Here is a 144,179-nt window from a genome sequence, read left to right as displayed (position 1 = left end):
CAAAGCATCCACATCTTTCCTATAATAGGGCAAGCAGAACTGGACGCAGTATTCCAAGTGCGGTCTAACCAAAGCTTTATAGAGCTGCAACAAGATCTCACGACTCTTAAACTCAATCCCCATGTTAATGAAAGCCAAAACACCATATGCTTTCTTAACAACCCTGTCCACTTGGGTGGCCGTTTTAAGGGATCTATGTATCTGCACACCAAGATCCCTCTGTTCCTCCATACTGCCAAGAATCCTATCCTTAATCCTGTATTCAGCTTTCAAATTGGACCTTCCAAAATGCATCACCTCGCATTTATCCAGGTTGAACTCCATCTGCCATCTCTCAGCCCATCTCTGCATCCTGTCAATGTCCCGCTGCAGCCTACAACAGCCCTCTATGCTGTAAACGACACCTCCAACCTTTGTGTCGTCTGCAAACTTGCTGACCCATCCTTCAATCCCCTCATCCAAGTCATTAATAAAAATTACAAACAGTAGAGGCCCAAGGACAGAGCCCTGTGGAACACCACTCACCACTGACTTCCAGGCAGAATATTTTCCTTCTACTACCACTCGCTGTCTTCTGTTGGCCAGCCAATTCTGTATCCAGACAGCTAAGTCCCCCTGTATCCCATTCTTCCTGACCTTCTGAATGAGCCTACCATGGGGAACCTTATCAAATGCCTTGCTGAAGTCCATATACACCACATCCACAGCTTGACCCTCATCAACTTTTCTAGTCACATCCTCAAAGAACTCAATAAGGTTTGTGAGGCATGACCTGCCCCTTACAAAGTCGTGTTGACTGCATTTAATCAAGCCATGCTCTTCCAGATGGTCATAAATCCTATCCCTCAGAATCCTTTCTAACACCTTGCAGACGACAGACGTGAGACTTACTGGTCTGTAATTGCCGGGGATTTCCCTATTTCCTTTCTTGAAGAGAGGAATTACATTTGCCTCTCTCCAGTCCTCAGGTGCGACTCCAGTGGAGAGCGAGGATGCAAAGATCTTCGCAAGTGGCGAAGCAATTGCATTTCTCGTTTCCCAAAGCAGCCGAGGATAAATCTGGTCCGGGCCTGGTGACTTGTCAATCTTAATGTTTGACAAAATTTTCAGCACATCAGCTTCCTCTATCTCTATCCATTCCAGCATGCACACCTGCTCTTCAAAGGTTTCATTCACTACAAAGTTAGTTTCTTTCGTAAAGACAGAAGCAAAAAACTCATTTAGGGCTTTCCCTACCTCCTCAGACTCCACACACAAGTTCCCTATGCTATCCCTGATCTGCCCTACTCTTTCTTTGACCATTCTCTTATTCCTCACATAAGTGTAAAATGCCTTTGTGTTCTCCCTAATCCGTTCTGCCAAGCCTTTCTCGTGCTCCCTCCTGGCTCTCCTCAGACCATTTTTGAGCTCCTTCCTCGCGTGCCTGTAATCCTCTAGAGTTGAGCTTGACCCTAGCTTCCTCCACCTTATGTAAGCTACCTTCTTCCTTTTGACGAGAAGCTCCATGGCTCTCATCATCCAAGGTTCCTTTATCTTACTCCTTCTTGCCTGTCTCAGAGGGACATATTTATTCATCACTTGCAACAACTGTTCCTTAAACAGTCTCCACATGTCTATAGTGCCTTTGCCGTGGAACAATTGCTCCCAGTCCATGCTTCCTAACTCATGTCTAATCGCATCATAGTTTCCTCTTCCCCAATTAAATATCCTCCCATTTTGCCTAATCCTCTCCTTCTCCATAGCTATGTAGAATGTGAGGCAGTTATGGTCACTATCACCAAAATGCTCTCCCACCACAAGATCTGATACCTGTCCCGGCTCGTTTCCGAGCACCAAGTCTAGAATGGCCTCTCTCCTTGTCGGCCTGTCAACGTACTGAGTTAGGAAACCCTCCTGAACACACCACTTACTGTTCATTCAATCTGTGAGCTGTACTTATTAACCACTTATTGCATGACTTGTATATCAGTGCAGACCCGAAACGTCACCCTTCCTGCTCCTCTGATGCTGCCTGGCTTGCTGTGTTCATTGGCTCTACACCTTGTTATCCCAGATTCTCCAGCATCTGCAGTTCCTACTATCTCCATTGTATATATAGACCACGCTCTTCAGTGTCATTTTGTTCAGAGGTCTAATGAAAGTCACTGTCAGTTCCACAGTAACTAAAATTCTGTTCACACAAAATTAAAGGAAACAACTTTGTAAACAAATTAAATATGTTTAGGGAAAGTTATGGCAAAACAAACAAAAAGTTGACACATCAACAACATAATTGTCAGTAATTATAAAACAAAAACAGCATGGAATGAAAATTTCACATTACCTTATGAAGTACCACATAGATGACCTAGAGGTTTATAGAACAAGATTTTTTAAAAATCCATTTTGAAAATGAAGCAGACTAGATCAGAACAATTTATTCATAGTACATGCTGAGTATCAACTATCTCCAAGTAACAAGAGCAAGTATAATCACAAGAGGCACTTACTGAACACAGAAAGAACATAAAACAGAATTCACATAGCATCATGAGATAGTATCAATGAAAATGTCAAAGGACTGTACAAGCAAATGTTTCTCGTAAAAAGATCTGATTTTATAAAAATACTTGTTTTCACAAATTAACTATAAAGAATTCTAATGCAGATGTTGCTAGTGTTAGAATTAAATACGTTTCAAGTTGCAATGGCTATGACCTTAAAGCATAGGCTTCTGGATTTGAAAACTCTTATCTTCCCTACTCCACTATTAGCACAAATTAGTTGGGAGAAAGCAATGTACAAAGAAAAAGAAAAAAGAAAATTACAGCACAGGAACAGACTCTTTGGCCCTCTAAGCCTGCGCCGACATGCTGCCCATCGCAACTAAAACCCCTACCCTTCCGGGGACCATATCTCTCAATTCTCACCCTTTATACATTTGTCAAGATGCCCTTTAAAAGTCACTATAGTATCTGCTTCCACTACTCCCCTGGCAGCGAGTTCCATGCACCCACCACCCTCTGTGTAAAAAACCTGCCTCATACGTCACCTTCAAACCTTGCCCCTCGCACCTTAAACCCGTGGCCCCTGGTAACTGACTCTACCAATCTGGGAAAAAGCTTCTGACCGTCCACTCCATCGAAGCCCTTCATAATCATGTAGACCTCTATCAGGTCCCCCCTCAACCTCTGTCATTCCAATGAGAACAACCGAAGTTTCTCCAACCTCTCCTCATAGCTAATGCCCACCGTACCCGGCAACATCCTGGTAAATCTTTTCTGTACACTCTCCAAAGCCACCACATCCTTCTGGCAGTGTAGCGTTCAGAATTGAACACACTATCCCAAATGCAGCCTAACTAAGGTTCTATAAAGCTGCAACATTACCTGCCAATTTTTAAACTCAATGCCCCGGCTAATGAAGGTAAGCATGCCGTGTGCCTTGTTGACTACCTTCTCCACCAGTGACCTGTGTACCTGTACAGTCAGATCCCTCTGCCTATCAGTACTCTTAAGGGCTCTGCCATTTACTGTATATTTTCCATCTGGATTAGACCTTCCAAAATGCATTACCTGATATTTTTCCAGATTCAACTCCGTCTGCCATCTCTCTGCCGAAGACACCATCCGATCTATATCCTGCTGTATCCTTTGGTGGTCCTCATCACTATCCGCAATTCCACCAACCTTTGTGTCAGCAGCAAACATACTAATCATACTAGTTACATTCTCCTCCAAATCATTTATATATATATATTACAAAAAGCAAAAGGTCCCAACACTGATCCCTGAGGAAAGCCATTAGTCACAGCCCTCCATTCAGAAACGCACCCTTCCACTGCTATGACTGAGCTAGCTTTTTATCCATCTTGCAAGCTCACCTCTGAACCTGAGCAACTTTATCTTCTGTATCTGCCTGTCATGAGGGGCCTTGTCAAAGGCCTTACTGAAGTCCATGTAGATGACAGCCACTGCCCTACCCTCATCGATCATCTTCGTCACTTGCTCAAAAAACTCAATCAAGTTAGTGAGACACAACCTCCCTTTCACAAAAACCATGTTGCCTCTCACTAATACACCCAATGATTTCCAGGTGGGAGTAAATCCTGTCTTGAAGAACCCTCTCCAATAATTTCTGTACCATTGATGTAAGGCTCACTGGCCTGTAATTAGCTGGGTTATTCCTGCCTCCCTTCTTAAACAAAGGAACAACATTGGCTATTCGCCAATCATCTGGGACCTCCCCTATAGCCAGTGAGGATACAAAGATTTCCCTCAAGGCCCCAGCAATTGTCTCTCTTGCCTTACTCAGTATTCTGGGGTATATTCCATCAGGCACTGGGGACTTGTCTACCCTAATGTTTTTCAAGCCTCCTAATATCTCCTTGTTTTTGATCTCAACATGATCCAAAGTATCTACACACCCTTCCCCAGACTCATCATCTACCAAGTCCTTCTCTATGGAGCATAGTGATGCAAAGTACTCGTTTAACACCTTGCCCGTTTCCTCCAACTCCACACATAAATTCCCTTCCCTGTTCTTGAGTGGGCCAACCCTCTGCCTGACTACTATCTTGCTCTTTGTATATATATAAAAAGTCTTGGGATTTTCCTTAATACTGTTGGCCAATGACTTTTCAGGACACCTTTTAGCCCTTCTGACTCCTTGCTTAAGTTTCTTTCGACTTGCCTTGTATCTCACCCCTGCTTCGTGTGTTCCCAGCCTCCTAGCCTTGATGAATGCTTTCTTTATCTTTTTGATTAGGCTCACAATATCTCTTGTTATCCAAAGTTCCCTAAACTTGCCATACTTATCCTTTATCCTTAAAGGAACATGCCAGTCCTGAGTTCCCAGCAACTTACCTAACTTGCCTCCCACATACCTTATGTTGATTTGCCCTCAAACATCTGCCTTCAATCTACATTCTTCAGCTCCTGCCTAATATTGTTGTAATTAGCCTTCCCCCAATTTAGCACCTTCACCTGACAACCACACCTATCTTTATCCATCAGTACCTTAAAGTTTACTGAATTGTGATCACTGTTCCCAGGTTGCTCCCCTACTGAGACATCGACCATCAGGCCAGGCTCATTCCCCAGTACAGCCCCTTTCCTAGTTGGACTATCTATATACTGTTTCAAGAAGCCCCCTTGGATGCTCCTTATAAACTCTGTCCCATCTGAGCCCCAAGCACTTGGTGAGTCAATACATGGGAAGTTAAAACCACCCACGACAACAACCCTGTTACTGTTACATCTTGTAAGTACAGGATATTTTTCATTCATATAATAATACATCTGTTTGTTTACAGAAGACTTCTCCATTTGAGCTTTTTCCTGTCAGTTAGAGAAATACTTTGAATAAAAAGGCCCTCTATGTGGCTTTGTCGTCTTTGTTAAACTATTATATGAGGATTGGCTTTAATGTCCAATCAGTTATATTCATTCAAGTGAGTAGAATTTAGTGCTGCCATCTGCATTGCACACCTGATGGGCTACATTCTACTTTCATTGTTTGAGTGAGACACAATATATTTAAATGCTACAATTTTTACAGGCAATTCAGGATCAGAGGGAGATAGATGTTTACCCACACAACCTCTAAAAGTTGGTAGGCCAAGATGATAAAGCCAGTCAAAAAGAATATGGAATCCCCATTTATAAATATATAGAACCAAAGCCAAAAAAACTGCTAAATAAGGGAAGACTGTTTCCACAAAGACAAAAATCAAAGATAATTGGAAAAGAACCCGAGGGAAGAAGAATATATTTTTATACAATAATTTATGATCTGGAATCCACTGCCGTTAAGGAGCAGAGGAAGAAGACTCAGTAGTCACTTACAAAAAGGAAATGAACATGTACTGTGTAAGGGAAAAGAAAATGTAAGTCATTTGGAAAAGAGTGAAAAAATAAGACAAAATTATCAGCTCTTTCAAAGAGTTGGTGCAGGCACAATGGGTTAAATAGTCACCCGTTGCCAGGTCTTCAGTCCTATCGCTGAGGTGTTTTTCTAATTCAGTTTTAATGTGGGGGAAAATGATCTGCAAGTAACTATGCTTTATTTTTAATGTAACCTCTTATTTTGAAGTGGTGTCCGTGAGCATTTGACCCAAGCTGGGACTGAGCCTTGTCTTACTCAATTTATATCACGTCTTGAGCTATTGTCCAGAAACACATCTGCACTAAGTGGTGACTATCCATAAGATCTCATCCCCATCTGCCCTAAATTCAACAGGAGAAATAGTGATGACCCTCGACATCAAATTAAACATCACTTATGTTCTGATGTTTCAGTTGCAACCACAGGTGGTGGGGAAAAATGGGAGACTCACAGGGAGGTTTACTCCTAAATGATTTAGCACATGGATGTCCCCCACCTGTTCAGCATTTAACCCTGATCCAAATAACTTTACAGATACAGCTCACTTAAGTATATGCTTGGGTATGACAGCGCTGGAGTTATACTCCATAAGAAATCAGAAAGAGGCTCACACATCTATTGAAAGCAAAATGGAAGTTCCAGTATAATCAAACTGAAGTTCACAGACAGAGAACACTATGAATACATTTATCTTAGAATGCCTATACAATATTGCACAGATCTCTTCATGTCGACATTAGTTCAAATCCCTCTTCCTCTCACATATAAAAATGGAACTTAAAAAGTTATAAATGAAATATCATGCATCAGACTAAATTTGCTCTTAATGAAGAACAAGAACTAGCCCATTGTATGAAACTGCCAACTACATGGTGAATCAACAACATATTTATAACATGGCTTAGTTGAGAAGGGTAAAATCTAGCAATTAAATAGAATACAAGTATCAGCAAAATATATTGTTGGCAGAGGCTCTGTGTTGACATAGGCGATAGTATGTTAATTCATGGTAATCTAGTAATTCTGAAACTGGACTATTAATTCAGACAAGAGTTCAAATGCCACCATGCAGGTTGGGAAATTGAATTCAGTAAACCAGAGAAGCTGCCAGATCATTATTTTAAAAAAAAACTCGTTCTTTGACATCCCTCAGGGAATGGAACCTTCAATCTCTACTCAGCCTGGCCTAAATCTAACACCAGTTCTATTTTACTGCAGTCATTTTGACTTTGGGAGATAGTGTGAAATAGGCACACGCTCTATATTCTTTAGTTTTAGGGGTCTTGTAGAGCAGCAGTAGTGTCCTAACCACTAAACCAGAAGGTCTGGGTTCAAATCCCACCTACTCCAGAGATGTCATAACATCTCTAACCAGGTTAATTAAAAATAATTACATTCTTCTGTGTTTATGGCCTTTTGATTCAATAGTAGGCATCCCTACCGCTGAAACAGGAGGCCTGGGTTCAAGTCCCACCTGTCCCAGATGTGTGTCACAATACGGCTAAACAAGCTAATTAAAATAAATATATTCTTCAGTTTTCAATTTCCAATGAAGTAGTGCCCTTCCCTCCCTCCTGGAGCCAGATAAATCTGGGTTCAAATCCCACCTGATCAAGCATGCATTGTTATACATCTCTAACAGGCTGATTACAAATATCCCACCACAATCTCCACAATGTGAATATTAATTCCCTTAGGAAACCATAAAGTGGTATTTAAATATCACCCCATCCACATTCCAATTACAATTTACTTTAAAATGACAACAAAACCAAATAAACTTCAGTTTTTTAAATTCTGGCCGTTTACATTGGCTAACTGAAATTCACAAATCCAGGGAGAAGTTCCAATTTCTCCAGATGCCTGCTTTCATATTCAGTCTGCGTCATTTCACATTTGGTGGTAGAAAGTTCTGATTCAATCAATGATGTGCCTTTGAGGTAGGGTTCTTGTTCTTGTCCTGGGTGTCTGTCATGCAGTGCAAGTCCATTCTCAGAATTCAGACTGTAAGGTTGTGAATGTTCATTGGATTGTAGTGATGACAAAGCTAACTGGCTGTCACCTTTCTGCAGACAGTCACTCTTAGCTCCTGTGCATCCATTGGCACTGACTTCCATGATGGAAAGTGGTGTGTTCCTATTGCTTGGTGTATGCACTAAGGAGCTTGCTCCTGACTATAAACAAAAATATTATTAAAGCACCAAAAACAGTAGGAATTCTGAACCTACAGTTTGTTTCATTTCAGATACACATTGTCTTTCTGTATTTTCTTATGGCCAAATTTAACCTTTTTTAAAAATCTTGGCTCTGATTTGGAGCTAAGAAATTTTAGACATTGGAGCAAAATATCTGTATGTTTGTCAGAGATATCTCAAAGAAGTCTTTTCAAAGTGAAATGTTTTGAAGGTCTAAACAGGACACCTATAATATTCTTAGCAGTAATCTGATATTTTCTAACAGTGTATTCTTACCCATTTGTTTAATGAATATAGTATAGATACTGAAGAAACATCTATTCAATGTACTACAAAAAGACAAATTCTTGAGTCACTTCTTCCCACATAATCGGGTTTTTAAACATTCTCTCTCAGGTCCACCAGAGACCCTGTCTATCTACTGCTCTGGACACTTTACATTCTGTACTGTCAACTATGGATCATATAGTAGTATCCTCTCTCCAAGTCAGAAGATTTCATGTAAATCATGATTACTGCTCTAATGTATAATTGAGGGGGAGCTGTACTGTTGGAAATGACAAATTTCCAACGCTACGCTAAACCTAGGCCCTGCTTGCCCTCTCAGATAGATGTGGAAGTTGGCATGGGACAATTTTGAAGAGAACCAGGGGAAGTTATCAAACAGTAAAAACCGAAAGAACTACAGATGCTGTAAATTAGGAACAAAAACAAAGTTGTTGGCAAAGCTCGGCAGGTCTGGCAGCATCTGTGAAGGAAAAAACAGAGTTAACGTTTTGGGTCCAGTGACCCTTCCTCAGTTCTGAAACATGGCCTGAAACGTTAACTCTGCTTTTTCCTTCACAAATGCTGTGAGGCCTGCTGAGATTTTCCAGAAACTTTGTTTTTGTTCCTGAGTTATCAACAGTCCCTGGTATCCTGTCCAACTGAGATGGTCACACCTCTTCATAGCATTGCACCTTCAATATTCAATCCCTTCACCGCGAATACACCACAGCGACAATATGTATCATCTACAAGATGCACTGCAGCAATTTGGCAAAGCTCCTTTTGACAGCACCTCCTAAACACATGATCTCGACCCCCTCAAAGGATAACAGCAGGAGATTCAGGGAACATGACCATCTGCACATTCTCCTCCAGTTCACTCACCGTACTGGCTTGGAACTATGCCGTTGTTCTTTCACTGTAGCTGGGTCAAAATCCTATAACTCTCTCCCTCACAGCACTCTGGCTGTACCTACACATTGTGGAATGCTGTGGTCTACAAGGCAGCTCGACATCAGTTTCACAAGGGCAATTAGAAATGGGCAATAAATGTTGACTTTGCCAGTGACGCCTACATCCCTTTAAAGAAATAACACAAAACTCGTTGATATAAAAATGCAATTTGTGGGAGTTTGCTACAATAGTGACAATACTTGATTAATTATTATGCACATTTGAATACGCTTTGGCTATGAAAAGTGTTTGATAAATACAAGGAGGGAATGGGGCATTTGAATCTTCTGGAGCCCAAGCAAGTATTCATAGACTCTGGCCACACACAGGCTGAAGGGGAGACACAGACTGTACATAAACATTTTGCTTCTTCAATTAGCTTGCAAGCACTGCAGGAGGACTGCATCATGGACAAGGAAGGCTTTGGCTTCAGTATGATAGTGACCTTGGAATGGAATTGAGCCAGGTTTAGGATGGTTGTAAGTTACAGTACAGCACGGATGAGTTCCAATTCTGATAGCAGAAAATCTAAGCCTGTTTCTAGTGCCTGTCATCACGACAGGAGCTCTTCTCTGGACCAGCACTGCCACCTGCTGACATTACATGGAACAATTTATCAGGAAAACATTGCCCCTTTCCGGCTGAGGATAGCAATCAACCATTTTGTAAAATGAGTCTTTTACCCTGCCTTACTTTTGGGAGGATTCCTGGTGTCATCATGCTCTGGCCAAACTGTTAATTGGTTACAACAAAAAGCTGCAAATGCCAGAAATATGAGAAATCAACCAAATAGAACGAGCCTACCACCCTCTGGAGTGACAGGTGATCTTATTGAAATGTATAAAATGATCAGAAAAACTTGACAAGAGTAGATGCCGTGAGGTTGTTTTCTCTGGTTGAAAAATTTGGAACTAGTGATTCATTACCTTAGGACAAGAGGTTGATCACATAATATTGAAATGAGGAGGAATTTCTTCACTCAGTGTAATACGAGTCTGTGGAATTCTCTAACCCAAACAGATGGGATTCAGTTGATGAGTAAAGGTATGGCGCTGTAGTCTTACTAGAACTTCTGGCTGCTCTTTCATGAGAGAGAGGTAACTGGCAGTGGCTTAACCCGAGGGTCACCGTACCTCAGGCGAGGGGAGAGGTAAGATGGACAACTCTTCATGGTAACCTTAACTGGTGTGAGAATTGAACCCATGCTGTTGTCACTCTGCATAACAAACCAACCATGCAAGCTAACCATGACCCCAGCCCCCTACCCCATTGATGGGTATATTCAAGATAGATTGATTCTTTTACCGATATTTTAAAAAAGCGACAAACAATAAATATGGGATTATAGCTGAAGATTAAAGAGTTAATGTTGACATTCAGCCATGATTTTAATGAATGGTGAAGCCACCTTAATGGGTCAAATGCCTACTCTTGGTCCTGTTTCCAAGATTTTAGAAATTGTTGAACATGTCAGCATCTACAGAGAGGAGAGACAAGTTGATGTTTCAAAAGCTTCATTGGGAGATTCCACACCCGAGACATTAACTTATCAGCACAGTAGCTTACTGACCTGCTAGGCATTTCCAGCCTTTTTTTAATGTTGGTAATGTTTGCTTGCATTGTAATTATGCTAACAACTGAATAAAAATGCTTTTCACATAGCTTTCAGATTTTGTAAATCCAATATTGAAATGTCATCATATGAAGTGAAAGTTAAATTATCGATTTTTATACTAGTTCAGCCTGACTTAGATTTCCCTTTATCTGTTCTCACCTGTTGTACTGAAGATGTACTGTCCCCATTCTCATTTTTCTTCTTAATACGTGGGTTCCAGTGACACACCAGGCTGTCATTCTGAACACTGTAGTTCTTGTTTCCAATCAACCAATAGGTTTTCATTTTCCCCTTTCCCTGTCATAGAAGCAGATTCTGATTTACTGAAGGAATCTGCAAAAAACAACCCACCTTGGCCAGAGCCTCTGCTGCTAACAAGGAAATGGAGTTTAGCATTATCTGGGACAGTCTTGGATTGTGGTAACATTGGGGATCAATCCTGGATTCCAAGGTCAAATAAACATGAGTAAAGAATGTTATCTTTCTCTTGCATGTGGCATGATACATTCTCTGATTATCATATGAAAACCAACTCAAGCTATGAGTTGCCTCTCACTAGTGCAGTCTGTCATCTTTTTTACTCTCACACTGATAACTTGGGTCAGTACGTATGAGTTGGTGTAGTCAGTGTACAGTGAGCCCTGTGTGAAATACCACTGTGCCATTCTAAGACAACAAAGTGTGGAGCTGGATGAACACAGCAGGCGAAGCAGCATTTTAGGAGCACAAAAGCTGACATTTCGGGCCTAGACCCTTCATCAGAAGAGGAGGATGGGGAGAGGGTTCTGAAATAAATAGGGAGTTGTGCTCCTAACATGCTGCTTGGCCTGCTGTGTTCATCCAGCTCCATACTTTGTTGTCGCGGATTCTCCAGCATCTGCAGTTCCCATTGTCTCTGTGCCATTCTAAGTTATTTCTCCTCAGTCCTTTGAGAGTTGGTGTGTGAAATAGGTTGCTGTTTCTGCATAGTTATATGACCAATAAAGGCACAATTGTAATAAATATGATAACAAATGTTAAGATATTTTCACTTGAAGCAGAGTAGGAGATTTTACCTTAATCTCAGTTTCACCCCGTAGTTCAATTTCATAAGCATCGTCATGCATCAAGGCAGAAAATGTAGCTGAACTAATGTGAATTTTCTGAGCTACAATAGAGGAAACATCATATTATATTGGGTAAAACACCATAAGCTCATGTAAACCACCAATAGTAGTTCATAGGACAAGAACCGACAGATGAAGATTAGTCTCAGTGAAGAGCTTTACTTGGAGTTGGAAAAATGTAGTAGAGGGTGGAGGTCAGTGGAATTGTGGAAGGTTTCCTTACAGCTATTCTCCATAATGGAAGCTGTTTGTTCCTGGAAACCAGACAGCAGAGCCAAAAGACTGGTTTGGATAATGCAATGATTAATGCTGCCCCATGAGCATTGTAATACAAGATTATTATAAAAGTGATGACTTACGCAGACTGGTGGACTCCATTCGAGATGCTGTATTGACTGTATCTCCAAATAGACAATACCGAGGCATTTTGTGTCCCACAACTCCAGCCACACATGGACCTATAATACAGTGATATTCACATTGCAACATCAATACTACTCATTCAGCTACCCCAGGAACAGGCAGTTACATGCAATTCTTTCCTTTTATATGCCTGCTTTGAACATTTCTAGTATCTACTCGACATTAAAGCCTGTCTGAACTACTAAAACTGCAGTGACACTGTTTAAGATAAAAAAATCTATCATAAAATAATTATACTTTTAATGGAGTTAATGCAAACCATTACACCAAAAACATACTGGAAGTATCAAAACATACTTTGAAAGAGCTTATGTTTAAAGGGGAAAAGAATACTTCTTTTATAATATTCAGTCACATGCAGAGGCACACATAATGATGTTACAACAAGAAGGCAGACAGCTAAACCAAATCAATATTTGCAACACAGTAAATTTAAAACCTTCAAAGACCTCAAAATTGACCTCAATGGCCTATACCAGACTTTTTCTGAATTACCAATCCAAGACTCTTTGAATAATCAATTCTTGACACCAGTTTGTAGCTTAAACAAAAGACCTTGCAATTTATTAACAACATAGCAACTTTAGCAGAGCAAGATTAAACAAAGTCATTTAATTTATGTCTATGTTCAAACCCAATAACCTTTGCTTTTAGCCCCATGTATACAAAAATCAGAGACAAACAGTTAACGGATAAGCAAAGTAAAATAACAAAACTGGCCAGATTATTGAGGTGGTTGTCATGATGTATTGTTCCACAGACATTGTTTCTTGATCAATTTTCTGAAAATGTCGATTAGGACCACATTTTCAATTCCCTCAAAGGAAGTCAGTGATACTTTTAACTTAGTTTATTCCCTGAACTTCCAATAGCTGCAAATGGGAGATTAGGCAGGGTGCTTTCAAATCTTCTTGCTGTAGCATCGACAGGTTAAACTCATTCTCATAAAAAACACAGTGCAAAACTTGGTTCAAAACTGTGGCATCTTCCTGTTAGACTGATTCTCTCCCCATGAGGACCCAGTTACCATTCAACATCTACCGTCTGCTTGAGCATAAGGTCTCTCCCAGACATTCTACAACCAGTTTCCAGGTACTGACCTTGCTAATGGCCAACAACAGTTATGTGTTTAAACATACTGGTTCCTTGGTGTAGAAGTATCTGTTGGACCTTTTGGTCATGAGCCAACCCTTAGTTAACTTTAAGGTCTGTTCTCACAAGCAGACCACAACTTGTTTGATTTTTTTTGTGTTTTTTTTTGTTTTAAGCACAAGCTGATGCTCGCAGTCCAAAGGTTAACTTTAGCTTACATTTCTCAGTTGATACCTACAAACCAAAATTGATAACATAATAAAATAAAAATAACAAAAAAATTAGTGAGGGCTGTAATGGTTAGGCTGTACTCATTCTAGAGCCTAGTCTGATAGTGTACTAATTGCAGAAATAGATATACAAGTCAACATAACCAACATATTGTATTCTGATGGTCATAGTTAATCCGTATTACATTAAAAATTCTATGTTGATAATTCAACTCTTTCCTGGACAGTCCTTCCTGTTGTCACATTTTCCAACTTAATGGGATAATCTTCACTTATTTCCATGTGTCAGGAGCTGAACTATCTCCAACACTGGCACGTCCTCCGTGTTCCCATTATTTCTTCCCCGCTATTTTTGGTTTCTGCTCTTCTTCAGTCATAATCTGCCAATTAACAACATTATCTGTTTGGATGAGGTTAACCTTTACATGTACATCAATGACAATCAGAATGACCTCCACAACTACCAAAACCTCACTGCCTGTATTGTCAGCCACCTTCCTGACATCCAAACCTGGGCAAGCTGCAACTTCCTTCGAACAGTGCAAAGACCCAAAACAATGCTCCTGCCCTCATCAAAACTTCCTAAGCAACAGCTGTCTCCACACATCTTTCTAAGCCACCCCCACCCACCCTATTTTAAGGCACTGTTCAGGTTTAAATGCATTGTTAAAAACAATTAAACTTGGGGCGGTGTAGGTTATCATTCCATATCCTCACCGTTAGAAACACCACTTATCTTCACATGCATCATCTGTCTCTGCTCCACCTTAACCTATCTGCAGCTGAAACCTTCACTTTCTTTCAAATATGGCCAGCATCTCACCTAGAATTTCCAATTACAGCTGAACATATTATTGGAGCTTTTATTACGAGATCCTTCCTGTCTCCAACTCTCACTACTGCCTTTCCAACAATGGAAAGTAAGAAGACATATTTGCCCAATTGGACCCTTTTCCTTTGTTAGTTAAACATCCTTTTTTCTTGAATTACCAATATTTTTAATAATAATAATTAGAAACTTAGAAAGAAAAATGGGAAAAAAATTAATGCTATGATTTTTTTCCACATTGTTTGCTCATGGCACTGTTCTGGAGATTAATCTTCAAATTCCTTAAGATTCCTAGTCAGTCCTGGAGGATTGGGATCAACTAGTGCCTGTAATTGCCCCCACACAAAGCCCTATTCTGAAGGATAGAGGGGAAGCAAGTAGTGAAGAAATGGATCATAAACAGGCAAAGAACAATGGAGAGTGCAACAAGGAGGATCGTATTTAATGAAAAAACTCCTGGCTGTTTCCCTTCCCTCACCTGCCAGGTAAAAGTCAGTATCCAACTGGCCTCCTGCAACTGTCACAAGTGAATAAACAAATTAACTCCTGCAATCTCAGTGGCATGGAGCATCCATTAATCTTCTTTGAAAAGATAAACAAACTGATTCAGCAACATATTCAGAGATAAGTAACTCTCCCTAGAGAAAAAAATTGCATTTATATTGTTTCAGAGGTAGTAGGAACTGCCGATGCTAGAGAATCTGAGATAACAAGGTGTAGAGCTGGATGAACACAGCCTAGGTCCAAAACGTCAGCCTTCCTGCTCCTAAGATGCTGCTCAGCCTGCTGTGTTCATCCAGCCCTACACCTTGTTATCTGCATTTATACTGTATTGACTTTGACCTAAGGCGTACTTTGAGATACTCTTCATGGTAGGTGGTAGTTGTACTCAAACTGAATGGTATTATTTGCTGTTGAATGTTACCCGCCAGAAACCATTTTGCAATAAACTGAAGGTGTTAAAGTTACAATCCATCAGAAAATTTTAGACAAACCCAATCTACAAGGAATAATAGGAATAGAGCCAAAGACACAATCAAAAGAAAATGACAAGGTAGAGTCAAAGATGTGACCTTTACGGTATTTAGGAGGGGAATTCTCTGGTATTACTTGTCAGATTTTCCAACCTGTGTGAATGCCTGCCCGCAGTTGCAGTCTTTGTGTTGGCATATGAGGAATTGGCACCTGTCTCACAGCTGCTACTAGATCCAGGGCCATTTTTGCAATCTCATCAGCATGATTAGTTCCCTTCCGTTCAGGGAGGCCACTCACCACCATATATGCATCTCCAATGGTCTCCACCTTGATCAGGAAGGAAAAAAAAGTAAATAAAGGCTAGATTATAAAATAAATTGACTTTTTAAGTATGATGCTGGGCAACAGCAGGTGTGGCAATGCTATTAGGAGAATACCAGGGCAGTTCAGGAAACACTAGGAAACACCATGATCAGATACCACAACACCTTGATTTTATGTCATGTCACATTGTAGGTGTCAGACATTTCTCAATGCTAACAATCTTATCTGACCCAGAAGGTGGTGATAATAATGCCCACACCAAAAGTCTGAGCATATGGAACAGGTTGACACATGTAGTGTCTTAATGAGAATTGTGACTTGTCAAAGCAGTAATTTTTCAAATGAGATATTAAACCATGGTCATGGATGCCCTTTCAAATATATGCTAATGATTCCATGTCATTATTTCAAAAAAGAGCAACAATAAGTTCCTCTGAGACTTCAACCAACAGTGGTAAAACAAAACTGTTTTGTTTCAGTTTGTTACATGTAAACTGTCCGTCTTGGTTGCTATTTATAATAGTGACTGATGTGATGAAAGTTGAATAGTATGTATTTTGACATTTAGGATTTGAAATTTAAAAAGTGGAAGATGGATGTGGGTCGGTTTTGTGAAAGTATTTTTAACGGGTCAGGAATATATTTTAAACAATGACCTCAGCGAATCAATTCCAATAAAGCATGTAACTACAGTCAACTACCTGACAGAGATATAACAAGGTGTAGAGCTGGATGAACACAGCAGGCCCTGCAGCATCAGAGGGAGCAGGAAAGCTGAAGTTTTGGATATGGACCCTTCTTCAGAAATGGGGGAGGGCAAGGGGGCTCTGAAATAAATGGGGGGACAGGGGTGGTGGTAGGAGGTAGATAGTGGAGCAGAGAGGCGGAAGAGAAGACAAACTGATCAAGGAGGCAGGGATGAAGCCAGTACAGGTGAGTGTAGGTAGGAACTGGGGGCGAGTGTTGGTCAGTGAGGTGGGAGGAGCGGATTGGTGGGAGAGAAGATGGACAAAGTCAAGGAGGTGGGGTGAGGGGGGTGTGCTGGTCTTGGGATAAGGCCAGGGTGGGGAGATTTTGAAGCAAGTAAAGTCCACATTGAGACCATTGGGTTGTAGGCTTCCCAGGTGGAATATATGAGGTACTGCTCTTCCAGTTTCTGGATAGCATTGTTGTGACACTGGACAAGGCCAGTACCTCTTTAGTGTTAATTGCCAGAATATTTATATTGCTGAGTTTACAACAGAGCAGAAAGCCATGAGGGTTAGCTTTGAGTTCAGTTCAGCTGGGACAACAGTTTCCTCTAGCAGAAGAACTATATTTTTAGGTTGGGGAACTAGTCAACCTAGCCTAGGCTAAATCTACACTGGGAAAGCTTAGATGGGCTGAGAGGGGGCAGATGGAGTTCAACCTGGATAAATACGAGGTGATGCATTTTGGAAGGTCGAATTTGAAAGCTGAGTACAGGATTAAGGATAGGATTCTTGGCAGTGTAGAGGAATAGAGGGATCTTGGTGTGCAGATACATAGATCCCTTAAAATGGCCACCCAAGTGGACAGGGTTGTTAAGAAAGCATATGGTGGTTTGGCTTTCATTAACAGGGGGATTGAGTTTAAGAGTCGTGAGATCTTGCTGCAGCTCTATAAAACTTTGGTTAGACCGCACTTGGAATACTGCATCCAGTTCTGCTTGCCCTATTATAGGAAAGATGTGGATGCTTTGGAGAGGGTTCAGAGGAGGTTTACCAGGATGCTGCCTGGACTGGAGGGCTTATCTTATGAAGAGAGGTTGACTGAGCTCGGTCTCTTTTCATTGGAGAAAAGGAGGAGGAGAGGGGACCTAATTGAGGTATACAAGATAATGAGAGGCATAGATAGAGTTGATAGCCAGAGACTATTTCCCAGGGCAGAAATGGCTAGCACGAGGGGTCATAGTTTTAAGCTGGTTGGAGGAAAGTATAGAAGGGATGTCAGAGGCAGGTTCTTTACACAGAGAGTTGTGAGAGCATGGAATGCGTTGCCAGCAGCAGTTGTGGAAGCAAGGTCATTGGGGTCATTTAAGAGACTGCTGGACATGCATATGGTCACAGAAATTTGAGGGTGCATACATGATCAATGGTCGGCACAACATCGTGGGCTGAAGGGCCTGTTCTGTGCTGTACTGTTCTATGTTCTATGTTCTATAGCTATCTTCAAGTTCTTAGAACTGAATAAGATTACATGAACAGAATTATGGAAGGTTCATGCCAGCAAACTTACTGTTGCCGCAATTCAAGGGAAATAAACTAAGAATAGCCAGTTATACAAAAATTTAAGAATTGAGGTAAGAGAGACATTTCTTTGGAATTGACTAGCTGTGAAAGGATAGTGTTGGGAAGAAGGTTGAAACTTTGTTTTGCGGTTACTATTAAAATCTTTCCAACTTATTCATGGTTTGTGGACATTGTTGGCTGGATCAGCATTTGTTGTTGTTCCTAACTTCCCTGAAGAAGGTGGTGAGCTGCTTTCTGGAAATATTTTGGTCCTTTGATTCTATTTAGAAAGGAATTCAAGATTTTGACTCAGAAGTATGATTGTTTGTCTGATTGTTTTCTTTTCTTTTATGTAAAAAGGAATATGGTAATTTGTTAAAGAACATTTGGAGTCTCAGTGACCATCATGATAACCAACAGCAAAAAAAAACTATCAAACCAGGTTTCATTCTAGATCAGACTTCACCAGTAGTATTGGAATCACATTTGGCTTTAAAAGGTATTTCATTATCTGTAAAATGCTCTTATAGATAACCTTTGAAAAATTTGGAATGACACATTTAAGAGTCTTTTCATTTCCTTCCTTTTAAACATAGGAAACATCTTAAGTCGCTGCACTGAGATGTAATCAAAAAAATGGATGGCTAGCCAAAAGAGGCAATATTAGGAAAGGTGACCAAAGGCTTGGTCAAAGAGTTGGATTTTAATTAATGTTTTGAAGAAATAAATGGAGAAACAGACTCATTTAGGACTGAAATCCAGAGTTTATCTTTCAGACAGCTGAAAGTGCAGCTACCTAATGATGAGGGGAAAAGAAAGATTATGAATATGAAGCTGGCTTCAAAGGAAGAGATTTTTGAGGAGCGGGAGTGTCGAACTACAGGTTGTAGAGATCAGGAGGGGTGCTCTTGCGACTCACTGATTGTGTCCCAATCTCTGAAGCCCCTAAAAAGCCCAGGTTTAAGTGTCACCTGCTCCAGTGGGGTGTTGTAACACATCTGAACAGATTGATTTAGAATATCCATTCAGATCAGGAGGAACAAAGTTAACTATAAAGATGAAGGTTTGTAAATTGGATGACTATAAGCTATTTTTATTGTGAAAACAGGCAGCCAACACAATGCTATGTAGAATAGGACATGACAGCAAAGTTCTAGATCAGAAAACTTTTACAGAGGATAGAAGGACAGTTATGAGGCCATTGAAAATATTAAATCTATAAGTGACTATGGCAAGGAAATAGAATACATCCATGGAAACAGACCGGGGTGGGGGGGTCAGCATAGCACTTATGTGAGAAATGAAGAAATAGAATAAGATTATATCTGGTATACATTGATGAGGGCATCGACATATGACTGCATTTACAGAAGATTGTGCGTTTTGATACAGAGAGAGCTGACCTTAATGATATTTTGTAAGGACTTTGAGGTTCATGACTAATGGAGAGAATATATAACCAAAAAGAAATGTCCCTCTGAATGCAACTCGGATTCATATAAAACATCAATTTATATTTACATAGCACCTTTAAAAGAGAAACATTTCAACTTTTCACAATAGCAGTATAAAACAAGCCATGATACTGAACCATGTAACATTTAGTTAAATGATCGAAATCTTGATCATAGACATATGTTTAAGGGGTGCCTAAAAGGATAAAAGCAGAGAGTCAGTGAGGTGTAGGGAATGAATTCCAGAGCCTAGAGTTTAAGCAATTGAAGACAAGGCTACCAATGTGTTCAAATGGTCTGTTGTGGACTATTGTAAGATGCTTCGAACAAGAATTTAAATTAATAAAGCTCTTTTCACATTTCAGAGGAATAATACCATGAGGAGTAGTTTTGACACAGTTCACATTTCCAAATACCTCCTTAATGTCATCAGTAGCTTTGTTAAAGAAGTAAATTGTAAGGAGGGTTTAAAGGTGAAAGATGCAGCAAGATTTGGAAAGAAAATGTCAGAACATAGAGCCCTAGGGAGCTGAAGGCATTATGTTTTGGGGGCTGCAGGAGGTCACAGAAATTGGGAGGAACAAAGGTATGGAAGAATTTGAACACAAGAGCGAGAATTTTGAATTTGAGTAGTGCTGCACTGGAACACAATGTCGGTTAGCATTCATGGGTAATGGGTGAAAAGGACATTGCAAGTCAAGAAATGCATAACAGTTTTGGAGCTGTAATTTACAGAGAATGAAAGGTAGATTGTTGACTAGAAAATTGATGAAATAATCCTATTAATTTCGATAAAAACTTTCTTTTAGAGGAGGAGAAACCTCTGGATAGAGTAGAGAGAGGGAGAAAATAGCCCAATTGGTGTAAGGATCAAGGACCAGATTTGAGATAATTGACAAGAAATGCAGTGGTGACCTGACAAACTTTTAACCCAGCCTGCAGTTAGGGAGGGAACACACTGCTAAGAATGTAGTGGAAGCAGGTTACATCAAGGCATTGAAGGAATTGAGTTGAATTATTGTTTCAAAAGGTAGAACATGCTCACCAATGGAGGTGTAGCACCAGATTAATTGCTCCTTCAGAGAACCAACACAGACACAACCAACGAAACTGTTTCCTTCTGTACTGTAAGCTTCTGTGATGCTGCTGGCCTTGGCTAAAGACCTGGTCTGCACTGACCCAAAAATATATCTGACCATTTTAGTCATTCTATGGTCATATGGTCTTGCAACAAAGATTGTCGTACAACTACCCAAGTGTCACATAGAATCATATAGTTCAGAAGAGGTCCTTTGGCCCATTGAGTCTGTATAGCCAAAGATAAATTATTCATAGAAACCTTACAGTGCAGAAGGATGCCATTTGGCCTATTATGCCTGCACTGACCCTCCAAATATCATCCCATTCAAACCCACACCCCTATCCTATCCCTATAATCCAACATTTACTAGGGCTAACTCATCTAGCCTGTGCACCTCAGGACACCGCAGACAATTTTAGTTCAGCATGGCCAATCCACCCAACCTGTACATCTTTGGACTGTAGGAGGAAACCAGAGCATCTGTTGGAAACCCATGCAGACACATGGGGAATGTCCAAACTCCACACAGACCGTTGGTCAAGGCTGGAATTGAACCTGGGTCCTTGCACTGTAAGACAGCAGGGTTAACCATTACTACCCACAATACTGCAACTTTCCTGTGCTGGGCCCATAACCTTGGATGTTATGACACTTCAAGTGATTATTCGAGTACATTTTAAGGTTGCGAGATTTCCCACCTCAACTACCCTCCCAGGCTAATAAGTAAAAGAGCTGTTTATCTGATAGATCCTCTCCTTTAGAAGCTAATAACCTGAACTGGTTGTTACATAGCTTGGGTTCAGGTTGTATTTTTCATTCCCTTAAAACTCTTTGTCATATCTATGGTACATTGAGAGCTCCAGGAGGAAAAAAAAACTGGATATAGTTTAACTAAGACCCTATCCCACCTTGCTTTCATGTGAAGGTGCAGGACTTAAGTTAATAGTAGGAGCAGGTTATAATTAGTCAGCCCCTTACATTGAGCTTGTGCCTCATGGACACCTATGAAAAATATTAAACAACAACATCAAGCGATCTCTGGTCCGACCAGCGATTATTGTCTGAACTTTTTAAAAAAAAAATCATTCACGGGATGACAGCATCACTAGCTAGGCCAGCATTTATTGCCCATCCCTAAATGCCCAGAGGGCAGTTAAGAATCAACCACATTGGAGTCACGTGTAGGCCAGACCAGGTACGGATGGTAGTTCCCATCCCTAAAGGACCTGAATTGTTTTGACATTAGTGATTGTGTCATTAGTTACTAACATTTATTGAATTCGTACCTTGTATACGTCGTAGGATTCAATCCTGGTGTCAAAACACATGTACAGGTTATTCAACATCTCCACCACCTGCAGAGGCGTACACGAAGCAGCGATGGTGGTGAATCCTACAATGTCCGAGAAATAAATTGTCACCTGCCAACAAAATGTAAATTTGCACAGATGCTAAATTAAGAATTAATTTAAAATTAAATTAATGATTCTTCCCCGAATTCAATGTTTAATTTATTTCTAGAAACATTGGCCGTGAATTTGTCCCGAACATTGGTCATACGTCGATCTCCCACTCACAGTGAAAGTGGAAGTTTTCCGTGTAGCTACAATAGCAGCTATAGTTGGACGGTGTGATAATGTGCCCTACAGCTGGCTTTTTGTGTTGATCTTTGACTCAGTGACTTGATGATATAGCATTCCAACGTATAGTGCAGTCATTTTTAAACCAAAATGTTTAAAATTTTCCAGATCAGTATCCCAACAGTTGCTTTCAAGGTCAATATCATAGGATATTCATACAGATAGGAGATCAATCGGTCCATCGTGCCCATGCTGACTCTTAGCAAGAGCTGTTCCAGTCCATCCCACTCCTTTCTCTTTCATAGCCCTACATTTTTAGAAAAAATATGTATATTCCCTTTTGAAAGTTACTGTTGAATCTGCGTACATTTCAGATTGTAACTATACACTGTGTTAAAAAATCAATACCCGCTTGGCCAGTTGGCTTAACCGTATGTACTTTCATGACTGCTACCCCTTCTATGGGTGTGTGTAAGGATCCAATACTTTTGAATATTTCTTTCAAATTCCCCGTTAGCCTCTGTTGTAAGGAAAACAGTACTAGCTGCTCCAGTCTTTCTATATCGGAGATCCCCTCATTGGTGTTATCACTCCAGTAAATCTTCTCAGCATTCTCCATCCTCTCCAAAAGTTTTAATACCCTTTCTGGAAAGTCAGCGTCCGGAATTGCACACAATACTTTGACTTTCGCTTAACACGAGATTTAGAACATTTTACCACGTAGTATTCAAATAAACGCAACACACCGCGGATGCTGGAAATCTAAAACACAGGAATGCTGCAGGAACTCAGCAGATCTGGCAGCTTCTGTGGAGAGAGAAACAGTATTAACGTTTCGAGACCAATATGCCTTTAGTCCCCATGGTCTTCTCTGCATATTAATCTAAGGAACCAATTTCTTTTAAACAACCTTTACAAGTTTTCCCGAAAACTTTAAAAGTTTGTGTACTGCACGTGAATTTCCATCACTGAATCTAACATCACTTGCAATAAGCTGAAGAGAACGCCCTCACTATTTTACAACAACCGGTTCTGAGGAAGGATCACCGGACCCGAAACGTTAACTCTTTTTTCTCCTCCCCAGATGCTGTCAGACCTGCTGAGCTTTTCCAGCAACTTTGTTTTTGTCCCTGATTTACGGCATCCGCAGCTCTTTTTGTTCTTATTTGCTATTTTACAGCTGTAGCCCGGAGTGGGATCCTTGGGGGTTGTATTAATTTTTGACCGGACCCCCGGTGTTGCCTCTCCCTCGATGCAGTTTAGAATTTTACGTGACGATGGACAGAAATGGACAGAAATTGAGCCTTCAAGGATTTGTACTTAGAAGTCACGAGTCGACCTGGAACACAGCATCTTTCAGAGATAATGGGAACTGCAGATGCTGGAGATTCCAAGATAATAAAATGTGGGGCTGGATGAACACAGCAGGCCAAGCAGCATCTCAGGAGCACAAAAGCTGACGTTTCGGGCCTAGACCCTTCATCAGAGAGGGGGATGGGGGGAGGGAACTGGAATAAATAGGGAGAGAGGGGGAGGCGGACCGAAGATGGAGAGTAAAGAAGATAGGTGGAGAGGGTGTAGGTGGGGAGGTAGGGAGGGGATAGGTCAGTCCAGGGAAGACGGACAGGTCAAGGAGGTGGGATGAGGTTAGTAGGTAGCTGGGGGTGCGGCTTGGGGTGGGAGGAAGGGATGGGTGAGAGGAAGAACCGGTTAGGGAGGCAGAGACAGGTTGGACTGGTTTCTCTCCCTATTTATTCCAGTTCCCTCCCCCCATCCCCCTCTCTGATGAAGGGTCTAGGCCCGAAACGTCAGCTTTTGTGCTCCTGAGATGCTGCTTGGCCTGCTGTGTTCATCCAGCCCCACATTTTATTAACACAGCATCTTTCATATTGTTACGGAAATGTTGAGGGGAAAACAATATTTTCCGTGCTCTGCTTGCTTTACAATGAGGTGTAGGTATTGCTAGCAGCTGCCTGTAGACAGAAAGATGTGGAGGCGCCGGTAATGGACGGGACAAAATCAGAAGTCTTTACCTGACGAAGGTGCAACCCTTTGAAAGCCTGTGATTTCCAGCCTGTTGGATTATACCCTGGTGTCGCCTGACTTCTGACCTTGTAGACAGAAAGTGTAAGCCTCTTCAGTCTCCGAGAACATCCTCAAACTCACCACAGGTGTTCCCAACGCAGAAAACTGGGATACAGTTTGCTTTCGTGCTGCATCCGGATCGCTGCTTATTTATCATTCAATTCTCTACACTTTCCTTAACAACCGTGATAGGTAATTGGCTAATTATTTGTAATTATTTTACAACAATGATGCCCTTGAGCAGCTTTCAGATGCAAATGAACCCGCCTGACTGGCCAAAGCTGACAGTAATTCTGCTACCTTGTGAAAATGGTTTGGGTTTGCAACTGAAAACAACTTTTCCAACTCACTCTGCACAATTTCTACACTCTCCCAAACGGAGTTTGTTACAGACTGTGTTGGAGAACTGGCACCTTGCTCGTGCATCACAAACCTTATTGAGTTGTTTGAGAAGGTGACCAAACAGGTAGATGAGAGCAAACCGATTGATGTGGTGTATATGGATTTCAACAAGGCTTTCGATAAGGTTCCCCACAATAGGCTATTGTACAAAATGTGGAGGAATGGGATTGTGGGAGACATAGCAGTTTGGATCGGAAATTGGCTTGCTGAAAGAAGACAGAGGGTGGTGGTTGATGGGAAATATTTATCCTGGAGTCCAGTTACTAGTGGTGTACTCAAGGGTCGGTGTTGGGTCCACTGCTGTTTGTCATTTTTATAAATGACCTGGATGAGGGCGTAGAAGGATGGGTTAGTAAATTTGCAGATGACACTAAGATTGGTGGAGTTGTGGATAGTGACGAAGGATGCTGTAGGTTGCAGAGAGACATAAATAAGCTGCAGAGCTGGGCTGAGAGGTGGCAAATGGAGTTTAATGTGGACAAGTGTGAGGTGATGCACTTTGGTAGGAGTAACCAGAAGGCAAAGTACTGGGCTAATGGTAAGATTCTTGGTAGTGTGGATGAGCAGAGAGATCTCGGTGCCCATGTACACAGATCCTTGAAAGTTGCCACTCAGGTTGACAGGGCTGTTAAGAAGGCACACAGTGTTTTCACTTTTATTAATAGAGGGATCGAGTTCCGGAACTAAGAGGTTATCCTGCAGCTGTACAAAACTCTGGTGTGGCCGCACTTCGAGTATTGCATACAGTTCTGGTCACCGCATTATAAGAAGGATGTGGAAGCTTTGGAAAGGGTGCAGAGGAGATTTACTAGGATGTTGGCTGGTATGGAGGGAAGGTCTTACGAGGAAAGGCTGAGGGACTTGAGGCTGTTTTCGTTAGAGAGAAGAAGGTTGAGAGGTGACTTAATTGAGACATGTAAGATAACCAGAGGGTTAGATAGGGTGGATAGGGAGAGCCTTTTTCCTAGGATGGTGACGGCGAGCACGAGGGGGCATAGCTTTAAATTGAGGGGTGAAAGATATAAAACAGATGTCAGAGGTAGTTTCTTTACTCAGAGAGTAGTAAGGGAATGGAACACTTTGCCTGCAACGGTAGTAGATTCGCCAACTTTAGGTACATTTAAGTCGTCATTGGATAAGCATATGGACATACATGGAATAGTGTAGGTTAGATGGGCTTGAGATTGGTATGACAGATCGGCACAACATCGAGGGCCGAAGGGCCTGTACTGTGCTGTAATGTTCTATGTTCTATGTTGCTTGTCTCAACCAATCATGTTTTATTCTGCAACGAAGGGAAGGTATTTTCTAATCCCGGTGATTTATTTGGTCAGAAACCTTTATGGGCACTTTGCTGCAAATGTATATGGCATTTTGGTATGGTTGCATGTTGGGGTATTGCTCTGATATTATTAACATTGAGTTAAATTACATCGAAGATTGCTGCACTCACTGGAAACCTCTTTTAAAGGACACGGAAATGAAAGCATAACTCGATGTGAAACACAGCAACCACAGCATGCCTCAAAGCTCCCAAATATGTCCCCTCCAAAGAATTAAGACAGTTGGGTCAATTACCAAGTTTGATATGTAGCCAATTTCCAGGAAGCTTGAGCCCAGAGAGTGGGTGTAACGATTGGAATGAGGTTGGCCAGGTGGATCCATTGAGTATGAGTTCCCTGATTGGGCTTGTTAACCTGGACCGATCAGGGAGCCCTGGCTGACAGATATAAACAGGAGTGTCAGAGGCCCTGCTCACTCTAAGGGAGCTGGATCAGTGTCAAGGACTCTCCACACTGTATGTATAGGGTGACCAGCCTTTGTGGAGTTATTTCATTAGTGTTTTGAGATCCTGAGCAGTGTGACTCCTCAGAATTAACCCTTTCAGAGCCTCACCCACCATGTCGCCTACCACACAGTTACACTCAGGCTCAATCCCCTTGCAGAACAGGTGGTCACATTATAAATCGATAAATCAACAGCAGTGGGCCATTTGCCTGTCGAGTTTCCTCACATTGATCGTGGTTGGCCTGTCAGTTTCTTAAATTCTACATTCCCATTTACTGCACCTCCCCCCCCCCCCACCAATAACCTTTGCTTCCTTGCTTAACAAGAAGCTTTCTACCTTTGCCTTTATAAAAAAAGTACACAATGATTCCACCTCCACTGCCTTCTGATCGAGAGAGTTCCAAATTCGCACAACCCGCAGAGAATCCTCCTCATCTCTGTCCTCATGGGGCGACACCAAATTTTAAAAGTCTGAGCTCAAGAGATCAGGCAGAGTCACTAGGGCTGATATTTCACCCCCACACAGCCCCCAGCCTCAGTAGGCAAAACAGAAGAGCCATCTGTGATGGGAATAAGTGGGAAGGCAAGAAGTGAGGGTGGCACAAAAAGGCTAAGATAGTTATAGACAAGTAAAGTGAGTGGGCAAAAACTTGACAGACGGAATATAACATGGGACAATGTGAGGTCATGCATTTTAGCAGGAAGAATACAAAATCTGAAAATTATTTAAATGAAGAAAGATTGCAGAAAGTTGCAACACAGATAAATTTGGAGTTTGTTGTTCATGAATCATGAAAAGTTAATGTCTAGTTTCCGTGGGTAATAGGGAAGACAAATGGATTGTTGGCCTTTATTTCAAAAGGAATGTAGCATAGAAATAGGGAGGCCTTGCTAAAACTATACAAATCACCAGTCAAACCTCACCTAGAATCTTGTGAACGGTTTCAGTCGCCTCATCCAAGGAAAGATATACTGGCATTGGAAGCAATCCAGGTAATGTTTACTTGGTAGTTCCTGGGATTGAGGGAATTATTTTATGAGGAGACGTTGAGTCCATTGGACTTGTACTGACTGGAATGTAAAAGAATGAGAAGAGATTCTGAGGGGACTTGACAAGGTAGATGTGGAGAAGGTGGGTCCAGAGCTCGTAATCGGTTGCTCATTTAAAACAGATGAGGAGGACTTTTTTTTAATGAATCTGTGGAATTCTTTATGGCAGAAAACAGTGGAGACTGGGTAGTTAAGTACATCCAGGGCTGAGATAGACAGATTTTGGTCAGCAAAGGAATCCAGCGTTGGGGGATAAAACAGGAAAATGGTGTTGAGGATTATCAAATCAGCCATTATCTCATTGTTGGAGAGCAGAGCCGATGGGGCTGGTGTTCCAACATCTTATGGTCGAAGGCGTTGAAGTTCCTCTCTGTTGAGGGAATGTAGGACCTCAGAAATCTCTGCTTCTATAGAAAGAAGGCCTTTAGAGCAGGGCCGGGCAGCGTTGGACTGAATCTGAGCCAAATACATTGCAATAGCTTCACGAATGGATTCTGTGCACCGCAGCATTGGAGTGGGGGAACGTGGGTTATAATCATAAGGGGGCAACCGGGAAGACCAGGGCTGGGAAGTAAGGGTTGATGCGGCCATCCCACCTATGGGCACAGCCTGTCAGAATTAGCCAGGTACGACCAATATAATGTTCACGTTGGAATTTACCTCTTTCCAACCTCACCCGTTTCAAGCAGCGTGTTATTGTAAGTAACACTGCACCGACAGCATTTCCGAAACATCAGCTTTCCTGCTCCTCTGATGCTGCCCGGCCTGCTGTTGTCATCCAGCTCCACACCTTGTTAACTCGGGTTCTCCAGCATCCGCAGTTCCTTTTACCTCCAAAAGCATTTCCTACCGGTCAAATCTGCAAATCCCTAACTTCAGGAGAGAGTTCCTGAAAAGTTCGACTAATTGAGAGCAGTAGACAGCGTTGGGATGAGCCTGGGGTCTCTCGGAGCACTGTGATAGTGTCCCTAGCTCTGAGCCAGGACACTCGGGTTCAAGTGCCCCCACCTCCCCACCCCACCCCCCACCCAGCTCCGGAGGTTTGTAAAACCAAGTTAATTAGAAAATGTTTAGAGAGTGTTGGACTGACTACTCAAGCGAAGGTACCGAGCCACTCATTAATGTTAAATAAAATCGGAAAGTGCTGGAGAAACTCTCCGTCGAGAGACACAAGAGGGAGTTGGAGTTTCGAGTGGAACCTCAGGAAAATTACCTGTTCGTAACTCTCCGCTTCGACGTGTTTGCGCCTCCGCAGCTGTTTCGCCACCGATTTGGGTAACATCTGATGCAGGAGGTCCTCAGCCAGATGTCGCTGCCGTTTCAGCTCCTCAGTGCGCTCCTTCAGGCCCAGGGCATAGTTTTGAATCCATTCAGTCATCTGCTTAAAGGAGACCAACACTATCGGGTAAATGAGGCAGGCGGCGCTCAGCAAGGTGAGCCGGAAACTCACGGCAGACAGAATATCTCTGGACTTCCTTCGCATGGACTCCGTGCTGAGGTGAATTAAACAACCTTGGACAATGCTGATGTGGTGAAGCATCACATCCCTCTCGGAAGTTTGAGGCACTAGAGCAGTGGAAGGCCTGAACTGACAGACTCCCTCATTGTCAGCAAAGTGGAGCGAGAGATTCATATTATTCCTGCAGCAGCGCTGCATGTTTTCCGACAAGAACAGGGCATGGTTCAGCCTGGTCATGATCTGGTGCCATGCTGCCGGAGGGTCACCTGGTCCAGCATGCTGTGAGGAAGCTGTGCTCTGGGACTTGTACAAGATGAACATGGTCTCCTTGGCTCTAAGTACCATCCTGAGCGAGAACACATCTGCCCAGTCCTGGTTAGACCTGGCCAGGCTTAGGTCTGTCTCTGGGCCCTCGAGGGAGCTTAGCAGGTTGGAGATGGTGGACGTGATGAGATTGTCCCCCTCATCCTCATCTAGCGGCCAGCGTGCACTCTCTGTGCTTCCATTTACAAACTGAGAACAAGGATTCTCTGCCTTCAAACAGCCCGGGAGCCTCTTCACGTTGAGCGCCAGTTCTTTGCAGGAGGTCTGGACCCAGTCGCTGCTGAAGCTCACCGAGGAGTGGTTTGAACGCCACCAGACAGAGGCACGTTCTTGCTGCAGCCGGTCGATGAGCCCGAGGAGGAGAAGGTTTCTGCACGAATCCACAGCCTGAAGCGCGCTCTCTGTCTCTCTCCACGTTTCCAGGCTCCTGTTCAGGTCGAGAGAGATCGAGCCCAGCAAGGCGGCCAGGGACAGAAGGCAAGCGGCCCCGATTCTGCGGACAGTGCGACTTCCTCCCGCTTCAGGAGGGGCCAAACACCTGGAAGACAGGGAACAAGGTTAGGAAATGCTGCCTTTGAGGCTGACCAGCCGCCGCTCTTACCAGAGAGATTCAAGGCTGCAATGAGCCTTCAGTCAGCCACCTGCTAACTGCCAGCAGGACTGATTGAAATGGAGATTTAGTTCCTCCAGCTGAACAGTTCAGATACACCTGTATTCCCCATGCAGATGGTCTAAAGGCCCTCCGCTACTTCCTGTCCTGCAGGCCCGACCAGTCCCCCTCCACCCACACCCTCATCCGCCTAGCCAAACTCGTCCTCACCCTCAACAACTTCTCTTTCGATTCCTCCCACTTCCTACAGACTAAGGGGGTGGCCATGGGTACCCGCATGGGCCCAAGCTATGCCTGCCTCTTTGTAGGTTAGAACAGTCCCCTTTCTGCACCTACACAGGCCCCAAACCCCAACCTCTTCCTCCGTTACATTGATGACTGTATCAGCGCCGCCTCTTGCTCCCACGAGGAGCTTGAACAGTTCATCCACTTCACCAACACCTTCCACCCCAACCTTCAGTTCACCTGGGCCATCTCCAACACATCCCTCACCTTCCTGGACCTCTCAGTCTCCATCTCAGGCAACCACCTAGAAACCAATGTCCATTTCAAGCCCACCAGCTCCCACAGCTACCTAGAATACACCTCTTCCCACCCACCCTCCTGCAAAAATTCCATCCCCTATTCCCAATTCCTCCACCTCCGCCGCATCTGCTCCCAGGATGAGGCATTCCATTCCCGTACATCCCAGATGTCCTCGTTCTTCAAGGACCGCAACTGCCCCCCCCACTGTGGTCGAGAATGCCCTCGACTGTGTCTCCTGCATTTCCCGCCCCTCATCCCTCACACCCCACCCCCACAATAACCGCCAAAAGAGAATCCCTCTAGTCCTCACATACTACCCCACCAAACTCTGGATACAACACATCATCCTCCATCACTTCCGCCATCTACAATCCGACCCCACCACTAAAGACAATTTTCCATCCCCACCCTTGTCTGCCTTCCAGAGAGACCACTCTCTCCACGACTCCCTTGTTCGCTCCACACTCCCCTCCAACCCCACCACACCCAGCATCTTCCCCTGCAACCGCAGGAAGTGCTACACTTACCCCCACACCTCCTCCCTCACCCCTATCCCAGGCCCCAAGATGACTTTCCACATCAAGCAGATATTCACCTGCACATCTGCCAATGTGGTATACTGTATCCATTGTACTCGGTGTGGCTTCCTCTACATTGGGGAAACCAAGCTGAGGCTTGGGGACCACTTTGCAGAACACCTACGTTTGGTTCGCAATAAACAACGGCACCTCCCAGTCGCAAACCATTTCAACTCCCTCTCCCATTCCTTAGATGACATGTCCATCCTGGGCCTCCTGCAGTGCCACAATGATGCCACCCGAAGGTTGCAGGAACAGCAACTCATATTCCGCTTGGGAACCCTGCAGCCCAATGGTATCAATGTGGACTTCACCAGCTTCAAAATCTCCCCTCCCCCCACCGCATCCCAAACCCAGCCCAGCTCATCCCCACCTCCCTAACCTGTTCTTCCTCTCACCTATCCCCTGCTCCCACCTCAAGCCACACCTCCATTTCCTACCTACTAACCTCATCCCGCTCCCTTGACCTGTCCATCCTCCCCTGACTGGCCTATCTCCTCCCTACCTCCCCACCTATACTCTCCTCTCCATCTATCTTCTCCTCTCTCCATCTTTGGTTCGCCTCCCCCTCTCTCCCTATTTATTTCAGAACCGTCTCCCCCCTCTCCCTTTTCTGATGAAGGGCCTAGACTTTTGTGCTCCTAAGATGCTGCTTGGCCTGCTGCGTTCATCCAACTCCACACTTTCTTATCACTTATTAAAATAAGCGAGATATCTGATGCAGGCAAAGAAGGGCTTGGTGAGACTGAATGCTTGATACCGAAAACCCATTGCCTGCTGCAGAAATCCGGGGTCATCCTCCTCTGAACTCTAGTGTGTGTGTGGACCTCATTATGAATGTCGGACCTTGGGTCTTGGCGTGTCTGACGCAGTGCCATCTACTGCAGAGTTAGAAAGAAAAGTACTCTCTCAAGAGTGAAAAGCTACAATGAGTCAATATCTAAAAGGACTACAGGGAGAAGGTCCGTGTACATAAATAATTAAAATGTAACCCACAGGTACAGAAAATAAATCAGAGAGACTTCTGGACTGGTAGCCTATATACTTAGAGGAAGAGAAGGCGCGGGAGTAACGCTACACCTTCGCTATCTGCTATTTAGAAAACATCCAGAGTACTGCCAGCAATTCAGACCTGGGTATATTAGCCTCAGTGGGGTTTGCAGATTTTTTAAATTCGTTCCTGGGATGTGGGTGCCGCTGCCTAGGTCAGCATTTATTGCCCATCACTAATTGCCCAGAGGGCAGTTTAGAGTCAACCACATTGCTGTGGGTCTGGAGTCACATGTAGGCCAGACTAGGTTAGGATGGCAGTTTCCTTCCCTGAAGGGCATTAGTGAACCAGGTGTTTATTTTTACTCCAAGATAATTTACTCCCCGACTGTGGTCAGCATTAGACTCTTAATTCTCGATTTTAACTGAATTCACATTTAACCATCAAATACCAGTCCATCGAATGGTGAAACGTGAAATAGCTTCTTGACCCCAAGCCTCTGTCACACCTGGTATCTCTCTGTTTTACTGAATTACTGTGTATCAATGCCCCGCTCTCAGTGTCACGGGGAGATTGTGACTTTGTGCACGTGACCGTCAGCCCGAATCCCGTATTTACGTCTTTGCTCGTCTCCAATAGGAATAGAATGTGTTCAGATACTTCCTCACTCCCTGTTACACCATTGTATAAAGAATCTGCGTCTGTCTGTCTTTGTGTTCGTTTCGAAATACACAGGACCCAGATAATTATTAAAAATCGTCGAAATACGAATTGTGCTGTAGTTTCTGCTCCGAGGTAAACGGCAGTAGGAGTTCAGTGGGAGACAGGTTCCTTGTTCATTTGTTTTAAAAGTGAGTGAATCAAATGTCCCTGTCAAACTACTCTTTATTTTTCCGGCCTAGGGTCAGATTGTCATTATCCTGATTGTTCCAGGGCAGAAAGTAGTAAATGACTGCCCAAAATGACACATAACCAACACTTTTATGGAGTTGACAAGCTGTGTTTGTGTTACAACAGAAGGGCGATCATTCGGAGGGACTGAAATTCCGCTTCCCCCCCCCCCCCCTCCCCCAGTACACTATTACCCACCCAAAACCCTCGCACATTCACCCACAGTCAGTGCCTCAAATTTTCCCACTCATTTCCCTGTGCTTCCACCCAGGGAACGCCAGGCTACAGTCCAACAGGTTTATTTGAAAATACTAGTCCGAAAGTTTGTGATTTCAAATAAACCTGTTGGACAATAACCTGGGATAATAGGAACTGCAGATGCCGGAGAAACCGAGATGACAAGCTATGGAGCTGGATGAACACAGCAGTTATCTCGGACAATAACCTGGTGTCGTGTGATTTCTGACCTTGTCCATCCCAGTCCAACACCGGCACCTCCACACCATGGCCTTCTGCCCATGGGTCTTCGATCCCGAGTTTTTCACTTAGAGGAATGTCACTCGACTCGAAACAGTAACTCTGCTTTCTCTCCAGAGATGCTGCCAGAGCTGCAGAGCTTTTCCAGCAATTTCTGTTTTGGTTTGCATTAGCAGATTTCAATATTTTAACTTGCATTTGATGGCGAGGCGAGAAGCGAGTGTGTTATTTGGCCTTAACCAATTATTGCCAGGTTAATGTTTAATACGCCACAGGCCCAGCGCCGGTTATTCCGTTGATTAACGGAATCTGCGCAGATGGAGGCTTTTCGGTAAAATCCCTTGTCACTTTGCATCCATCATGGACCCCGAGGCTCCCCCCGTGTCAGGGCCGCCATTCGATGCTTGTTTCTGGGTTTTGTTCCGAGATCACACCGTGTACCGCTACGGGAACCAGCCACGGTGACTCACCGGCTCCAAATCTTATTCCCAAATTAATACAAAACTAATCTCGGTTGGTGCCCCCGGAGAACTGAGCGAACCCCGGTAAATGTAAGACTGAATTACTGCCCTTATTCTGCCGGTTAGAATTCGAGCTGACTGATAGAGGTTGAGTTAAAACTGGAACGAAATCTTGAGATAACATGGTAAGCTGAAAAAATATCAATAACAAAAACAAAACGAAGATCTGCGGAAATCAGAAACATGAACAGAAGTTGCTGGAAGAGCTCAGCAGGTCCATGGAGAGAAATCAGTCAATGTTTCGGGTCCGGTGACACTTCCTGAGAACTGCAAACAGCAGGACTTTTAGCGGGTTAATCTTTCAGAACGAACTGCTCTGCTGAGCGTTTCTAACGTTTTTTTCGTTAAAATGCGTCTGGGTCTGCACCTGTTATACCCCGTGCTGGGTGATCCTGGCGCGGTATTCCAGACGGTTAATCTGGGAATGTTTACCTGAAAATGTCACAAATCGAGTCTGAAGTCGAGTCCTTGCTACATCCCGCATCCTGTGGCCGTTTCATTTTCCGACTCTGGATCGCCATGGCCTTCCCTTTATCAGAAGAGGGAAGCTGAACTCCCGAAGAGAGGCCAGCCTCAATCCTCCGGTCGGCTGCAGACATGAGCAAAGTACAGCGCAATGTAATCCAATACGAAAGCTGAGCCCTGCCGGAATCTCTCAGCGCCGGTGAGGACGGGCCCTCGGATCATGGGGCTTGAAACCGCCACCGGAGTACCTGCAGCTGGAGAGTTCACCCAACAGGGTCCGCCACTCGATGTGACAGCTAATGAGAGGAAGAGGATCCCAGTGTGGCCAAATGGAGCCAATGAAGTCAACGAGAGAGGGGGAAGAGGGAGAGAGGGGGAAGAATATCTTGCCAGCCTCTAACTCTCAGTGAAACTGTCCTTTTCCCTCCCACTGCTCAGCTCTAGGCAGTCCCGGGATATGGAAACCAGCATTTCTCTGAAAGCAAACACCCTCCACTATTTGACGTGGTTTGGTCACCTTGGTGAGAAATCTATTGCCGTTCTTTCAGAAACTAGCTCCCTCTTACCCTGGCCTTTCATGTACCTCTCTCATCTTTGCGAATCTGCTCTGGGTTTCGTCTAAACTGCAGTTTAGAAACAGAAGCGAATTGCTGGTTTTCTAAGAAACTGGACCAGGACGAGGGCGCGAACCGATCGGGTATCCGTTTGGCCGCTTCTCCTATCAGACGGAGCAAATCTAACAGCGCAGAGTGTTCACTGGCAGCAACCGAAATGAACCTCAGACGCTGGTATCGTGAGCTGGGGGTAGCGCCTGTTACGTGTCATTGTCAGTGAGAAAAGTGCGGAGTGTGTCAAAACCGTTAAAGCGATCCAAGATTAATTCCCGGCCTGCGGGCTCTAAGTAGTTCCTGTGCAAATAAATTATTCCAAATCTCTCCCTCAGTACCATAATTAACTATCTTCGGGTAAAAAATTACAGGCGTTTAGTTACCTCAAGCACAGTTAAGATATACTTTCCAACTTTCTTTGACGTTCAACCAGAAAACAAAGACCATCAGATCTGATCATCCAGACTCGGTCTGACAAAATACTATTCCGTAGGCCGAGATAGTAGGAACTGGCGCTGCTGGAGTCTGAGATGACAAGGTATGGAGCACCGCCTCCCCCTCATTATTTTTTTTGTCAAGTGCATCTAAAGTTTAGTAGAATCACCCAATTTTTTTTGGAATAAAGCCTGTGAAAAAGTCCAGCAGGTATATAGCAAGAATTCTGTTGTGGTAATTCCAGATGCGCTTGGGATTCGACAGCCGTTCCGGTCTATTCCCAGCCGTACAGAAAGCTCTATTCAAATTTCATGGAACCCTCCAAATCCTCGACCCCAAACAGAGAGACAAGGCCAACTGTTAAAGTGGGGGCTCACTTTAACAGTTGGCCTTGTCTCTCATGTTCAAGTTTCCCTCCAAGCTGCAAACCATCCTGGTTTGGAACTGCTTCTCCGCGCCTTCAGTGTCACGGGGTCAAAATCTTGAAACTGTTTCCATAACCAGTCCGTCCGTTTTCCTTTCATCCCAAGAACCGCCGCAGATTAGGAAGGCAGCTCACCACCGGCTTCTAAAGGGCGATTTAGGGTTGGACAATAGCTAGTCAGCTCCAAATCCAATGAACGAGTTAAAATAACATACTCGCCACCACGGACTGTTGTTATCGACCGAATAGGTGTTATTGCTAGACGAACTTCATTTTAATCCGAGTTACCTCAAAAAGACAGGTAAAGGATAGCTGATACTGACAAAGCACACCACCTTGTTAGAAAAGTCTATCCTCAGGACTAAATACACACGTACAATACACACAATGCTTACACAATCAAAAAAAGTAAAATAACTTTAACCAAACAGCAAGATACAATGCACTTCAACTAGACTCGTTATTATGGAACAGGTGTATTATAATTCGTGTAATATCAAATACTGGTCATAGCTGATCACTAGGAGGTAATTAGTTTAACACCAATAACAAATTATGCTTCAACATGCAACATTTTACTTCAAATTCTAAAGTCCTCTGTCATGTATTACACTTCGAAATACCTTAGTAAAGCGTATATATAAAGGCCATAGTTTTGGATAAAATCAAAATTTATGGAGGATGGAAGTAGCGGGCCGGTCAGGAGAGCGTTCACAAATATTTCTAAAGGCGGACTGTTAACTTGGAGGAGAGGCCAAACTTGACTCCGTGCTGAAACATCAGCCCTAGCTCTGTACCTGTACTGCAAAAGTACCCAGAGCTCAGTAGGTGCTGAGAAGCAGGTACCATTTACAGCAAAAACATGAAATATGGGAGTAATTTGTCCTATCAGCAGCACTTAGGAATACCTGATAATATCAGCCTCCGCAGAATTTGTGCTTTAATTGATTAAATCTGAAAAAGTACACTAATCCTCGACCACTTAATTAATTCTGTTTTATGCAGTGAGCTACTCACTGCATAATTTCCGATTTTGTGACTGGAATTGAATATTCATTCTGTTGTGCGAATGGAGATCAAATTGTTTGTTCTGACGACGCAGCATTTTACCAGAAGTCCTTTTGATGTTTGGAAATGGAGAGGAGGAGATAGTCCACCTGAGACCTACTCATGTTTAGAGCCAGACAATGCTGCACAGGGAAATCTGATGGAGTCGCCACCAGCAGCCAAGCCCTCGTCCGATTTCGTCAGTTGCTCTCACACACAGCATCCGGGCACCCAGCTCAGCAGCTCCTCCAGCACTTAAACAAACATCCCACTTACAACTTGTATGCCTTCAGTTGGACCCTAGCTGGAATATTATGCACACTTTGGGTCCTATTTAAGGAATAATACAGTAACCAGGAGTGGTGAAGACTCAATGGGACATTGGCAGGGGTCACACTCAAAGAGGTGCTTCGGGGTGATCTGGCACAGCGTTATGGAAGGGGCAGGTAAACATTGTTTCCGCCGACTAATGAGGTGGTAGAATAGGAAGGTTATGGTGAATAGAATTAAATAGGACCTTCAAAACACACAGCGTGGCTATAACGTGGGAATTTAAAAAAAAACAATTTAACCTACTTTTCTGACCAACCTGTTCAGATGTTATTACACACGTCTAGAGCAGGTGCGACCTGAACCTAGGCCTTCCGGTCCAGGGATACGGACATTACCATAGCGAAAGCAGAATCCATTAACACCTTTAAAATGAGGAGCTTGACAATAAGGAATATTAAAAGGATTCAGACAGTAAGCAGGAACAGGGGAGGAATAGACAGAGTAGCTAGGGAGAAATGAGGCAAAAAGCAGGAAATGCTGGAAGAATCCAAACAGGTCTGCCAGCATCCATGGAGAGAAAAACAGAGAGAGATGGCGTTTCGCGTCCTGTGATCCTTGGTCAGAATTGGATGAAGGAAACATTTCCCGTGGTAAAGGAGACAATAACCAGGGAGTGCAGCTTTAAGGTAAGGGTCACGTTTAGAAGGAACTTGAAGGGGTAACATTTCATCCACAGGACTGTGACCATCTGGAATTCACCACCTAAAAGGCTGGTAGATGCGCGAACACCGACAACATTTAAGAAGTATTGAGACGAACACTCGAAACTTCAAAGCTACAGGGCCAAGTGCTGGAAAACAGAATTAGGATAGACAAGATATTTGATGATGGACATGGACATGATAGGCCGAAGTGCTTGGGGGAAAAAAAACCCCTATGACTAATGGATTTAATTGGGCGGTTCATTAAAAGAAACCTTTGGAACTCCCTCGTTAATACTGTAACTTTATATTTGAATGAAATAGATTTATCGGAGTAACAGGAAGTAGGATCCTATCGATTGGCTATTTCTCCCAAAGTAATATTTGTACAAGTCCATTCCAGAGTAATTCAACCCACCCTGTTTACTAGCCGGCCTGACGCTGACACCGTGACAGTGGTTATGATGAATAGTCACTCTGCCAGTTATGACCAGATAAGGCTCTTCCTCACACTTTTATTCAATTCTCAATTTCCCTTTATAAGGGCTACCCATGTTTGAACGACACAAAATGGCCAACCGGGGATAAATAGAATTAACGAGCCTGGTCCAGCATTTAAGTGAAACATTATTTTACCTTTGAACAGAGCTACTGCCAGGTGAACGGGAGTCCCTTTAGAGCAAACAGCTGAGACCGTTTGATAACAGGATATCTAAGGATAGACACAAGTTCATTTGAAACATGGCAAGTGATTGATTACAGCCTCATTAATGAAAGGATGCTGTCCCAATAGGTGAACAAGGACGGGGGGTGGTAAATCTCAGTCCATGAACCAGTCAGCCCAAATCATTAAAGCAGTATGAAAACAACAACTAATGTTATTTTGTAGTAATCAGTTGTTTCTTTGAAGTTACACACAATATTAAGAAATAGGTATGGTTAAAGATTCTTCAGATAATGATAGATATAGATTTCAACATAATTACAGATACACATATAAAACCAAAAGTATAATAGAAGCATTAGGGGAAAAACATTTCAACAGACTCCAGAAACACTTACCTTCATAAAGATGCCTAGCATGTCCTGAACGAAATAGATTGTTTGCAACTTAATACTTAAAAAGTGCTTGCAGTAGGAATAGCTGTGAAACTCCACAAATACTATGAATCTTAAAACCAACTGTCATTATCTTATAAGGTGCAGAGCTAGATGAATACAGCAGGCCAAGCACCATCACAGGAGCAGGAAAGCTGACATTTCAGGCCTAGACCCTTCTAGGCTCGAAATGTCACCTTTCCTTCTCGGCCTGCTGTGTTCATCCAGCTCTACAGCTTGTTATCTCAGATTCTGCAGCATCTGCAGTTCCTACTATCTTTAGTTTAAATTTTTGTGTATACAATTAGGACATTGGAAAATACAAGAGCAGTAACAGAATTGGATAGAAATAGCACATGGAATACAATGAATAACAGAATTCAAGTAGTCCTTAGAGGTAAGCAAGTGTGGGACAGACATGAAGGGGTATAACCAGTAACTCTGGAATGCAAATTAATGATGCATAGAAAGATCCCAAGTCTTTGGCAATTACATTACCTGTTAAAACACCATGAGATCATGGGAACCTGGTGATGTCCATCATTGATTAGATATTTCACAGGATTGGGTGTAAGCAATAAGGGGAGGGACACAGTAACCACATTGTATGTGATTATTGGAACACAATGTATAAAAATGCTGTATTGCACGTAAAATTAGAGTCACTGATCTCTCTTCCGATCTGAGCCTTGATTAAGAGAATGACTGGGTTCTGATTCCAAGCAGATCTTTGGCCCTCTCCCTACATTAACTTCTTGTTGCTTGAATAGGAACGAAGTCTGCCACGTGCCTGAATCCTGTCTGCCTCCTGAGTCTTTGTCTTCAGTTGGGGGATCCACTCTGACATTCTTCCTTACACGTTTATACAATTCCTGATTCCAAGTCAGCCCGGGCCTGACACCATTGCTCATGCAAAATTATTTGTGAATTTTATCGAAACAGGAGTGAACACATCTCAACTGCATCAATGTAACTGGGAGGGAGCATCTCTCGGATTGTTATGAATGTGTATCCCTAAATGAGTTTCTTCCAGAGACAGAAGCTGTGGTACTATTTCATTTCTCACAGCCCTTTAAGTGTGATAGTTCCGATGCATGGAGGAAGAAACTTTGGCCGGTGGGGAGCGGTCTTTTCATGCCCACATTCTCTTCATCTGTCTCCTTTGCTTTCAAAACCATGAACTAAGCTGGTTTCTAGGAGTATGTTTGTGTCAATAATTCTTAAAATGTAATTTTTTAAAATTATACAATCCATCACTCTCAGGCAGTTGTGACAACATTACATACTAACCTCTCATTTCTGTTACTTCCAATTAAATTCGACTCAATTTCATGACAGTAAGATAGGTAATTGAGCAGAAAGTGAGCATATTTTCTAATCGTTTGCTAATTACCAATTGGGCAGTTGCATGGTCTTGCATGCTTTTAGCGTTTCATGTTATCAGTTTTAATTGTGTCTCACCTCCTGCCGATTTCAAAACTTCTCTAACAGAAAACATCGAGATGTGCAAAAGATGTTGCAGACAGAATTCAAACAGCCGTAACCGTCATGTAGTCAAAAACAAATAATTCTACTTTAAGGGAAGCCTGGGTGATGTGGATTTGGAGATTCAGGTTCACAGTGCTAAAAGCACATCTCCATGAGAAGATCATGAACAGCAAACTCAATACTCAGTTTATTGGCAAATGAAATATAATGTAAATGTTTGGATATACTCCATAAGACCCTGATTGGAGGCTGAGAAGTGTTGGGTTCCATGCTATAGGAAGAATGTTGAGATTTTATATTTGCAAATGTACAAGGTATAGAAGGCCACTGAGGTAGACAGCTAGCTTGTAAGATCACATTAATGCCAGCAGCGTGGGGCTTGCTGTGGCTGACATAAACCTGGGGACTATGTCCACAGCCTACCAGTGGTCAAATAAAATCACAGCCCATTTGCTATGGTTCAGGAGCTAACCGCAAAGATTTAGCTTCAGACAGAGAACTCAAGGTACATGCACACGAGGCAGGCATCATCCAATGAATATGTGCAAAACATCCAAAACTTTCCCAGGTCAGTACAGGACAAATGGAGAAGATTGTTGTTTGCTCTTTTAAATTGAAAGTAAAGCTTTCTCTAAAACAAAGAATTGTGGATGCTGAAAATCTGAAACAAAAAGCAGAAATTGCTGGCAAAACTCAGCAGGTCTGGCAGCATCTGTAGGAAGAAATCAGTTAACATTTTGAGGCCAGTGACTCTTCATGAGAACCATGAGCAGCTTGGAAATAGTGGTATTTGTGCTGAAGGCAAAGTTGGGAGTGGGAGTAGGTAAGAGAAAGGATGAGTGGATAAGTGGAGATGGAGTCCAGTGAGACGGCGAGAGAGAGTGAAACGAAAAATTCTTTTACTCTTAGCATCACTTAAACTTTTCTTCTCTGCTGGCCTGCTCTCCATCATCTCCTTGTTTACTTACTCCTTTTATCTCTCTCTCTCTCTCTCTCTCTGCACATCATCTCCAACTATCTGCTCACCTGCTCTCTCCACATTCCAAACATCATTGTCAGCATAAATACCACTCTTCCCTAGCTGTCGACTGTTCAAAAGAGGAGTCGCTGGACTCGAAACATTAACTCTTCTTTCTTCCCACAGATGATGCCTGACCTGCTGACTTACACCAGCAATTTCTATTTTTGTTGTAAAGCTTCCTCTTTTCTTTTTAAACGCAAAGTAAAGCTCTGTTTTCATGGTCCCCATCAAACAGTCCCAGGATAAGGACAGCACGGGGTCAATCACAGAATAAAGCTCTTTCTACTCTTTTTAAACAGGAAATAAAGCTCCCATACTATTGCTTCATCATTCTAGACTATCACTGGGGTAGTCTACAGGAGTCAGACATCTGCTGTTACTTGACCCAAGTAACATGGTAAGATCAGGTTGAGAGTTGACAGGTTTATAACTTGTAGGAAGTATCACGGCTGATCCTGACTTTACCCAACATCCATTTACCAATTCTGGCTGATGAGCTGCTCAGCATTGTAAGCCTTGGTTCATTCTCCCCTCTCTAATCCATGGACACAGAACCCACAGCCAGCTACCTCTGTGCAAGTGCCTTGAGCAAGGCATGGGGGTTGAAACCAGCATCTCTGATTATAGACAATACTGAGTGGAGCTGGAGGAACACAGCAAGCCAGGCAGCAGAGGAGCAGGAAAGTTGACATTTCAGGTCAGGACCCTTCTTCAGAAACAGAGAGGGAAAAGGGAGCTGGGAAATAAATAGAGGGGGGTGGGGCTAGGGAAGGTAGTTGGCTTGGTGATAGGTGTGTGCAGGTAGTGATTGGTCAGTGGGATGGGTAGGGCAGATAGGTAGAAGAGAAAATGGACAGATTGTGTCAGGTCGAGGAGGCGGAGATGAAAGGGAAGGTTGGAGATGGATGAGGCCGGCAGCGGGGGGGATTTTAAAACTGGCAAATTCTACGTTAAGGCCACTGGGCTGTAGGCTCCCAAGTCAAAATATGAGGTGTTGCTCCTCCAGTTTGCAAGTGATGTCATTGCGACACTAGAGGCGGCCCAATATGGACATGTCACCCAGGGAGTGAGAGGGGGAGTTACAATGGTTAGTGACCAGAAGGTGTTATCGTTTGTCACATATGAAACACAGATGCTCTACAAAACAGTCTGAGTCTTCACTGGGTCTCACTGATGTAGAGGCGGCCAGATCGGGAGCAGCAGATACAGTAGATCAAGTTGGCAGACATACAGGTGAGCCCGTCTGATATAAAAAGTTTGCTTCGGGCCTTGGATGAAGGGGGAGGTGGTTCGGTGTGTAGGGGCAGGTGTAGCACTTGCTGAGTTGCAGGAAAGGTTCCGGGTGTGGTGGGGAGTATGGAGGAGTGAGGAGCCCCTACGGAAGGCAGATGGGATGGGGAGGGAAATATCTCTTTGGTTGTGGGGTCAGATTGTATGTGGAGGAAGTGGCAGAGAACTCCTCCCTCTCTAACAGCCTCAGTTACTGAGGAAGTGGGAACTATTCTTCACTGTTCGTAAATCGTAGCAATTGTACAACTGATTCCACTTTAATCTTTGCTGTGAATATGAAGATGAGTTAAATCAACCTTTGATGCAATGGAAATAATGCAGGTAGTTTTGGCCATTGTGCTTGATAAGTTCTGTTATAGACCAAAGTGAGAGTCACAGACTCAGGCGGCTTGCAACAACAGTAAATGACACCTGGACACTTCTTCATTATCACTTACTGAAGTATAAAATTTACACTATAAGGCATAAGATATAGATTTAAATCTAACAGTGGTGGCAGTTTTGTTCATAAAATATTGTATGATAGCCAGAAACAGGAGATGTAACCAATTCTCAATCAATTCAACCTTTAAGTCACGTGTTACAATTTTGGCATTTATTTCAAACTGTTAACAGCATCATTACAAAACCCCACAGCAATATCACCCCACAACATTGTTTTGATCAAAACAATTTCCCCACAGTTCTCTCCCTAAATGACAATTTTGAATCTGATAAACAAAGACCACACAACTGATTCAGAAAGGTATTCCTTCACTCCCTGCTAGAACTGCTCAGCCCATATAATGCTGGAAAACAAGGTGAATTTCACTGGAGATAACAATAAAGTTTTGTGGCTTTCTGTCTAGAATACCAGTTCAATGTGAGTTATGATCAGTCAAAGTTGTACAAAGGTGACAATCAAGACCTTGTTGCAGGTTGTCTAATATCCAGTGTCTAATGCAATTTCACATTCTTTTAGCAAATAAATTAATGCTGTGCCCTTTCTTTACTAAAAGGGGAACAAAAGGAATCTGTTTGTAGTTGCACTCTCACCCAATGCTGATGGCCACATCACCTTCTAATCCTTAAGCCTACAGAAGTCAACAGCCACACAAGATCATGATGAAACGGGATAAGAACCATTTCACGGCATGATTTCGATGTCCTGTTTAATTGACAAAGAAAAGACTGTAACCAGTAGACATGGAAACTTGTCAAACTATCAGACTGCTAAAAACAATTCAACCAAGGCTGAATCTAACAGGAAAACAGACCAAACCAGCCAAGTGAATACAAAAATACTGACTGTAGCCCTCAGTAATCATAATCAAGGTAGCAACAAAGCAGGACAGTAACAAAGAATGGCATTATTAACAGCAGCAATAATGGACAGTACTAACACTCAGAGCAGTAACATTCAATGCTACGAACTATAGGACAGTGACAATAGAGAGCACTAACAATTGGGTAATAATGATGAACGGAACGAAAGACAGTTGCAAAGTATGGCAGGAATATTCAAGGCAATTTTAATAACCTGTGGGCTAAACATTAGGTGGTAATAATTAGGAGTGTAACACTGGATATTAATAAATAGGTATGAAAATTAATGGTAGTAACAATTCCCAATTTAGCTTGGTGTCCATATACGAAGATTGTTTCTGGCATGGATCTTTCCACAACCTGGATTTATTTAGCCACACTGATCTCAGATCGCATTCATGCTGCTTTGAAAACAAGCCCAAGAAAGCACAACAGGCAAAATGAATGAGAAGCTATTAATCTAATCCTTCCTCAAGATGGGTACACGCTTCATTTGCTTTTGACTATTACCTAAACAGCAGACTGGGGACCTGAGACTGCACCCTCTGGGATTGGAAAATTTCAAACCAAGAAGCACATACAATGGGCAGAATGAAGATCTTGCACCACCCTAGATAGTTTAAAAAAAACCCTTTGATTCTCTTCCACTGGAGTGCCTAAGTGAAAAATAGCATCACTCCTGTGAATGAATCCCAGGGCTGTTTAATGGTTTATTTGTTTCTATCGATTCTCCAGTTACTACTAAATAAACAGGATCAGCAACATGAAAAGGTTTGTTTAAACTGGTGTGAAGTGTGAGTAAGTATGTGTCTTCCACAAAACTCAAGATGCCATTGGAATAGAGCCAGTAGCACAATGGTATCTTCTTTGTACCTGCTGGGGCAGAAACCATTTGTTTGCTGTCGGGCCAAGACATTGCTTTTTGTTCCATGCTTTACTGAGAGGTGAAAGAAGAGGCAGGTGAGAAAGCCTCACAGGCAAAGTATGGCTCCATCAACATCCGAGAACACAGCAACTTCAGAGCATGGTTTATTTGTGCACTGACGGACTGCTTAGGATATTATACTCACCAGCCTGATTATTTACAAACTTCATGCCCCAAGTGAGGTCTCTTAGAAACTCTGAAATGGTGAATACAATACTCAGAGCATTCACACACAAGCACAGTTTATAAATAAATCAATAAACGCTCACAGCTGTTTACAGGAGGTAAAGTCATTCACCTCTATCCAAGAGTTCCCAACAAACTCTGACGAAAGGGAGTACTAAGGAACAGTGACTCTGAGAATATGAGTGAAGCTGCAGTTGAGGGGAGGGTTTGGTGCTGGTAGAGGAGTGTGGTTTTGTACCATGTCATGTACATCTGCTGTGTCAAATAAGTGCCCGTTGAATTTTTTTGCTGATTAAACATTGGGCTCATGAATCAAGAGGCACTGGCTGGCCACCCGACTGTGGAGACACCTCATTAAGTACAGAGTCTGTTCCTTCCTGTTGTGTACAAGCACTGGCAATCATGCAGAGGAATCCCAGAGGTTGGAAACTGAAAGTACTAGGCTGGATACCTTGACAGCCCACTTGACTTACTGACAATCATTCCTTTCTACTCAGTCCAATCACTCTCCCATTTCACAGTACAGTTTCTTTTTCAGTAAAAATCAAAGTGAAATGTTTTGGGTTTCCTGATGTACTAAGGACAACTCATTAAGGTCCATTCTCCCAGTAACAGTCACAAACAAAATCTGTGGACCCAAACTGCTCTGTTTGAACAATGCGATCGTGGCAGGGTCCAACAAGCTCCACACCCACTCCAAAATTCTGCTTGTTCACATTAGAAAGAATGAACATGTCTCAGGATTTTGCTGACACTGCTTAACCATGAGTTTGACTGTCCATTTTATATTAAAACTTAAACTTGTCAGCTCTGCATTCTGTATAGATTTCACACTAAAATGTTGCATTTTCAAATGACTTGAGAGACTGGAATTGTTCCAAATTTAGAGCAGGCTTGGTAAAATTTGACTGAATCTCAACTAAGCTGAAAGCAGCGCCCTTTCAGATCAGACTGAAGGAAAAGACAACAGTTAATTAACTGCTACATATGGTCAGATCCCATTCTGCGCTGTCATCCCTAGACCCACTCAAGCTCCCACCGTTCACCTTCAGAGCCACTAAGAGTGACTGGTGATACAAAGTAATTCCTCACTTTGGATACTGCTTCAAATCACTTGGAAATTATACACCTCATTTGATCTCCCCTTACATCAAATCCCCCAAAACGTAATGCTGAGAAAGCAGGGAGGACCCCCTTCACCTGCACTCTGTGCAGATACCACACTTAAAACAATGAGCTCCGATAAAGCTACTTTATCATGTATTGTGTTGATAATTTCTCAGTGGGTATAACTGAGCCAGGCGCGCGGGCACACACACACACAAACATAAGCTTTGATTTTGCTCAATCTAAAATTTGTAGTGCAAACGAAAAAAAAAATTGATTTCTGTCAGGAAGCATACTGTTCCAAGTTTGAACTAGGGTCCTTGTGCTGGGGATAAAAGTTAAAAGGTCTCACCAGAAAGCAAAATAAACCTCTTATCACCACAGACCCACAGCGCTCCCATCTCAGAGAAAGGTGCAAGAGTCACAACGTAGCATGGCTCCCAGTGAGCAAGGAGAGATGGGGAGTCCACGGAAGATCTATACCTTACTCCTGAATATGGGCTTGGCGCCTGGGCCACAGTATTCATTGTAGATGAGCTTGAAGAGGAAGAGGTGGAACAAGGTGATGAGTGATGCCACACTGAACCAGAAGAGGAAGGGGAGGCCTGGGTACTGTTCAGCCATGTGATCCTCGTGAGCAAGGATTGCCTTCAGGTGGAGTGTGTGCCTCAGTGCCTGCAGATGAGTCAGGTCAGTCGAGATGTACAGTAAGGGAGTGATGGGGCGTGTTACCATGACAGGAAATGTGTGACCTTTAAGCTCAGAGGTCAGTTCCACTGGATCGTTCATGCAGCCTGCCTCACAGCCGTACAGTTTGACTGGTTTGTCCTGAGGTTTGACAGAGACATGAAGAAAAGGCTTGTTATCTCCATCCAGTAACACTGCCAGGTTGATAAGGTCCTTGTTGTAATGAATTCCTCGCAGCAGGTAGCTGTTGTGCAGGACAGAGGGATCAGCCTGGAACTGCAGGTGGTTTTCTGTAAACTGTAGGCCCCCAAAACTCATGACCATCCCTTGAAGCATTCCATGGGAGCCAGCTGCCAACAGGCTCCTACAGCCTCGTTTCTGCAGTGTGAGTCTCCACAGATTGGTGAGCTGCAGCAAGCGAACTACATCAGAAATCTGCTCAGGCCACAGGTTCTCTGCATGCATTGTAGCATGACCACTGAAACAATGATCTGCATAATTCAAGTTGGCCTCCAGCTTCTCTCGTTCTTCAGCTCTACTCTGCAAATCCAGCAGAGGAGCCACTGACATGGAAAGAACATAGAAGAGTGTTCTATTCACAGTCACGCTGGAAGGGGTGTGCGAGTCGGTGATCTTCTTCATCTCCACACCTGGAACAAAAAAAGGCAACTCATTGTGGACACCTTGGGCAAGGTTCACTCTCATCCCCTCAGCCCCAGGGGAAACTGATATCCACAGGTGAATCTAGTACCTTGGGTCAGCATGGTCCAGATCAAGGTGTAAGGGAGCATAGTGAGGCAAGAGATCGAGCAAAGTATGACTAAGGTGATTGCAGCAAAAGCAATAGGAGTGGGTGGATTGATGAGGGAATTAAGAGTGAGAGGTGAGCAGGATGAGAGGGAGGCATGCTGATGGCAATGTGATAGTGCAGGTATAGCCATGATCATGATTACAACCATCAGGCAACTTTTATGTCTGACCCTGTCCTACCCACCTCACCCCTCCCTGCCACCCACAAGGTGTTATTTTTGTACAAAGATGTCACAATGATACTGAAATGCACACAGAGTGGGATTATCAATAACACTCTATACAGTAACTGAGAGTTTGCGTCAGCACAGACTAGGAAGTGAATCTTGAAGATCTCTTAGAATATGAATACACTAAAGTGGCATTTACTCACTTTGGAAAGACTAATCCGCACAACAAATGGCAATGGGTCGAAGAGGTCAAATAATTATAACTCAACAAAAGCACCTCAGGGATGGAGCAGGCTGCAGGTGATGCAGAGTTGGTCTTAGTGGTCCAAGGGGAAAGAGAGTAACTCCTATTTCCAGAGTCTCAGAAGCAAACTCATTGACCAGCACCAAGGCTCTGCACCAAAGGCTGATTTAATAGCTTCCTGCCCAAGATCCATGTGTTGACTCACTGCAAAACATCATTGTTTCTCCCTGCTTTGGTAAAAAGCTGATCATGCCAACAATGGCTTGGCTGTTTGGATCAGTGTCAATAGTTCAATCCAACTTGAAGGATGGATTCAGCTCAGAGCAGAATACAGGAATAGAGGACTTGTGGACAGGAACAGGCTATTTCAACCAGCTTCACCATTCAATACAATGATAGCTAATCTGATAGCGGTCTCAGCTCCACATCTGCATCTGAACCTCATAAGCCTTGATTTCCTTGTCTATCACAAGTTTATACATCTCAGCCTTAAACAGACCTAAAAGGGGGTAAAACCCAACTCCAACGTCTTTATCAGAAACACATGATCACTGGACCACTAATCCAAAGACTCAAGCTAATGTTCTAGGAAGATGGGTTAAATTTTCACTAATGATGAATTTAATATTGGAATTCAATACAGTCAGACTTTAAAAGTTAGTATAATGGTGACCATTGTTGATTGTTGTAAAAACCCACCTGATTCACTAAAGTCCCTTAAGGAAGGAAGTGTGCTGTCCTTATCCAGTTTGGCCTACACAAGGGTCCAGACCCACAATAATATGGCTGACTTTAACAAGCCCTCTGAAATGCTCTACAGAACTAATTAGTTCAGGTGAATTAGGCATCGGCCACAATCACCAGCCTTGCCAGCAGTACCCACATCCCATACAAGATTAAGAGTGAAAAAAAAAACACTAGAAAGACTGATTAATTGCCAGATGAAACAAAAACAAAATATTGCAGAGATTGGAGACACAATTTTTTTTAAAAACTGAATGCTGAAAGCACCTAGCAAGTCAGCATCTGTAGAAACTGAAAAGTGTTAATGTTTCAGATCATCAAGCTGCTTTAAGGATACTGAAGTGAAATTCTGCAGAAAATAAATATAACTAAGATTCCAGGAGGAGGAATCTGGTGTGATACACTGATATCTCAATACAGGTCAGGTCAAGGGTTCTTGGCTTTTTTCTCATAAATATCGTCCCTCATTTCCAGGAACACAACATCTGTTCTGAGAGAGTCTAGACCCTACACATCAATGCATTATTGAAATATTAGAGGGGTCACAAAGAAGATCAATCTTAACTGCACACAGTAGCTTACCTGAGATTATTAAATCACCCCACATTTTCTGATGTTCATGATACAGTTCTTCTGCTCCCATTCTCAGCAGCTCAGACATTTCTGATTTTGCTGCATCTCTCAGTTTACTAAATGATTCTTCCAACTTTGTTAAGTCAACTAACTGAAGCGTGTAAACTACTGATACCACATGTTCAGTGAATTCAGACTTTGCTGCTAACTGCAGCCTGTTGGCCATTTTCTCTGTGGCCACCACCACTAGAATAGTCTCCCTTTCCTCTGTCAGAACTCTCCCCGATAACAGTAGAAACTCCTGGTCATTGTGCTTCTCTAGGCTCGAGGAAAACTTGTTTCCAACAATGGACGGTTTGCTGTTGACTTCAAAGACTGTAGCCCTGTCACTGGGGTTGGAAATGTGAATCTTCTGCAGTATAAGGTGGGGCCTGCTCCGATGCACAATCACATCCTCACGAACAGTGATACACTCCCGATATTTGTGGGATAGTCCGACCTGTACACACTGGAACAACCGAACCAGTCCCTCCTGAAAGTGGATGAGTGCAGCTCTAGATACTGAACGAACACCGAGTGATTTCAAAACCACCAACGGCACATAATCTGTCAGGTGGATGGCAGCAAGGCCTGAGGCAGGAGCTGATGCTACCCAAAGCTGATTGGAGAGAGCATCCACAACTAAATGACCATTGCCAACCACAGCTGGGCCAGATAACTGTCCTGTGTTGTCTCCACCAATAACACTCATCAGGCCATTGCTGTTCTCTACAGCTGCCTTCCATTGTTGGGTCTCTACCTGAAGACAACTGTCTGTCACTGTCTTGGCATCCTCAGAGCCAGGAAACAACCTGAACCCACTTTCTGACACCAGGTACCAGTAAAAGATCAACAGGATACCTAGGCCCACCAGCATTCTTCTGGCCCAGCTACTTGAAAGGAGCATTGGTAATCCCTTCAAACGCTGCTGCAACCACATTCTTTGGCCACTAAAAACTTCCCTTCGTCCTTTGTCTTCCAGCTTCTTATTGAAGTGCTGACTCGTCCTGCAGAGTCTCTCTGCTTCCAAAAACTTCTTTTTCTAATGGGTCTCAGAAGAGGGCAACAGTGCAGGAGAAAAACACATCACAAAACTTGTTGTCTTCCTATTTTAAATTTCAATTGCACAACTTCTCCACAATATGCCAATTATACTACTTAGGAAGTCAATCCTGCCATTTTACCTTCTGTATTATCTTCCCATTATTATCCACTTCCCATCCAGTTACATCAATTTAATTCCTTCTCTGGAACTGGTACAAGAAAACACGCCCTCTGACAGCCACACCAAGTAATTTTGAGTCCTAATTTTTCGTTCTTCCAGTACATTGCAGTCTCTGTTTTTGTTCCACCATCTGTCCCCCTTTCACTCATCCCCTTGCTCCTTTTCTCTCTGTCTTTCCTTCCCTCCCTCCTGAGTCTCCCACTCAATTCACTTCTATCTCTGTCAGCATCAGTATTTCACTCTAGCTGTTCCTCCAGCATTTCTCTCTTGCTCTGTTCTCAATCTTTCTCATCTCACTATTCTAAAGTCGGAATTTCCTTTCTCAGCTCTAATTGCTTGCACGTCAGTTAAAAATCCATTCCTCTTTCAGCCAATATCTACTCCTACTCTGATTCTACTCGCTCCTGTCACCCTCACAGGACAGTGCCGTCTGTCGGATTTTCTGCCATCGGTGAGATTTACCCGGAACTGTCATTATATTTCCAGCTTACTTTGCGACAGCTTGGGATCGGCCTCCGCATAAAAGAAAACGGGAGCCTTCCGAGCGCAAAGGCCACGCCCATCCTGACTCGCCACCTCGTGACACCGCCCTCATACGAACACAGTCGAACACTGGGCCCCGCCCCATCCTTACGATGCCCCACCCGGGCCCCGCCCCATGACTACCCTGCCCAATACAGTTAACCCTCCTTCAGAACCCCGCCTTCCAGTGCCGACCGCTCCTCTGAGTGACACTGCCCTCCAATGATGACCGCGCGCCCTTCAGGGCTCCGCCCTTAATACGGTTCACGTCCCTCACGAATCCCCGCTATGATCCCGCCCACATTTCAGACAACGCCCGCCCCCGCCGTGGTCCCGCCCCCTTAGGACATCGTCCCAGGGATTCCACTTCTTTGGCCCGCGCAGACTTGCCCACGCCCCCTAGCGCTCACGAATGAACAAGGTCCAGGCCTGAGGAGTCAAAAACAATATTGAGCAAGGGTCACCGGACCCGAAACGTTAACTTCTGACTTCTCTCCACAGATGCTGCCACACCTGCTGAGCTCTTCCAGCAACTTCTGTTTAGTTCCTGACTAACAACGTCCGCAGTCCTTTCGGTTTTTGTCAGGTGTGAAGGAATTTGCTAATGCTGGACAAGAGCCACATTGACACTGGTATTTTTTGCTAGTATCCCCCCTGAAGTTTAATGATTCTTGCTGTAAACAGTTCTATACACTTCTTCCACCTACTCACTGGTGATGATCAGGAACACGAACCTAGGCTGATTTCCCACAAGGAAATCTGGGGCAGAAAGTGTTAATGATCTGGGGCAGAATTCGTTACTAACTTTCAGCGAGAGTCCACTGGCAGTGATAAGGGGAAGGAGCCTCGTTTGATACTATCCCCTCCCTTTGATCAAAATTTACTAGATAGTGATCTACAGCAGGCATCTCGGTTGATTTCCCCTCATTCTCTAACCCACCCCCCAGGTTACATACCATTTCCCTAAGCCAAATGTGGCAAGTGTGTTCAGGGTCAGGGAGCCGTTTGTCCAGGCATCGTTGAACGGAGGTTAGGAGCAGGAATGATTTCTCCTCGCTAACCTATGGATTACTAGACAGCAATGAGGAGCAGAAGAGCTATCTGATGTCCTCTCTCTCTAAACCAGGGATCACTGGACACTGATCGGGAGAAATAAAGCTGATTGATTTTCCCAAGCTCTGATCCAAAGGTTTTTGAATAGTGATGGGGAAAAGCAACACAGCAGAAGATTCGAACCAATTAAGTAGCTCCATCTATGTGTGTGTGTGTCTTTATGTTGAGTATGTGCACCGTCTGTGTGTACGTGAGTCAGGGGCAGTAGGGAGAGCCTGGGAAGAGGGGCTGGCCTGTTTAAAGTGACGCGCTGCCCTATGGAAGGCGATGCTGTAGCCCTGGGCCCAGTTTAAGCTCTGAAAAGGAAAGTCGAGAAGAAAGGATTGAGAGAGAGAATACAGAATTAAGCAATGGATTGCGTTCGAAGAGTTTGCTCATTGTTTCTGATCCTACCGGCCCTGATTTTAACCTCCCAATTTCGCGTTTGTAAAAGTGAAACTCGGGAAAATCCGGTTCCGAAAGGTATCTTCAAGACTGCGGGAAGAGAGGGAGGCGGAATCCTTTGGGGAGAAATAAGAGTAGCGCGGAGGTTCAGGTACAGGGGGCAGAGTAGAATGGAGAGAGAAACGGAGAAGGACAGGATGAGGGAAAAGGCACATGAGAGAGGCAGCGGAGTTGAGAAGGGCGAGTGGAATGGGGAATTGAGGGAGAGTGGAAAGGGCAGATGGGGGAAATGAATGAGGAGGACGAGGGGAGAGGAACGGCGGGATGAGGGGATTTAAATGAGGTGAGGGGGGTGTGGGAGGGGGATTGGTGTAGGGGAAAAGGAATAGGATGGGGAGTGGTGTAGGGGATGTGAAGAGGGGACGAGTGGAATAGGGGAGTAAATAGGAAAAAGGATGGGGAGAAAAGGAAGATATGGGGAAAATAGGACTGAGGGGTTATGGAAGGGTAAGTTGAGAGTGGAATGGGCATAGAGCAGATGAAGAGGGGGCAAAGATGGTGGGAAATGTAGAAGAGGGTTAATGAAAGGTTGGGGAAATGAGAGAGGGATGGGAAAGTGGACGAGGGGGGATGGAATGGGGGAGATAAGGAGGGAGGGGTGCTGTCGAGAAACATTGTAAAGACGGGAGAAGCGTCGCTTTTTGGGATGCAGGGAAACCACGATGCAACTGTGTGGGGATGAGTAGGAACGGGGTCGATTGAGAGTGGGGCGGAGGTGATGGGGGGGGGGTTGTAAGAGGAGTTTAGAGAAGGGGAGCGCGGTTGTAAGGGCTAAGTAAATGAGTGATTGAAGAGGAGCGTCTTGGGGCCCCAGCTGGATTAAATGCCGGAGGAGGGGATGCATAAAGACCCAGGGCGTTCAAACAAAAGTGACCTAGTTGTTTAGTAAATAATATGGAGAATGGGGTCTGTAACATCGGGGGCGACTGTGCAGTGATCAGGGCTGGAATCTGTGGCTACTTTCTCCTGAATCTTTGTTCAATTACTGTTTGGGGTCATGTTTTTTTCGGGGGTGGGTGAAGGTGCTGACGTGGAAATAGATGGGGGAGGGGTGAGCAGTTTCCCAAAAGGCTGGGAGAGTGGAATGGGAGGGCCCGAGTTGTAATGGAGTCAGTGGCTCAATCTCTGTTTTGGTTCTGAGCCCATTTGATTTCCGCCCATTTCCAACTCTATCGCCAAGATTTAACTCCCTATATTCCTGCAGCCACTGGATATATCCCTTGTCCCTAGTTCAGTTTTCATTCCAGACTCTCAGGTAGTATTGCGATTTGGTAATTGTACGTGGTGGGAGTGGAAGGCTTCATTCATTTAAGCTCTACTTCTGCGCTGAGTAAAATCATGAACATGTTTTCTCCACCAGTTGATTAACCGGAGATTTGAAGGTCCCTTACCACTCCTAGCCCTACCCCACACACCCTCCCAGCCCTACCCCATACATCCTCCTAGCCCTACCCTACACATACACATGATTTATACTAAATCTTTTGAATAATTATTTGTAATAGAGAGAAACGCATGGACGTTTACAGCACAGAAGGCCATTCGGCCCACTGCGCCTGCACCAGTTGAGAAAAATCTGACTGCAGGAAAAAAACCTATTAGAATCCTATTTTCCAGCTTACGGCTCATAGCCTTGGAGGCTATTGCAACGCAAGTGAATGTTAAAAGCAAAATAGAAATTGCTGGACAAACTCTGCAGGTCTGCCATCCTTCCCTGGTCTGGCCTACACGTGACACCAGACCCACAGCAATGTGGTTGACTCTTAACTGCTCTCTGGGCAATTAGGGATGGGCAATAAATGCTGCCTAGCCAGTGTCACCCTCATCCTGTGAATGAATAAAAAAAAACCTGTAGAGGGAAAGCAAAGTTAACCAGTCCGGTGACTCTTCTTTAGTACATTACTCAATTCTGCAGAAGGGTCAATGGACTCAGAGTTAACACTGCTTTCTCTCCACAGATGCTGCCAGAACTGTTCAGCTTCTCCAACAATTGATGTCTTTCCTTCAGATTCCCAACATCCTCAGTTCTTTGCCTTAATTTACTGAATATCTAAGTGCTGCCTCAATGTCAGAATTTCTAACTCAAACACTCTTCTGAGTGTTGAATTTCACACTCATGCTACCCTCCCAGTGAATAAAAACCACCTCAAATCTCCCTTTGGTCTTTTAGTTATGCCTTTGAGTTATTGATTGCTTAGTGGAAAATGTGCCTTCCTATCTACCCTATTTCTGCCCCTCACAGTCTTACATACCTCTATCAGGTCCCCTCCCAACCTTTGCTGCTCACTTTGGAAATCCACTCCAGATGATTCAATTTTCCTCGATCCTGGTGAATCTCCTATGCACTCTCTTTAATGCAATCACATCTATCCTATAATATGTTGACCTGGAATATTCCGTGCAGTAATTGTTGGCTAACCATCATTTTATACATTCTAGTGTAACTCCATGCTCTTGTATTTCTGTGCCTTGAGGACAAAAATTGACAGATGGTGTCAGTATTTTAATAGCTGTTGAGGGTGGGGGTGGGATGGCTTCTTATTATTAAGTGGCTGTTAATTCTGACAGAATGTTAGGTCTTATATTTTTCCAATGAGAGTCCAGTGGTAGATTTAGATATAACTTTATTTTGGTACAGCTTGATGTACAGTAGGGTGATTAGTAAGTCTGGTCATGTTGAAGAAGAAGGTAACAACAGCTGACTACTCTTCCTGGACGTAATGGCAGAATACAAAAACAACAGGGAACAGCTAGCGTATATAGGAAGATGACACATATGGACAAGATACTCAATTACACTAGCAACCACCCCAACGCCCACAAACAGAGCTGCATCAGGACACTATTTAAATGAGCCACAACGTATTGCAGCAACCCGGAACGATGCAAAGCAAAACAGGAACACCTTTATGGAGTCTTCAAAAGGAATGGATACCCAAAAAGCACATTTCATTGTTACCTCTGTGACAGACCACAACAGGATGACACAATACAACCGGGCTCTCTAATCATCCTACCATACATCAAGGATGTTTAAGAGATGACCACAAGTCTATTTAGACCGCTAGGTATCAGTGTAACCACAAACCAACAACCACCCAACGACAGCTACTGACGAACATAAAGGATCCCATACCCAAAACCAGTAAAACCAGTGTAATATACAAAATACCATGCCAGGACAATGAGGAAACACTACATAGGCCAGACTGGAAGAAAACTGACGATATGGATACATGAGAACCAACTTGCCACCAAAAAACACAACCAAGTCTTATTTGTCTTAATACACACGGACAATGAGGGACACAAATTTGACTGGGACAAGAGATCCGTAATCACACAAGCCAACCAGAGATGTGCTAGGGAATTCCTGGAGGCCTGGTATTCCAACCGGAATATCCATCAACAAACACATTGAATTAGACCCTGTGTACAAACCACTGAGAAACAGAATCAGAAGTAATTCCAACCACCCCAGCAAACTGAGGCATATAAATAACGGGACAGAACACAGATGCTTCACTGGAGGTGCACTGACGGTGTTACCTGGCAGGGTGACGAAATGTTTGCAACCAAACCCACCGGCTCGGCGAGCAAGTCTGCAACTTCACCCACAACCCGAGCTTCAAATCTTCTAGGGGTATTGTTTGGTATATGAAGGGGCAACTCCACTGAATGATGCTGGTTCCATCTGGAGCAAGCCACAATAGTCCTTATCCTTTGCACAGATTGGATGGTCTCTTAACCCTTTTTTCATGCATCTTGTCAACCAGGTCACTTTACCATCGTCAAAGTGCAAGGAAGAGTTTACCTAGATCAGAATGTCCATTCCCAGGAGAGCTTGTTCCATCGGTCCTACCCACACCGAGGTCATTAATTCACGCAGACCCAATTCAATGAGCACTGGATGTGTTCTGTTAAGAGTGAGACTTTCGCCTCCCACTCCTTGTGCTGTTTGTGTTTTCCCATCCAGGGGTAGTAATTTTCCATAGAGAAGTAAACAGTTAATTCTGCTCCGATATCCAAAAGATTTCTTGGTATTTCTCGGTTGTCCGTCCTTGTAGGGATGCAAACTCCATCTCCTCATTGTATTAGAGCCTTCAGGAGTATGGCGAGGGAGAGGGGTGCTGTCTGGTCTTTTATAATATTCAACATCTCATTCTGCTGCTCGACTGTCATGTTCTTGATACCGTCTATTAATAGGGGAGGCGTTGACCCTGAGTCGGCAGTTGCCTTTCACTGCCCGAGTTCGCTTTTCCCGTTGTTTAGTTCAGCATGTCTCAGTCCAGTGCTCCTCTTTCCCACAACAGTAACATTTGGTGGGTCATTTTTCTGCTTTTGCCGCATGTCACCCTCCAGTGACATGTATCGTCCTCACCTTCGCTTGCATGTCTGTCCATAAGATCACACTGTTCCACCAGTTCTCGTAAATGGTTCCCATCTGTCCCAGTCTGGTTTTATTACGACCAACATTTTGGCTAGTTCAGGCTTTAGTCCTGCCACAAAAGTGGACTACAGTGGGTCTAAATAGCTCTAGCCTACATCTTCATGGCCCCTGTCAGTCAATCCTGAATGTTCCAACTTGACTGTCTTAAACCGCTCATCATATTCTAACATCATTAGTACCTTTTTGTTGACAGGCAGTCATCTTGACTGGACTAAACTCCCTGAGCCATTTTCAGATGGCCTCGCAGCCACCTGAAGTATAAATATTAAGTCTAAGATACATTGAAAATGTAATTACAAGAGATGCCTGTTTGTTAGACTTGTTATGAACAAATACAATCTCCTCTTTCGACAAGTTTGGCCCCCAGTCACCAAGTCCATCATTGTAATCAATCCCAAATCAGTCTGTCCCTCTACAAATTTCTAAGCCTCATAATAGCTCAGAGGGTGTGATATCTACCTGTGAGGTGGAAGATTATACGTTCAAATTTCTTTCCAGTAAATGTGTGTAATCCAGGCTGATACTGCTGGTGTAGAACTGAACGAGCACTTGCTGCAGTGTTAGGGGTGCCATCTTTCAGATAAATGCTAAACTGAGACTTCTATTGTCCTAAGTCGTGAATTAATTTCTCGGGATTTTGCTGGGGTGTGTATGCTTATAGGTTCCATTGGGAAGGAGTGTGTGTTGTGAGCCTGTGGTGTGGTGATATGCCTCACTAGAGTAGCATGCTAGAAATCAAGCCCTGTCATTCTCAGAAGTGTGCCCAAAGTGAAAGATTCTTGAAAGTGTGCAGAATTCCTTAATTTATCTTCTTTTAGGCCCAGATTGACAAAAAGCATAGACTAGGTTTCTGTACTTAACAAGAATGACTATTTCAGATAAATTGGTTGTAACTACAAGTAAACATTACAGCCGCATGGTGGCTCAATGGTTAGCACTGCTGCCTGTCAGCAGCAGGGACCAGAGTTCAGTTCCACCTCGGCAACTGTGTGGAGTTTGCACATTATCCCCATGTCTGCGTGTGTTTCTTCCTGATACTTCAGTTTCCTCCCACAGTCCTAAAATGTACAGGTTAGATTTAAAAGGGACCTGAGGGCCAACTTGCCCATTCTGTCAAGGGATTAGGTCATTAAGGTCAATAAGATATACAGCGCAGAAACAGACCCTTCGGTCCAACTCATCTGTGCCGACCAGATATCCTAATTTAATTTAGTCCCATTTGGCCCATTTGCCTTCCCATTCATACAGCCATCCAGATGCCCTTTAAATGTTATAATTGTACCAGCCTCCACCATCTCCTCTGGCAGCTCATTCTATAAACGCATCACCTTCTTGTGGAAAAAGTTGGCCCTCAGGTCCCTTTTAAATCTTTGCCCTGTCACCTTAGAACTATGCCCTCTAGTTTTGGACTCACTCATCCCAGGGAAAAAAAAACCTTGCCTATTTACCCTATCCATGCCCCTCATGATTTTATAAACCTCTATAAGGTTATCCCTCAGCCTCCGACACTCCAGGGAAAACAGTCCCAGTCTATTCAGCCTCTACCTGTAGTTTAAACCCTCCAGTCCTGGCAACTTCCTTGTAAATATTTTCTCAACCTTTTCAAGCTTCACAACATCCTTCATATTGCAGGGACACCAGAACTTCACACAGTATTCCAAAAGCAGCCTAAGCAATGTCCTGTACAGACGCAGCATGACCTCCCAACTCTTATACTCAATGCACTGACCAATAAAGGCAACCAAACCAAATGTCTTCTCCATTTTCCAATCTACCTGCGGCTCCACTTTCAAGGAACTATGAACCTGCACTCCAAGATCTCTTTATTTAGCAAAACTTCCCAGGATTTACCATTAAGTACATACATCCTGCCCTGATTTGCCTTTCCAAAATGCAGCACCTCCCATTTATCTAAATTTAACTCCACCTACCAAGATGTGCAGGCTAGGTGGATTAGCATGGGAAATGCAGGTCGCAGGGATGAGTCCAGTTGGGATCTCTTCAGAGAGTCGGTGTGGACTTGTTGGACTGAATAGCCTGTTTCCATGTGGGAATTCAGTGAAATTATGAACCATTTATTTATAATGCCAGTTGAGTTAAAACTCCATCTCACTTATTATTGCCCTTTTTCTCAACACACACTGGAATATATAAGTGGTAAAGAAAATATGGTGGAGTAGCAGTTCAATGGCCCCTGTCGATAAGATTTGCTGAGATGATTCTTGGCCTGACCAGCACACTGCTTCTTTATCTTCCTTATCCAGATACTTCCACCTGTTTTCAGGGGGCACAAAATGACTGGCTCCCACTTACAGAGGTCTTTGATTTATCAGTTAAGTCATAGCTTATAGCAAGAATGTTCAGCCAACTGAGAGTCAATCACATAGTTGTTGGCAAGCTGAAGACCTTTGTCATTGATAACTGATCACTAACCCACAGACCATGCAGCTACTTGTTGCCAGGCAAAGCTACATTCATATGCAAACTTGGCTCTAGTTCATCTACAAACTCATCTTCCACTACCGCCTAAACAAGCAACTGTGTAAACAGGACTTACAATAAATGGCAGATTACTTTTTTTTAAATGCAGCAATTCTTCTTTAAACAACCAAAAATACAAAAATCATGGTCTGCACAGTGGGGAGAATGTAGGGTTTGAGTTGGTGTACATGGTTTGCGGTGGGGCCTGTATATATTGTGAGTCCATGACTGTGGATTACAGTGAGGAGGGTGTAGGTTGGGAATTGCTGTGCTCCTGCCACAAACTCTCCTTTTTGTTGTTCCCTGCAGAAAATCTCTTGGTTTTCACTGTCGCCACAAAAGAAACAGATGGCTTTATGCGATTCATGAGATCTGCAAACTTCTTCAATTACACGGTGAAGGTGATATAATTTGGAACAAATTATTTATCAACTAACACAATAGCAATGGGAACCGATAAGCAACTGGTGTCAGAGACCAATAAGGTTGCTCTCTAATGCAAAATGCTTCTGGCAAGTTAAATCCTGATTGATTGGACTGAAACAGTGATAAAGTTTTTATAAAGTTTCTAATGACAGTTAATGTTCTTAGAACCTGATGCTGCTGGCAACCCAGCTGCTTACTCAGCTTTTAAGGTTCTGATTAGTTAGTTCACTCTGTTAGATTATTCTGAGATTTAAGTTTGGGAAAAGGATGTATTTGGGACTGTTGACATCATTGTTGGATAAATCCTAACCCCTAAACACCAGGTTATACTAGGTTCAGCAAATTTGAGGGGAGTGCAAACTGCTGGGTGCAGGGTTTAATTATCAGGACACTAGTCAAATGTGTGTTACCAATAAGTAAATCAGCCAGGCGGCTGAAAATCCACAAGCGCCGTAAGAGGTACAGTTGGTTGATTTGTCATCTCATTTGTTGGATGTGGGTGATGTCAATGAATGATATTCCAAAACTGAGGTTATGAATTTAAAAAAATCTCAGGCACCCCACTTCCTTGGCTAATGATTTGTAACAGATCCAAAACAACAGTGTCAGAACACTTTTTAGCTGATGTTGGCCCAGTATCAAGTTCCTGCTTCTAATAAGTAACATAGATCATTCCTGACTGGGCGTTCAAAGGCAATTTGGCATTGCTAGATCCCATGGGTGTTTAATATTTAAAATTGTCCCTGTTTGTATTTTGTAGGTGTTGGGTTTCGGTGAGGAGTGGACAGGTGGAGATGTGACAAAATCCTCAGGAGGTGGGCAGAAAGTACGGATTCTGAAGCAAGCCTTGAAATCATATGCCACAGAGAAGGAACTGGTTATTCTGTTTGTGGACAGGTACACTCCAGTTGTATAAGATCTCCCTGCATGGGATAGGTCATGAGGTTCTGACAACATAAGATTTGACAATCTGATCTCTCAACTGAGTGTAAGAGATCACAGAGTCCTATTCTGAAGAAGAGTGGGAGAGTTTCTCACCATGTCCTAGACAATATTTATCCGTCAACAACACCATTAGAACAAATTAACAGTTCTATATCACTTTGCTGTTGGTGGGAGCTTGATGCATGCAAATTGGCTGCCAGCATTCTTAAATTACAATAGAGCCTGTGCTTCAAAACCCATGAGAAACATCCTGAGTTCCAACAGTGGTGCTGTTTAAATTCAAGCACTCCTTCCTTCCACTACCTAATCTTGTAATGTTTTTCAGCTATGATGTGATATTTGCTTCAGGGCCTGAAGAATTACTAAAGAAGTTTCATCAGGCTAAGCACAATGTGGTCTTTGCTGCTGAGGCTTTTATTTGGCCCAATCACAATCTTGAAGCCCAGTACCCTCATGTAAGGGAGGGCAAACGATTCCTCAATTCCGGAGGTGAGTTTCCTTGTTTGCATTGCACAAAGTTCATCCTCTGAGCGTAACGGGCACAGTGAATGCTTGGATTTATGTCTGTGTGTAAAGCAGAGAGTGTTGGATAGCTCAATAGCATCTGAGGACGCAGAAATAGAGTTAACATTGAGTCACACATGACTATTCTTTCGATCCAGTTCTTACAGAAAGAAGTCATATTGGACTCAAAACATTAACCCACTTTTTCTCTCCACAGATGCTATCAGACCTGCCGAGTTTCTCCATTACGTTCTGTTTTTATTTCAGATCTGCAACTTTCACAGTGTTTTACTTTTATTTGCATGTAAAGCAGCTTGTGTATAATGCTATGTTTCCATATAATAACTTGCAGTTGTATGAAAGTGTGTACATGAAGATGTATATGTGTGAAAGCATTTATGTGTTTATATTTATACTGGTGCCTCCATTCATTTGTATCTATCTTCAAATAGGTGTTCATGTGGTTGTTTATATAGAACATAGAACATAGAACAATACAGTGCAGAACAGGCCCTTCAGCCCTCGATGTTGCGCCGACATCATCCCTACATCATCCCATCATTATCCATATGCTTATCCAAGGACTGTTTAAATGCCCCTAATGCGGCTGAGTTAACTACATTGGCAGGCAGGGTGTTCCACGCCCTTACCGCTCTGAGTAAAGAATCTGCCTCTGGCATCTGCCTTAAATCTATCACCCCTCAATTTGTATCTATGCCCCCTTGTACAAGCTGAAGTCATCATCCTCAGAAAAAGACTCTCACTGTCCACCCTATCTAATCCTCTGATCATCTTGCATGTCTCTATTAAATCCCCTCTTAGCCACCTTCTCTCCAATGAGAACAGACCAAAGTCCCTCAGCCTTTCTTCATACGGCCTGCACTCCAGACCAGGCAACATCCTGGTAAATCTCCTCTGCACCTTTTCCAATGCTTCCACATCCTTCCTGTAATGGGGTGACCAGAACTGCACGCAATATTCCAAATGAGGCTGCACTAGCGTTTTGTACAGTTGCAGCATGACATCACGGCTCCGGAACTCAGTTCCTCTACCAATAAAACCTAAAACACCGTAAAGCCTTCTTAACAGCACTATCAACCTGGGTGGCAACTTTCAGGGATCTATGTACAAGGACACCAAGATCCCTCTGCACATCTACACTACCAAGAATCTTTCCATTGACCCGGTATTCTGCCCTCCTATTATTCCTCCAAGGCAGGAAAGACAATAGGTTTTGCAAAAAGACTTTGAGAAATTGGAACAATAATCTCTGTGCAAAATCCTCCCACTAGTCTCACTAGAAAAGGTGATGTACGAGCCAAGTGTTTTTTATTTACACAGAGGAAGGTGGATGCCTGGAATTCACTGCTGGTGGAGGTAGTGGAAGCAGATACAATAGTGACTTTTAAAGGGTGTCTTGACAAATACATGAATAGAATGGAAATAGAGGGATACAGTCCCTGGAAGAGTAGGGGGTTTGAGTTGTGGCTGACAGTATGTTGGTGCAGGCTTGGAAGGCTAAAGGACCTGTCCTGTGCTGTAATTTTTTGTTCTAGAAGAATGAGAAATGAGTAAACACCATTAAGTGCAGGCCCAAGCTATTAACCTCTCTTCATGAGATAATCGCTCTGTACCCGGAGTCACCAACCTGATCTTCTAAAGGAGCACAAAATTCAGTTAGCAAGTTAAAGGGTGCAATGGGATAGGTGGTTACAACTCAAAGAGAAGCAGAACATGGGTATCCATAAAGGATGGCATTGGAGTAAACAGAATCTAAAAGTGAGAAAAGCTTAACTAACCGTTTAATCAGAAGGTCTAAGATGACTGGAAACAGGCAATGTTGTGCAGGTTAAAATGAAACATCAAAATTGCTACTCCTACCGTTCCCACATTCTACCCAATGAGAATTGTCCAATAATCTGTACTAAGTGCACACTGAATAAAGTAGAATTGAGATCAATACAAATAGCTTGTCTTCATTTGCCAACTATGTTCATGTACAAAGTTCAGTGGAGTATTGAACTTTCATCATGTGCCATAAGACCATAAGAATAGAAGTGCGCCACTCAGCCCATCAAGCCTGCTCCATCATTCAGCGTAATCATAGCAGATCTGGGAAACATCAACTTCCCTTGCCTGCCATATCCATACAATCCTCAATTTCCTTACTGATTAGAAATCTGCCTATCTTCACCTTGAATATACTCAATAATCCATACCCTCTGTGGTGAAACAATCCACAGATTGATTTAGATAGCCTCAAAGAAGAAATCTCTCTTCACTTCTGTCCTAAGTCAGCAACATAATTGGAGATGGTGCCCTCCGTTTCCAGATCTCCTCACAAGTGAAAACAACCTTCCCACATCTATCCTGTCAACCCTCCTAAGAATCTTACGCATTTCAATAAAGTCACTTCTTGTTCTTCTAAACACCATTGGGTGCAGGCCCAAGCGATTAATCTGTCATCATAAGACTGTCCCCCTATACCCATGGTCACCCAACTGAACCTTCTTGGAATCACCTCCAATGACAGCATGTATTTCCTCAAGAGAAGAAGAAATTGGTCACAGTGTACACCTTTAATTCAGTTCTGTACTACCTATATTCCAATGCCCTGTAGAAATAGGATCAGGATTACATTGCGGTAACTTCATTATCCTTTTGGGGAATTTCAGGATTTATTGGCTTTGCTCCGAATATTTATGAACTTGTGGAACCCTGGGATCTAGAGGACAAGCATGATGATCAACTCTTTTACACAAAAATATATCTGGATCCGAAGAAGAGGGTAAGGAACATTAAAAGAGTATAGCCATCAGTGGGCAATAGTGGAACACTGTGGTAATGTATTATTTAGTAACATAGGGCGGAATCTTCCATTATGTTGTCTAAGTTCAGTGTCAGGTGAGAAGTGACCGTCATTTCCACTTAGCACGTTGACATTTCTTAAGTGATTATGCAAATCTCAATTTATTACAGATGAGTGTATAAATAGCTTGGTGAATCTTACAGTAGAGCAGAGATGAATCCTTGACCCTGAGTTACCACTGAGTTGAAGGATCCGTTGCCTGACTTAAAGGGTACCTGGACAGCTATTGACCAGAAGCACTAATCCTGCCTTTGTTGCACCCCATCCTCCAAAACTATTACCCAGAGATGTCATAGACACAGCAGAAAATGATCCCATGTTCAGGGATGCCTCACTTTACCAGAGCAAATAGTAGTGCAGGATTCACATGACCCATCCTCAGTTAAGCATAGAAGGATAGATGTAAACAAATGGCAGGATTCAATCTATTGACTAATTCCTTTGCTGTTCTCACTTCTTGCCTGCCTTCGACTATAGAGAATGCCCCTCATTTCAAATTTCATTGTAGTTCCTGACCTTGCTGAGATTTCAATGTCATGAGGGTCCTGAATCATGGAGTGATAGAGTTGCCGTATATGAGGCCTTCACCGTAGAGAGGTGAATACATCTGAGCCTGGTTCTCATGCAGTTGACCTATTATAACAAGGATTTCCTTTCAGTTACCACCCAGAACTCTACAGTAACTCCTCCAATCTGCAAATCCCTGCGTTCAATTCAACTATGCATTATTGATGAGGAACTCTGCTCTGAGCTAGAGAAGGGTGAAATGGTCTGCGTCATTTTCACTTCAGAAGTTTCACTGCGTATTACTCTCCTCCTGTTCCACCTATTATTCTTGAACTTATTGTACCCCATGTTAGGGTAGACCTCCCCTCTCTCACACTTCATGTTCCTCCTGTTACACTGGACCCATTACAATAGCCATCCACATACCTGCTCTTTCTTTGTCTCTCTCTCTCTCTCTCTCTCTCTTTCTTTCTATCTCGCTCCCCAACCACTTCCTGAGACAATAGCTATCATCTTCCCCATGCCCATCCTAAACCTTTGCAGGATTGAAACCACCTACTGCTTTACCTTTAGAGACCCTCCTCACGTGACCATCTGCCTCTTTTCCATGAGCTGGGAATTCTCACCCTCACAAGTCCCAATTCCCCCTATCTCCGTCACTTTCCCAGTCACTCCCCTGTATCTATAAATTAATCTCCAGGACCCCAGCATTGACACAACTGATAGTACCTTTAGGCCCAGTACCCTTCGTCAACCACCAGCCCTGTCTGTGAAACCACTCCCACCTGTAGTTGCACCATTCATGTTTGCCTATGACCCTTCCCAGGTAATGGTGAACCTCCCACACTCTGACAGATATACTTGCCCAGTTTGGCCAGCCTCCTTGCCCCTTGTTTGTTACACTCCATTCTGCTTTCCTTTATCATCTTCTATGCACTGTGCAACCTAGATAACCATCACCCAATCTCAATCAAGACATGGAATAGACAAACACTCCGCAAAAAGGACAAAATAATGGCTGGTTACTCTAATACTCTTGAAGATGATGAGATTATCTAGAGCACACCTCTGTCATGTAGTAGGAATTTGTAAATCAAATATTGCTTGCTTGTGGAGAAATTAACTGGCAGAGGAAGCCTCTGGTGAGTTAGCCTTTAATAGGCATGTGTGAGATGCAAAAGCATGCAAAAGGGCTTCCAGACCTTTATTGTTGGGAAGCTCAACACACCTTAAAATTCTGTGTACTTAATTGCAAAAGTTTACCCCTCCATTAGAATTCTGAATTTTAGCCTCCTGCAAAATTAAGTTTCCCCCATGGACCTCACTTCCCACTCCTAGAAGCAGCACAACATTCTGCCCATTGTAACCAACAATGCTCTAATTATTCATGCAGTGAGATTGTCCTGTTCACATTTGCCTTGTTTCCACTTCTTTTTCCAGGCAAGTTTGAATATTACCTTGGACCACAAATGTCGGATATTCCAGAATTTAAATGGAGCACTTGGTATGTTCGGGTTTGGATCCTGCACAGGCCTCTGTGTTTTCTGCTCTTCTGAATCATAGTCAGGAGTCACACAACAAAGCATCCAATCAAGAATCCAAGCATAAAGCAGCTATGAAAACTTAGGCAAACAATGGAGTAGTGGTAATGTCAGTGGATGAATAATCCAGAAGTCCAGGCGAATGCTTGGGAACATGATTTAAAATTCCCCAATGTCAGCTTGTGGAATTCAAATTCAATTTATTCAATTACACTGAAAACTGGAAGTTAAATCTAGTCTTAGAGATGTTGATGATGACTGTCAACATTGATTGTTATAAAAGCCCACCAAGTTCACTAATGTCTTTAGAAAAGGAAATGTGCCATCCTTACCTAGTCTGGCCAATATGACTCCAGAGCTATGTGCTTGAAAGCACCTAGCAAGCCCCTTGATTCAAGTTAAAGAGCCCATTTAAGGACAGGGGGCAGCAAATGCTGTCTTGCCAGCGATGTCCATATCCAATGAAAGAATAAAGAAGAAAAGAATATGTGTACAATCATCAACTCACCTAATATTCAAGGCCAGTTCCATAGAAATGTGACCTCTTGTTCATAAAGATCATCAGGTGTGTGTGCTTGGGGCATGACCTCCTATCAGTTGTGGTTGTTTAAGATGCTAGAATAAAGGTTAACCTGGTCAGTGAAGTTATCAATCTAGGCAGAGCTGTCCTCATGCTGGTTACTGATTACCAACTGAATTCTGGCTAAAGCAGTCAATGGAAATTGGGATAACAAAGTGTGGGGCTGGATGAACACAGCAGGCCCAGCAGCATCTCAGGAGCACAAAAGCTGACGTTTCGGGCCTAGACCCTTCATCAGAGCCTCTGATGAAGGGTCTAGGCCCGAAACGTCAGCTTTTGTGCTCCTGAGATGCTGCTTGGCCTGCTGTGTTCATCTAGCTTCACACTTTGTTATCTTGGATTCTCCAGCATCTGCAGTTCCCATTATCACTGATACAATGGAAATTGGGAACTTCCTTTATGCTGGCTGCCAGTGAAGGCTGTGATTGCAACCATCACTGGACAATGAACATCCCATCTTCTTTCCCTACAGTGTACAGAGAGCTACAAGCAGGAACGCATAGTGGGAAATCTCTCCTCAGACAGTAATTTCTGAATGTTTCCAGAACTTTATATTAGATATGTTGCACATACAATCTGGTATTTATGGTCTCATTCTTAGAGGAGGTTTGACAAACTAACTTCAGGGGAAGTAAATAGAATTAAGAGCAAAAGTCAACAGATTTAACTGTGCTAACACAGTCTATCTTTTGCTGGTTTCTCTCTGATTGCCAGATGAAGTGGTTCTGAAGTTTGAAGATAAGCGAGTAAGAGCACGAAACATAGAGTATAATTCATTGCCAGTCATCATCCATGGAAATGGTCCCACAAAGGTAGGTGTGGCCCTGCTGTCACAATCCCAAGTTTATTACAGAACAAGAATGTTATTCAGATCATCTAGTGAGATTCTAACATCTACATTGTAGTGTGCAGTTGTTTCTTAGATCTCATGTCTCACACCATTTAAGATGGGGATAGAATTAATATTTTGGCTTGATGGAAGGTCTTTGATGTGAAATGTTAACTTTGTTTCTCTTTTCACAGATGTTACAGACCTGAGTATTTTCAGCATTTTCTGTTTCAGTTAGACATCTTATAACGATGTTAACTAGGAACTTGGGAAAAGAGCAGGGATGTGGCAATAAATTGTTTGATTTTTCAAAAAGCCGTCAGCTGCATGATTGGCTGAATGGCCTCCTGCATGCACATATATGTAATTCTGTACATGACTTTACCATTAATTTGCCTGGGTATCATTGCTGTCATATTCATTCACAATGTTCCTTTCCTACTGAGACAATTGCTCTCTTAACGCTTAGTTACTCATCCGTTACTCTACCATTTCGTTCTGTCACTTTCTCTGCCAGTCATTCACTCTTTCATTCATTCACTTTCTATCTTTATGCCAGTTCCCCACACTTTCTTTCGTAGTCACTGTCTCAATTTTTCTCCAGTGCATTGGTCATCAAGCCAAGCGGTAATAATCCAGAGACCCAGGTGACGTCTTTGAGAAGAGCAAATTGCCATCTTTCCTTGGTCTTGCATACATAGAGTCATACAGCAGAGAAAAAGACCCTTTGGTCCAACCAGTCGATACCAACTATAGTCCAAAGCTAAACTAGTCCCAGCTGCCAGGTGACTCCAGAGCCACAGAAGTATGGTTGACTGCCCTCTTGAAATTAGAGATGGGCAATAAATGCTGGCCCAGGCAGCTACACCCACATCCCATGAATGAAAAGAATCTGCTCCACAAAATATAGTAGAAGCGTACATCTCACTTACCAAAATGATGAATGTTTTTCTCCTTTCTATTATCAAGCACAAAAGAGACTATCAACCAGTTTCTTCAATAAAGTTAAAAAATAACTTGTTTATTTGAAATAAACTTCAATTTCACTTTGATGAGAATAGCCTTAGAGTTAGGACTTTGAATAGAAATAAGTCAGCTTTCAGAGTTTAAGACGAGGTTCAGCATATTTGTTTCTGGAAATTTCTCGGGGCCCCCAGGGAAGGTATTTCACTGAGAGACTTTTGTGCAGTTATCCTGCTGTAAAGTTTCTTCTTTTTCAGGTGAGGGAGAGAATTTTTTTTTTGCTGCCAGCTTTTTGGAGGTTTGTTATTTCAACTGACACTCCAACCTGTGCACTGAAACAGCAACTTTAGTTCAAACGATGAACTAGTCAGCCTCTAGCACTTTGGTTCTATCTCTTCCAAACCAAGTTTGTCTAGAAATTCAGCTGATCTCTTAACTGTCTTTAAAGCTTTGCTCGTCTTCTTTCCAAAATCACTTGATTTCCAACAAAACTGTAGGTGGCTAACAGTGCACATTAAAATTTGACTCAGTAATTACTGCTGAACATGACACTCAGAAGTTACATGTTCCTTCAAAACCTTTTCAAACCAGAGTCCAAACAATTTTGTATTCCAGTTCCACATTGTCCTTAAATATAATTATGTATTCCCTGAACTAATTTTCTTGCTCATTTGCTCTGACTATGTCACATTCTCTGATGCTGTTCACAAACCCGTCTCTACCTGTCTCACTTTCATTGATTCTGTTTCTAGCCCCTGTCTCTTAAACTTGCTTCTTCTACCTCTTTCACCCACTCACTAGCACACATAGGAAAAGAAATAGGCCATTCAGCCCATCAAGCCTGCCCCACCATTCAAAACAATCACAGCTGAACACTTCAATGCTGTTTCCTTATCCTATTTCCAAAACCCTGCATGACACACGTAATCACAAATCTTAAAGTTTCTCTTTTAACATACTCAGACTAAGCCTCCACAGACCTCTAGGTTAGAGAATTCCAAAGGCTCACAACCACCTGAGTAAAAAAACTTCACCTTGCACCTAGGTGTTATGCCCCTTATTTTTAAATTGTGCCACCTAGTTCAAGTCTATCAACTAGAGGAAACATTTCTTGTTTCTACCAAATTATTCTAACTGTTTGAATTCTTCACTTTTAAGATGCAGCTGAACTATATGGGGAACTACATTCCAAAGGTCTGGACCTTTGAAACTGGCTGCACAGAATGTGATAAAAACACAATAAGTTTAGCAGAAAAGAAGGTGAGTGACTCTGGTCCAAATTCTTCATTTGATACCAGCTGTGTAAGCTGGGACAGGCAGTATTGATGTTTACAGGTGCAGTGTGACTTGCAGTATTAAATCTCCTCGGCCCAGTGGCTTGAGCTAATAAATTTGAGATCTCTCCGTGTACCCCCAGTCATGAGATATACCTGAGAATGAATAGCGTTCTCAAATCTGCAATCCTGATTCATTGATCATTTTGCAAACTGGTGAGTGAGCTTGTTTTTCTCATGTTTAGGACAGTGAATTCCCTACTGTGTTCATTGGAATCTTCATTGAGCAGCCGACACCCTTTGTAGAGGATTTCTTTGAGCGTTTAGTGAATTTGAATTATCCAAAGAAACAACTCCAAATCTTCATTCACAATACAGTGAGTGTCCATCCTGCTATCTATAATTTATTTTGCTGTTGGAATCCTTGCCTTGCTGATCAGTTGGGAAAATTCTAAATCACTCCTTTGTTTATTCAATGCTTCCTAAAAAGGACTAGTGATATATTGATTGATATGTTATCAGATAGTGCCAGTGCTAAAGGAAGTTGAGTACAGAGGATGAAGTGCGACTGTCTGATTTGGCAATGTTATACTTAGAGACTCCCTCTTTCTCTATATTAACAGCAAAACCACCATGAGCAGCATGCGTGGCAGTTTGTGGAGGAACATGGAGACAAGTACCAGAATGTGAAAGTAGTTGGACCAGATGAGGAGATTGCCAATGCAGATGCTCGCAACATGGGCATGTGAGTAACAAAGAGCATTAATTAGAAATGGAGTCTCATGTTGTCCACTGATATTGCATCATGTCTGCTGTTGATAGCCCTTTTCGTTTAACTGGGGATTCGAACTACGTCTCTGGGACTTGACCACATAATCCATATTGACCCACTCAAGTGCACTCTGGTTTGAGGATATCTGTTCTCAGATGAGATATAATGAGGTCCTGTCTACCTTCTCAAGGAAACATCAAAGCAGCTTTGTAGGATCTTTTTAAGATCAAAGAATTTCTTAGTAGACTGTACCAATATTTGCCCCTTAACCAGTAGGTCAAATTTTCCCATATTGGGTGTGTAGCTTCTGGATCTCAAAGATTGCTAGCCGAGACCTTGGGGGATCTAGAGGTGAGAAGGGTGGTCACATTATAATTCCTCGTCGTGACGTGCGGTTCACAGGTTCAGGTGGGTTCAGAGGGGTTAGACGGAGGGGCATGGGTGTGACTTTCAAAGGCTACCTCTCATACTCACCATTCATGCCTCTGATTACCTTCAGACTGAAGCAATTAGAAGCTCCCACCCCAATCTAATAGGTGGGTCAAGATGGTGTCCCGTCAGGAAATTAAGACACTTTTCTGGTCTGGCAGGGAAGGCAGGCAATCAGGGAGGTGATTGGTTGAGGCCATTAATTGACCACTTAAGGACTTTAATTGCTGTCCTCATTTGACCATCTTACCCAGCACTTCGTTGCTGAGGGCGCAAAAGACATTGAGTTTGGCTCTATGTAAAGTTGCCCCACTATTTCCCTTTCACGTCATATCTTTTACCACCTCCACTGCTAGAAAAATTATGCTCAATATCAGTAAAACACATAAGCTAGCCATTATTACATGGCTGCTTCTGAGACCATGCCATTGACTGCTGTTTCCACCATTAGAAAAATGATTACTTTTTGTAACATCTTGAAATCATGAAATATGCTTAGAAGTGCAAATCTTTATGAAAAATCTTTCTCTCAACTCTGCATAGAAAAATGAGAATGTGGTTCTTTAATCAAGGTTTTTAATTATTTCTATTAGCTATTTCCTTGCATTGATATGTTAATGGATTGTGTACATGAAGTAAATGCATTACTCTTTCACAATATATGTGTGTACCCTTGCAGATGCACATTAATGTATCTATACACATTTATATACTTGTGTTCAACCATGAATCTCATGCATTCTTCACACCCTTTTCTCCACTATTTGTGACCATCCTTTCAGGCGTTTAAGGTCTAAACTCTAGAATTGCATCCCTAAATCTTTCCACCTCTACTTTTTATTTAAGATGCTCATTAAAACTATTAATTTTATAAGGCTTTCATCACCTATCCTCTGGTGCACTGTCAGATTTAATCGGATTATGCACCTGTGAGGTACCGTGGAATATTCTACTACATTAACGTGTACAAATATAAATTGTTTTCACTGATAAGAATACAATACATAGGAGTATGTTCTGGTGCCTCTGTATGAAAATTCTGACTGTTTGCATTAGAATTGCTGTTTGCAAAATCTACAGTTTAATTCTTCTGACCACAGTGACCTGTGCCGGCAAGATGTGACATGTGATTATTACTTCAGTGTTGACGTTGAAGTTGTACTGCTGAATCCTGACATCCTGAAACTCCTCATTGAACAGAACAGGTCAGAAAAAGCACCTGACAGACCCACCTCTTTATCTGTTACTTTCCAGTTGAAATTTGGTTGGGAAGGATGGGCGAGAGATAAGAGTTAAGGCTACATTTTCTGTCAACACCCCACAAGGTGAAGCAGAGATGGTTCATTTACAGAAACACTTCTTTGTGGTGCTATGTCACTGCAAAGTAATGGAACAGTAGGCACCAGGAACAAAGGTGATTCTGGTCGTTTAAACACACTGCTGAATTGCATTAAACTCCTCAGCATCAGCTCACTGACGTTAACTATATGGAATATCATTTCAACATGGCAGGACAGAAAGTCCCCAGTGTTCCACTGTGAGTAGAGGATTATAGTAGGAAGAAATGCAATCAAATGAAACCATGCAAAACAGAAGGAGGTAAGCAATCCACCAGAAATGGGAGAAAAGACTGTTTATAATTCTTGGAAAAATGTGTGCAGAACCATAGACTGAGTGAACTTGAGGCTGTTGTTCACCCACATGTTTCATGACGCATTCACAAATGGGCAAAGGTGTTTTATTTATCAGCACTTGCACGATGACATCATTATGTGCAAATGCATCCTGGCAGAGCAAGCGTTGTCGTAGCAGTATGACATCCTCAGAACAGGCTGTGGTGTCCATCTTTGCCACCTGTCTCGGTGCTTAGCAGCACAAACTCAATGTGTTAAGCTACATCAAACAAGAACATTGGGTGGACAGATCAAACAGCCTGGTTCAACCTCCTCCCATTGATGGTACTAAAAATGACCTGGGGCATTCACCAAAAATCCAGTTTGTCACACTCTCAACAGGAAATATAAATCAAAACAAATGACCAGCTAATGATATCTTTGGTTCCTTGTACATGATCATATCAACAATACCAGATGTATCAACCAGACCAGCCATAATTGAATGAAGGAGAGTTTCCCTTATTGCAATACTTAAGTGTTCTTCCCTATTTATTTGAGGGTAATGTTCCTTCTGGGTTGCCAGACCTATAATCTCCTACATCTAAGAGATCTGCAATGCATCAAGACTTGCCCAAATCTGCCCAATGTGACTATTGAGCAGAAAGATATCGAACAACTCAGTTCATTATAGCTGGACTCAAAATACTCAAAGGCAGCAGGCAAAATCAGCACAAGCACCCACAATCCCTTTAAAGTATCATAATGGGGACCACCAACAGCAGAGAAGTCACTTCCATGCATGAAACTGTTAAAAATCCTGAGGAGCTTTTTCACTGATGATGCCTGGTTGCTACTGATAAGCAGGAGAGAGGCAGCCTGTAACAGGAACAGCACAGGGAAAGTGAAAGGCAGCAGTGGGCAAGGCTTCAGAGGCTGGATGAAATGAAGCTGGCCATTGCAGATGGGGTAAATGGGGTGTAGCGAGTTTTGAGAAGATTTGTAGCTCAGGTTGAGGTTCTGGATGTAAGTTTGCTCGCTGAGCTGGAAGGTTCATTTTCAGATGTTTCGTCACCATTCTAGATAACATCATCAGTGAGCCTCCAGTGAAGCACTAGTGTTATGTCCCGCTTTCTATTTATGTGTTTAGGTTTCCTTGGGTTGGTGATGTCAGTTCCTGTGTTGATGTCATTTTCTGTGTTGGTGATGTCATTTCCTATTCTTTTTCTCAGAGGGTGGTAGATGGTCTCCAAATTAGTGTGTTTGTTGATGGAGTTCCGGTTGGAATGCCATGCTTCTAGGAATTCTCGTGCGTGTCTCTGTTTGGCTTGTCCTAGGATGGATGTGTTGTCCCAATCAAAGTGGTGTCCTTCCGCATCTGTATGTAAGGATACTAGTGATAGTGGGTCATGTCTTTTTGTGGCTAGTTGATGTTCATGTATCCTGGTGGCTAGCTTTCTGCCCGTTTGTCCAATGTAGTGTTTGTCACAGTTCTTGCAAGGTATTTTGTACATCATTTACGAACGTAATTTACAAAATACCTTGCAAGAACTGTGACAAACACTACATTGGACAAACGGGCAGAAAGCTAGCCACCAGGATACATGAACATCAACTAGCCACAAAACAACATGACCCACTATCACTAGTATCCTTACATACAGATGAGGAAGGACACCACTTTGATTGGGACAACACATCCATCCTAGGACAAGCCAAACAGAGACACGCACGAGAATTCCTAGAAGCATGGCATTCCAACCGGAACTCCATCAACAAACACATTGATTTGGAGCCCATCTGCCACCCTCTGAGAAAAAGAACAGGAAATGACATCAACACAGGAAGTGACATCACCAACCCAAGGAAACCTAAACTCATAAATAGAAAGCGGGACATAACACCAGCGCTTCACCGGAGGCTCACTGATGATGTTACCTAGAATGGTGACGAAAGGTCTGAAAATGAACCTTCCAGCTCAGTGAGCAAACTTACATCCAGTAAATGGGGGGGTGGAGAGAGTCAGAAAAGAGAGGCTGGTGAGGCCAGAAACTATTGGAGGGCAAGAAAGCAAGGCTAATGAGGCTGCAGCCTGGGAAACTCAGCTGTTGTGCAGGGGATGAGGGAGTTGGTGAGGGTGAGGGCCTTAGGGCTGTAGGTGAGTGAAGCTGCAACGTGAGGACGGGAGCTACAAAGGGAAGCAAAGGACTAGAAAAGTGGAAAGGAGCTACAATGGAGAGAGAGCTGTTTTAAATCTTTCAGCCAAGTAATACTCCATGAACTGAGAGCCAGGAAAACATGAAGTAATTAAGTCCTTGGAAAGGAATGTGAAGTCACTTAAGATTGCAGACATTCAGGAGTTAGCTACTGTAAACGACAAAATGTGATGGGCACTCTCTGTGTCAATTGGATTATTTAATACAGAACAGTATTATTTCACAATGATTTGCATTTGTGCATTATCGCATCTCAAACTCTTGTGAACAACCTTGTTGATTAATTTTAATTATTTCTTTGATCCAAGTGGAAGGTCATTGATGAGAAGCCCTTAAGGAAAATATTAATGGAAAGTAACCTTTCAGAGGCTTACAAAATACTCAGTGGATGAGAAGTATGATATTATGCCACAGTACTTTGGGGGTTGATGTTAATTATGATAACCTGAGCTGCTGGTAAACCAGGCAAAAAGAATAAGAATTTGGTTTAAGTGTAGAAATGGAATTCAGAGCCACATTCCTTCAGATATGGAAGCTTACTTATAGTAAGCACTGAAGAATTGTAATGCTTTTTTTGAGTTTAGAATGGCTCTAACCTTTATAATAAATGTCATCAAATATCTTGATCCTTGCAGACCGATACTGGCACCTCTAATCAGTCGCCACAGGAAGCTGTGGTCTAACTTCTGGGGGGCACTTGATGTTGATGGATATTATGCCCGATCAGAGGATTATGTAGATATTGTTCAGCAACACAGAATGTAAGTATCAACCTTAAAAACACTTTCATTCTCAAACATTATGATATTGTCAATCACCTCCCGAATAGGCAGAAGTACCTTAATATACCGAGAAGCCCTGTATCTGATCTCCACATGAATCGTTGCAGTAGTGCTATTAGATAGGTGTAATTATATTTTTGGGGAGCATTTCACTCTCATCGAGTTGAAAAATGCAAAGGGCAACAATCTATTGCACATGTTGCCACACAGACTCTGACACCCCAATCTGAACAAACGCTTTTCGCAAACTCACTTCAAAAGTAGAATTCCAGCATCAGTTTTCTTTGGAGCTTACTGAGAACAAAATTGTTGGTGTGTTGCTGATCACTTCTAGCTATAAGGCGGCACGGTGGCTCAGTGGTTAGCAGCGCAGCCTCACAGCACCAGGGACCCGGGTTTGATTCCACCCTCGGGCGACTGTCTGTGAGGAGTTTGCACATTCTCCCTGTGTCTGTGTGGGTTTCCTCTGGGTGCTCTGGTTTCCTCCCACAGTCCAAAGATGTGCAGGCTAGGTGGATTGGCCATGCTAAATTGCTCAAAGTGTTCAGGGAGGTGTAGATTAGGTGGGTTATAGGGGGGATGGGTCTGGATGGAATGCTGTGAGGTTTGGTGTGGACTTGTTGGGCTGAAGGGCATGTTTCCACACTGTAGGGATTCTATGATCAGTGGGCAATATGTGTTGTGGATCCATTGCAAACTCCCTTCCCTTTGGACAATTATAGATAGGTTGGTTCTACTCTGGATTCACTCCACAGTGGACTATTTTAGTTGAATTTGGATGAAATCCAGTTTCCTTCCAATTTTGATCTTCATAGCAGGATTGGATCCACTTTGGCTCATTCACAGCTGGGTTCAGATTCACTTTAAATTTGCTTCTTATTGAACCATTAGGCTGGGGGTGAAAGATTCTCTTTCATGACTGGACTTAAATCAACATTTCAGAGAATCATTTGACATGGCTGTTTCTTCATCATTGGGATAAAACCTCGAGAATCCTTCCCTAACAATATAGTGGGTGTACATACAGTACATGAGTGCAGCAGTTTGAGAAGGTGACTCACCACTGTTTTTTCTTGATTAAATATTAGTCTTATCAGTGACAGCCACAGGTCATGAATTTAAAAAATGGATTGACCTGCAGATGATAGTTTTCCTGATACTTGGCAGTGGGGAAATAGAATGGTTTCCCAGTGGAACAATGTGGATACAATTTGCAGCAATCTGTTAAAGAGGCACCAGTTAGGCTGAAGGGCAGCAAATAGGAGTTGTCATTGGGAATTGACATTCATAGTTCCCAGGAAAGACAGTGATCTGCATAATTTGCCAAAGATTTAAATTACTTTCAGGTACTAATGTGCTCTGTTTCTGTGCAGTGGCCTCTGGAATGTTCCATACATCTCCAGTGTATACCTAATCCAAGGCACTTTGCTTCAGTTAGTCCTGACTGAGAAAGATCTCTACCATGCTGGCAGCTTGGACACAGACATGGCTTTCTGTCACAATATTAGGGAACAGGTGAGTGTGCTGCTCCCCAACAAGTGAGTAGCTCACCAGAGCATCTTCCTCAGAGATTATGCATAGGAAATGGAGCCTCTTGGCAGGAATTAGAAGTTGTGATCATGCGCGCACACACGCACACAAACGCGCGCACATACACCTGAGTATCAGGATTAATCTGTGCGGTTTTTTTTTGCTGTAGGGAATCTTCATGTACATCACCAACAGGCATGAATTTGGACGCATTCTCTCCCTGGCAAATTATCATACTGATCACCTGCACAATGACCTGTGGCAGATCTCTGAAAACCCACAGGTACACCTAAAATGCAGAGAGTGGGGGAGGTGGGAGTTAGACCTCTAAACCTGAGATACAGTAATGGGACTGAACTCATTTATGTTTTGTGTGATTCACCGTATAGCATGAGACTGAACCCAAAATCTTGTGATCCCAGAGTTCCTGTCTGCTTCAATGTTGAGCAAAGCATCGAATTGTGGAAGAGTTCCTGGTGTCACTCAAGGCCCCTGGAACAGCAGGGTCGAAAGAAAGAAGCAATATATTCCAGTTCATTACTCAAATATTTGTGCTGTAATTACTGAAATATTTGTGCACTTTCCTTTTAAAATACCAAATGAAGTTGAATCAAAATAAGGACTATCTCCTTTTCTCTGTTTATTTAATTGATCTCTGACTAATAATTCAGAATAGCTGTGTTAAGAGTCCAAGTTATTTGCTCTGACATATTGACTAAAGAGAGTGAAAGGCCTGCAAAGACACAACACAGCACAACAGGTATGAATGGCATTCCATCCATTTTCCTTTGTTTGTGTTACAGGATTGGGAAGATAAGTACATTCATGAGAACTACAGCTCAATAATGGAAAACAAGATCCTTCTACAGGTAAAGATCTGCTATATGAATGAATGCGTGGGCTACTGACCAACATCTGAGTACTTACATAGTCATCCTGATCCAGTCTGCGTTAGAATCTGGCAACTGATGTTGCCACAATGCATTGTGTCTTTGGGAGAAGTGTGTGCAATGAAATCCATTTTCACCCCCAGCTATCTTCTGACCGTGTATTGAGATCAGCAAGTGAAGCTGGAATAGATCAACTCTTGGTGGTTCAGGGAACAGAACAAACACAGTTAGGATGTTCTCGATTACTGCAGACCCCAAAATTGGGGGTCATGGTTTAAGGATATGGGTAGGCTATTTAGGACTGAGATGAGAAATTTCTCCACCTAGGGCCTGGTGAGCCTGCTGTTTGCTCTGCACACAATGCAGTTGAGGCCAAAAATTGAAATGTTTTCAACATTCAGATAAATAAAATTATTAGGGCTAAAGGGATCAAAGGTTATGGGGACAAAGCAGGAACAGGGTACTGAGTTGGAAGATCAGGCTTGATCATATTGAATCATAATAAGTGATCAAATGGTTCTATTTTTGATGTTTCTAGAAGGTCTTGTTTTTAAAATTGAGTGTAATTGTCATGTGCAATGGTCACATGTGACAATAGTGTCAACAGGGTAATGTGTAGTCGTTGTATATAACGATAAAAGTAGTGCTTGCATTCCAGTGTGAAATCTGGTAGGGGTCACTGTGAGATGTGCATATAAGCACATGACATCTATAAGTGCTGCAGAGCGATAAACTTCCATGTTGGTATATGTGTTAGGTATGATCATGTGACAGATTTTGAGATAATCCAGTTTCATGAACATTGATTGACATAGTCCAACACACAATAATTGCCTGCTGTACAGGCAATTGGGCCATGTGGTAGATTCTAAACCATGTATTTGATACATGTTGGTGTTGTTTTACAGCCTTGTCCAGATGTATACTGGTTCCCTATTTTCACTGAACGAGCCTGTGATGACATTGTTGAGGAGATGGAGCATTATGGACAGTGGTCAACTGGAGACAATAAGGTGAGAATGCTAAAGATCAAAGATCAAGTATTACTTCTGTGTATCTGAACACATTTTCTAAATGATTTTTCCATTTCTATCTCAGGACACACGTATTCAGGGTGGATATGAAAATGTGCCAACAATTGATATTCACATGAATCAGATTGGATATGAGAAAGAATGGCAGAAGTTTTTAAGAGAATATATTGCACCTTTAACAGAAAAGATCTACCCAGGCTATTACACCAAGGTCAGTCCAGCTGTCCAGTGCTGCATTCTCCAGTCCATTCTGTGATTGGTTAGTTGTTTCCTTTCACTCTACTAGAGTACATAATGCATTAATATCCAATTAAAACCCAGTATTACCAGGAAAATGGGTCAATTTTAATCACACCCTGAGACTGACAATTCTGCAGGCAATAGCAGTCAAAAGATTGAGATAGTCTGTGTTAGCTAAGCCTTTATAATAGGGAATGCCTAACAGACCAGAGTTGCAAGCGCAGAGACCTCAGAGAGGTTTACAGAGATAAGGAGGGATGAGGAACTGGAGGGATCTTAAAATAAAGATTAAAATTGTAACATATTTATCTTAAACCTGAGTCATTCAAGATTAGTGAGAATAGAGGTGACGGTTAAACCTTGTCCCAGTCTTGATGAGGGTAGCAGAGTTTTAGAGGTACTTAAGGTTATGGAAAAGGAAAGAGGGGAGGCTTGTCAGAAGAATGTTGGAACAGTCAAGTTGGGAGGGAATAAAAGCAGGGGTGAGGTTTTCAGTGGCTGATGAGCTGAAGCAGGGATGGCTGATGTCACAAACATAAGCAGACAATCTTGGTCACAAAATAAATATGGGATCAGAAGCTCTGCTCAGAATCAGAAAGCTAAAGTTGCAAAAAGACTGTACCTCCCTGCAGAGTAGCCGGGAAAAGTGGATTCGGTGCCTAGGGAACTGTGTTTGTGGCAGGAACGGAAAATGTCTTTGGTCTGTCTAATATTTAGTTGCAGAGACTTTCTACTCATCCCATACAGTACGTTGACAAAGGATCTGTACAATTGGAGGCATTGGGGGAATTTCAAGAGACAATGGTAAAAGATGCATGTGATCAACATACATGTGAGAATTGATATGTTTTGTCAAGAAGCAGCATGTTGTTGAGAACTAAGAGCAGACCAAGTCTAGATAAATTACATTTCACAAACCAAGTTTCCAGGTGATGCGGACAGAGCGGCGATATGGCTTCATTGATTCACTGAAGAGGCTGCTGCCTCTGCTACAGCACGGTAAATGTAACTTTTGAATGAATAATATGTTGAGTTTATTCATGCAGGGACCAGAATTTAAGTTCCTGTTGATTCTACCTAGATGTTTGGTACTTGAGAAAATGATTTGGAAACAAAGACACTAAAACTGTTGAATACATTTAGAGTAATTTCTCACCCTCTCTATAATTGCTTAAAATTAGGACAATATAGCAGCAGATATGGAAATACTTCAGCTTAACAGTTTCCTCATCAGCAGTGCAAATGTTAAGATCTGATCAAGGCTTGGTGTTTGAAACCTAAGGTTCAAGCATGAAATGAAACACTTTGCAGCAAACCTTTCCACAGTCAATGTTGACAAAACTGCTTGGGCATATTCCTGGAAGTTTTATCATAATGGCCATCAGGCCAACTGTTCCAACCAATTAAAAAGCTCTTTGCTGTTTCCAATAGCTTTTAACACATTTTTAAAAAATTTGCCTTTGATTTTTCTCACAGCAGATCAGGGAATTTTCTTGGGATACCCTGTAGCTTAGATAGTAACCGGGAATTCACTGATCACAACACGCTGTATGCCCATGAGAGATTGGAGCTCCTGTTCCTGATCCCTGCCCTGTTACTATCGATAGAAAGTGTTTGTGTGTGGAAAAGTCTGAGATCAGACTGAACTTTGCTCTCATGTTACCACTGTTGAATAACTTCATAATATCTTCTTTGTCTGAAGCATGACCCCTTTGGTGTCATCGCAGAAGCAGCAGTATCTGTGCAACTCCGCACAAGAGGCAGTGATGTCTAGAAAGAAACTGTAAAAGTAACACAGGAAAAGAAACTAATTGTCAAGTTATTCTACTTAGTAATAAACTTTTACTTTAATAAATTAGGGATAAAATCCAATAGGAGCAGGGACTAAAATGAGCATCTAAAATGATTATAAACTGTAACAACTTTGACTTTTATCGCCATGGTTACTAATGCTGGTTTTATTTCTTCCATGTTAAATTTCTGCCTCCCAGGCGTTCTCGTTTCTGAACTTTGTAGTGAGATACAAACCCGAGGAGCAGCCCTCGCTTGAACCCCACCATGATGCCTCAACCTTCACTATTAACGTAGCTCTAAACAGGGCAGGAGTTGATTATGAGGTAAAACTGATTCAGTCTCGCTGGAATGCAGCAGGAGGATTTGCCTGCAATGAAGGAGAAATCTGAGGCCTTGCTGCTGCTGTATGCAGGAAAAGTACCAGGCCTAGGTTGTCATGACAATGGAGGTAGCTCAAGGCCTAGATGAAGTCAATGCCTGGGGACGACAGGACTTTGTAAGATGGGGTTTGGTGCTCTCTCCTCAGTGTCTGCTCTGTAATGGATGCTGCATGGTACTGCTTCACACCCCTTTTCTTTCTTACAGGCTCTCTTTGACCTGGCCTTTGTAGTTAGATATAAACCTGATGAACAGCCATCTTTAATGCCACATCATGATGCTTCTACTTTTACTGTAAACATTGCACTGAACAAAGTTGGAGTTGACTATCAGGTAAGTTGTATGACTGATGTTTGGGATTGAGCCTATCTGGTTTACTCAGTACTCCAAAGCAGAGTGGGTTTCATGACCTATCCTACTGGAACTTGTACTGAATCGACACATGGCTGTGATATGAATACTGCAGTTTGCTGAGTGGAGACCCCAAAGCTCTCAGAATTTGGTAAATTTATTCTTCCTCTTTATTCTGATCTTGCATGTTTCTAAAGTTATGTTTGCGCTGTGGAATGTTCCAACTCAGTGGATGCATGATCATTCTAACTATTAACAGCCAATGTAGACTGAGGTCAGATAGTTCAACTAATGGTGGTCTTTAAACTGAGGGGGAAGGTAAGGATGTGTCTAGAAACATCCATGAGATTTTTTCTAATAATTTGCCAGTTATAATGTGTTGTTGACAATAGGGTATTGCTGAATGTTTATGTATTTACTTACAATAAGACTTGTGAGATTCTCACTGCCAGGACAGTTTGAACCAGAATTCTTGAAACCAGTTTTGATTTTTAGTGTCAACCTAATATGATCTCAGAATGTCCTCCAACTATCTCAACCATGGACAATGTTACCGATCCCAATGTATGCAGCTTGTTTACCTTAAGTGTTTGATTTAGTTGCAAATTTTCCCGTAAATTCTAAAAACAAGACTCTTTATCCGCCCACTCTGCACTTATCACTCATTCATGTGGTTGCCTCATTTGCCATTCACACTAAGAGTCCAGATGGATGTAAGTCAGTTAGTCTGCTAAGACAGCAGGGTTGTTGACAAGACAAGTTGGATTCTAAGGAATGCAAAAAAATGAAATATTTATTTCATTACAATAGTAACTATGCTGTTAAACTCTGGATTGCTAAGAACCCAATTTATGCTTTCCTGATAAGATCAGAAAACACCTCCGCCCACCTCTGTCTGTCTGTATTCTCTGTCAGAGTCAGTTTCTATGTCACAATATTTCTCTATCTGCCAGTCTGTGTCTTTCTCTGCTCTCGCTGTTTACTCGATCAACCCTTATTCAGGAACTGACGATTAATATTAAGGACTGAAAAAGCTATAAGATCAAAAGCCCTGAGTTACACTTTACAATAGGGTGCAATTTGTGAACCATAAATACAAGGAATTTTTGAAGGAAAGCAATACCAGTACCTGGCCTGTTTTATCATTTCTCACATTCATTCCATGGGATTTTTCTCAATCAAAGTGGCCTCACAGGGGGAACCAATTATAACTTCCGATATTTGCTGATTTCGCGCTGAACAGGACGAAATAATTTTGAGTTTATGATGTTAGGCTTGCATTTGGGGTAGATATACAGTAGTTCCACACTTTGAGTCTGTTTTAAACTCCTCCAACATTTGTCTTTGTCACAGGTGAGGTGGGAAACGGAGTTAGAGATCACTGTCAAATACTCCTGGTCCTGCTCTGACACCTTTAGGGGGAACAGCAATTCTCCACCAGATTGAATCAGTGTGTCTAGTTTAAAGCAGTATTATTGGAAACACCTCAGTCCTGTAGCCAGGCTTCAGCACCCAGCTCATGAGTCCCAGCTCCCCACTCCTTCCAACCAATGTTAATTCCCAACTGTTATCAATATCCAGCTTTTTTTCTGTGTGTTGTGGAGAGGACGGTATATATCAAACCCATCTTTGTAGCCTGGTCTTCGTTCATGTTAAATGTTAAATATTTATTTTCCTACCTTTTTTGTTTTGTGATTGAATGGTTTGTGGTTCCCAAATACACCTTTCCCCAGCCTCCTAAGATAACTGAGACTTTATCTGTTCAGTAGGCTACAGACAAAGACAAGACTCAGTTTTACTTTGGGGTTTGTGAAGCGCGCTGACACAGGTCTTTGAGTATAACAGGACTGAGTGGCCCAGCACTAACAATAGGTATAACAGGTCAGACTGTGTATGCCCCTGCACAGACTATATATAACCAGTAGATTTCTTATGATGTTTCAGTATCCTGTTTATAAGCAGTGCTCTGAAAAACAAAAGAGCTCTGAATTTAATTATGATTGGATCATTATGTGTTTAGCCTTTACTCTGACACAGCAAACCATTGCTGTTATACTGAAGGTTGTTATGTCTCTTGCAGGGAGGTGGCTGCAGGTTCATCAGGTATAATTGTTCCATCCAGGCTCCTCGGAAGGGCTGGGCCCTCATGCATCCAGGGCGATTGACCCATTACCACGAGGGTCTTCCAACCACCAGAGGCACAAGATATATCGCTGTCTCTTTTGTTGACCCTTAATTAAAGTGCTTACAATTTGAATGCATGCAGCAGAAACTGTTACAGACTGTTTGTGACATACCGCAGTTTGACCTTTCTCAGAATATTGCAGCAAGGATGGCCCATATTCCTACTTTGTATATAATGGTTTATAGAATTCCCCAAGTGCTTAGTATAAAGAGATAGTTACACCAGGTGCAACTGTGTCAGTTGTGAAGTTAGGTTGAGTTTTAGTCAAGTCCAAAACAACATGTATCTAACTTGTAGGTTCTAAAGATAAAGCACAGCCCCCTCTCTTTAATAATGGAACAATAAGTAATCCACAGCTTTTAAAGTTACGGTGCTACCCCATTGCATATTATGCAGACCCCATGAAAGCTAAATGCTGAAGGCATCTGGCTATTCAATTCCATTTTAGCTTGAAATGGTTGGATACAGTAACTTCCTGTGTAAATCGGGCTCTGGCTCTTTTTGAATCCTGGAGTTCAAAGTACTCCCATCCCTTCACAGCCAGGGTAACAGAGAGGTTACTGTGACCGAATCTCTGCCCTGTGTCAGGCTAAACCCACTGGGTATGTACATGCATGTTTTGTGGTTTGGGGCAGGATTGATTTGTCAGTATTGGTTTAATTATCTGCCAATACTCTCTCATGTGGAACAGAAATGCCAGTTCCCTTTGCAAAAGAAGCAAGTTAAAAATGGAAAAACTCAGAAAGTTCAATCAATAAGCTTTGTAAGAAGGGAGGGAGAGGAGATTGAGTTGTGAATCACGGTCTGGTTGTCCTGACTGGTTGTAGGAATTTCAAAATTGGAACTAAGTGGTAATGACAGAATTGAGGAGAAATTTCTTCAAAGGTCTGAAAATACAGTACCACTGAAAGAGCTTAAAGGGAAGGAATTTACTTGAGCAATGAAGTTTAGAAGGGCTAGGAGAAAGGATAAGGAGTTGGCTGAGGGCTACTCCTGCCTTTAAGAGAGTCCTGACTCCTGCTAGTTGGATGCTCACTGGAAGCTTTCAGTATTCACGCCTTGGAGAACAAAGCTGAGGAGCGTGTCTCAGTATTAACACAGATTGAGAATAAATTGAGCATTTCATATATGCTGCTACAGATTTCACTTTATTTTTATTAGTAGATCTCCAACCTAGGTGGCATTTATGGTAATTGGAAACACACAAACTGTCACTGCCCTTTTTGGGATTTTGTCCCCAACATTTCTCATTATAAAGACCAAATTTTTTTGTCTCAGAATGTGTCAAGAAGAGAGTTGAACCATCATGTCCCAAGAAATACAAACATCTCCCTGCTGTGCTTCCAACTCTGACTGCATGCATTGAACCCACAGTGTGACTGAATAGTATTGGCAATACTGCAAATGCCCTTCAGACTACCATTATAGAGTCATAAAGCACAGAACCAGACCCTTCATTCCAACTTATCCATGCCGACCAGTTTCCTAAATTAAACTAGTCCCACTTGCTTGCATTTGACCCATATTCATCTAAACCTTTCCTATTCATGTACCAATCCAAATGTCTTTTAAATATTGTAACTGTACCTGCACTTACCATTTCCTCTGGCAGTTCACACACATTCCACACACAAACCACCTTCTGTGTGGAAAAAGTTGCTTTTTCAATCTTTCTCTTCTAACGTTAGAAAATGCTCTCTAGTTTTGAACTATTCCACCCTAGGGAAAAGACCTTTGCTATTCACCTTATCTATTCGCCTCATGATTTTATAAAACTCAATATGGTCACCTTTCAACCTCCTACATTCTGGTGAAAAAACTGCCAGCTTGACCTAATAACTCAAACCCTCCAGTCCTGACAACACCGTGGTAAAACCTTTCTGAACCCTTTCCAATTTAATAATATCCTAACATGTTCAGAGATATAAAATTAGATTAATGGAGGAATGGTGACAGACCAGGGCTCAATCTTGGGATTCATATGAACACTGTCAAATATTTAAGGATCATTAATGTTTAAGGCACTTCTCTCTTCTTCCCAACTCCTGCGGCTAATTTTCAGAAGTTTTTTTTTGTCTTTTTCAGGTTATTATTAACTTTCTACTCTGATGTATTTGGCTTTCACAGAGCATAGCCTTCTCATTCCAGATCTGGAGATGGGCTGAAAAACATAGGCAGTATTTTTTGATAAACTTTGCGTCTCGTAACTTGTTCTGATGGAGGGTGGGGCTGTGTATCCACAAGTATCAGAAACTGTCTATATTCTGAAATTTGCACATTGAACATTTAACAGTTCATAGAGTTCCATAAAGGTTGATCAGAACTATTAAGCTCTCAATAGGAAGATATACAGAGGGAAAACATAGAAAGTAAGATTTGAGAGCATACAGAATCTGTAGCCCTTTGATTTTTGAACTGTCAAAGTAAAAAACATAAATTATGATCAAACATTTTCTGTTTTCTTTGCTGATACAATATTTCATGTAAGTTGTAGGAGGGTACTGGCCAATTTCAATTGCAATTTGTGGAAACGGTGAGGATCTCAGAATCTGTAAAGTGCGAAGTTGGGCTGCTCGCCCATCAAGTCTGCATCAATCTGCCAAACAGGATCACACCGAAGCCCAGCCATATTCCCATATCCTTGCATTTACTATGGCTAACCCACCTAACCTACACATCTCTGGACACTGTGGACAATTTAGCACTGCCAATCCACCTAACTTGCACATCTTTGGACTGTGGGAGGAAACCCCACACACAAACAGGGAGAATGTGCAAATTCCATAGTCATTTACCCAAAGCTGAAATGAAACCTGGGTGTCTGGCATTGTAAGCCAGCAGTGCCAACCACTGAGTCACCGTGCTGCCTGTCTCTGCTCAATTAGTTACTGGAGTAACTCAACTACAGTGCAAATGTTAGTTTATGAGGGAAGGTTGAGTAGAATATAAGTGGGGTTGATAGCGTAAATATTGACTGTTTTACCTGAGTGGAGAACCTAGATAGTTAAAGAGTCTTAAAAAAAAAGAACTGTGGGTGCTGGAAATCAGAAACAAAAACAGATAAAGGGATGGACATTCAGAATTGAGCACAATAGAAATTTCTTTACTCAGAAGATTGTGAAGGAAATTAGATCGAGATTAGCAGGAAAGTGAGTTGAGGTTGTGGATCAGCTAGGATCTAAGCTTCAAGAGATTGAGTGACCGACTTCTGGCTTCTAACGTTTTAATTCACAACTAACGGATCAGATCAATGTTCTGCTGTCCAGCCATTCAGTCATGATTGGTGGTGAACAATTAGCCAATAGAACTGTGTGGCTCCATAAGCATTCCCATCCGTATTGATGACAGAGCCTGGCATAGAAAATGAAAGACGGACTGAAGCATCTACAATTCCTAAGAAGGGTCTAGACCCGAAACATCAGCTTTCCTGCTCCTCTGATGCTGCTTGGCCTGTTGCGTTCAGCCAGTTCTGCACCTTGTTATCTCAGGTTCTCCAGCAGCTGCAGTTCCTACAATCTCTGAAGCATCTACAACCAGGTTTAGCTAAATGTGCCAAGTTGATGAATCACCTTGCCCTCTTCCCGAGTTTCTCAGCTTCACAGATGCCAGTATAGTTGGCTCAAGACTTTGTGTGAAATTTAAACCCTCTTCTGTGATGTGTTTGAGAACAGGGACGGGGGAAACACTTAATCAAGTGATGGGTGGGGACCTGGCTGCCTTTCCGTCTCTGCCCAATTAATCCAAGGTGGGAAGGCATATGTAGATGGTATTCATGCCCTGCTGCCAAGTGAGATTTTTAAACAGCCCACTCAACGACAGACCAAGAGTCAAAATGCAGGAGGCCTGAAAAGCAAACTGTATCAGGAACCCATACGGAATTTGCGCGAGGCATGAGTGCCTGATTAAGGGGCCAAATAGCTAACAGCCAATCCCATGCCCTTGTGGTTAAACCCCCATCCCATGGTATTTTCCCCCTTCCCACCATCTGTGTTCATTGACAATTCTGCTTCACCAGTGGGTGTAGTACTGGTAGCACAACCAGTCAATGAAACTTATTGACCAATCAGTGGCCAGCAGCTGTAAGGGTCTATGATGCTGGGGTAGGCCTGCTGTTGCCCACCTATGTGCTGGCACACCTACCCAAAAAAAAGGGTCTCACTGGATTTTCCACCTGGCAGATGGGAGAACTGTTGCATCCATTAAATTGGACACAAGACTGCAGTCGAGGCCAAATCAAACATAACTTGCTATGTCTTGAGACTGTATAAAGCATTAAGGCTCTCTACTGCCTATCACCTGAGGCATTTTTTTCACACAGAGTGTGCGTTGTACATGGAAAGAACTGCCAAAGGAAGTGGGAGATGCAGATACAGTTACAACATTTAAAGTCATTTCCACAGATACATGAATAGAAAAGGTTTAGAGGGATACTGGGCCAAACACATGCAAATGGGATGCCTTTGATTTGACTCTATTGCAGCTTTTCCTACATTCCAGCAACGTCACTGACTATAAAATGCTTTAACACGTCTAGTGGCAATGAAAAGCGGTTTGCAAATAAAATTTTGGAAATATTCAGCATGTCTGTCTGCATCTTTAGACAGAAACAGATGAAGTTTCAGGTTGGTGATCATTCCACAAAACTGATTTTTTTACTACAAAAAACCCACCAATTCTTTAAGGTTCTCTTCATAGATAGGCTAAACGTTTCTGTTATTTTAGATTTTCAGCTCCCTCAGTATTTTGTCTTTATGCCATTGCGGGACACAACTTTCCACAGTGAAGTTCCATTCCGTCCGATACCTGTTTCCCTGGTAACGGAAGCAGATTGTCGCAGGTTAATGACGAGCGGCAGTCGCGGGTTAATGACGCAGGCTGTCGGGATTCCCGGGAGCAGGAGCGGCGGCGGTGGCGGCTGCAGACCCATTGCAGCGGCCGTGGAGTAGGCAAGGTCCCGGCGACAGCGATTCAAATGTAAGTGTGATCCTCGATGGAACGATTCAGGCAGAGGCCGACATCGGGGTGGGGCGGAGGGGGAGTGCGTGACCGAGTCGGAGGACCAAGCAGTGTCGCAAGGTCACTGTCCTCCGCCGCCCGGAGCAGTAACTGAGCCCCGCGTAAGGCTTGGACCAGAGGCCCCGGCCTCAGCTGAGAGGCTTCCGAAGTCCAACGCTGGACGCAGGACACCTTTCCCTGCGACTCATCGCGTATCAAACACTTCACTCTGCCCGCCCTGTCTGTGTCACGGCGCACGCCACCGTCCCCTCCTCGTCTTGTCCTTAAGGTAATAGCCCCGTCCCATCCAGTCTCATTCTAGAGTTTGTTAACCCCCACCCAGCCCTCTACAGTAGGGCACTGACATCCTCTCTGCCTCTGCCTCCCTTGGACTCTGATCCCTGCTTTCTTACCCCTTCACCACCCCCAAGCCCCATGTACAGCCAATCCATTTCTGGGTTCTGAGTGAGTTTGATGTTTTCTCTCTCTCTCTCATTACTTCAGTGCCATGTCCCTGATGTTCTCCCGCTCACACCCAGTTGCAGTTGGTAAGAAAGATAAACGTCTGATGGCAGAAGTTAATGCTTCCCCACTCAAACACTTTGTTACGGCTAAAAAGAAAATCAATGGAATCTTTGAACAGCTAACAGCCTACATCAAGGAGAGTGCTGCATTTCTCAAAGGTAGGTAGTGATTTTTGCTGAATGGGGAGGCAGTGAGCTCATAAATATATGTTGTGGACACAAGTGCAATGTAGTCTCTTCACATGGGAATGTGGCAGTTACACTCAGGATTTTATCTGTTACCTTAGGGAAACAGCACAGTAAGAACCTCCCTCCCGAAGACCTGTACTGATTATGACCTCCACTTCAGCTAGTTCAAAAGTTATCACTCTAGCTAAATCTCATGCCCCAGATTATCTGGATTACATGGTGGTGGATAGCAGTGCAGTCACATGGAATAGCCTGTATCACACTTCAGTGTATCAGTGACTAGGGATTGTGCGGCTCTCTGTGCCCATCCAGTGTGTCCATTCAAGCACATGCAATTATTCCTCCAATTGTCACAGCAACTGCCTTCGTTTCTAAACATGAGCGCAGCATGGGACCTGACTGCTTTCCAGAATTCCAGAAACTGAGATGCCATAGCTTAATCTCTGTTCTTGTTTGCGATTGCATAGAGACACATCAGAATGGAGAGCTGGATCCCGTCACCACAGAGGAGCAGGTGCTGGAGGTGACAGGTTATCTCTCAAAGGTTGGAGGGATCAGTGAAGTACTGGCACGGCGTCACATGAAAGTAGCATTTTTTGGCAGGTAGGTCATATACACTGCCAGCAAAAGATGGTGCTAATTGCATTGCAGGTTTATCAGTGTTTATGCTATCCCAGACTTTCTGATGAAGGGTCTGGGCCTGAAATGAGCTTTTGTGCTCCTGAGATGCTGCTTGGCTGCTGTGTTCAAGTAGCTCCATCCTTTGTTATCTCGTATTCTCCAGCATCTGCAGTTCTCATTATCTCTGATCTTAAAATCATAAGAGTCTGTTTCTGGGCTGTATGACTCTATGATTGTGAGAAATAGAAGCAGGAGCAAGCTATTTGGCCTATCAACCCTACTCTACTGTTTGATAAAGTCAAGAATGATTTGTTGTGGAAATTCCAAGCTCCTGGCCATTCTACACTGCTAGTTTGTTCTGGACTAATTGCATTTTGTTTACAGGACTAGCAATGGGAAAAGTAGTGTGATAAATGCTATGCTGTGGGACAAAGTTTTGCCTTCTGGAATTGGTCACACCACCAACTGTTTCCTACGTGTGGAAGGCTCAGATGGGAATGAGGCTTATCTGCTCACAGATGGATCTGAGGAGAAACGAAACATCAAGGTTAGACATTAGTTGACACTCATGGTATGATCATATGGAGTGGGGAAATGGGTGAATTATCAGCAGTCCCTGTTGAAGCTTGCATTGCAAGGTACTGTGGAGATAGAAAGAACAGTAGATCTGTGGAATTAATTATGTTATTTTAAAAAGTACTTGTTCAGTTGTTTCTTGTGTCTTTTATAGACTGTGAATCATTTGGCTCATGCGCTTCACCAGGATCAACAACTCACTGCAGGTAGTCTCGTGTCTGTCATGTGGCCAAAGATGAAATGTGCTTTGTTGCGAGATGATCTGGTGTTAATGGACAGGTATGAAAGGATGTACTTGGAGGGGCGGGGGGTGGAAATCCCTCAATTCAATATCCCTGTAGTCACTGAGACATCTCTCCTGTGCTCTGTAGTCACTGGAATTCCTAGTCCCGTGCTGGGTATTTACCAGCTCCCTGCCCCATATCTTGTGAATGCCTGCACCCTGTTTTGTCCCTCAATATTTTAATGGATACTCTTTCTCTCTGTTTCTCCCAGTCCTGGGATTGATGTAACCACAGAGCTGGACAGCTGGATTGATAAATTTTGCCTAGATGCTGATGTTTTTGTGTTGGTGGCAAACTCTGAGTCAACATTAATGCAAACGGTGAGTGAACAAGACACTATCGTGTACAGGCAAGACTAAGGAAGACATTTTGTCACTTATTAAAAATGTGCGAGACTCAGTTGTGTACTGCAGGCGCTGAGTTATCAAGGCACTGACGTGTGGGCAGACATCAATAACTGGTTGAGTTCAGAAGTAAAATTTATCTCCTTGACTTCTTTTTCAGGAGAAGCAGTTCTTTCACAAAGTCAACGAACGATTGTCACAACCCAACATTTTTATCCTCAATAACCGCTGGGATGCATCTGCATCAGAACCTGAGTACATGGAGGAGGTGAGCTATACTCCAAAACAATCAGCTCTTTGATTTGAGATAATGGGAACTGCAGATGCTGGAGATTCCAAGATAATAAAATGTGAGGCTGGATGAACACAGCAGGCCAAGCAGCATCTCAGGAGCACAAAAGCTGACGTTTCGGGCCTAGACCTTTCATCAGAGAGGGGGATGGGGGGAGGGAACTGGAATAAATAGGGAGAGAGGGGGAGGCGGACCGAAGATGGAGAGTAAAGAAGATAGGTGGAGAAGGTGTGGGTGGGGAGGTAGGGAGGGGATAGGTCAGTCCAGGGAAGACGGACAGGTCAAGCAGGTGGGATGAGGTTAGTAGGTAGCTGGGGGTGCGGCTTGGGGTGGGAGGAAGGGATGGGTGAGAGGAAGAACCGGTTAGGGAGGCAGAGACAGGTTGGACTGGTTTTGGGATGCAGTGGGTGGGGGGGAAGAGCTGGGCTGGTTGTGTGGTGCAGTGGGGGGAGGGGATGAACTGGGCTGGTTTAGGGATGCAGTGGGGGAAGGGGAGATTTTGAAACTGGTGAAGTCCACATTGATACCATATGGCTGCAGGGTTCCCAGGCGGAATATGAGTTGCTGTTCCTGCAACCTTCGGGTGGCATCATTGTGGCAGTGCAGGAGGCCCATGATGGACATGTCATCAAGAGAATGGGGGGGGGAGTGGAAATGGTTTGCGACTGGGAGGTGCAGTTGTTTGTTGCGAACTGAGCGGAGGTGTTCTGCAAAGCGGTCCCCAAGCCTCCGCTTGGTTTCCCCAATGTAGAGAAAGCCGCACCGGGTACAGCTCTTTGATTTGCTGTCTGAGGCTCTGAGCACACCATGAGGTCATAGTCCTGGTGGGTGTAGGGAAGAAAGGTTGGAGACTTAGCTTCATCTGCTGCATTGTGAAACTGGCTCCTGTTGGAGCCACTGAATCATAGAATCTTCCATTCAGCCCATTGTATCTGGAGCCCCTGTTTGAAAGCTATGCGGTTAGTCCCATTTTCCTGCTGCTCTGTGCCCACGCCCTTTCAAGTTTGTCCTTTATAAATATTTATCGAATTACCTTTTGTAAGTTATTATTTAATTTTCTTACACCACCCATTAGAGTAGTGCATTTAAGATCACAAGAATTCAATGGGTTTTAAAAAAAAATCCTTTTGCATCTGGTTCTTTCACCAATTTCATAAATCTAAATTATCAGACTTTCTGCCACTGAAGGCAGCTTCTCCAAAACCCTCGATTCTCAACTTTAGTTTCTCTTAAACTTTTCTATTCCAAGGCGAATAATCCTATCTTTGCTGAAGTGCTTGCCCTGGCATAAAAATGTTGTGCTGTTAGCTCCTTTCCAGAGCAATCGGCAGGCATGACTGACAATCTGCCAAGGGAATGACGGAGGAGACTCATGTTTCAAGCAATGCTGTGCTTATTGTCACTGTGTGTGACTAACACTGGACAGTATGCACACTCTGCAGTGCAACTTCAATCATTATAGTGATAACTAGGGTATTTATCAACACTGGCTCATGAATATGCTTTTTATTTTCCTCACTCTGTGACTGAGCATTGTTTGAGTAGAATGTTAATCATGCAGCACCTCTTTCCATGATGACAGGTGCGCCGGCAGCATATGGATCGCTGCACCAGTTTCCTGGTGGACGAATTGGGAGTAGTGAATCGGGCTCAGGCCACAGATCGCATATTCTTTGTATCGGCCAAAGAGGTTTTGAATGCTCGCATCCAGAAAGCACAGGGGATGCCAGAAGGAGGTATGAAGGAAGCGAACAGCATTGCTACATATACTAACCCTGGTTAAATAAGCAAAATTCCTGACCTGTAAAATCCCACCGCTGAAAGGAGGCCATTTAGCCAATAATGTCTGTCTGTTAGAAAGAGTCACACAGTTATTCTATTCTTTATTTTCCCCATTCCCTGGCTGAGTTTTACCCTACATTTTTATCCCTCTGAAGACGAGTCATATCGGACTTAATTGTTTGTCTCTTTCCACAGATGTTGCAAGATCAGCTGAGTTTCTCTTGTACTTAATTGTTTTATTTCAGGTCTCCATTATCTACAGTATTTTGCTTTACTTTATTTACTTAGAATACAGTCATTAATGAATTCTTTGACATAATCTCAAGGTCAATTCCCCTAGATTGCAGAATGGAGTGAAACTGAACAGGGGTCACCATATCTTGTGTATTATTTTGAGATCTGAATGCTGTCTTGTGAGAAAAGCCTCATGGACTACTGAGCAATGAAATGCAGGCTGGCTATTGCACTGAAGAGGGTAACATAATTAAGCCTGTTCATTCCTTTCCCAACATGCACAAACTTTAGCAGAAATCACCAAGTAAAAATCAAGACTTGGACACTCTTTCCCTAACTCAGAGACACCGTGACCAATTGCTAACTTGACCCAGACTGCAGTGCGATCTGGGCAGAGTTTTAAAATTTAAAAATGTCATTTGTTAGACTGAAATAATTCTGTTTCAGTGTGGTTGTCTGACTTTGACGCTGCATCTCTTATGTTGTGGATTATTTCACGGCATTCATCTACTGGTTTAGTTTAGGATGCCCGAGTTTCTGCATGTCTCTGAGAATTGATGTGGTTCATGCTGCTTGTGTGTTGTGAACAGGTGGAGCACTGGCTGAGGGCTTCCAGGCAAGAATGTTCGAATTTCAGAACTTTGAGCGACGGTTTGAGGTGAGTCTGTGCTGAATGATAGGACTTATTCATAGTTTTCACTGAAGGCCCTTGTGTTCCATAAATACATCAGGTCCTTATTTCATTTGGTTAAATAAATGTGGTCTTTTACTCTGTAAGAATCCTTCTGCTCTAAGTTCATTTCCTCTGAGTTGTTCTTGCTTTACGAGTTTAAGTTGATTCCTGTGTAATCTGTCCTCCTGTTTTCTGAATATTTTCTGCAGGAATGTATCTCGCAGTCAGCAGTGAAGACTAAGTTTGAACAACACACAGTCCGTGCCAAGCAAATCTCTGAGGCCCTTCGGCGAATCATGGATTCTGTGCATGTTGCTGCCACAGAGCAGAGGTGTGTACAGAAAGTGGGGCCAATGTTACTTAAAGTTTTTTGATGCATCAATGGGTTGTCCATGATGTAAAACAACACCCCTGCCCCAATTTCTGATCGGGATGTTTAATTAACTAGGGAGGATAGGGGGACATTAAGAATATAAGAAATCAAAAAATAAAATGTTAAGGACATTGTACAATGAAATAATACCACTGTTCTTGAGACCATCACACTGAGGATTTTGGTTTAGATGAAGTTGGGATTGATCTTTAATCTCATTTCAGGGTACATTGCCTGAAACAGAGAGAAGAACGAATGGATCGATTGGAGTTTATAGACAATCAACTGGATTTATTAACCCAGGACTGTAAAGCTAAAATCAAACAGATCACTGAGGAGGTGGAGCGGCAGGTGAGATTGAGTATTGAAGGGCCAGCTTTGCATTTTTTTCGGAGGGTTTTTGGGGAGCAGGGAAGTGTGATGTAAAATTCTCCGTGGTATTTCCTCTGCTCCAAGATTTTGTACCTACTGCTAAGTCTGACCTGGCCACAGTTTGATGCCATTTCCTTTGTTTCAGGTCTCAAATGCAATGGCAGAAGAAATCCGCCATCTTGCCACATTGGTGGATGATTTTCAGATGGATTTTCACCCCTCTCTGGTGGTGCTTAGAGTCTACAAGAGTGTGAGTGTTTGGTGTCAGAATGAGTGGATTGATCCCTGGGCTCAATCTTCTTGCATTAGAATCACCCTGTCTCCTGGGTAAATCTTCTCCAGGAGTTTTGATTAGTCTGCATGCAGTTGGCCAATGTGAAAGATTTGTACCTCAGGAGGATGGAACTCATTGAAAGATGTCTGAGCACCAGTTCCCTCGTGAACACCCCTGTTAATGCTCAGCTCCCTCTCACACATGTTCGAACTTGAGAAGTTGGTGGGAGATGTGATTATGAGGCTCATGGTTGCGAGAAGAACAGTACTTGTGGCAGGTGTTCTAAAGCATTGTAGGTGTCTAAGCCTGCTTGTTAGACCAGCCCCTCAGTCTGCTTCATTTGTCTCCAGTTACAATTCATTTAATGGTCATGTAATAAATCAGTTGTTACAATTTCTTTATTCGAAACTTACTAAAAGACTGAGGGTAAAGAATGAGGAAATAGGACAGGCAAATTGGGGAGGCAGTGTTGGTTGGTGCCAAGGTCGAACTATAAAAGTTTGTAGGTAGGAGCACCAAGATCCAGAGAGAGAATTAGTTTGAGCTGGAAGTGAATGAATCTTGGATCCAACATAATGAGGGTGCAAGAAGGAGAAGTCTGTGTATAGGATATGCAACCTGAAATTTGGAATGAAGGAAAGGAACTTTCAGGGAATTACTAATCTTCATCGGATCAAGTCAGAAGCCACTGTGGGTGCCAAGCCTTCTGGGGGAAGTGAATCAAACTTGACAGCCAAGAACTGGAGGGAGGGGGGAAAAGAAACTTTATTCAGCCCCTGTGCAGAGGAAATAAGATGACTTTGAGGAGCGCTAATGGTGTATTGGTATTATTACTGGACTAGCAATCTAGAGTTCCTGGATAATCCTGGCTAATGCTCTGAGGACATGACTTTGAGTCCCATCATGGCATGGATATTTTAATTCAGCTCACAAATCTGAAATTTAAAGCTAGCCTAATGGTAACCATGAAACCATTTGTCAATTGCTATTTTAAAATAAAAACCCTTCTGGTTCACTAATGTCCTTGAGGGAAAGGAAATCTGCCATTCTCACCTGATTTGGCCTGCATGTGACACCAGTTCAACAGCAGTGTGGTTGACTCAGTTGCCCTCTGATTCAGTTAAGTTGCTGTTGGTGAAGAGAAATAAATGCTGACTGTGCAAATGTCACTCACTTTGTATGAAAGAATTTTAAAAAAAACTTGACAGATTTGAGTGTTATGGTCCTGGGGTCAATGCTGTTCTTTCTCTCAGTTTGTTCCACTGTATTCTAAGCATCATTTTCTTTGTTCCTCCCTTCTTATAGGAGCTTCACAAACACATTGAGGAAGGACTTGGGCGCAACATGTCTGATCGTTGCTGTGTCACCATTACAGCCAGCCTGCAAAAAACACAACAGGAAATGATCGGTCAGTGTTGGACATTTGGTCTTTTCACAGTGTAACATTTATGAGAAATAAGAGTTTCAGCGCAGTGTCACCTGAATGAGTAGCATTGAACTTCTTTTTTATAGAATCCCTACAGTGTGGAAACAGGCCATTTGGCCCAACAAATCCACACTGCCGCTTCAAAGAGCATCCCACCCTGACTCATTCCCTTTCCCCTGTATTTCCCCATGTCTAACCCAAACATCCCTGGACATTAGTGGGTTGGCCGTGCTAAATTGTCCGTAGTGTATTCCTCTTTGGACTGTGTGAGGAAACCGGAGCACCCGGAAGAAACCCACGCAGACGTGGGGAGAATGTGCACACTCAACACAGATATATACCCAAGGGTGGAATTGAACCCAGGTATCTGGTGCTGTGAGGCAGCTGTGCTAACCACTGAGCCTCCTTGCTTTGCTGTTGTCTGCAGCACTGGGCTTGTTTATAATTTAATTTCCTCCCAGAGTACTTGATACTAACCATACGTTTTGTCCTTTAGTTGCAGCTTGTACTCATTTAACTATTGTCTCAAGGTTGCTGATACATTAGAGACAGCAGGGAACATGGAGCAGACCAAACTGGTTTTCAAAGGACAAAGAAGTGAGAATTTGGTGGCTGTGGGAATGGGCTGTGGGGTGCAGGCTATGAGGGCAAGGATGGGGTACCAGAGTTGGGATTATGTGGAGAGTTCTGTGAAGCTTTGTGTTAGTTAGTGATGGAAACCTTTTGAAGCCCCTTTCCAATAGATGATTTTGAAAAACATTCTCTCTTTTCCTTACCCCAGACAGCCTGCGGCCCCTCCTACCACCTACAGAGAGGGGTCAGGTAGATGCATTGGTGCCTCGTCAGCGTTTTAGTCTCAGTTATGACCTAAATTGCGATCGACTCTTTGCTGACTTCCAAGAGGACATAGATTTCCACTTCTCACTTGGGTGGACAATGCTCATCAATCGCTTCCTTGGCCCAAAGAGCAGTCGCAGAGCACTAACAGGATACAATGACCAGGTAAAGCAAAGGAAAAAACCTTTATCTAGTTATTAATGAAATTCTGTTTTTTGGCTTTTAAGCAAGGTTGCAGGATTTAATGTTGGTCAAGGTAAAGGGGTGAACTCCCTGTTTTTCTTTTAAATGATTCTTTGGGACAGGGGTCTCAGTTTCAAATCTCATCTAAATGATGGCAATTCAAACAGTGCAGCATTCCCTCAGTATTGCCTTGATTATGTGCTCAAGCCTCCAGAGTGAGACCTCAACCCTCGAATCTCTGGCCAGAGGCAAAATACTATCACTGAACCATTGTTGATTGCTAGTAGCGAGATTGGTTCTTCTGCTGCTTTCCCGTCATCTAGCTGATGCATGAGGTGATTTGAGAGATTTGTATTTTAGGCTGCCTGACTTTCTTTCATTTTTGTGTCTCCAGGTGCCACGGCAACTACCCATTACACCAGTCAGCACCAGTTTACCACCGTTACCCCAGGGTTCCATGACTCAGGAAGAACTCATGGTTTCCATGATAACAGGATTGGCTTCATTAACTTCGCGGACATCTATGGGAATTATCGTGGTTGGGGGTGTGGTAAGTAATGGGGTGATTCCTGCCAAATTGCAAAGTCAGTAGCTGATCGAGGAGCAATGACATTGAGTTGGACAGCAGCAGTTCCTCTTATAACTGTGATATCGTTAGACTAACTCTAACCCTATGACAACCAAGATTGATTTATTAGACAGGACAGTGTGGCATTGCTGACACTGTGAGAGGGAGGAAGAGGAACAGATTTTGGGACCTAAAGACAAACAATTAATGTGGAAGCTAATCACAGTTTCAGGACATGTCATGTCTCATCAGGGTCAATGAAATACTTTTGAAGTGTAGTCACTTCTGTGCAAACACCAGGGCCTAAATGCATATAGTCCAGCAGGATCCCAAAAGCAGCAGCTGAAGTGAAACCATTTAATATGTTTTGGTCATAATAGATTAAAGGAGAATTGTACCATGGAATTCTCCTACCCAAGTAAGCAGGGCTGTTGTTCTTCATTGATTGTTGGCTGGGAACATGTACTTGTCAAAAGGCTTGGATCCGTCACTTTCTGACTGGAGTGGAGACATCTACCGTGAGGCCGTGTCTACACCTCGAATTCACCCAAGTGGATTGCCATTCAGGTAGATGTATTTCATGGCTTAAAGGTCACCAGCAAGATTCTCCTCACTGACCAGTTCTGCGCTGGTTGGTTAGAGCTGAGGTAATGCAATGACCTGATAGAGGCCTTTAATATGAGCAGTTTTAATGTAAATATAAACAACAATATTTGTTTCCACTCATGAGGATAATAAGGATCCAAACTTAAACTTATCTCTCAAAGTGGAAAGTGATGGTGAGTTGACCCATTTCGAAGGGAGTGAGACAATTGCTTGAAATTGAGAAATGTTGATATAGCTAGGAGTTGAGAGCAGGATTAAGACATAGATTGGCATCTGGCTGGTGTCTGTCCGTTGGCTCCTATTGATGAAACAGTGGGCAGTATGCATACACCTAAGGGCTGTCTGATTTCTCATCCTTGCCTCTAGTATTACCATCCATTCATTCCTTGCTTAGCTGCCTGTTCAGATTGCCTTTATAAAATATAAATGAACAGAAAATCTGCAGATGTCCTTGAGAAACTGGGATTGGAATGTTGCAGCAAATCAAATGAACCAGTGTTTTATAAAATGATGCATTATGGAAGGGATAGTAAGAACTGCCGATGCTGGAGTCAGAGATAACAGTGTGGAGCTGGAGGAACACAGCAGGCCAGGCAACATCAGAGAAGTAGGAAAACTGACGTTTCGGGTTGGGACCCTTCTTCAGAAATGGGGGCTCTGAAATAAATGCGGTGGGGGGAGCGGTGATAGCAGGTAGATGGTGGACCGGATAGTTGGGAGAGAAGATGGACAGGTCAAGGAGGCAGGGATGAAGCTAGTAAAGGTTACTATAGTTAGCCAATTGTGTTGATTGGTCACTGAGGTGGGAGGAGCAGTTTCCCTTCCAGAGGGACCACACTGTCCGCAACTCCCTCGTCCGCTCCACACTCCCTACTAGCCCCACCACACCCAACACTTTTCCCTGCAGCCACAGGAGGTGCTACACCTGCCCCTCCATCTCCCCTCTCACCTCCATCCCAGGCCCCAAAAAAACCTTCCACATCAAACAGATGTACATCTGCACATCTGCTAATGTGGTCTATTGTATCCGCTGTTCCTGATGTGGCCTCCTGTACATCGGGGAGACCAAGCGGACACTCGGAGACTGCTTTGTAGAACACCTGCGCTCAGTTCTCAACAAACAACAACCCTTCCTGTCACGAACCACTTCAACTCCCTGTCCCAGTCCCTGGACAACATGTCCATCCTGGGCCTCTTCCAGTATCATAACAATGCCAGCCAAAAACTGGAGTAACAGCACCTCATATTCCACCTTGGAAGTCTACAACTCAATGTGGACTTTACCAGTTTCAAAATCTCCCCCCTCCGACCTCATCCCAAGACCAGCAGCCCCCTTTAATCCCTGCCTCATTGATTTGTGCATCTTCTCTCCCACTTCACTGACCAATCCTCACCATCACCTAGCCAAACTGACCCTTTCTAGCTTCATCCCTGCCTCCTTCACCTGTCCGTCTTCTCTCCCACCCATCCGCAACACTATCTACCTGCTATCACCCGCCTCTGACCCTCTATTTATTTGAGTCCCTTTCCCCTCCCCCATTTCTGAAGACGGATCCCAACCTGAAATGTCAGCTTTCCTGCTCCACATTATGGGAGGGATTTGGAGAAATGCGAGCTCATTGTCTGATTGTTTTTCAGGTATGGAAAGCAGTGGGCTGGCGGCTGATTGCATTGACTGTGGGAATGTATGGCCTCCTGTATGTGTATGAGCGTCTGACATGGACAACCAGGGCCAAAGAAAGAGCTTTCAAACGTCAACTTGTAGATTATGCTGCTGAGAAACTACAGCTCATTGTTGGCTACACTGGATCCAACTGCAGCCATCAGGTCCAACAGTAAGTGAAAGAATAGGATGAGTGTTGGAGTCAATATGGAGACAGATCCCACCTTCCACTGCATCCTCCACACATTCTTCTACTTCAAGATCTGGGCTGCCCCATTCAAATTTCAAAAGTTATCCCTCTCTGATCTTCTAATTGCCTTCCCCACTAGCTCTGAAGGTGCCAACTCTTGCTCAAGTACAGTTGTCTAATGCCATCTACCTCTTGTCCCATTAACCCAGTGCCAACACCCATCAGTTCCCCACACTGACAGCTGTTCTTCACATCTGACATTAACAAATGAATTCTAGTAGGAATTCAAATACAGTGACATTACCGTAAAGTCAGACTGATTTCACTTGTCATCCCCACCTGCAGCTCCTACCAGGGACCAATGGGTGCTAATCAGCAGCAAAACCCTGTCTGATTAATGCAGTTTCCCCATTCTCATCGAATGTTCTGATGTTACAGTAAATGCGTAGTTTTTTGTGTCTTTACCTTCTTTCCAAAGTGCTTCTGTTTCTCTGCCTTCCTCTGCAGGGAACTGACAGGAACATTCGCACAGTTGTGTCAGCAGGTGGATGTAACACGGCAGAACCTGGATGAGGAAATTAAAGACCTAAATAAGAAAATTGAACTGCTGGATTCATTGCAGAGCAAAGCCAAGCTGCTCAGGTGAATATCCACTAGTATTGGAAAAAATCAGTGGCAAGCCTTGGTAACTTTGGGCACAAAATATGAATACCAGGAGCATTTTGCTATATGTAGAGCTGTTCCATAAGGTCTAGTCTGTTGGAGTTTAGAATCAAGTGATCAAGTGCTATACACTATGTGGTACATCTGACTCCCTAATTGAAAAAGGAAAGAGCTCTGGGACCCAAATGTTCTGCATGCTATGACTGGATGAAGGTGGTATCGCAGAGTACATGGGAATTGCCAGGCGTTCAACTTTGTTTAAGGAATGAAGTCTCATAGTCGTTGTGTTCCTTGTAGTAACTGACTGTTGTTCTTTGCAGGAATAAGGCTGGCTGGCTGGACAGTGAGCTGAACATGTTCACTCACCAGTACCTGGAGCAGAGCAGATGAAAGCAACTAATTTTGTACAAGATTGAAAGATGTTTCCTGTATCTGAAACACAGATCCAACACTAACTACTGTGCTGGGGGAGGGTGGGGTCATTGTTGGAATATTATTTTTTTCCTCTCAGAATAATTTATAAACATTTTGAGAATTGATTTAAAACTGGGACTGAACTAATGATATTGATTCAGTGATCAGTGCTTGACTTTTTACACATGATGCATCACAACAGTCAGAAGGAGACCACCTTCCTTGTCATGAATCAGCTCAGGCTTATTGATTTGCTCTTGGCACACGGAACTTGTCTCCTTGATCTTTTGTAGTCATGAGGTCCATGATCCCAAGTGACCTGTGGGATACTCCACTTGTGATCCACAGACCACTTTTTAACTACAGCTAAATATTGGACCTTTGTACAGCTGAGAGATGGTGAAACATTTTTATTTTGACTGGAGCAAAAAATAAGTTCCTTAGGAATGAAAAAATCCTGATCCCGTTCTCAAACCTTTCCCTAAATTCACAATCTGTGTTGTCACAAACTTCTTAAGATTCTGGCCTGTAAATTTGAGTCCCTTTGGTCAGATTCCAGCCTGTGACACATTCTGAGAACGTCTTATTCTAGATTATTTAAATTATTTGTGTCCTGAATTGAATCTTTAGTGGGTTTTGTTTGGATAAAAACTGGGCAGCAAGCCTGAGCTGAATATTGTCCTAGTATGTAATGTTCTCAGTCTGCCAATCAGCCTTGCAGAGAAACAAGCCAATAAGAAAAGGAGAACTGAAATTCAAATCTGAATGGACTTGGGTACTGAGCTTACGTGTAAATGTGGAAAAGATTTTTGCTGAATGGGGAAACAAATTGCCTGTAATTTAATTAACTCTGTCGGCAGGTGGTAAAGAAGAATTCCATTGTGCCTGTCTGGTTATTAGTAAAGAGAGTATAATTAATTCTGATTTAGTGCTGATAATGGGGTTTCAGTGGATAAAAAGAATAGCTTTTCCTCATTCTCATTTGAGACCTTCAGTCTAACTTGGAGGAGTATTTAATTGGAATCGTGTAAGTTAGTATTGAAATACAGAATACATTGGCATTTCATGAGTCACATTTATGAAAAGTGGGATATTTGCATGTAGATGTAAAAGCCAAGAATGTGGAACACTGCAGATCCTGTGTGTGTAGGTTGTTTGTTAATGCAGTGTGAAGTTTTTTTATTGGTGTGATAGCTACATCTTTTTCATTGACTGATTGCAAACACTGTCCCAAACGATGAGCATTCAAAACCCTAGATCTACTGTGTTGTTTTCATGGTGATCTTGATGTACCCAGTTTTATTGATGGAGGAAACTCTTTACTCTAATACTGGCAAATTCTGCGCTTTAAATTTTGTAATATATGGGAGCATTAAGAGCTGTGTTTATTCTGAACCTGTCAATTTTCGCTGATGACACATACTTTATAAATGCATCATGGACGACAGATTTGAATTTTGACCATGTACCCAGACTTTCGCTGAATCTTCCTTCTGTTTACATGGGCAGAGAATGAGTATTTAATATTTTAAAGTAGCTGTTTTGAGTTCAGCCATTACTTTGACGCTTGTATTCAAAGTCTGAAGAATTTGAATCATAAAATGTAAGAACTGAAAATTCTGGAAATACACTTTGTTAGCATCTCAGAGAAAAGATGGGTTAATTATTAAAATATTAAGCTACTTATCTTTCAGATGCAAGTCACGTCACAGCCCACTTCACTAAAGAATGAAGTGAGGAATCCAGGTTGAGGTTTGTTCCAGCTGTGTGAAGTTTGAGTAGTTGCACTGAATAAAAATGTGAGGCAGGTGATTAGAGCTCTACATAACAAGGCAACAGAATTGGTTTAAATCTCAGTACTTTTGGTCATACTTGTGCAGTTGGTTTTAGTTTTTGAAAAAAATTTAAATGCACTTTATGTTTCTGCTGCTCATGAATGCAAAGCTTCCACTGTATTGTTCTGACTGGGACTGAACTTGTTTAAAGTAGTGGGCAAAATAAATTCATTTGAAAAAGTTCCTATGTGTCATTTGTCCCTTGATGAACTAAAAGTGTTCTTTTATCTTTTAAGTGGAGGAGGATTAAAAGAAGTGCTTGGGATAATGATAGAAAACACAACTTCCGTGTCTTTAAAAGTAAACCCCTACGGTGAAATGAGCTTTGTTAGAATAAGCCGGCGTGGATATGCATTCAGATTGCACGTTCCCGATGTTATTAACAGGTTAACCGTATCTGTCCAGTTTGGGCATAACCTGTTGCTATCTATCTGTCACTCATGAATAGACATGCGTTACTTTGCGAACAAGCCAAGAAAAAGGTTAAGGTTAGTGACAGACAGATGGGCTAGCCTATCAGAGGAGCGTCAGGTCCCACCCATTACGGCACCCGACCAATCATCGGCCGCTCTCGACGAGGGGCCAACAGCGGGAAGAAAATCCAGTTGATGGAATGGCGGCGCCCTCAGGGCCGGAGGGACGTTTGGAGCTGAGTGCGGCCATAGAGTGATCACGAAGAACGTTTGGCATTGAGGGTTCAGCATTGGCTGTGCCTTATCCCTGGGACATTTCTCTTTCTTGCTGTCCTTTTCACTACTGTTGCTGGGGCAATTTCAGATTTCCTGTTTCGGTACTTTACTCTCCCAAACACTGGGACTTGTTGTTTGATATTCTATCTCTAACGGACAGTCAAGAACATTCTAGTTTCTGAGTCAGAAAGTTGTCGGTTGAAATCCCAGTATAGTGGTGTCTTGTGGCGCTATGGTAGTGTCCCCAGCTCTGAGCCGGGAGGTTCAAGTCCCAGTTGCCTCCAGGGGTGTGTGATAATATATCTGAACGCGTTGGTAAGACAATATCTTTTTTTCCCCAAAAAAAAGCCTCAAGAATTAAAGTTCAGGCTGAAACTCCTCCCATACCTCTATGCTTAGAGGTATGGAGACTTTTAAACCTGAACCCCTCTTTTCAATCACAAACGAAAATAGGAATTGCTCGAAAAACTCGCCGGTCTGGCGGCATTTGTGGAGAGAAATCAGAGTTAACGTTTTGCATCCAGTGACCCTTGTCTCTCGCACCTTCTCCCTCAAAAGTGAGGGTGTTATATTCTGGCGTCCCAAATAATATTTAATATTCAGCCAGCATTCTAGAAACAAATTACATGGATATTTTCACATTGTTGTGCACAAATTGACTTCCAAGTTTTCAACATTACAATGACAACTTCAAAAGTTTTACTGGCTGTAAAGCACTGTTGAACATCTTGAAGTCGCGAAGACTGCTATATAATTTGAAGCTTTCTTTCTGCCCTTATTTGCAGCAACTGCTGAGTTACCTATTGAAAGATGTCCCACTCTGACTATCTGCAGTCCCTTCGAGATCAGAACAAACATCTGCTGCAGAAGCTGAGGCTAAAGCAGCTCAAGATTCCATGGAATGTGCCTGTGCCCCTTGATAGTGGTGATGGATCCTGTCGAGGTGCCATCAAGTCAGTGCAGAGCAGATCTTCTACAGAATACCAAGAGAACTGCAATGACAAGCGTGCTGAGGTAGATATCATCTCCACATTGAATGCAGTATTTGGTGCAGATGGGATTTTGTAATTTGTCCTTAAGTGGCTCAATGTCATGTATGTTATAATGTTTCTGTACCTATGTTTTGCTATGGTAAAGGCACTTTATAAATGCAAATTAAGTCGTCATTTTGCCTATTGAGTCTGTAGTGAGATCATGGCTGATCTGAAAATACTCAACTGCACTTTCCTGCCTTTTCCACAATACACTTATTCCCTTACTGAAAAAAAATTCTCAGTATTGAATATACTTAACGATTCAACTTCTACAGCCCTCTGTAGTAAAGAATTCCACATATTCGGCTCTCTGCAAGTGTTAAATAAATTAGCCCGATAACATACTTTAAAAGGCTATTGTTATGATGTTCATTGATATCCTGTTAACTAGCTATCAGGTTCATTACCAAACTCTCAAATAATCTGAATGTAGAGCTGCTTAAATTGAATAGTATTTCTCAGTTTGTATTTCCGATTGTGCCACTCTATCTGACAGCTGGATTTGTATGCAAGCTATGAGTTCAATGTTCAAGGCTAGTTCTAGCCCTTTATTCTCAAAGGCCCACATTCTGATCAGTATCAATACTGTGATCTTTTTCAGCAGAAAGGTAGAAATTCACTGAAGAATCCCAATATGAAGGACCAGACTCATTCAGAACTGCCAGGTCCAGAGATGTATGAAGATGGTTTGCAGCAGTTCGATGAGGTGGTTGTGACTGAGTCCCGAAATAGAAAGGAAGCGTCTCGTGCTGCACTGTTCATTCCATTGGCACACAGAAGCAGAAAGCATGGCTGGACCCTTGTTGCTGGAGATGGAGCGGGCGTGAAGCAGTCAGGTTGGCTACTTGGGAGTGGAGTTAAGGTGATTCCCAACATAGAACAGAATTGTTCGTTGTCAGTTGGTATGTCACCTAAAGGTCGCCTGAATGCAATGGAGACACTAGACTGTAAATTGAACAAACTGAAGCCGGAGGCCAGACCCAGAAGCACCCCTTGCAAATTGCTGACTGACAGCTATGTGTCAAAAAATTTTAAATGCTCAACTCCTTTTACCAAGCCTCCTTCTGCACCAGGGTTAATGAAGGAGCCTGAATACCCTGCTTCGGTTACCCAGCTTTGTAGGGATGTAACCAGCTTTAAGGAAAACAGCCCCAGGCATCATTCTCACTTCCTACAGAACTTCTGTGAAGACCCAAAGCGAAGGTCCAAGCTGGAGCCACCACTTTATGTAGAACAACTGTTGGATGAGGGTAATGATCGATGCAGAGATCGGTTTATCAGAGACATTCAGAAGCCAAAACCAATTCTCTTAGAATCTTGTGATGAGGTGGCAAAGGTAGGAGACCTCCCTGATTTACAACTGATATTCTGTTGCTTGAGGTTTTCCATGTTACGCATTTTAAAACCAAGAGCATCTGTTGAGTTAGTTTCTTTGTGTATAATTGGAGTTATACTGGGTTTTTGGTAACCAACTGCACTGCTGGCCAAAGTGACAGGGTGCAGGCACATTGACAGAGCCAGAATGGCAGGGTCCAGGAAAAGTGACAGCCAGAATGATAGGGTGCAGGGGAGAGAGACAAAGTGAACTGATCCAGGAACAAGTGCAGGAACAGTAACAGAGCCAGCATGCGATGGCCCAGGTACAGGAACAATGACATACCCAGAGTAAGTTAGTCCAGGTACAAGAACAGTGACAGAGCCAAAGTAGGGTGGTCCAGTTACAAGAAGAGTGACGGGACCAGAGTGGGGTGGTCTGGGCACAGGAAGAGTGACGGGGCCAGAGTGGGGTGGTCTGGGCACAGGAAGAGTGACGGAGCCAGAGTGGGGTGGTCTGGGCACAGGAAGAGTGACGGGGCCAGAGTGGGGTGGTCTGGGCACAGGAAGAGTGACGGGGCCAGAGTGGGGTGGTCTGGGCACAGGAAGAGTGACGGGGCCAGAGTGGGGTGGTCCGGGTACAGGAAGAGTGACAGAGCCAGAGTGGAATTGGTACAGGACCCATTACTGGCCTGGGGTAGGGCTGAAGTACTTCCTAAACAAGTGTATGTGAATTGTCTTTTATGACCTTCTGATTTGTTTCTGTAAGATGCTGTCTGTTTACTCTCTAAGCCTACCCGTGTCAGGTACATGGTGTATGCTGAGATCTGCACCAGCCATCACTGGTAGAAGAGATGTGGGCATTTGTCTAATGCTTACTTGCTCTTGGTAAATACAATTCAGACTGTTAGAATTTTGTTTAATTCTTAGGTGGATACGGGTCATGTCACATTTCTGTCTCCAAAAGAGGAGTCCAACCTTAGAGCACAGGTTCAGGCAGTGCGACCCTTCCTGGGCTATGATTGGATTGCAGGTAAAGTGCTGTAACCAGCTTGTGACTTTAACTGCCTACTTGCGCTGAGGTGTAGGTATTCGTTTTTCGAGTGATCTTGCTTTTGACCTGTCCATTTCACTTTTCATGTCTCCTGGTGTGCTGTTTGTTTCCCCAGAATATCACAGCATTGACATTTGATTGCTGCTATATGCTTGCAGGTCTGATGGATATTAACTCGCCATTGTCAGAAAAGTCAGAGCAGTATTTTTTGGACCTACAGGACTTCCGACGGGTGAACAAGGATGAATGTGTGCACCAGGAATACATGGAGTAAGTGTGAGATGATGCTATTGGAGAGAAATTAAGTGTGTGCTGAAGGAAGTCAGTCTAGACTGGAACTGTCCAAGTATCAACTGTAGAGAGATTCAGCAGAGCTGTCTGATTTTATTCTGCCACAGATCATGCACAAAGGAACCTTACGATCTGGTTAACAACTTAGAATAATGGGGGGCATATTAATCTTATTCTTGCATTTTTCAGAGCAGAAGAACTCGATGTTCAGGCCACAGATCAGGAGAAACTTGATTACAACTGTCATGTTCACCAGTGTAAGTTATCATTCTGTTTAGAGATTGTGTTTAAAATATGTTGAAATGGCTGTAAGTAGTTTGGTTTAGTGAGAGCTCAATGCATAAAAGTGCTGTGTGCAGTGGAATCAAGAACCTTATTCTTTGCCTACACTTCACTGTCTGACTTACAACTAACCATATCCCTATTAGAAAGAGTAATTGTGCCAGGATTCCTGCTCCTGATCACGTTTCAATTGTTGTTAGGTCATGTGTTAAGACAGCAGCAAGTTTGCTGCTATTGTTAAACTTTTAACTCATGGCACTTGAAGATTGCCTATTTTGGCAAATGGTAGTTGGACAATATCAGGTATTTGTGGAACTGATACTAAATTAGAATATTTTAGTTTTTGTTCCAAAAGTGACTGCACGTCAATGATATTTCATTGCACATCTCAAAGCACTTTACAGCCAATCGTTGTGAAAGGTGCTGTAAAACTGCAAGTCTTTTTTTCACCTTAACTCACTCCACCTTCAGGTTAGTGGGGAACTAAATGCCACTTGAAGAGTGTGCATTTTGGCATGGAGAGGAACTGAACCCAAGTGAGAGGCAGTACCTTCATGGGAAGAGGGACGCTGGACCCCAGGGAGAGTCAGAACCTTCAAAAGAAAAGGAGATCTGGACTCCTCAGGCTCACAGACTGTCTGGAGATGGGCATTAAATTGGCAATGTTTCTCACATCGGATGAACAAATTTCAAAACCTGAATGTGCTGCAACATAAGTAATGGCTGATAGTGATTGCTGACCCCACTTGGAGGCAAATCTTTATAACAAGACAGTTGGTAGAACTGCCCAGCAGCTCCGTACAGTGTCCAACTTTAGGCTGCATACTGATCTGTTGCATTGATTTTGCCATTTGTCAATCATGTATCTATTCAAAGTAATGTCTGCTCAAACTCATGACTGTGATTGTTTCAGGCACTCACTCTTACCGTGTTAATAATCGCTTATTTGCTGTCCCACTGGAATCAGCAGCACCCTGCCCTATTTGTAAAACTCCTAAGTCAAAGCAGTCACACACTCTGGAGGAGCCTGCTTATATCAGGTAATACTCTTTTCATTGCTGCACACACCACATTTCTGTTTGAACTTGCACAATATGAATTTAAACTTTATATTTAAAGTTGTTTATGAAGCAACAGGCAGATGTCTCAGGTACAAACTATTGTGGGTACACACAGAGATGGAGTTGAGAAAATTTCAGAAGACAGTGGAATCTGTTTCTGCCAAGACTCCAGGTTTTGCTCTTAGTAATTTCTAGGCTCTGGCTTTGTTTCAAATAAAGTGATATTAGGCACCAGAGACAATTAGATCATGTTACAGATATACTTCAGGTCACATTGTAAACACATATATCTGTTCTTAATTTTATGTTCCTATGATTTGTCTGTCCATATTTATTATTGAACATGGTGCTACAAGCCACCCAGTGTGACATGTAAATATAGAGCAACATGCATTTGTTGACAGTTGCCAGTGTAGTGTAGCTGTAAGAATTTACAATAGCAAAAGTTGAAAGGAATTGTATGCATGCAGATGAAAGATTTACATTAAGACCCCTACTGTAATGCAGTCCATATCTTGAAGCCACACTATAAGCTAGATTGTGTTCTTTGATAGCCGTTGCCCAGCGCACAGGCTTAACAATTTTCGGCCAACGTGCTCCAAAATGAAAGACTATGAAAGATTCTTCTTATTATTAATTAAATAATTAGGATGCATTAGGTACAAACTACACACAGGGGCAGGCTAACATGTACTGTATTGATTAATATTGATGTTTTGCTTTCTTGGTTTTGTTTAGAAGTGGGTGGCTATGTTAATAAGTAGGAATTATGCAGAGTTCCTTGTTGTAGTTGCTTGCTTTATAGTGGAATCTTAGTATAAATCTATCATCTGTCTAATCATGCCTTTAAGTTTAGTATAAACAAAGAAACCTACAGCACAGGAACGGGCTCTTCAGCCCTCCAAGCCTGCACCGATCAAGATCCTCTGTCTAACCTGTCATGTATTTTCTAACGGTCTGTGTCCATTTGCTCCCTGTCTATCCACGTACCTGTCCAAATATATCTTAAAAGACGCTAACGTGTCTGCGTCTACCAATTCCGCTGGCAACGCGTTCCACGCACCCACCACCCTCTGTGTAAAGAACTTTCCACGCATATCTCCCTTAAACTTTCCTCCTCTCACTTTGAACTCATGACCCCTAGTAATTGAGTTCCCCACTCTGGGAAAAAGCTTTTTGCTATTCACCCTGTCTATACCCCTCATGATTTTGTAGACCTCAATCATGTCCCCCCTCAATCTCCGTCTTTCTAATGAAAATAATCCTAAGCTATTCAACCTCTCTTCATAGCTAGCACCCTCCATACCAGGCAACATCCTGGTGAACCTCCTCTGCACCCTCTCCAAAGCATCCACATCCTTTTGGTAATGTGGCGACCAGAACTGTACACAGTACTCCAAATGTGGCCGAACCAAGGTCCTATACAACTGCAACATGACCTGCCAACTCTTGTGCTCAATAACCCACCCAATGAAGGAAAGCATGCCATGTGCCTTCTTTACAACCCTATTGACCTGCGTTGTCACCCTCAGGGAACAATGGACCTGAACACCCAGATCTCTCTGTTCATCAATTTCCCGTAGGACTTTTCCATTTACTGTATAGTTCGCCCTTGAATTTGATCTTCCAACATGCATCACCTCGCATTTGCCTGCATTGATCTCCATCTGCCATTTATCTGCCCAACTCTCCAGGCTATCTATATTCTGCTGTAGTTTAGTTACAGAAAAGCGCAAGGAGTCCTTAAAGGTGAAGATACTTAAATGAAATAAATTTCTGTGGATTGAAAAGGGATGAAGCTAGTAAAGGTCAGTGTAGGTATGTAGCGGCGGGGATTTGTCAGTGAGGTGGGAGGAGCAGATGTGGCTCCTGCAAAGAATGAAAAACAGGAGAGGTCCTTTGCAAATTTGGGAGAGGGAGGCTCGAGCTGGGGTAGAGTTATTGAAGAGCCAGAAGATGCCGGCACATTGTTGAGAGTGTGTGTTTCAGGAGCCGCAGAGAAAAACGTTTTTGGAGGATCTGAATGTTCTGAATGTAGGAGGATCTGAATGTTCTGTATGTAGCGGTCGTCGTGGTCAGGGCCAAATTCATATGGCCTGAATGTAGTTTGCAGTCCATTTGGGATGATCCAGTTCTGTAGGCAGGTACTGAGAAAGGCAGTGTGGCTTACTGTCTTTAAGAAAAAGTGTATGATGTTCTGAAGTCTATCACTATGATGTCTTGGCACCTGTGGCCAAGTCACTATTCATACATTGTTGTCTATGGACTTGTAAAGTGAGGAAATGTAATAATGAGACGTTCCTTCAATCACTGTCAAAAAAAACAAATAGGTTTTGTCCTGAGCATAATGAGGGATTTCTTTTCCAAAAGTAGGAGTAATGAGCGCTAGGCATCCCTTACATGCAGGCTTACGTTACTGCAAGCAAATAGAAACAGTAACTTTTCAAGTCATTCACTGTTCAAGAACTCCAACTACAAAGTCTACGGCAAAATTATCACCAATCATGTGATTTCTAATAAGTCTCCAGTGACATTTCAATAAACTCTTTTCAAGAAACCGTTCCGGGTGTTTTCACAAACTTGAAATAAATGAATTTTTTCACTATCCTCCAAACCCTATGTCGTCCAAGAAATATTAAATATGAAATATTACTGTAATATTAAATACACTTAATTAATTTCACTAAGTTTGGTTTCAATAAAAAAAGGCAGCTGGAATAATGGAATCTAATTCTCACACTAGCATTAACAATCCTTAAATTCTGAGCGGTGGTAATTGATTTGGTTAATTTTTATTCTTTCTGAATCTGATGACATTTTTCTGTCCCTAAAAGCTGGAAGTGATTCTGCTTCTTTGGGTTCCCTCATGCTTGTTATCAGTGAGAAGAGAGAGCTTTGTGACTTCCTACCCTGAACAAGTATTACAGTATGAGGTAGATGTCGGGAATAATTGAACTAAAGCAGAAAAGCTAATCAAATATTCATGCGTTACAAATTTTATTCATGACTCTGATTGTTGTTCTGTGTACTGCAACGTGGAATTTACAGATGTCAATTATGACCAGGATCGGTAAGTTCTTATTCTGTCTCTGTTGTATTACTTTCAGAGTCAGCATCCCTAGATCAACCTTGCTCCCACCACACAAATACAAGCTACACCGTAGGAAGAGCTTTGATCCCACAGACAGTCTGTCATTGCCTTCAGTAAGTCTTTCACAGTTGCAAGCACACAAAGTTCAAATAAACATCAGTACTGTTTTGAGGGATACCTCGAAATTCTCAGGCCCTGATTGTATTTACGTGGTTGGTCCAACTCAGTTTCTTTCCAAGAACCCCCAGGACGTTGAAATTGGGGATTTCAGTGATCATCATGCCAATTAATGTCATAGGGAAATTTTTAGATGATCATACCCTGGGACCTGTGTGGTGCAAATGTCATTTGCTACTCATCAGCCCAAAACTGAATTTTGTCCAGATCTTCTTGCATATGGATATGGATTGCTCCAGTATCTGAGGAACTGCGCATAGTTTTGAACATTATATAATCACCAGCAAACATCCCCACATTTAAAAAAAAATCTATTCATGTGATGTGGGTATCATTGGCTAGGCCAGCATTTATAGACCATCATTATTTGTCCTTGAGAAGGTTATGATGAGTCTCCTTCTTGAACCACAGTGCTATTAAGAAGGGAATTTGACAATATTGACTCAGTGACAGTGAAAGAGCACAATATTGTTCTAAATCACGATGGTGTGTGGTTTGCAGGGGAGTTTTTAAGTTCCCATTGCATCTGCTGCCCTTATCTGATTGGTAGAGGTTATGGTTTTGGATGGTGCTTTCAGGAACCTTGATGAGTCCACAGTGCCTGTCGTAAGTGGCATACTGCTGCTACTGTACCCCAGTTTTGAGGGGAGTGACTGTTGAAGGTGTTGGGTGGAGTGCCAGTCAATTTTATGATGGAAGGAGGGTCATTGATGGAGCTGCTGAAAGACGGTTGGACCAAGGACGTTGCCCTGGGAAACTCCTACATCAGTGTCCTGGGGCTGAAATGATTGGCATCCAATAACCATTACAACCTTTCTTTGCCCCAGATATGACTCTTATCAGTGGAAAGATTACCCCTGATTTCCCATGACTTCCCTTTTGCCAGGGCTTTTTAATGCCACACTCAATCAAATGTGGCCTTGATGATGATGGTAATCACTCTCACCTCATCTTACCTCTGGAATTCAGCTCTCTTGTTTATGTTTGAACTTGTTTGACTGTAATAAAGTCAAAAGCTGAGTTTGCTCCTGGTTGACTGAGCCTCATTCTTGTCAAACCACACCTCAGCAATCTGCTTGTATGATTGATTTGCTACAGCTGTAGTTACATTACAAACTGTACAAATGAAATTGAGTCCTGCAATGATTTGTTCCTAGACCTGCATTGTCACTGTGCTCTAGTTCTGCAGGAGCAAAAGAGAAGTGCTTTAAAACAAACTGCAGAGCTGGATCAGAACAAAAAAGATTATGGGAAAATCTTGTGAAGGAAGAGAAAGAGAAGCAGGGATGGAAAAAATGAAAAACAATATGGATACAGCAAGAATCCTAAACTGGAGCAAAGGTGGAAGATGAAATAAAGGAAAATAAACATTTTAGAACTTATCCATCCATATGGTTTTCATAACTTATTCAAATGTATCCCTCAGATAATTCTCTTTCTAAATAAGCCAGGAATTCCAGTAATAGGCTGGGAGCCTGCATTATAATTATAAGCAATTAGTAATGTTCTATGCCTTGAGAGATATTTAGGCTATAAGCCTGGAGTGTACTGAATGCTGTTTCCTTGTCAGTCTTGTTTGGAAAACCAGATTTCCACAAAGCTACCTACCTTCATGACACCACCCACGCCCTCCACTAACTCCAGAACTTGCGATTCTCCAGTATCCAACACCTCATCTTTCCCATGGACGTCCAGTCCCCAAACACCATTCCCCTTATAGATGGCCTAAAGACCCTCTGCTTCTTCCTGTCCCACAGGCCCGTCCAGTCCCCCTTCACTGACACCCTCATCCACTTAGCTGAACTCGTCCTCCTCCTCAACAACTTCTCTTTCAATTCCTCCCACTTCCTATAGACAAAGTGGGTGGCCATGGGTACCCACGTGGGCCCAAGCTATGCCTGCCTCTTTGTAGGTTACGTGAAACAATCCCTTTTCCATACTTACACCGGCCCTAAACCCCACCTCTTTCTCTGTTGCGTTGATGACTGTATCGGCGCCGCCTCAAGCTCCCATGAGTTGCTTACACTTCTTCCACTTCACCAACACCTTCCACCCAACCTTCAGTTCACCTGGACCATCTCTTAATACCTCGCTGTTGTTCCAGGACCCCTCTGTCTCCATCTCCGGCAACCACCTAGAAACTGATATCCATTTCAAGCCCACCAACTCCCACAGTTACCTAGAATACACCTCCTCCCACCCACCTTCCTACAAAAATGCCATCCCCTATTCCCAACTCCTTCACCTCCGCCACAGGTGGTGCTGGCTCAAAGGGCCGAATGGCCTACTCCAGCACCTATTGTCTATTGTCTATCTGTTCCCAGGATGAGGAATTCCACTCCCGTACATCTCGGATGTCCTCGTTTTTCAAGGACTGCAACTCCCACCCCCCCCCCCCCCCACTTCCTGCAATTCATCCCTCACATCCCCTCCCCACAATAACAGCTAAAACAGAATCCCCCTCATCCTCACATACCACCCCACCAACCTCCGGATCCAACACATCATCCTCCGACACTTCCGCCTTCTGTAATCCGACCCCACCACTGAAGATGTTTTTTCCCTCCCCACCTTCATCTGCTTTTTAGAGGGACCATACTCTCCGTGACTCCCTTGTCTGCTCCACAGTCCCCTCCAGCCCCACCACACCCAGCAGTTTTCCCTGCAACTGTAGGAAGTGCTACACCTGCCCCTACACCTACCCCCTCACCCCCATCCCAGGCCCCAAGAAGACTTTCCACATCAAGCAGATGTTCACCTGCACATCTACTAACGTGGTATACTGCATTTGCTGTTCCCGTTCTGGCCTCCTCTACACTGGGGAAACCAAGTGGCGGCTTGGGGACCGCTTTGCAGAACACCTATGGTCGGTTTGCACTAAACAACTGCACTTCGCAGTCACAGATCATTTCAGCTCCCCATCCCATTCTGCAGGTGATATGTCTATCCTGGGCCTCCTGCAGTGCCAAAATGATGCTACCCGAAGGTTGCAGGAACAGCAACTCATATTCTGCTTGGGAATTCTGCAGCCCAATGGTATCGATGTCTACTTCACAAGCTTCAAAATCTCCCCTCCCCCACCACATCCCAAAACCAGCCCAGCTCGTCCCCGCCTCCCTAACCTATCCCCTCCTCCCATCTCAAGCCCAACCCCATCTCCTACCAATTAACCTTATCCCACCCCCTTGACCTGTTCGTCCTCCCTGGACTGACGTATCTCCTCCTTACCTACACTCACCTTCACTGGCTCCATCCCTGCCTCTTTGACCGATCTGTCTCCTCTCCACCTATCTTCTCCTCTATCCATCTTCTTTCTGTCTCCCCCTCTCTCCCTATTTATTTCAGAACTTACTTCCCCTCCCTTATTTCTGAAGAAGGGTCTAGGCCTGAAACGTCAGTGTTCCTGCTCCTCTGATGCAGCTTGGCCTGCTGTGTTCATCCAGCTCTACGCCTTGTTATCCCTTTCCGCAAAGCTTTATTAGCACTATTAATGTGGGTGTTTTAAACATGTGGAATCTTTATATTGTTTAGTGTTTAATCTTTATAGTGTTTAGTCAATATAAGTGATTTAAATGCACTAAAAATATTTGATGTTTGCCTTGTAATGATCATAAAGGACTATCAAATCAAAAGTGGTACATGATATCAAGAATCTGTGTGATTTAGCAGTATGGAGCTACACCGATCAGAATTCAGAAGAGAAGACGCAGCCAATTTGTGTTTGAGGAAGGAGTATATACGTGGGCATCTTGTAGCCTTTGTATGTTGTCAACATGGAGATGATTGTATTGTTGAGAGTCTGATCTTGGACTGTGTTAACTTTTACAGCACTGTCTCTTGGGCTGGAGGAATGCCTTGCCCTCAACCACTCCTATTGCGAACACCCTGGACTTACGTAGCACAGTGGAGGCCGAAAAGATTTCCTCTCCATTGGCCCTTAACCTGTCCAACCCGGTAAGATCCTGTAAAACTGAAGTCTGTTATTGGTAGTCCTTAGCATTGGTGCTCTGAGACTGAATAGTGCCAGTCAACAAAGATGTTGGGAGGCATCAAATATTATTCAGCCTTTGTGCAAAAAGTTCTCCTCGGGGTTTTGCCTCTATATATAATTCTTACTGGATAGATACTGCAGGCATTGTTCCTGCCTTAAATATCTGGTACTATTAACGGATCTCAATTCTGCATACCTATCTCTATGCCTTACCTGTTTGAATTCCAGGATCTGTCTCTTTTAATGACTTTTTTTTTTAAAAAATGACATTGATTTACAATTCAAAAGCCCGTTATGTGAAAGAGTGATCTTCCTCTGGCTCTGCCTGTTTATGTTGTGTCCCTTCACATTTAAAACCTTTCAATGAACCATGCTCAGATTAACTTTTTCAACCCTCTTCTTAATCTTTGAAACTCCAGGTAGATTTATCCCCAGGTAGAGAACAGTACCTTTTACTCATGTGAATTTCATCACTCAGGAGTAGAATTATCTTCTTGAAGTTGGTTGAAGCACATCTTTCAATACATTTAGAAGGGAATTGGATGAATGTAATTAGGAAACATAGTGAGCAGGGAAATGTGAATACAAAGCATTACTTGTGCTGGTGAATATTGTTCTATATTTTCTGTAAGGAAGTGGTTGAACCAACATTTGTGTTTTATGCTTATGTTTCAGAGTCCTGCTGCATCTCGAGTGGCTGGAGGTACCAGATCCGATGAACTGCTAAACCTTACCCATTTGACAGCCTACCAGTTTCAGAGACTGAGACTAGACTGTCCTTATTCAACATCCTGATAACATCTAATGCCTCTGGACATATACATGTTTCCATTCCAGTGCTTGACCTTTGTTGCACCCCAATGATTTTTAATTGGTTTTAATTGTAAAGTCTGGTTTGGGGATGTGTGCGGGTAGTGACCATTGAAAGTCCAAGAAAGGCGGAGTGGGGTAGTGGCAGACAATGTGTGTTACCAGCATATCATATCCTGGCTGTACAAATCAGTCTTGTTTAAAGCGAAAGGAATTGTAAATATCGGAGGAAAAGTAGAACAGTTGTACAAGACAGCAAGCCTGAGAGAGGTGTTAAAATTCAACCTGTCCATGAATCAGAGTTTATTGCTTATTCTGCATTGAGTTTCTAAGTTGTATTCACCTCAATCAGCCATGGCAGATGACGGAAACCCTGTTTACATATTTATCTGTGGGATACAGTAAAGATAGTGTTTGTTGAGCAAACTCTATGGAGTTGCTTGATTGCTAATTGTGCCAAACCTTTCTTGAACCGATAAGACAGCTGGAATTGAAGGTCTCATGAAATGAAATTGATTGTGTTCCCGTTTGTCGGTATACTGAGCATGGCTGTGTATTTGAGAGAGTGCTCTTTCTGTGCATCCACTTTAATAGAGAATGACAGATATTAAACCTTAGGTACTGCAAACACATGCCATTTGCAGTTAGTAAGCAGCAAACATCAGTTGATAGCTGAGGAGAAAAAAGTTATTAATAACTTTCCCGTGTATCTTTTAAAATATTGTTTTAATGTTTGGTGCCAATGAGAAATCACTGGTTGAATAAATTGAAACAGATGAAAGAAGGAGGTAATTACTGGTGAATAGTATGACTGGGGATGCAGTGTTGCAATATCAAATGGACAATGAGCATCTCTGTGCACAAACCCTGATTTGGCTGCACCGTTGATGAAAATACTAGCTTATGACGAAAAATTGAAAATTCCAAAATGAAATATGGGAGATTACACTCTTGACTAAAGCGATTTCAGCAATCATGTTGTCAGTAATTGTGGGAGAGTCAATGCCTTCTGTTCAGTCCCAGTATTCCCTGCTGAGAGAGGTGTTAAAATTCAACCTGTCCATGAATCAGAGTTTATTGCTTATTCTGCATTGAGTTGGGATGGGACAGATATCTTGTCAGAACTAGAGATTTGCTCGGTTGTGACTTGCTGTAAAAAAAGAGTATGATCAACAGGCTGTATCTGCATTTGATGTTTCAGTTTAGCCTGTAATTTTCTGTCTTTGTCTGAAATTGTAACCTGAATGCTGCATGTTTTAACCATTGATCACTGTGCAATGTTCTGCTTGCTAGCTGAAGCCTCATTTTGTAATCTTTTACAATGTTTAATCTTTTAAAGCCCTTTACTGTAATCAGATTTTCACTTTGAAACTCTCTCAATAAAGTCCTTTGTATCTGTTATGAACTTGAATGAGAGCACCGAATTATGATCTGGTTCAGGGCCTGTACCCTTTATTTTTTATTCTTTTAAAGTTAACAAAAGACCCTGGGGACTTACTAAGCGAAGAAAGCCACAAAATTCCACAGTCTTCTGCAAACAACAACATTTACAGGTTAGAACAACAATATAATCCACAATGTGTATGCAACTTGTTTTTTATACCTGAAATTAACATGGTGTGAATGTGATGAAATACCACAGTGTGTACCAAATAGCCAGTACGATCACAGATTTCTCAGTAATTTTCCCCCCGGTGTTAATGACATGTTGAGTTCTTAAATTTCACAAGGGATTACAAATCTTCAGAGATACAAATCTTCACTTTGGCTGATCTGGTGTTGATGCACAGTCTCGAGTGTTGCTTTGTCATGGACAGCCTCAATGACAGCTCCTGTTTTAGTTGATATAGCTGCAACATGACTTGCCAACTTTTCTGCTCAATAATATAGGCAAGCGTGCCATGTGCCTTCTTTACCATCATTTGTGCTGCCAACTTCAGAGAGCTATGGACTTGCACCCCAAGATTCCTTCATATGCCAATGTTCCGAAGGGACCTGGTTTATGGTTTACTTCCCTCTTGCTTTTGACTGCCCAAATTGCATCACTTCACACTTGAGTGGATAAGACTCCATCTACCATTTCTCTGCCCAACTTTCTAATTGATTTTGCGTGCAGTTCTGGAATCCATATTGTAGTAGGAATCCACATATGTGATTGCACTGGAGAGAACGCAGAGGACATTTACTGGGGTGTCGCCAGCCATGAAAAGAGATTAGATAGACTGGGATTGTTTTCCTTGGAGCAGAGAAGACCAAAAGGGGACATGATGAGATATATAAAGTTATGAGGGGCATAGAATGGACAAGAAAGACTTCACCTGTTGGTGGAGGGATCAATAAGGAAAGGATAAAGAAGTTTAGAGGGGATAGGAGAAAAAAATCTTTTCACTGAGAGAAGGGTGGGAATCTGGAATTTACTGCCCAGAAGGATGTTAGAGGCAGAAACCCACCATATGTTTAACAAATATTTAGATGTGTACTTGCGATGCCAGGCATACAAGGCTACAGGATAAGGGCTGGAAAATTGAATTAGAATAGTTAGGTGGTTGCTTCTGACCAGCTAAAGGGGATTTTTCTGTGCTGTAGACTTGTATGACTTGTGTAATCAGATGATTTAATCATAATCTGTGAAGCTGCCTCAACAAACATAATTAGTGTCTGCTTACTTTATGTGCCACTCAGTACCTCGCTTTATGGGAAAATTAAGAATTTCCAATTGCTTTTTCAATAACTTAATTGTAGTCTTGAGATTTAATTCACATTATATATTTTGTAAATCTAATTAAGTATTTTCAGAATGTAACAACTGTTGTATTGGAGGAAGTGTGGCTACAAGAAAATGTGCAACAAGATGGAACAAAACTTGTCACTTAATGATTTGACTGGTGTGAAAATTATAGCTTAATCTTTAATCAAAAGAAGTCCAAGTGACGCTATAGAGACATCAGTTTCAGGAACAAGATCCAGGCTTTCTAACATTTTCTAACTTTTGTGCTAAGCAGAACAATGGTCAGACAAAGGCCTTCACTAGAAGGCAAAGTAATATCACAAGCAGAGGTTGGAGTAGACAAAACGTTCTTTAACAAAAAAAACACTCATGTTTGGTATGTTTTCTTTAATTGAGGCCCATGACACAAGTACAGATTTAAGCAGTTAGCATGATCAGTCCACATTGAAGGGAGGCTGAAGATGTTCCAGACTGCTATAATGTTAAAAACAATTTTCTGACCAGGAAGTGGTGACATTCCAGCAGACCTGCACTCGAGGAATAACTGGATGTTCTTCAGATGTGGTACTCTCCAGATATTGTAAAGGGATACTGAGTGACACATTCAATTCCCATGGAAGGACATGTAAGAATATAGAAAACTCAAATATCAATGAATACACATTTTATTTGGCTTCAGGTTTGAAGGCATGAGTGTGCTCTCAAGTTAGATTCAAAAGGGAATCTCCTCCTACACGTGAAGCTAATGATTAGATTCCCTCCTGCGTGAATCCACTGGCATTTCGATAGGTTGGGCCACACGGAATCACATAATCTCAGCAGGTTTACGGCCTTTTGCTACCATGAGCTTTAAGGTTGATTGAAGCTCATGCTACATTCCAGGCTGTTGAAACATGGGAACTTGTGTTTCCTGGTTCTTCTCCAGTTACCATGGTGCCTTAAAACTTTTTCCCACATGTGAACAGTCTGCAGGTTTCCCTGCAACACTCACAGACTCTTGCTGTGCACGTCCACCTAGGATGCAGCCTTCAGATATAATGGGAACTGCAGATGCTGGAGAATCCAAGATGATAACAAAGTGTGAGGCTGGATGAACACAGCAGGCCAAGCAGCATCTCAGGAGCACAAAAGCTGACGTTTCGGGCCTAGACCCTTCATCAGAAAAGCTTTTGTTCTCCTAAGATGCAGCTTGGCCTGCTGTGTTCATCCAGCTCCACACTTTGTTATCGAGGATGCAGCCTTGATTCGGAGGCTGGATTCAAGCTGCTTCTCTGTAAACCTTCCCATCTGCAGTCCGCGCCTCAGCCGCCCCCTTTTGCTGGGTGATTGACAGCTAGACTACGCGCACGCGCACTGGACGCTGGTTGCCAGGTTACAGCGTCCGGCTTTTTAAAGATGGCGGCGCGCTTGCGGCTGCTCCTATTGGTGGTGGCGGCTATGGCGGGCGGGGCCGGTCCGCAGGAGGAGACGGGGCCTGACTCCGACCCAGGAGGTGGATGGAGGAGAGGGGAAACGTGGGCGGTCCCGGCACTCGACAGCCAGGGTCCGGGCTGAGGGTGTAAGAGGCCGGGATGGCGGCCGCTTTAGTTCTGGAGAAACTCAGCAGGTCGGGGCAGCATCTGTGGAGAGAAACAAAGTTAACGTTTCGAGTCCAGCGACTTTTCTTCAGAAGAAGATGCTGCCGGACTTGCTGAGCATTTTGTGTGATTGTTTCAAATCGTCCGGCTGTCGCTGTATGTTGATGTCGTGACGCGAATTCTGGGATCGTGAAAGTAGAACATATAGTCTTGGGATAATGCAATCACTTAAGAACCTAAGGGGACTTTTCAGGGTTGATGTTTGTAAGGTATTTCCTCTTGTGGGGATACGAGAACTAGGAGGTATGGTTTAAGAATAAAAGGTCTCCCATTTAAAGCTGGGATGGTGGGAACTTTTCTGAGTATTTGAAAGCATTAGATAAGGTGCGACAACATGGTTAATACACGAAGTCAATAAAATGTGAGGCTGGATGAACACAGCAGGCCAAGCAGCATCTCAGGAGCACAAAAGCTGACGTTTCGGGCCTAGACCCTTCATCAGAGAGGGGGATGGGGAGAGGGAACTGGAATAAATAGGGAGAGAGGGGGAGGCGGACCGAAGATGGAGAGAAAAGAAGATAGGTGGAGAGAGTGTAGGTGGGGAGGTAGGGAGGGGATAGGTCAGTCCAGGGAAGACGGACAGGTCAAGGAGGTGGGATGAGGTTAGTAGGTAGCTGGGGGTGCGGCTTGGGGTGGGAGGAAGGGATGGGTGAGAGGAAGAACCGATTAGGGAGGCAGAGACAGGTTGGACTGGTTTTGGGATGCAGTGGGTGGGGGGAAGAGCTGGGCTGGTTGTGTGGTGCAGTGGGGGGAGGGGATGAACTGGGCTGGTTTTGGGATGCGGTTTTGGGGAGATTTTGAAACTGGTGAAGTCCACATTGATACCATATGGCTGCAGGGTTCCCAGGCGGAATATGAGTTGCTGTTCCTGCAACCTTCGGGTGGCATCATTGTGGCAGTGCAGGAGGCCCATGATGGACATGTCATCTAGAGAATGGGAGGGGGAGTGGAAATGGTTTGTGACTGGGAGGTGCAGTTGTTTGTTGCGAACTGAGCGGAGGTGTTCTGCAAAGCGGTCCCCAAGCCTTCGCTTGGTTTCCCCAATGTAGAGGAAGCCGCACCGGGTACAGTGGATGCAGTATACCACATTGGCAGATGTGCAGGTGAACCTCTGCTTAATGTGGAATGTCATCTTGGGGCCTGGGATGGGGGTGAGGGAGGAGGTGTGGGGACAAGTGTAGCATTTCCTGCGGTTGCAGGGGAAGGTGCCGGGTGTGGTGGGGTTGGAGGGCAGTGTGGAGCGAACAAGGGAGTCACGGAGAGAGTGGTCTCTCCGGAAAGCAGACAGGGGAGGGGATGGAAAAATGTCTTGGGTGGTGGGGTCGGATTGTAAATGGCGGAAGTGTCGGAGGATAATGCGTTGTATCCGGAGGTTGGTAGGGTGGTGTGTGAGAACAAGGGGGATCCTCTTGGGGCAGTTGTGGCGGGGGCGGGGTGTGAGGGATGTGTGGCGGGAAATACGGGAGACGCGGTCAAGGGCGTTCTCGATCACTGTGGGGGGAAAGTTGCGGTCCTTAAAGAACTTGGACATCTGGGATGTGCAGGAGTGGAATGTCTTATCGTGGGAGCAGATGCGGCGGAGGCGGAGGAATTGGGAATAGGGGATGGAATTTTTGCAGGAGGGTGGGTGGGAGGAGGTGTATTCTAGGTAGCTGTGGGAGTCGGTGGGCTTGAAATGGACATCAGTTACAAGCTGGTTGCCTGAGATGGAGACCAGCCCAGCTCTTCCCCCCCACCCACTGCATCCCAAAACCAGTCCAACCTGTCTCTGCCTCCCTAACCGGTTCTTCCTCTCACCCATCCCTTCCTCCCACCCCATGCCGCACCCCCAGCTACCTACTAACCTCATCCCACCTCCTTGACCTGTCCGTCTTCTCTGGACTGACCTATCCCCTCCCTACCTCCCCACCTACACTCTCTCCACCTATCTTCTTTACTCTCCATCTTCGGTCCGCCTCCCCCTCTCTCCCTATTTATTCCAGTTCCCTCTCCCCATCCCCCTCTCTGATGAAGGGTCTAGGCCCGAAACGTCAGCTTTTGTGCTCCTGAGATGCTGCTTGGCCTGCTGTGTTCATCCAGCCTCACATTTTATTATCTTGGAATTCTCCAGCATCTGCAGTTCCCATTATCTCTAATACACGAATTCACACAGGATTAGGGGTAATTCATTATCTTGGATGGAGGATTGGCTAACCAACAGAAATCAGAGTCGTTATCTGGCTACCAAAATGTAACCAGTGGGTGCCACAGGGTTCGGTCTTCGGGTCTCAACTATTTGTAACCTATATTAATGACTTGGATGTGGGGAATGAAAGTACTATAGTCAAATCTGCACAGACACTAAGATATTAAGAAAGTAATTTGCAGAGAAGAAACAAGAACTTTACAAATAGATGTGGATAGGTTATGTGAATGGGTCAATGCAGTCTACTTGAATAAGTGTGAGGTTATCCATTTTGGTTTGAGGAATAGTAAAGAACTTACTATTTAAATGGAGAGAAAATTCAGAGTGCTTCAGTGTCCAGGGATCTGAATGTCCTCTCACAGAAAACTAGTATGCAGGTATGGTAGGTGATAAGGAGGGCATGGAATTTTGGCATTTATTGTTCAGGAAATTGAGTAGAAAAGTAGGGAAAGTGTTGCTGCTACTGTACAAGGCATTAATGTGACCAGACCTGGAATATTGTACACAGTTTTGGTTCCCTTAATTGAGGAGGGATGTAGTTGTACTGGAGGCAGTTCAGAAGAGGTTCACTGGATTGATTCCAGAGGTGACAGTTTTGTCTTACGAAAAGAGATTGGGCAGTTTATACCAATATTTTATAGTATTTAGAAGAATGAGAAGCAATCTAATTGAAGTATATAAGATGCTAAAGGAAATGGACAAAGTAGACATAGAAAGAACATTTCCTCATGTAAGACAACCTACAACAAGAGATCATAGTTTTAAGATAAGTGGTAGCAGATTTAAACCAGAAATGAGGAGGAATTACTTCTCTTTCGAATCTGTGGAATTTACTACCCCAGAGTGCAGTTGATGCCAGGACGTTGAATAAATTTAAGGAGGAAATAGATAGATTTTTAATTAGTAATGTGTTGAAGGGTTATGGACAGTGAGCAAGAAAGAGGAGTTGAGACTGAGATGAGATCAGCCGTGATCACATCAAATGGTGGAACACAGGGTCTGAGGGACTGAACAGCCTACTCCTTCCCCTAGTTTTTATATTCTTATTGTGAGTCTATGAAATTCACTTTCCCAGAAAATAGTGAAGTTAAAGTTGCTATATTCCGACCGGACCATAGAGCTGCTCTGTCATCAGAGAGATACAATTGCTGGTGGTTTAACCTAAGAGTTACCACATGACAGGTGAGGTGAGATGGTGAGGAGGAGAGTCGCTCATGGTAACCTCAGCCAATGCAGGAATTGAATCCTTACTGTTGGCATCACTGCATCATAATTCATCATCATCAGCAATCACTCACTAATAAGTATGATTGTTCAGCAAGGAAATTGCATGTCACCGATCTCTGGGGTCCTTATGTGGGTGATGAACCCAATCCACATTTCCAACCACACATTTGTCAAGTGTTTCTGGATGGTGGTATTGGTCCTTGGCCATGAGACCATTGGTATTACTTTCTCCATTTCCTTTTTCATAATTTCTCCTACCGCTGGGTGTTATCAAGAATTTTGACCCCTCGTATTTGAGTTTCCTCAATGCCTGTTTTCTTCTGAACAAAGGTCTCCCATGCGTTGACACATATGATGCATTTCTTGAGGGAAGCCTTCGGGGAGTTTTGAAAAGTTTCCTCTGTCCTAAATGTGTGGCTGGTCTAGCAGAGTTGGTTTCATACAATCATGGCCTCGATGTTGACGTAATTGGCGGGTTCAAGAGTGCTGACGGTAGCATATCTGTCCTCCCAGCTGATGCAGTGAATCTGTCAAGCATGGTTTGCTATACTTTTGATTTGTGACACAGTGTTGCCAATAGCTGCCAACAGCAGCTGAGGTTGCCATGAAGGACTCTCCTTTTCAACCTCTCTCCTCACTTGAGGGATGATGACCCTCAGGTTAAGCCATCACAGTTACCTCTCCCCAGTGAGAGAGCAGCACCATGGTGACTTTACTAGAAAATAGTGGAGACTAGGTAATTCAATTTATTCAATGTGGATAAAGAGTCCAGGCTATGTAGGACTGACAGGAAAGGAGGGTTGAAGCCACAGCCAAATCACCCATAAGGTGACATGGAGCAGAGAGTGGAGATTCCCTTGAAGTACGCAAGTGTAGAGTTACAGGGACAGAAGTTTCCCAAATTTGAAGCTGTATTAATGAAACTAATCACGATAAAGAATACTTAAATAAGTAAATGATGGGAAAGTGTGAATTGTTCATCTGTACAAGTTCTTTTTTTCATTCAAGCTGATGGTTATGGAACAACTGCCTCTCTGTCCTTGATGAGTGCCAAGCTGTTCTTAGTTCTCAGTTAAAGTAGCTGGAAAATAGATGCACCTTCAGAGTCAGTAGTAGTGAGGAGAGAGCTGGATCAGCCTGTTAGAACAGCTGAGTGGGATGGGTAATAGAGCCAGAGTGTCAACTGTGACACCGAAGTATGCAGTCTGCTGCTGTCCAAAATGAGTATTTGCTGATCTCATAGATAATTTGTGGAACATTCTCTCCTGTCCGATGCTGTACCACAAGTTGTGTGATTGTGTGAATGTATTTATCTGTGTTAGTTAGTTCAGATTTGTGCAGGGCAGCCTGATCTCCAATTGTTTCGGCTATCCCTGCCAGTGGACAAAGATCTTATTCTGCTGGGAAAATGGGACTGGGATATCATGGCAATTACAGAGATGTGGCTCAGGAACGAAAAGGACAGTCAGCATAATGTTTTTGGGTATAGATGCTATACGAAGGATAGAAAGGTGAGCAAGAGAGGAGGAGCAGTGGCGTTTTTGATTCAGTATAACATTACAAAGAGAAAACAAAGAACAAATAAAATTACAGCACAGGAAAAGGCCCTTCAGCCCTCCAAGCCTGCGCCAATCCAGATCCTAAATCTAAACCTGTCACCTATTTTCCAAGGATCTGTATTCCTCTGCTCCCTGCCCATTCATGTATCTGTCTAGTGATAATGGGAACTGCAGATGCTGGAGAATCCAAGACAATAAAATGTGAGGCTGGATGAACACAGCAGGCCAAGCAGCATCTCAGGAGCACAAAAGCTGATGTTTTGGGCCTAGACCCTTCATCAGAGAGGGGGCTGGGGAGAGGGTTCTGCCTCCCCCTCTCTCCCTGTTTATTCCAGAACCCTCACCCCATCCCCCTCTCTGATGAAGGGTCTAGGCCCGAAACGTCAGCTTTTGTGCTCCTGAGATGCTGCTGGGCCTGCTGTGTTCATCCAGCCTCACATGTATCTGTCTAGATACATCTTAAGTGACGCTATTGTGCTTGCTTCTAACACCTCCTCTGGCAACGCATTTCAGGCACCCATCACCCTCTGCAAAAAGAACTTTCCACACATATCTCCCTTAAACTTTTCCCCTCTCACTTTGAAATTGTGACCCCCAGTAATTGAGTCCCCCACTCTGGGCAAACGTTTTTTGCCATCCACCCTGTCTATACCTCTCATGATTTTAGGAACCTCAATCAGGTCCCTCCTCAACCCTTGTCTTTCTAATGTAAATAGTCCTAATCTACTCAACCTGTCTTCATAGCTAGCACCTTCCATACCCAACATCCTGGTGAATCTACTCTGCACCCTCCCCAAAGCATCTACATCCTTTTGGTAATGTGGCGACCAGAACTGTATGCAGTGTTCCAAATGTGATCGAACCAAATTCCTATACAACTGTAACATGACCTGCCAACTCTTGTACTGAATACCCCGTTTGATGAATGAAAGCATGCTGTATGCCTTCTTGATCACTCTATCGACCCTCGCTGCCACCTTCAGGGTACAATGGACCTGAACACCAAGATCTCTCTGTGCATCAATTTTCTCCAGGGCTTTTCCGTTTACCGTATAGTTTGCTCTTGAATTGGATCTTCCAAAATGCATCACCTCGCATTTGCCTAGATTGAACTCCATTTGCCATTTCTCCGCTCAACTCTCCAATCTATCTATATTCTGCTGCATTCTCCAACAGTCCCCTTCACTGTCTGCTCCTCCACCAATCTTAGTGTCATCTGCAAACTTGCTAATCAGACAATTTATACCTTCCTCCAGATCATTTACATATACCACAAACAACTCTGGTCCCAACACGGATCTCTATGGAACACCACTGGACACAGTTCTCCATTTTGAGAAACTCCCTTCCACTATAACTCTCTGTCTCCTCTTGCCCAGCCAGTTCTCTATCCATCTATCTCGTACATCCTATTCCCCATGCAATTTCACTTTCTCCATCAGCCTACCATGGGGAACCTTATCAAACGCCTTACTGAAATCCATGTATATGATATCTATAGCCCTTCCTCATCTATCAACTTTGTCACTTCCTCAAAGAATTCTATCAAGTTAGTAAGGCATGACCTTCCTGCACAAAACCATGCTGCCTATCACTGATAGGCCCATTTTCTTCCAAATGTTAGTAGATCCTGTCCCTCAGTATCTTCTCCAGCGGCTTCACCACCACTGACATCAGGCTCACCTGGATTACCTGGAATATCCTTGCCACCCTTCTTAAACAAGGGGACAACATTAGCAAGCATCCTCCGGGACCTCACCCATGCTCAAGGATACTGCAAGGATATCTGTCAGGCCCCAGCTATTTCCTCTCTCACTTCCCTCAGAAACCTGGGATAGATCCCATCCAGACCTGCGGACTTGTCCACCCTATTGCCTTTTAGAATACCTTACACATCCCCCCTCCTTATGTCGACTTGACCTAGAGTAATCAAACATCTATCCCCAACCTCAACATCTGTCATGTCCCTCTCCTCGGTGAATACTGATGCAAAGTAGTCATTAAGAAACCTCTGATTTTCTCTGATTCTTCACATAACTTCCCTCCTTTGTCCTTAAGTGGGCCAACCCTTCCTGTAGTTACCCTCTTGATCCCTATGAACGAATAAAAGGCTTTGGGATTTTCCTTAACCCTGTTTGATAAAGATATTTCATGACCCATTTTAGCTCTCTTAATTCCTCATTTCAGATTGGTCCTACTTTCCCAATATTCTTCCAAAGCTTTGTCTGTTTTCAGTTGCCTAGACCTTATGTATGCTTCCTTTTTCCTCTTTGCTAGTCTCACAATTTCACCTGTCATTCATGGTTCCCAAATCTTGCCCTTTCTATCCCTCATTTTCACAGGGACATGTCTGTCCTGCGCTCTAATCAACCTCTCTTTAAAAGCCTCCCACATATCCAATGTGGATTCACCTTCAAACAGCTGCTCCCAATCCATATTCCCCAGCTCCTGCTGAATTTTGTGATAGTTGGCCTTCCCCCAATTTAGCACTCTTCCTTTCGGACCACTTTTGTCTTTGTCCATGAGTATTCTAAACCTTATGGAATTGTGATCACTATTCCCAAAGTAATCCCCTACTGAAACTTCAGCCACCTGGATGGGGTCATTCCCCAACACCAGGTCCAGTATGGCCCCTTTCTGAGTTGGACTATTTACATACTGCTCTATAAAACCCTCCCAGATGCTCCTTACAAATTCTGCTCCATCTAAACCCCTAACACTAAGTGAATCCCAGTCAATGTTGGGAAAATTAAAATCTTCCATCATCACCACCCTGTTGGTCCTACAATTTTCCATTATCTATCTACATATTTGTACTTCTATCTCCCATTTGGCTGTACTTAGGGAGAATATTCCTGGGAATACGTCCAGAGAAGTTGGGTGGAACTGAGAAATAAAAAAAGGATGATTACCTTACTGGGATTATACTATAGATCCCCAATAGTCAGCGGGAAATTGAGAAACCAATTTGTAAGGAGATCTCTGTTATCTGTAAGAATAATAGGGAAGTTATGATAAGGGATTTTAACTTTCCAAACGTGGACTGGGACTGCCATAGTATTAAGGGCTTAGATGGAGTGGAATTTGTTAAGTGTGTACAAGAAAATTTTCTGATCCAGTATGTGGATGTACCTACTGGAGAAAGTGCACAACTTGACCTACATTTGGTAAAAAGGGCAGGGCAGGTGACTGAGGTGTCTGTGGGGGACCACTTTGGGGCCAGTGAGCAGAATTCTAAAAGTTTTTAAATATTGATGGAAAAGGATAGACCCGATCTATAAGTTACAGTTCTAAATTGGAGGAAGGCCAACATTGGCAGTATTAAGCAAGAACTTTAAAAACTTGCTTGGGGGCAAAAGAGACTGTGGAGTGCAGGTTCATAGTTCCTTGAAAGTGGAGTCCCAGGTGGACAGGAGAATGAAGAAGCCGTTTGGTATCCTTGCCTTCATTGGCCAGTGCATTGAGTATAGAAGTTGAGAGGTCATGTTATGGCTGTACAGGACATTGATTAGGTCACTTTTGGAATACTGTATGCAACTCTGGTGTCCCTGCTATAAGAAGGATGTTGTGAAACATGAAAGGGTTCAAAAAGATTTACAAGGATGTTGCCAGTGTTGGAAGGTTTGAGCTATATGGAGGGGTTGGATAGGCTGGGGCTATTTTCCCTGGATCATCAGAGTCTGAAGAGTGACCTTATGGAGATTTATAAAATCATAAGGGCATCGAATGGGTGAATATCCAAGACCTTTTCTCCAGGGGTGGGACAGTCTCAAACTGGAGGGGATAGGTTGAGGGTGAAAGGGGAAAGATTGAAAAGGGACCCAAGGGGCAACATTTTCACGCAAAGGATGATGCATGTATGGAACGAGCTGCCAGAGGAACTGGTGGAGACTGGTACAATTACAACATTTAAAAAGCATCTGGATGGGTTTATGAAAAGGAAGGGTTCAGAGGAATTATGGGCCAAGCTGCCAAATGGGACTAAATTATTTTCGGATATCTAGACGACATGGATGAGTTGAACCGAAGGGTCTGTATCCATGTTGTACAACTCGATGATTTTATATAGGACTAGTATTAGGCTATTCTGTCCAACCATTTAATCATGGTCGATATGTTTCTTAATTGCATTTTTTTGCCTTGTTGTCATTCTCCTTGATCCCTTTAAGAGCCAATCTAGCTTTGTTTTAATGACTCAATGTCTTGTCCTCCACAACATTCTGTGGCAATGAGTTCCACACATTTATCCCCCGCTGGCTCAAGAAATTCCTTCCCATCTCAGTTCTAAAGGATTGTCCCTTCACTCTGAGGCTGTGCCCTTGTGTTCTATTAGTGGAAACATTTTCTTCATATCCACTCTATCCAGGCCTCTCGATATTCTGTAAGTTTCAATGAGATCCTTCTAAACTCCATTGAGTCCTCAACCGCTCATTATGTGACAAGCCCTTCAATCCAGGGATCATTCTTGTGAGCCTCTTCTGGACCACCTCCAAGGCCAACTCATCCTTCCTTAGGTGTGGGGCCCAAAACTGCTCACAATATTCCAAATATAGTCTTACCAAGGTCTTATACAGCCTCAGCAATACATCCCAGCCCTTGTACTCTAGCCCTTTCAAAATGAACGCTAACATTGCATTTGCCTTCCTAACTGTCAGTTGAAGCTGCAATGTTAACCTTAAGAGAATGCTGAACCAGAACTCCTAAGTCCCTTTAGATTTCTGAAGCCTTTCTCCATTTAGAAAATAGTCTACACTTCTATTCTTCCTATTAAATTGCATAACCTCACTCTTTCTCACATTGTATTCCATCTGTCATTTCTTCGCCCACTCTCCTATGTTAATGGTACATTAGCTATTTTCCAGTCCTCTGGGATCATCCCTGATTCCAGTGATTCCTGAAAGATCAACACCAATGCCTCCACAATCTCCAGTTATCTCCGTCAGAACTCTGGGGTGCAGTCCATTTGGTCTGGGTGATTTATCCACCTTCAGACCTTTCAGCTTCCCCAGAACATTCTCTTCAGTGGTGACGGCTACACTTAACTGTTCACCCTAACTCGGTCCAAATTCTCATAAGTTACTGATATTTTCCACTGTGAAGACTGATGCAAACTACCTATTCAGCTCCTCCGCCATTTCTTTGATCCCCATTATTACTTGTTCAGTCTCATTTCCTAGCACTCCAATGTCCACACTTGCCTTCTGCATATCTGAAAAATTCTTGCAATCTCCTTTTAAATCAATGGTTAGCTTACTCTCAGATTTCATCTTCTCTCCCTTATTGTTTTTTAAACAGGGGTGAGTTGGACTGAAGGGTTTTGCTAATTTTAAAAGCTTCCCAATCCCCTTGCTTTCCACTTGCCTTGTCAGCCATGATTTCCTCATCCTCCCCTTGGTATGTTTCTCCTTTCTTGGGATTAATTTCTGGAATGAGTCCTCAGATTACCTCCATAAACTCTTGCTATTGCTGCCACATCATCATCCCTGGTAGGTTCCCCTACCAATCAACTCTGGCCAGCTCCTTGTCCATGTCTTTGTGGTTACCTTTATTCAATTATAATATGATTCCAGTTCTCGTTCTCAAGCTGCAGAGTGAATTCTATCATACTGTGGTCACTGCCTCCTAGGAATTCCTTCACCTTAAGCTCCCTAATCCAGTCTGTCTCATTATACGTCACCAAATCCAGAATTGCCTAGTGGGCTCTACCACAAGCTTCTCCAAAAAACATTTCATAAGACATTCTTTTTTTGGGATCTGCTACCAACGTAATTTTTCCAGGTGACATGTATTTTGAAGTCCCCTGTGATTATTGTGATAGTGCCTTCCTTACATGGCAAACTACGTCCTGATTTATTTTCTGCCCTGCATCCTGACTACTGCTAGGAGGCCTGCACACAACTCCCATCAAAGTCTTTTTCCCTTTTCAGTTCCTCAAATCTATCCACAGGCCCTCCAACCTATATTGCTTCTTGCTATCTTGCAATCAAGGCCAGACATCAATGATGAAATTCACCAGCACTGCCAGTACGGCTTTTGGTCATCTAAGGAACAGAATATTTGATGTCAAAGACTTCAAACCCAGCACCAAATGCATGGTCCACAGTTCAGTAAGGTTACCTGCTGCTCTGTGTGCACCAGAGACATGGAGAATGTTCAAACATCTCAAATTCTTACAGAAACCTTACCAGCAATGTCTTCCCAAAATCCTGAAAATTCAGTCGCAGGATAGGCGCACTTTGTTCTCTCTCAGGCCAACATCTCTAGTTTCAGAAATTTGATACCATCAATTAGCTGCATTGGGTGGACCACATCATTTTCACACTTGGCATAAAACTACCAAAAGGAGCTCTTTATTCAGAGGCCCATCACCGCAAGTGATTACCAGGAGGGCAGAAAAAATATTCCAAAGGTGTCCCCAAAGGCTCACTGAAAAATTGCAATACCTCCTTGACTTATGAGACTTTCTTGCCAAAGATGCCCATACTGGAGAAGAAGCATCTGTACGGGTGCCAACCATTGCGAGTGTCTCTGACAGACCCATGCAGACACCACTTGTATACAGCTGAAAGGTGCAAAAATGAAAAATCACACCCATGTCTTCAAACACTACCTGACCCACCTCTAACAGAGTGTTCACGTTCAGCCTGTTTAGTCAATTCTAAATCACCAACACTAAAGTGAAAGATCATCATCCTCAGTCTCAAAGGACATCTTTGAATCTATTGCATGTTGTATGACTCTATAACTGCCAATGAAGAATATGAAATTTTGAGGGATGTTGATGGAGACAAAAAAGAGGAACTGTTTCCAGTGATAGACAGGCTGATAACCAATGAACACCAATTTCAGGTATCTGGGAAAAGAACCAGAAGCAACTGAAGGAAACTTTGTTTTACAATTTCAATTAGGATCTGGAAGCCAAAGCCTGAAAGAATAGTGGAACCCAACTGCATAATCATTTTCAGAAGGGAATTGAATAAATATTTGAAAGGGAAATTAGTAGGTTTTTGGGAAAGAGTTGGAATCTGAGTTAAACTGGATAATGTAGTTAGCTTGATGACTGTAATAGGAGTGGTGTTAGAATTGTGCATTAAGGAGATAATAATCAGTCACTTGGAAAAACTCATGGAATTAGGAACAGTCAGCATGTTTTAATGAAAGGGAAATCACATTTGACCAATTTATTGGAATTCTTTGAAGGAGTAATGTGGGCTATGTATAAAGGAAAGTCTTTTGATGTACTAAACTTGGATTTCCAGAGGGCATTTGACAAGCTTCCATGCAAAATGTCATTGTGCAAAGTGAGAGCTTGTGGCACAGAGAATAACATATTAGCATGGATAGGAGTTTGGCTGGTGGAAAACAGTATGCATAAATTTGCTAGATGTGACGAGTGGCTTCCTGCAGGGATCTGTGCTGGGTCCCCAACCTTTTACAATTTATATCAATTATTTAGATGACGGAATCGAAGACATGCTGACTAAAGTTGCAGATGTCACAAAGATAGGTGAAAATGACATAACAAGGATGCAGACCAATATAAATAAGCAAAAATCTTGCAGATGGAGTTTAATGCGGGGGACAATGTGAATTATTCACTTTGGCAAGCGGAATAAAAAAAAGTATTTAAACAGAGAGTAACTGCAGTATTCTTGTGCTGCTGTGGTACCAGGAGACCTGGGTTCAAGTCCCACTTGTTTCAGAGTATGTAGTAACATTGCTAACAGGTTAATAGTATAGTAATAGTAACAGGTTAATTGGAAAATAATTTACTTTTTCAAGGTGTAGAGGGATCTATATGCTCTAATGTATGAGTCATAAAATGTTTGTAATGTATGGAGATGCATCAAATGACTGAGAAGCTAATAGAGTGCTACCCTTTCTTTGGAGAGAGCTGAACATAAAAGTAAGGATGTTACGCTTGAGTTATACAGGTGAGACCACATCTTGAATGTGTGCAGTTTTTGTTTGCTTATTTAAGGAAGGATGTCAATGTATTGAAGATTGTTCAGAGGAAGTTTACTAGATTGATGTCTGGAATGACCACATTATGAGGAAAAGTTGGACAGCTTGGCTTGCTTTCACTAGAGTTTGGAAGAGTGAGGCTGATTTGATTGAAGTTTATACATCCTGAAGGGTATTGACAAGGTGGATTGGAAGAAAATGTTTCCTCCTGTGGTTGAGTCCAGGAGGCACTGCTTTAAAATTAGTAGTCACTCTTTCAAGATGCAGATTTTTTTTTGTCTAAGTGTTGAGTGACTTTGGAACACTACTTCAGAAGGCAGCGGAAGCAGGGACATTGTATACCTTTAAGGTGGAGTTGGTAGATTTTTGTTAAGCAAGCGAATCAAGGGTTATTGGAACGTGTAATTCAGAACACAACTGATCAGCCATGATCTTATTGAGTAGTGCAGCAGGTTTGAAGGACCGAATTGCCTACATCTGCTTCTAATTTGTGCTTCTGTGGGCTATTTTTGAACAATGAGCTGAATAATCTCTCTTTCTCTGCTGTTTCATTAGTAATTCAATGCTGAAGTAATTGCTGCAAAATTAAACCATATGGAGTTTAGCACAGGACAGTTAGAATCTCTGTCAGAGATGAAAGTGGAGGCAAAATCTATAAGTGATCTTAATAGAAAACAAAGTAGTTTTTTGAACTAGAAGAATGCTAAAAAGTTCTAGGCTAGATCAGACTGTGAGTTTAAACGGGTTATCTCATGGCTAGAAGGACCTGGTGGCTGAATGGCCAGTTTGCGAACTGTAACTTTTTCTGATATTACTAATTGTAATATCAGAAAATGTGTCTATCTCATAGTTTCCATATGGCTAACTATAGAATTGGGGACTGCGGATAGAAAAGTTTTAGTTTAGGAATGATTGAATTAAAAAAAAATTTGCTGGGTGAAGCATCCTATTTGAAATGTTTGATGAATAGTTTACTGTCTTAAATGTTGGGATTGTCTTTAATTAGATTAGACATCACCCTCTGTATGTTAGACCTAATTTGGAGGTTTAGCTGCCTGTTTTTTGAAGGGGACTTGAGTTTTGATACCTCGAGGCTTTTATGTGACTGCATGCGCCTCCTGTTTTCCAGATAACCCGGCTTTCCAGTGGGAACAGTGGCAGCCCTGGGTGTGTATGTGTGACATTGGCAAACAGGGCCGTGTCCGCTACTTTGTGGTGTCCTCGGAGACGGCAAAGAGAAACGTGGACCTCGAAGAATTCTGGCAGGTCAAGCCGTGTGCCCTTGTGGACTGTGAATTTTGCCACACTACCGAGTGCCCGAGCCCGGAGGTTGGAGAGACTGTGGCCTCATCAAGATTAGGCCACCGGCCCCCTCGTCCTGCTGCAGGCTCCATGCGGATTCCTGCTGCCAAACCTGTGCAAGCAGATTCCTACGACAGCCTGCCAGTCATCGATGATGTGGGATAGGATGTGCCTCCTTTGCTGTGAGGCTTCTGTATGTGGGGAGTGGTCAGCTTCACATCTTTGACTATTTTCGAGAAATAAGTCAGCTGACGAAGAGTTTGTGTGTTTCAGTGACCAGCTAGCCTGCTCGCAGCTCATGCAACTGTCTCCAAGACTTTTGTCCCCATTTGATACTCACCCGTCATTCTCACTATGAGTGAGTAGGCCCCTCTCTCCTGTGAACTGATCTCTGCAACGGAAATGTTCGAACCCTGGCTTAGTTGTTTGTGTGTTATACATGGACTAAGCACAGTATGACAGAGAAGTTGTAACACAAAAGCTGACCATTTGGCCTAAAGCAGTCATGCGCTCCTTTTTCTTCCATAGATGCATGGTTCCAATCACCCTTACTCACTCTGTCCCTTGTCCTTCATCCACCTAATCAATCAAATCCTGAGTGTTGACTTTTTTTTGCCTCAGCCACTCTCATTGATATTTCATATCCTCTCAGCTTTTTGTTTGTCTTCATCACTCTTCGAAATTTCTTACATTTAACCTTGTGTCAATGATTCCATAGGCTAACTATTCCATGACTGGAAATAGCCTGCTTCTGTTTATCCTGTTTTAAGCTTCCAGAATACTATTCTATCATATCACCCCTAACCCATGCATGTTTAGTGGGAAAACACACATCTGTCAGATATTTCATTTATATTTGCATTTATTGCAGTTGTCTTGAGCCAACCCTGGGAAAGCGTGCTGCATCATGAAACTCATGTGAGGCACTGCATTTTAATTATTTTAACTGACATCCAATCAGCTTTCCTGGCTGCAGTTTACAGATGAGTGAATTTGGGAAGGAGATGACTAATGAAATGTGTTATGAAGATAGAGACATAGAGAGTGTTGAATGTTGGTGAGTAAGTTATTGCTTCTGGATATGTGTCTACAGCTAACATCTAAACTCTTCTATCTGTCTTGCCATTGGGATGTTGGATAAATAGAACTAATTGATCGAAATATTTGCTGACTGGCTTGGATTGGCTCTGAAATCAATTGGTAGCTCCTTGTGTCGAACTTAGTCGTCAATGTCTTTATCTCAAACAAGTCCTGTTACTGTGAGAATCATAGAATCATACTGTATGGAAATTGCCTTCAGCCCATTGAGTCTGTACTGCCAAAAGTATACATCTATACGAGTCCTACTTTCCAACTGAAGGCCCAACCTTGAAAGTCATGATATAGGGGTGGCATGATGGTTCAGTGGTTAGCACTGCTGCCTCACAGTGCCAGGAACCTGGTTCAATTCCACCCTCAGGTGACTGTCTGTGTGAAGTTTGCACATTCTCCCTGTGTTTGCGTGGGTTTCTTCTTGGTGCTCCGGTTTCCTCCCACAGTCCAAAGATGTGCAGGTTAGGTGGATTGGCCATGCTAAATTACCCATAGTGTTCAGGGATGTGGAGATTAGCGGGGTTATGGGGGAGTGGATCTGCATGGGACGCTCCAAGGGTTGGTGTGGACTTGTTGGGCCAAAGGACCTGTTTCAACATTGTAGGGATTCTATGATCAAATGCTCATCCAGTAACTTGTTAAACATCTGGATAGATCTGCGATCATTGAATTTAAAATTCTAAACTGGGCCAAGATTAACTTTCATCTTTTACATTCGTAGATATAATAGAAAAAAACCATTTGGCCCAGATTGCCTGTGGTAGAATTACCCAGTTAGTCTTACATCCCTGCTCTTTGCACAGTACCCTCCTACTGCCTCCTTCTAAATATTTATCCAATTCCTCTTGAAAATGAATGTTACATCTCAGTGTTAGTTTTCTGCCTTCTGGATACTTTGAAATCATGCATCATGTACTGATAATCTAGGTCATTAATATATATCAAAAAGAGCAGTAATGTCAATGCTAACTCCTGGGGCAGCACCACTGCACATCTCGTCCAATTTAAAAATAATCACTCCAACTGCATGTGTGTGCTGTCCCCTTGACTGTCTCTTGCTCTCTCACTCACACGCACACACACTCTCACTTACATGCACACATACGCACCTCATAGACATAAACACAAAATCTATGCTGATTCTCTTGAAGTAGTACTGAGAGAATGCTGCACATTTGAAAGTACCATTTTTTGGCAAGATGTTGAAACAACCCTGTTCTTTATAATGTTATTTTGAAAACAGCAGGGAAGCTGTACAGCTGTCCTGACTAGTATTTATGAACAACAAGAACAAAATGCACGGATGTACTCATCTTATTGTAATAAAACATTCTAAAGTGTTTCACAAATGATGATCATTAAATTGGACACAAGTTACTTGAGATATTAAGGCAGTTGACTAAAAGCTTGGTCAAAGAGGATAAATTTATAAAGCATTTCAAAGGACAAGAAAGACGTTTAGGAAGTAAATTTCAGGACTTAGGACCGCAATAACTTAAGGTATGGCTACCAGTTACAGAGTGACAAAAATTGGTGAAGATCAAGAAGCCAGAAATTGGCGAAAATAGAATCCTGGAAGGCTGCAGGGTTGGAGGAGGTTACCGATATAGAGATGTGTGTGACCATGGCGGTATTTGAAATGTGGATGAGGATTTTTCCAGATGAAGAGCTAGTTGGGGGTTGGTCATTGACTAAAAATGTCGATAGATAAATGGGATTTAATGCAAATTAACGTATCAGCAGAAGAGGTTTAGATAAACTCACATTTCTGAAGACTGGAAAACGTTGTAATAGCCTAGAGGTAAGAAAGGCAAAGATGAGGGCTTCAGCGGCATGTCAGAAGAAAGGGCTGAGATAGGCAACATTTATAGAGTTGGTGATGGAGTGTGTGGAGCTGGAGGAACACAGCGGAGCAGGAAAGTTGATGTCTCGGATCGGGACCCTTGGTCAGAAATGGGGGAGAGGGAAGGGAGCTCAGAAATAAATAGAGAAAGGAGGGGAAGGGCTGAGGAAGGTGGATGGGACGGTGATAGGTGAGTGCGGGTAGGGATTGATGGGGATTGGTCAGTGGGTTGGGAGGAGCAGAAAGGTGGGAGAGAAGATGGACAGGTTGTGTCAGGTCAAGGAGGCAGGGATAAGAGGGACGGTTGTTCATGGGATGAGGCCTGGTGTGGGGAGATTTTGAAAGTGGTAAAGTCCATATTTAGGCCACTGGGCTGTAGGCGTCTAAAGCAGAATATGAGGTGCTGCTCCTCCAGTTTGCGGGTGGCGTCATTGTGTCACTGGAGGAGGCCCAGGATGGACATGTTATCCATGGAGTGGGAGGGGGAGTTAAAATGGTTCGTGACCGGAAGGTGGTATTGTTTGTTGCGAACAGAGTGCAGGTGCTCTACAAAGCAGGCTCCGAGTTGGTAGTGGTTTTGATGATCAAGCAGGAATAGGGTCAGAAACTCAGCTCAGGGTCATTTTTTTCAACAAAACCACTAAACCAGGTTATTTAGTCATCTAACCTATCGCATGTCTGGGATCTTGCTGTGCACACATTAGGTTCCATGTTTCTTTAAACTGCGACAGTGACTTCACATTAAAAGTAACTAACTGGCTGCAAAGTGCTTCTGGAAGTTTTGGATTACAAAAGACTTTATTAAACTAAAACTTTTTCAAAAATTAAATCAGAGAGAACGAATTTTAAGTTTTAAAACTCTGCCTTTCCAGCATCCTGTTCATATTCTCCATCCTGGAGTTAAACAATCCATATATACCTGGATCTCGTGTCCTCAAAACACAGTTGAAAGTTAGGAGTACAGCAAGTTGGAGATTGACAATGCGAGCTATCAGATCTGGGACAGCACCAAGAAAGTTCCGATGCAGTTCTACTTGGTCAGTCATTGAGTCCCCCAAGATGAACAAGCACTCAAAATGTGCAGTGGGGGAAGGGTCTCAGCTGCTCAGTAGCTTCGGTTAGGTAATAATGGAACTTACTGAATCTCGGTTTTACTGGGAAGTGCTAACTGAGCTCAATTCGACTATTTTCTTCTGCTGCAAACCTGAAACTCTGCTCAGTCATCTCAATAAAAGTATCCGAAAATACAAGGCAGGATGACAAACTTCAGAAATTGTTAGAAGTTCTGTAATAAAACGTTCAGAACAAAGGTGAGTTTCTGATTGAAGTATGAAACTGGTGGTTAGTTCTTGATAGAATTTTCAAAGTGTACATACAGACAGAGTGTTTCTGCATTGTGGAAAGAACAAAACCAGAAGACATTACTACAACATAGTCACCAAGAAATCAAATAGAGAATTTAGAAGAATATTTGTCACTCAGTGATGAGAATATGAAACTCGCTACCACAGGGAATAACTGTGATGAATAGTATAAGATACATCTGAGAAGAAACTAGATAAGCAAATGAGGAAGAGTGAGTAGAGAGTTATATTGGTAGAATGATACTGGATTAGGAAGGATGGGAGGAGTCTCAAGTGAAACAACACCAGCATAGATTCTTTCGGCTGTATGGCCTGTTTTGGTGATGGATATTTCTATTTAATTCTGGTATTTGAGACTTTCTGTTTGAGTGAGAAGTGGCAACTGAGTGGTTGAAATGAAATGCAGTTCATCTTGACAGGCAGCTTTCACCAGGATTGTGACCTTTCATCAAGGTCACAGCTTTTCATTAAGGCTGTGACTTTGCATCATAGCACAATCTTTCCTCAGGGTATTCAGATAGTAACTGATCAAATTGATTAACTTGCATGTGTTAATCTATTCAGCATGGAGGACAACAGGGCTGAGCTCAGTAGCTCTTCACCATGCGTTCACATATCTGCAACCTTCCTAAAGATGAAGAGGATCAGAATTAAGAGCAGTAAGCTTGACAGACTCTAGGTCACTGTAATCCTTAGGACCTTGTGACCTTAGCATTGAACAACTGTGGCTGAGGTGAGCTAACTTAGCACAGAAAAAGGATCAAACCAGATATCGTCCTGATGTGGGTGCTTCGGCTTGAGGACTTTGGGCTGGAGTAGTTCTAGAAATGGTATTGACTGAATAACAAAGAAACAAAGAAACCTACAGCACAGGAACAGGCCCTTTGGCCCTCCAAGCCTGCGCCGATCAAGATCCTCTGTCTAACCTGTCATCTATTTTCTAACGGTCTGTGTCCATTTGCTCCCTGCCCATCCATGTACCTGTCCAAATATATCTTAAAAGACGCTAACGTGTCTGCGTCTACCACCTCCGTTGGCAACGTGTTCCAGACACCCACCACCCTCTGTGTAAAGAACTTTCCACGCATATCTCCCTTAAACTTTCCTCCTCTCACTTTGAACTCATGACCCCTAGTAATTGAGTTCCCCACTCTGGGGGAAAAAGCTTCTTGCTATCCACCCTGTCTTTATCCCTCATGATTTTGTGGACCTCAATCAGGTCCCCCCTCAATCTCCGTCTTTCGAATGAAAATAATCCTAATCTATTCAACCTCTCTTCAAAGCTAGCACCCTCCATACCAGGCAACATCCTGGTGAACCTCCTCTGCACCTTCTCCAAAGCATCCACATCCTTTTGGTAACGTGGTGACCAGAACTGTACACAGTACTCCAAATGTGGCCGAACCAAAGTCCTATACAACCGCAACATGACCTGCCAACTCTTGTACTCAATACCCTGCCCAATGAAGGAAAGCATGCCATGTGCCTTCTTGACCACCCTATTGACCTGAATCTGTGAAGGGATTACCAGTGAGAATGTGTTGCGAAGTTGCAGGATGTACATACATGACAACTTGAGTGGGATAAAAAACAGAGGGTAAGGTAGAGGTTATGGGAGCTGGAAGGGTGTGCTGTTTTTGCCTCTAAGTCATATTCTACTTCTGCTTCTGCTTCCATGCACATGGAGTGAGAGGCAGCTAGTGTTTAAAACCAGCCAGTGGGAGTCATACTAAGACCCAAATTTGCTTCAGACCAATGATGTGCGCACCAATGGGGCTTATCCAACTGAAACTAAATGAAGGTTAGACTGTGTTACTGTTACAGTGATATCCAATACTATATAGATGCAGGGGGAAGGGTATTTTAATCAGATTGCACAAAGCAAAGGGGTGTCTTTATTTTTGAAGTTACAAAATGGGTTATGTTGGTATCCAGAAAGGCAGATGATGAAGGTTAGAATGGGAATTAATCTTCACATAATTTTATAAACATTAAGTTACAGTAATGCATATTAAAAATCTGTACCTCCCCAAGCAACCACAAGTATAAATCTGTTGCTTCATGGAGGAGTACAAATAAATTCCCAGTCAAAGCCTACCAGCTGTATATAATTATTATGTGAATACAGTAAAATCTGATGACAGTTAGCTTTAATAATACAACCATGGTAAAACCCTTAGTTATACAGGGATTAAGTGGTCAAATGTCTTTATCTATTTTAATAAACCTAGTTGATTCTCCTTCTCGATGCTCACGGGCAGCCTTGGTCAAATTGTGACATGAAGATAGTAAGAAGAAGCTCTGTTTACCTTACACTGTCCTTCTGGGCCACTTAACAGTAACATCTGGAAATTTGCATTTAATTTCTGAGGGAAGGTTTCATCACTGACAGTTTTACTGTAAACCTGGTCTTGTTACCAGGACTGAAAAAAACCAAAAGGGAACAATTAGTTTTCATTAACCTGCCTTTGGGAACCTGGAGCAAACCTGGTTTCAGTAAACGGATTTTTTGAAAGGATTGTAGCATAGATTTCATCAGTGACTAAGAAAAGCTGTATAAAAGAGCTCAAGGAAGGATGCAGGGTGTGCAACGGTTAGAGTTAGTCATTCAGGGAGATAATACAGTCAGGAGGGAGTAGTTAGGATATTTTGCTTTTCTATTGACTTTAATAATGTAAAATTGGAGCCAGTCCTCTGATTTTCTGTTTTCAGACAAAAAGTGCTGATAATACAAAAGCAAAAAGAAAACTGATGATGCTACATATCTGAAGAAACAAAAACAAACAAACAGGGAAATACAAGAAATATTCAACTAGTCAGATAGCATCTGTTGATAGAGAGAGGTTTAACACTTAACATTATGACCTTTCAGTACAACTGGAAATACAGCTGCTTTCATAGCTCCTCTTAACCTGTGTATCGTTCCTTTACATGTCTCACAACCGTCCCCCTTTGCCTTGCACTATCACCCATTTTGTCATCCAGTTAGTTCTGGTTCCTAACCTAGAACAGACTATCTCTATCATTCTTGCTTAACCTTCCCCCTTTTCCTGCTTCTGTACTTGCTTGAAACACGTTATTATGTCTGATGACAACTT

At 43.0% G+C, this 144,179-nt stretch overlaps 5 protein-coding genes across 11 annotated transcripts; 4 read left to right on the top strand and 1 right to left on the bottom strand.

Annotated features, from left to right (window-relative positions):
• Positions 1-43,370: 43,370 nt before the first annotated feature.
• Positions 43,371-51,337, bottom strand: kiaa2013 (KIAA2013 ortholog). Its single transcript, XM_048561521.2, has 2 exons — positions 49,551-51,337; positions 43,371-47,650 (listed from the first exon to the last, which is right to left on the bottom strand). The coding sequence occupies exons 1-2, from the start codon at positions 50,518-50,520 to the stop codon at positions 46,791-46,793; spliced, it is 1,830 nt and encodes a 609-aa protein (XP_048417478.1). The 5' UTR covers positions 50,521-51,337; the 3' UTR covers positions 43,371-46,790.
• Positions 51,338-52,627: 1,290 nt separating this feature from the next.
• Positions 52,628-86,917, top strand: plod1a (procollagen-lysine, 2-oxoglutarate 5-dioxygenase 1a). Of its 3 annotated transcripts, XM_048561392.2 has the most exons (20): positions 52,628-52,902; positions 60,125-60,216; positions 61,002-61,138; positions 61,512-61,675; positions 64,366-64,478; positions 66,507-66,570; positions 67,902-67,999; positions 70,138-70,239; positions 70,499-70,630; positions 70,877-70,998; positions 72,555-72,659; positions 75,919-76,044; positions 77,439-77,580; positions 77,765-77,878; positions 78,399-78,464; positions 79,394-79,498; positions 79,584-79,730; positions 81,751-81,876; positions 82,139-82,264; positions 84,363-86,917. In XM_048561392.2, the coding sequence occupies exons 1-20, from the start codon at positions 52,791-52,793 to the stop codon at positions 84,516-84,518; spliced, it is 2,349 nt and encodes a 782-aa protein (XP_048417349.1). In that variant the 5' UTR covers positions 52,628-52,790; the 3' UTR covers positions 84,519-86,917. The 3 variants fall into 3 exon arrangements, with proteins under 3 accessions (XP_048417349.1, XP_048417350.1, XP_048417351.1); XM_048561393.2 differs by lacking the exon at positions 81,751-81,876; XM_048561394.2 differs by lacking the exon at positions 82,139-82,264.
• Positions 86,918-89,306: 2,389 nt separating this feature from the next.
• mfn2 (mitofusin 2) lies at positions 89,307-104,568 on the top strand. The gene is made up of 18 exons (XM_048561419.1): positions 89,307-89,441; positions 89,967-90,145; positions 90,643-90,778; positions 91,181-91,343; positions 91,527-91,651; positions 91,868-91,976; positions 92,161-92,268; positions 93,875-94,028; positions 94,899-94,966; positions 95,191-95,312; positions 95,579-95,705; positions 95,872-95,976; positions 97,306-97,408; positions 98,208-98,428; positions 98,841-98,996; positions 101,259-101,455; positions 101,981-102,115; positions 102,457-104,568. Exons 2-18 carry the CDS (start codon positions 89,971-89,973, stop codon positions 102,524-102,526), a joined length of 2,274 nt encoding a protein of 757 aa, XP_048417376.1. The 5' UTR covers positions 89,307-89,441; positions 89,967-89,970; the 3' UTR covers positions 102,527-104,568.
• Positions 104,569-104,928: 360 nt separating this feature from the next.
• On the top strand, positions 104,929-119,558 carry miip (migration and invasion inhibitory protein). 5 transcript variants are annotated; one of them, XM_048561028.2, is made up of 10 exons: positions 104,931-105,175; positions 105,860-106,088; positions 106,713-107,444; positions 108,353-108,455; positions 108,635-108,746; positions 108,957-109,024; positions 109,963-110,089; positions 113,218-113,314; positions 117,207-117,332; positions 118,045-119,558. In XM_048561028.2, the coding sequence occupies exons 2-10, from the start codon at positions 105,885-105,887 to the stop codon at positions 118,162-118,164; spliced, it is 1,689 nt and encodes a 562-aa protein (XP_048416985.2). In that variant the 5' UTR covers positions 104,931-105,175; positions 105,860-105,884; the 3' UTR covers positions 118,165-119,558. The 5 variants fall into 5 exon arrangements, with proteins under 5 accessions (XP_048416987.2, XP_048416988.2, XP_048416985.2 ...); XM_048561027.2 differs by having other exon boundaries at positions 104,932-105,389; positions 106,710-107,444; XM_048561026.2 differs by having other exon boundaries at positions 104,933-105,175; positions 106,710-107,444.
• LOC125466535 (uncharacterized) lies at positions 118,534-139,082 on the top strand. Its single transcript, XM_048561129.2, has 3 exons — positions 118,534-118,580; positions 122,303-122,640; positions 136,610-139,082. The coding sequence occupies exons 1-3, from the start codon at positions 118,534-118,536 to the stop codon at positions 136,945-136,947; spliced, it is 723 nt and encodes a 240-aa protein (XP_048417086.1). The 3' UTR covers positions 136,948-139,082.
• Positions 139,083-144,179: the final 5,097 nt, after the last annotated feature.

The sequence above is a fragment of the Stegostoma tigrinum genome, chromosome 28 (assembly GCF_030684315.1).
Source record: "Stegostoma tigrinum isolate sSteTig4 chromosome 28, sSteTig4.hap1, whole genome shotgun sequence".
NCBI lineage: Eukaryota > Metazoa > Chordata > Chondrichthyes > Orectolobiformes > Stegostomatidae > Stegostoma > Stegostoma tigrinum.
The sequence above is the reverse complement of the archived record's forward strand: the minus strand, read 5'-3'. Positions and strand labels throughout refer to the sequence as shown.

Bases quoted from the DNA above. Each gene is read 5' to 3' on its own strand.
- LOC125466535 (XM_048561129.2), top strand. From the start codon at position 118,534: ATGGCAGATGACGGAAACCCTGTTTACATATTTATCTGTGGGATACA. The intron at 118,581-122,302 runs GTAAAGATAGTG...GGCTTTTTAAAG, and splicing joins ATATTTATCTGTGGGATACA to ATGGCGGCGCGCTTGCGGCT. The intron at 122,641-136,609 runs GTATGTTGATGT...CCTGTTTTCCAG, and splicing joins CAAATCGTCCGGCTGTCGCT to ATAACCCGGCTTTCCAGTGG.
- mfn2 (XM_048561419.1), top strand. From the start codon at position 89,971: ATGTCCCTGATGTTCTCCCGCTCACACCCAGTTGCAGTTGGTAAGAAA. The intron at 91,977-92,160 runs GTGAGTGAACAA...CTTCTTTTTCAG, and splicing joins AGTCAACATTAATGCAAACG to GAGAAGCAGTTCTTTCACAA. The intron at 98,429-98,840 runs GTAAAGCAAAGG...TTGTGTCTCCAG, and splicing joins TAACAGGATACAATGACCAG to GTGCCACGGCAACTACCCAT.
- kiaa2013 (XM_048561521.2), bottom strand. From the start codon at position 50,520: ATGTGGTTGCAGCAGCGTTTGAAGGGATTACCAATGCTCCTTTCAAGT. The intron at 47,651-49,550 runs GTAAGCTACTGT...TTTTTGTTCCAG, and splicing joins GGGTGATTTAATAATCTCAG to GTGTGGAGATGAAGAAGATC.
- plod1a (XM_048561392.2), top strand. From the start codon at position 52,791: ATGGATTGCGTTCGAAGAGTTTGCTCATTGTTTCTGATCCTACCGGCC. The intron at 60,217-61,001 runs GTGATATAATTT...TGTATTTTGTAG, and splicing joins TCTTCAATTACACGGTGAAG to GTGTTGGGTTTCGGTGAGGA. The intron at 79,499-79,583 runs GTGAGAATGCTA...TTTCTATCTCAG, and splicing joins GGTCAACTGGAGACAATAAG to GACACACGTATTCAGGGTGG.
- miip (XM_048561027.2), top strand. From the start codon at position 105,885: ATGTCCCACTCTGACTATCTGCAGTCCCTTCGAGATCAGAACAAACAT. The intron at 108,456-108,634 runs GTAAAGTGCTGT...ATATGCTTGCAG, and splicing joins GGGCTATGATTGGATTGCAG to GTCTGATGGATATTAACTCG. The intron at 108,747-108,956 runs GTAAGTGTGAGA...TGCATTTTTCAG, and splicing joins GTGCACCAGGAATACATGGA to AGCAGAAGAACTCGATGTTC.